Source organism: Scatophagus argus, chromosome 16 (assembly GCF_020382885.2).
Source record: "Scatophagus argus isolate fScaArg1 chromosome 16, fScaArg1.pri, whole genome shotgun sequence".
Lineage (NCBI taxonomy): Eukaryota > Metazoa > Chordata > Actinopteri > Scatophagidae > Scatophagus > Scatophagus argus.
The window spans coordinates 2,337,329-2,481,507 of NC_058508.1; the positions used below are offsets into that span (position 1 = coordinate 2,337,329).

A 144,179-nucleotide genomic window follows, 5' to 3' on the forward strand; every position below is an offset into this window, starting at 1 on the left:
TCTGTAATATCTGTTCTCGATAACCAGGCACAGAACAGGCTTTTCCTCCCTGTGTATTTCCTAGTAGCAATGCCTATGAGACCTTTTATGAAACGCTGGGAAAGGAAGAGAAGCAAAGGGTCAATTACGGAGCCTTTATTTAATTCTTTCACCAGTAATTGGGGCTGAAGTGGATCCTTCATAGCAGGGAATGAACAACCCCCAGCCAGATACCCTGATGGAGACCAGAAAAGAGATGATCCATAAATACAGAGTCTGGATGAACTGACTGTTCTGTGGCCAGAGCTGGGATATTTTTAGGAGTGGAAAGATGAACTCTCTAGGTGTTTTTGAACTGCACCAATAACAAAATGCTGCGAAAGTGGAGAAAAGTGCAGCCTGGATAAGTACAGACGCTTTTGTTAAAATTGCTGCACATGGGCATGTTGTTGAACAACTTAACCTGTTGGCTGTGGCTGGCCATAGGGGATGTGAGGAGCAGGAATGTTTTGCAAAGGTGATGGCTTCCTTAGCTGAGGTGCTGGGTAGAAAAGGCAACAGAGGGAGTCAGTGTGATGTAAATGTAGAGAGCTGCCTTGCTGGCCTTGTCATACTGATATAGCACATTTCTGGCGTAACTGAGATTGAGGTCACCAAGATGAGCATCTTCTACTTGTCTGTCAGGATGGACTGAACAGATTTCATCTCTGTAAATACCAAAAGCTACCAGAAATTCTGCTACCCTTACTAAGCCAGAGAAACTGGAATTGCAGGTGCAGCTAGGGTGGAAGAGGTCGAAGGTCTGGATGAAGAAGGCATTGTTTTTGGTTGAGATCCAGTGGATTTCTTGTTTCATGTTTATCTCTGCACTGAGGCTCTACTGACACTGATGTCTCTTCTGCAGGGGGTGGCAAAGGAAAAGGTGACTGCTATAAGGCTTGCCAGTTCATGAAGATGGGACAGCTGGAGCCCAGGGCCTGCAGAAATGTCTTGGGCTCTTGACTGGGAAATGAATGACTCTTGTTTTTTTTGAACAAGTGATTTTTGGTTGATCTGGCTGGATTATTATTTTATGAAGTTTATGGCAGGGAGGGTGAGAGATCGACTGCTGGACGAGCTAGGTTGACTTTAAACAAGAAAGACAGCGGCACACTGCGCTGTCAGTTCAGAAGCTTGTCACAGCAGAGACAGTCTACAAGGCAAAGTGGAAACAATAAAATCAGGCAGGGATTTTCAACTATACCCCCCATCTTGCCTTCATTGTTTTCAAGGTTCTTCTAGTGTCAATAGGAAATGAATTTGCAGCTTTGAAATCAGACAGTGACTACAGCTGGATTCTACACAGCTGGAAACTGATGGGATTCTGGCAGCTTCTCTTTTAAGACAGGCTGTTTATACAGTTTGTCCTTAGCTGTGCCATAACAATGAAATCTTTTTTTTTCTGCCAGTCTGGGGGGAATTAAACCAGCAACTCTCCAGTCACAAGTCACTTCTCCAACCCCCAGGCCGTGGCTGATGGGCCAGTAGACTTTTATATACCTCATTAGAAAACACATCAAAAAGTAATGAAAAGAAATACTAAACATATTGTCATGTTTTTACACTGACAAAATGACTAAATGAAAAATAAAAACAATAGTTGAATGAAGAACCAATGACATATTTACTATTTTTTCTATAATAAATGAATGCATTGTTATATTAAGTGTATTGCATTTCAGTCTTGACCCATCTTGCTTGTGAAAATGGGCTATGCAAATAAAGTTGACTTGACCTGACTTGACTTGACCAGCAGAGGGCAGCGTAGACCTGCTATGCAAAGCACTGTCATCGTGTTAAGACTGTGTAACAAGGAAAACTGTTACAGGCTCCCTCGTATGTGTAGTTGCAGTGGTTTCTTAGACTTAGAGTATTTCAGTGCTAAGGTTTGCACTCTGGAGTAATGTTAAATGTTGCAATATTAGTGCAAAATGATCTTAATACAATTAAATGTAGCACCCGACTCATGCAGCTATGTGGCTGTTAACACTAAACGTGGTGTAGTAGTACTGTTGGCGGGGCCCTGGGTATTTTATTTATAATTGATTTGACGGTGTCTCCAATTTATATTTCACTATTAACATCCCTTTGTATCCTCGAATTAACCTTGATATAATTTAAGTACGACACCCACACACAATACTTTAGATGCAAATCAGAATTTATTTAAATAAATTGGGTCAAGGCAAAAATAATAATAAATAAAAAATAAACAATGTATCAAATGTTTCCAATTAGTATTCTTACACCTTTCTGGAATTTTGTTTTGATACTCTCTTCAGTTACGTTCACACCCACTCACCCTGCTGCAAAGACAATAAATGTCCATTAAATTAAATAAGCCTGTTGTAGGCCTGAAATGATGCTTGGGAGCACTGAGGTCAAAACCTGCTGAACTTTCACTTGCAATGCACTTGTAAAATTAGGTCGAACTCACGACCTTCAATGAGCAGTCAGATGGTCTGAGACTGTGTCTGTTCCTCGTTTATTTAGACCTAAAACTAATGTAGGCAGTAGAGGAGCTGTTGAAGATAATCGTATTAAAATTAGCCGCTCTGCTATTATTGTATGGGATAGGAGAATTAAATGTGGATTGTTGAATATCCAGTCCCTGTCCTCAAAAGCTGTACTTATTCATGAGCTCATATCAGATAAAAATATTAATTTGTTTTGTCTAACTGAAACCTGGCTGTCTGAGGATGATTACGTCTCCTTGAATGAGGCTACTCCACCGAGCCATTTTAACGCTAATGCCCCTCGATGCTCTGGTCAAGGAGGTGGGGTTGCAGTGATCTTTGACTCTTACTTATCCGTCTTTACTAGACCAAACACAGGCTATAACTCATTTGAAAGCCTTGTTCTTAGTCCGTATCATCCCACCTGTAGGACAGGTCAGCCAGTCTTATTTGCTGTACTCTACCATCCCCCAGGCCCATACTCTGAATTCTTATCTGAATTTCCAGAGTTCCTGTCAAACCGGGTCCTTAAATCAGATAAAGTTATAATTATTGGTGACTTTAACATCCACGTAGATGTGGTTAATGATAGCTTGGCTTCTGTATTCAATTCCATACTAGAAACAATTGGCTTCTGTCAATATGTGCATGAACCCACTCACTGCTTCAACCACACCCTAGATGTCTTCATCTAACCTTGATCTCCCTGCTTAAGGTTGTTGAAGGTTTCTTTTTGACTTTTAGTGTCTCTTGGGAAGTGTAGAATTTTTGGTTATATCTTTGTCTAGGGAACTAAGGTTCAACTGATTGACCATTCCATGATGTAGGATAGTCACAGGCTCCTCAGTAGAATGTCCAGGCTGGTCATAGGTCAATGCGAATGACTGGTTTAGTCTCTCGCTGTGACTTTGTGGTCATTGTCCTTTCTTTCACAGTAGTTTTGTGATGGTTGGGAGCTTCATGTTCTACACCAGTTTCCTCATTGGTGTCAACAGTTTCCAACTCATCCTCTGACTGATGAGAGGTAGCTTCATTTACTGATTCCTCACTTTGAAATGTCAACTAGGGTTCTCTGTCTTTAAAGTCAGAAGATTGCTCTGCAGGATGTCCATGTCTTACAGAGTGTGGGTATGGATGTGAAACATATCTGCTGAGTTCATTTAAGTCAAAGGAACAACATGGCTGTACTTCCTCATACTCTGAGTCAGATCAGTAAGAAGCATAATCAGGGACAGGTGGTAAGTAACATTTCTGAGGCTCACAGACATATTTCACCCTTGTGCCTGGTTGTCTCTTGACTGTTTCAGCATTTTCTGAGGTCATTGGCATCCGGCCCAGATATCCAATTGGCAAGACATGGTCTCTATATAGAGTGTTAACAGGTCCCATACCATATTCTGGTTTGACTCTTTAAGCAGGGACGTTAGGCAACTTTTTGATTATGACATAAGGTGTAGAGTTCCAATGATCTTGCAGTTTGTTTTTCCCCTTAAGGCCAACATTTCACACCAAGACCCTGTCACCTTCAGTCAATGGCGGATCTCTCACAGTGATAATAGTGTGATTTATTTCTTAGATGATTTTTGGTTGCGGATTCAGTTGCTAACTGATATATTTGCTGCAACTCTTTTCACATCCGGATGACATACTGAAGGTGGAATAACTCACTGTGTCCTTCAAGAGTGGCACCAAAACAGATCAGTCAATGGGTGGTCTTGCTGCTCTCCCAAATATTAATTATTAATATAGGGAGTATCCTGTAACATCATTTTTTGTGCAATTGTATGCATGTACTAACTTACTGATATGTTGGCTCCAGTTTAGTTTCTTTACAGTTTCTAGGGTTCTAAGCACTGCTAGAAGGGCTTGGTTGAAACGTACCAGTGGAGCATCACCCTGAGGATGATAAGGGGAAGTATGTGACATCTGGATTCCAAGCGTGGGTAGAAGTTCTTTGATTAGGCAAGGCTCAGCGTCTCTACCTTGGTCTGAATGTATCCTTGATGGTAAACCATAATGAACAAAGTATTTGTCTCACAAGACTTTGGCAACAGTGATTGCTCTTTGATCTTTAGTGGGAAACTCTTGTGCATATCTTGTGAAATGGTCTGTTACTACTTGTACATTGCTAATCCCTTTCCTGTCAGGCTCTATCTGCAGAAAATCAATGCAAACAAGATCTAAAGGACCGTTACTAGTAATTTTTCACACATTTTGATATACTGCTCTACCTCAGTCATCGTCATATGTGGCCAATAGAATCTACCTTTGAGTGTTTCAGAAGTTCTGTCCAAGTGTCCACATTCATCATGTAGGGACCTTAGTAAAATGAACTTTTTTGGAAAGGTAAAAAAAACAAAATGTTAAACAAAAGTGTATTTTTTTTTAATAATGGGCTTTTAAGTCAGGTCGTCAATTATTTTTAGTAAAAGGTAAACTGATCAGTCTCTTTCATGTAAAGACTACTTAAACTATACCCACACAAAAGAAATTAATAACATCCAAGAGTAAATTATTCATTTCGCTTTTGCTGCCCACATGTCTAGTATCTGGCAGCCTCTTCACCTTGCCTGGTTAAAGAAAACATGGCAAGAATTTCAAAATTTCTGGATCTGTTTTCCCTTTGTAATTACAATGTATTTAATGTAGACTGATGAGATAAAAAAAAAGTAACAAAATGAGAAAGAAAGAAGGAAAGAGAGGGCAACAACAGAGCAGGTGTTGTAGGCTGACCATTTTTTATTATTAGTGAGTTACAGCCTTTTATAGAATATTATATGGTGTATTTCATACAGAAACTGGTGTTCTGTTTTGAGTCTTTCGAGCCATGTTTTTGGTCTGTTTAGTCACATTTTGGAAAATTGGCATCAGTAAGTTAGATAATGTTCACGAAAGTGTCACCAGGATGTCACACTGAATGATATCAATGATCTCACGTCAATGTGTGTTTCGTGTCCACGTAGACAAACTGAGATAAGATAAGATAGGCCTTTATTACTCCCACACTTGGGAAATTCAGAATGTGAATTTGATGATGACTTAAACTGAAAGCGGGTTACACCTTCTAAAGCTTATTCATGAAGAAATAGCATTTATTATGGCTACTGATACTGTGGGGTCCTTGAAAGCAGTCCCCAAAGTAGTGCTTCTGTGTCAGTGTTGTCACTGTGAGCTTCTGGGTCAGTTACAGGTATGCTGGAAGCTATTTATGATTGGATTATTCATGTCTTTATTGTTAAAATTGAAGTATTCATTTTAGCTAACTAACCTCATAGCATTTGCCTGTTGGCTTTCTCAGTTGAGGTTGTCTATATGCTTATTTGCTGTCTTACTATCCTTGCCAGAATCAGGAACGTGCACACATGCTACAAGTGCAACAAGTCTTTGCATACCTACTATGTAAAGTACAGGTGTGTGCGTGTGTGTGTGTGTGTGTGTGTGTGTGTGTGTGTGTGGGTGAGTCTAATTCCTTTTTTATTTATGAGGACAAAATGCAATGTAAATCATTAAATATTAGGATGTGGACTTGCTTTAAGGTTAGGTGGAGGTCAGGGTTAGGTTAAGGTAAGGGTTAGGATTAAGCAAGTAATGTTTATTGTTATGGTTAAGTGGTGGCTAAGCCTCCAGAAAATGAATGGAAGTCTATGTAATGTCCCCATAAGTGATGGAAATACAACTGTGTACGTGTGTGTGTGTGTGTGTATGTGTGTGTGTACGTGTATGGAGAGACAGAGGGTTCCTGGCAGGGATCTAAACTGTAATACACCCCCCCTCCCCCATTGCCACACACTTAAGCAAGCTTCCATTGGACTGTAAACAAGATATATTAGGGAAAGGTCATTGTTTGTCTGTTGTAGAGGTTGTCTATAACAACAACAAAATGTAACATAGGGTTTAGATGGTGAAAGGTTTTTGAAAACCATATGACCAATGAGTTTGACTTGACCTGGCTCTGGGAGAGTGAAGATTTTTTTCACATTTTTTTTCATATTTAATAAATTTAGCAATTATTTTATTGACTGTGAGAAACAATAATGAAAATAATTAATGTCTTCATCCTTATACAGAATAGAACACAACATTATTGTCTCACCACAGCAGGTAATTTGCTTTGTTTTACCGGTGATAATAACAAAAATACAGTAAACTTATTTTAGAAAGAAAGCGGGTATTACAAAATTATTTATGCATTGAGGATGTTATTTATTTACACAGAGAGCTTCAAACAGAATGACCCAGTGAGTAAATGTAGGGAATCAACAGGCTGTCACTCAGGTTACACACTCAGAGTGTTTCCAGACACACTGAACGTTAGCAGCTGACAGAGAATGTTCCTCTCTAGAAAAACACATGCCGGGAACGTACACAACAGACGGCTGCTACTGTCCGTCACAGGCTGGCATGGAGACAAACAGCGTGAAGAGCTGGTGCTGTTAATAGTTAGTTATTTGGTTTTATATTTACACTATTTTCTGCACTCACTATGTTGGAAAAAAAGCCAAGAATAAACATGTGTGAATATACAACATGCAGGTTGTGTGCAGGTGTACAGCATATTCTTACCTATTTTTCAGGCAGTATTGTGATTATTTTTCAGTCCGCTCTGATGTGGGTCATTCAGTAGTGTGCCAAAATTTCTTTGTTAGGATGCCTCTGTGATACTGGGAAAAAAAAATATAACCTGGGAAAAATATTTAGATATTTTCCACAGAGGTGGTGTCTTTTCATGGTTATCATATGGGTTGGTTGTCACATTCGTTAGATCCCGCTGCCTAAAAATGTTGGCCACAAGGGTCATTTCGGAAGTAAGACACTTGGCACTGAGGTCAGAGGACGTCCGTGTTTTTCAAGTCAAAATGTAAGGATCCGTCTCTTCTGTGTTTGCTCTTTTTACACAGTGAGTTTATAATAAAACAAGTGTTACCCTCAAATTGTATGAAAGCTATAGTTTAGATAGGCTACATGCCTCTATTTATTATTTCCTCCCATACAAATAACCTGGGGACAGCCAATCCCATCATGTGTGACTAGCAACCATCAAGTAAGCATCGTCCTGTTCTTCCTATTGTGATAAGAACTATCTGAAATAACGGAGATAATTTATTTTAAGGGTATGAGTTTTTAGTTTTGCCATCCAGATATTTTGGCTTCATTTTTGGGGAACTCTCACATCACTTCTTATATAGAGTCAATGTTAAAAACACCTTGAGTTAATAACAACCCTCCTTAACATCTTCCACTTCACCCAACCACTTTGGGCATAGTGCACCCAGATGCATTTTATTAATAAATTAACCAAAAGCAAGGTGTGTTTGGACATGCACATACAGTCCATGTGCCGAGAACTTGTTGTCGCACTTGTGTGATAAAAATAGGCCCCCATGTCTTTTCTTTTTATTAAAAAAATATTTCCACTGTAAGAGGCAGTCACTTGTACCTGAAGATAAGTTCATATGCCACATCCACAGGAGCTAATATGAAGATTCAGCCACTTGAGTTAGACAAATCAATTGGAAGTTATGGCCGTTTGAATACAAACTTCCCTCTTTTTGTTGATCCCTCCTCTGCAGACCAGTGGAGAAACACTGCTGGAGGGATGGAGACACTACAGTACAGTGTGCTGAGGAATGTGGTGACATAGTCGCTGCGACAGTGCTGTATCTCTATCCTGTACTTGACCTTGTTATTGGTTAAATAGTGTGTTCTCTCTTTCCCTTCTGTAACACTGGAACTATAAATATGTTTGTGCAGAGTGTGACATAACTCTTGCTGTGTGCTGGTACACTTGGACACGTAATGAAACAAACATAACAACACTGTTGAACCTCAAAAGTCCCACAATTCCTGATTAAAGAGACAATGAAGGACATTATCCCAATTAAACCAAAACTAAAAAATTCACTATCAGTTACATTTGTATGTACATATTGATGTTGCTCTCCAATATTAAATATATTTTCATAAAAAGGTGTGTAAATATTACACATCTTTGTACAAAACAAGCAAGTACGTATGCTATTTCTGTCTACTTGAATTAACTAATACAGAAACAGGTTAAAGGTCTTCTTTCATTTTGTGACATATGGATTATTTACTTTATTTACATCCAGGTGATTAGAAGAGTCTGAAAATTTCTTCTAAAAAATAGTGTTGTGCATCTACTAACTCAGAAACCAGTCAGAAAATCAAATACTTAGCTGTGTGAGTGCAAAGAAAAGATTACTTTGAAATGTAGTCAGTAACTATGTACAGATTACGTAGCATTTTTGGAATTAAGGGGCATGTAATCCATCTGAAAAGGAATCTAATCTGATTATTCTAAAATACAACACTGAAAATATTGTACCTTGTGCTAAAAAACAAAAGGATGCAAACACAAAAATTTGAGTTTCACAACAACACCTCACAGCATTTTCAGTGTAAATACACACATTTGCATATTCAGCATTTACAGTCGGTCAGCTCGACCGGCGCACATAGATGTGTTGTGTGTGTGTACTACAAAAAGTGAGAGAGAGTCACATTCCCATGTCCCTACCTGTCAGCTTTGGACTGGGACTCTTTCTTGCTTGCTCAACCTTTAAACTGGATCTTTACCAACAGCACAAGCAACAGTGTCTGCGTACCTTTAAGTCTCGATTAGCAAAACTGAGAAGAGTAACTTGCTTTGATATGCAGTATAACAAAACTGGCATATTCATACTCACGAGAAAAGGTTTGAAATTTTAAAATGGCCATATTTTAAAGAGATTATCAAAAATATCTATAGTATAATAACAATGTTTTTCCCCCCAAATGAAATGCACTGACTATGGTCACATGCTTTTGTAATGTGATTATATTATCTCACTTACATGTAATCTGTTACTACCCAACCGTGAATGTAGAGGCACAGACTGACACTATGGGTCCTACAAACCACTACACTGTAACAGCCACATGAAGCAATCGTTAAGAGAGGATATTTACATCCATTTTATTCTTTGAGAGCATTCTGTAGCAGTAATTTAATAACTTTGATGTAAAAAAAAAGAAAAGATTTCAGTTAGTTTTCACGCACGCTGTGTTTTTTTCAGACGTTATGTAACTCAAGATGTGACACGCGCCTCCTTGTTTACTATCTTCCTACAGTACAAGTAGGAGGGATTCCTGGAATCTGATTCGATGGCTGCCGCCCACCGCGCTCTCTCATTGGCTGAGCTTAGTTCTTAAGCGAGAGTGTCCTGTGCGGCGTTTCAGACTGCAAACGGCAGCGTTTTCTAGACTACTTTACCTTACTATCATTAGGGCTACATTTCATCTCCATGTCTTGTTTTTAATTTGATGAATTCAGCTTTTTTTGAGGATGACCAGTAAAATGAAATTTGTTCGGTCGCTGATGAAGGCTGCAGCGCTGGCCAACGTGCCCAAACACATCGAGCATTTCTCCAAGTTCTCTCCTTCTCCCCTGTCAATGAAGCAGTTCTTGGATTTCGGTGAGTGTATCGTATCCATTATTACTATTATTACTATTATTACTATTATTACTGTTATTACAGGGTGCCTGCAGCAGATCCATGACATGTTTTCAGCTGATCTCGTAATAGATAAAGTTGCACTTCTTGTCCGTGCGAAACTATTATTGTTAGTATTTTATAGTTTGGTTTAATGTGTTTATTTATACTGTAGGCTATATATGATGGATTTTCTTCTGTTATTGGATTGGTTAGCTGGTATATTTGGATCGTAGTTTACATGGATTGTGTGTTATACGCAGACTCCACATAAATAAGATTGAAAGAGCTAAAGGATGCTGCATCCATCAAATGGTTGGAGTTCAGTTACTCCGTTATACTACAGTCAGTGTGTACTCTGTGTATGCATTGTGCAAATAAACCTACAGTGGGTCAGTGTACAGTGAAGCCTTGTGTGTTAGTGATGGTAACATTGCACACTGTACATAACATTGTAGAAAAATGATTATGGGTGAGGGCACTGACTTGTTTCAGTCTGATGTTTTTGGAAGAGCAGGGAATATTGTATATTCATATTTTATTTCAGCCTTTTTTAAAAAAAAATACAATGCAGTTAATACTTTGTTCTATCAAAAAAAAGTTAGTTGGTGATTATCTGTTTATCTCTGCTACCGCTTTAATAATTTTTGCATAGTCCCTTAGTTTTGTTGTAATTATCCACGTTTATTCAAGATCTGATTGTTCCCTTTTCCAGGTTCGATCAATGCCTGCGAGCGCACTTCGTTTGTCTTCCTTCGTCAGGAGCTTCCTGTCCGTTTGTCCAACATCATGAAGGAGATCAACTTGCTTCCAGATCGACTGCTGGCCACGCCGTCTGTCCAAATGGTCCAGAGCTGGTGAGACACAGAGATGGACTACTTAACACTCACTGAGTGACTGACTTGATGATGCAATACCTTACAGACTGGTGACTCAAGCGACTTGTTTACTGCCTGACCTTATCTGTTACTGCTTTTCTGCAAAGAAAATCCATCTCAAGTAAAAAACAAAAGCTGTTAACTTTTGTTATTGCAAAAGGAACTGTGTGCAACGTGTGTTCGAAAAACCTTCTAAGTGATCTGAAATTACTCATTTTAAAAAGTATGAGTGACAAGAATACATGTGACTTTCCACTCTTGGAGAGTCTCGTGTTTTCCATTAGGACACAGTCTTATACTCGCCGGTCTGAGGTTAACAATAACCTTCAGACTTGTGAAACAGTTTCAACTCTTTGTTCATAGAGTAGTTCATTTTTAAGAGTTGCAGTGTTAATCCAGTTGCTATGAATAGCTTGTCAACACTGCACTACAGACCCAGATATAATCAGAGATTACATTACAGAGCAGGGAGCTGGGAAGGGGCAGGAGGAGGAGGAGGAGGAGGAGGCAGTGTGGCCGAACTTTGCCCCAGTTCCTTCTCTAACGTCATAACTGCCTTCTTCTTTTTCCTTATCCTGCCTGCATGTTGTTGCAGCTGAAGGGGACAGCATGTTCAGAGCAGCAGCCTCGCTGCAAAAGTGATAAACAAAGTCCCGCTTCCACTTTCATTTAAGAATACATAAAGAACATACTGAATGACTGTACTCAGTTAATACAGAGTGGACACATGAGATTAAAAAAAGGTCGAGACTTTTTGAATTGATGCTTTAAAATTGATTAAAGGTTTGCTCAATCTTTTGTCATGGACATGTGACCTTTGGCCTTTGATTTCATTCTTGGTGATTGCCGATGTTGAAGTTGATGTTGTTTAAAACCAGTAAAATATATATATGATGTGGTTTGATGTTCTCCCTCTTAAAAATCCTGACGGCATGCTGTGGTGTCTTTCTTTGAATTGCTTACAGAAGATGGCTTCTCACTACACTCATAGATTGCCTGGCTGAATTTCCATTTTTCATACTAAACAGCAAATTCAATACTCTCTCAACCTAATTTTTCAAAAGAGTGCACAAAAATCTGAAGTATTTATGGTGTAATATCTCATTCTTAATAAACAAAAACTACCTGTTACACTACCCGCATGAAGGCAAGTTAGGTTATTAAAGACATGATAATGCACAGAGACTGACAGAGCAGATCTGTCTAGTTAGAAACAGCAGACTGAGGTAACTGATGAGCATGCTGCTGCTCGTGATCTGCTGGGTGGTGGATTTTCAGGGGAAAGAGTCACATTGTCAGGAGTGGTGATGGATAGTTGTGTTTACGTTCTCCTCTCTGTTTTCCCCTCCCTCTCGCTCTGTTTTTCTGCTTTGCTCGCCTGCCCTGCAGAGTGTACTGGTAATACTATGAGGCTGAAGTCGGGTTAATGTGTGTGTTTCTATATACCCAGCTCTAGCTTTGGCCTGTCATGACAACTCCACACTCACTCATCTGTCATGAATTTTGGATGCGGGAATAGTGGCTGATGACGCATATCTTGTCCACATATCTTTGCTAAAATCTTGTTGACATTCTTATGTAAATGAATATGAATGTAATCACAGCAGGTAATATCAAGGTCAGCGAAAAATGATGATGGTTGTGTAAGATAAGTTGATAATGTAATTTTCATTATGGGAATACTCTGGCTACTACTATCTCCTGAGACAGCAGGTATGCTGGAGTGACTCTGACAGTGTTTGTGTTTGGGATCTCTCAGGTACATCCAGAGCTTAATGGAGATCCTCGAGTTTCTGGACAGGAGTCCTGATGACCAGAGAGTACTCGAGACGTGAGTATAACATACACATCCAAAAAACAGAAGCGGACAAGATAACATTGCTTCTACTTTTTCTCTTTTTTTCTCTAACCTAACATGCTTCCCCTGTTCTTAATATCCTCCACTCTTCTTTCTGTTGCCCTCCTCCACCCACCAATCCCAGGTTTGTGGAGGTCCTAGAAGCCATTAGGAACCGTCACAATGAAGTGGTCCCCACCATGGCTCAGGGAGTGATTGAGTACAAAGATGCCTTTGGCCAGCAGGATGCCGTTACTGACCACAACATCCAGTACTTTCTAGACCGCTTCTACACCAGCCGCATCTCTATCCGCATGCTCATCAACCAGCACAGTGAGCAATCACACACCCTTGCAGCCGGACTGGCTTCAGTTTAGACCGCACCAGCTAAGGTTGGATACAAAACTTGGTTCCTTGAAGGGTACTGACCAAATTGTACTACCAAGTACTGATTCACATTAAATCAATCAATCAAATTTTTGTACACTTTATAGAGAAAGACTGACTACTTTACTCCTGAAAGTGTGACTACACTTCAGCTGTAATGTGACTTGATATAATGTGAAATGCAAACCTGGTCAAAGAGGCACATCTAACCCGAGGAACCTGGTCAAATACAAAAGAAATATCTAAATATGTGTTCTTCTGAAGCAATGCTAATGTTACTTACGTGACTTTTTTTAACAACTGAAATGATATTTTTCTCATTAAGAGAGAGTAAAGTACAGGAAAAAAGGTACCCAACTATAGCATTAACCTGACACACGATCAGAAATCAATTATCACACAGTCAGATAATGTAATATGGTTCATGAACTGCTAGTTATCCGCTAAACCTCACAAACTGCTACTCCTTGTGATGGTTGTAGTAGCAGGAATAATCACTAATTTCCTCTTTCTATTTATTTCTGCAGCTCTTGTTTTCAGCGGCAACATAAACCCTGCCCACCCCAACACCATTGGCTGTATCGACTCCATGTGTGATGTGACAGAGGTTGCACGAGGTACGAAGAAAGAGGAGAGGCTGTAGAGGTAGATTTGACTAGCGGGTGATTAGGTCAGCGGACGCTTAACCTTTATTCCATTATGTTCTTATTCTAGTCATTTTCCATACATGAAGACATTTACATAAAATGCATATACATATAAAAACAATCTAAAAAGTTACAAAATAGAAAAGAATTTTTTAATGTATTTTATTTGGTGATTCTGGAGTTGCAGCTTGATACAGCCTGGACCACAAAGTAGGCAAGGTGTCCAAATCCTTAGAGTCTTCAAATTCTCCATGCATGTTAATTGGTTGGTAATTTAACTTTTTGCAAAACTATTTGCAAATTTTAAGAACCAATTTTTAGCAGCCATAGCCTTGGCCCTCCAGGGCAACATTTTTTGGTTCTATCCCAGAACAGATCACCCACCCACCATAACCTTTGCATCGTGTACTGTATGTACACTATACTCAGTGTACTCATTATACTCAATGAAGAATACAAATAACTGGTCCCAGGTTTTCAGATTATGCACAATATGAGTACACTATGAAGTCAAATAATAAATGTCTTGAGGGGTGGGGGGTGACAGAAGGAACCAACAGCAATAATACCAGAAGTATCGGAACTATAGATAATGATAATGACGAAGTATAAAGAAAGTACTATGGTGATTATGATAACAACAGTAGTAACAATAATAATGGTAGTAGCTGTACACAGTAGTAATAGAATTAAAATAAATTATGACCAAACGGTAGTAAATTCGCCTTCTGCCAATTAAAAATGTATTTTCACAACCAGTTATTTCAACTGAACTAGTTCAGTGATCATCGCACTTGTCTGACACAGGAACAAAACCCCTCAGTAGTTTGATAACTGGGACAGAGCTAAGAGGCTGCCCATCCAGTTTGGCCCAGTTTCAGTGTTTGAACAGAAAGAGTCAGAGCAACCAGTTGTGATTCAACACACTTATCAGCCATTGTGAATATACTGATGACGACCTTGCGTTTATCATATCTGTTTATCTTTATGTCAGTTTTATCATGTCCATATAGGGCAAAGAATACAGTTGTTGTTTTTTCTCCCTGTCTCTCTCTAGATGCCTATGAGAGTGCAAAGTTGCTGTGTGAGCAGTATTACCTGGGAGCACCAGAGCTGGAGCTTAGGGAAATAAATGGTGAGACACACACAAAACACTGTGACAACACACACGCTCAGAGTTTCTAACTCCGCTTAATGTGTGTGTGCATAGAGTACTGACTGTTATTTGTTTCTCCTCTCCCAGCTAACAACATCAGAGAGCCCATCCAGATCTCATACATCCCTTCTCACCTGTATCACATGCTTTTTGAACTCTTCAAGGTAATAAAAAATACTGCATCAGTAAACAACAAAAAATACAAACACTCTGTGATACTGTATACAGTAGTATAGGAGCCTACTTGATACTTTAAGGGCCACTGCAGTGAATTACTATTGCAAATCCATAAAGTTTGGGTACATAAAGGAGATTTGTTTAATGGTTGAAACTGAAGCAGGAAAGGCAGAGATATCCAGACCTGTACTCCCTAGCATGGGCCAAAATCCAAAACCACTGCATGCTGCATTTACCATAATGCAACTCCATAACAGCTCTTTATTAGACCCTGTCAGGATGGGAAATACCACCAACTTTCTAACATTGTAACACAGGCTTTCAGTTAAAAGGTTGTAGTCTCTTAGCTTAAGATAACTCTGATGTGGCATCATGATGACAGGCTCAGAGGTTACTTGCTCAGAACGGTCTTATTTTGCACCTATCTTCATGTGCTGAATGGTGCTAAACATATAAACGAGTGTAATGATTTTCATATGTAAAAATGTTCCCCTAACAATACATGAGTACTCACCACCCCAAACACTGTCCATGAGCCTCAACAGCAACAGCAAAGCAACCAACTAAAAAAATTAGAGAAATGAACACAGTGTGTTAGAAACTACATAAAATGACACAAACCAACCAAAAAAACGTTTATTGTGTACTTTTAGTTCTTTGTCCTATGTCCTCTCTGCTAACACGAAGGGGAGGGTCTTAAAAACCTATACTGCAGCCAACTTCCATCTTCACATATGGTCAGTGATCCTACCTTCTAGTTGCCAACAGCTGATAACCCCCCTTGTTTCCTCCCTGTAGAATGCCATGAGAGCAACCATTGAGACTCACGAGGCCAGTAGGACCCTCCCACCCATCAAAGTCATGATTGCCCTCGGTGGGGAGGACCTGTCAATCAAGGTGAGTGACTCTTCTGAAAATACAGAAATAACAATTCTTAAATCATCATATGTCTTTGTCACAAGTTAGCAGCTTGGTCATAGCGTGCACATAAACTAAAACTACGACTGAGAGTTTTACTAACTGCCATTTGGTGCATTGTAAGAACTTCACCCTGGAAACCAGAAACCACTTTAACAAACCAAAACGCAAGGACAAAGGAAAGGGCGGTATTTTGAGGAATAGAGGTGGAAAGAAATTCTGACTCTTCTGATAATGTTGCAGTGAAGTGCAAGGCAGGCAAATACCATTCATTCATGGCTATAAAATCCCAGAATGCATTAGTGAATATTCAGACAAAATTATCTAAGCTTTCTAGTACAACGAAAGCTTAAAGAACAAGAAAGCTGCTATCTGAACAGCCCTGAATTATCAAACCAAGAATAGAAACAGAATTCTCTAGTATGTTACACACACATTATGTGTGAACTAAGGTGATTATGTGATGATTATCTTAAAAATAAAGCTACAAGAAGAAAGAGTGAATAAAGTTTTCTTTTTTATCCCTTTTCTGAATTGATGTGTTTCCATCCATTGCTCAGTTGTTCCTGTCACCCCGACTCACCTCCGTTCAGCTGCTTAATTAGGTTACATAAACCCATAATCCCTCATTATCACCAAAGAAAGATCATTCACCCATATTTAGAGCCCATTCATTGACATTATTGGCTGCTGGCACTCCCTGTCTCCATAGTCAGAAAGGATTAACTCTCGTTAACCATTGTTTGAAACCTTTGCTGTAATTGCCTGCTATGGCAAAACTGAATGTTTATTATGGGCGGAGATACATTAACACAGAAACACACATAAAACACAGGTCAACGCCAAAATGAAATTAAAAGGTGTTTTCTTCAAACTGAGATCTCACCCTATTGTAATGATTCAGCCCTTTATTGTTCAGAGATTGTTTGGGGCTTTCCGCAAAGATATGGAGTAGCCATTTAGTGGGAAAGTATAGCCAGTCAGGGGGTATAACCTCCTGGAAAATTGCATGTTTTTAATAAAGATAAATCATATCAAGCTGAGGAATGTCTGAACTTAATGTCTGAACTTAAAATCTCCACATTCTCTGTCTCTCTCTCTCTCTCTAGATGAGTGACAGAGGAGGTGGAGTTCCCTTCAGGAAGACAGAGCGCCTGTTCAGCTACATGTACTCCACAGCTCCCAGACCCTCCATAGGCGACAAACACAGAGCCCCACTGGTGAGCAGATTACACACAAACACGCACATTCGAACACAATATTAATGCACGAGAAGAGATAACATGTGTGTGGGTGTATGTGTGGATGTGCAGGCGGGGTTTGGCTATGGTCTGCCCATTTCGCGACTCTACGCTCGCTATTTCCAGGGAGACTTACAGCTCTACTCTATGGAGGGTAGTGGGACTGATGCTGTCATACACCTGAAGGTAATATAAACACATATACATATACAGTATACAGTACATACACCATCATATATTGCTTGATAAAAGAAGGATGGTCTGATAGTTAGGTAAGATTAAGATTCTCTAAACATGGCTTAACTAATTCAAAATGATGTCAGCCAAATAAAAGGATCCAATGAATTTTTCCAACTAACTTAAATCTTCAGATGTAGCAGGAGGACTAATTTGTTTGCTTGGGTAAAGTAACCTTGAGTAAGAGTGCCCTCTCATTTTGAAATAAAGAGGAGAATCAAACTCATGATTAGCTTTTTGGCGAAAACAAAAGTGTAGTGTTTCAGTTTGGTTGGATAAAAGCTGTACCTGTGATGCAAGTACATTTGTGTTTAAATTCTAAAAATAATTAAATGGACAATTTTATTGTGATTTTATTTTATCATATCATGCATTGTGCAGGTATTGAACAAGACTGCACCTTTGCTGGTTTGACCTTAAAGACTTTGTTAACAGTTCTCACTTAAAATCAAAAATCCAAGTCTGTTAATCTGTCAACAATGAGATGACTATAACTATGTAATAATTAGTTCAGGGGCTGAGTAAAATCAAGATCAGAACATGCAGAAAATGATCCCTGCATTGACGTTCCCTGTCTGTCTCTGTAGGCATTGTCGACAGACTCGGTGGAGAGGCTGCCAGTTTTTAACAAGACCGCCCTGCGTCACTACAAGTTGAGTTTGGAAGCTGACGATTGGTGTCTTCCCTCCAAGGAGCCACTGGACTTGGCCATCTACCGTGTGGCCAAGTGATTCAATCTTTAACTGACTTGATTTCTGACACAAACACTTATAAGTTGACCGTAAAATGTCCTTCAAAGTTAGGGCATTGTGGGACCAGATCTCTTCCAGTGGTGGATAGGAGCTCAAGTGGTCAAAGAGCTTCCACATTGTCTGGGAACTTCCTTGATCGGTGCAAGTGGCTTTTTTTCCTGTATTTCCTCCTGCTTTCTTGTGTGCCATAGGTAAAGGAAGTAAAGAGCAAAGTTGAGTCAAAATGGTGGACTGTCTACGATACGCAGTGCTAGAAATTCAGAAAGATGGAGAGTGAGATGGATAAGTGAATTGAAGTGATGGTAGGGCTGAACGATTTGAAGATAATATCTTACATCTGCTCACAGATATTAGGATTAGGACTTAAACCAGCAATTAAAAAGCGGGTTAATAACAGCTGAAGAGTTGTTCAATTGTATGGGAACTTGCTGGTCAATGACAGCTGACTGAGTTTGATATTTGATAAGCTAATAATGATAAGATAATAATGCTGCTTGAGCTAATGTTAGCTTCAGAGATGATGCTTCATCCAGATACAGAATCTTCACAGTGACAAGATCAAAACAAAGTTATGTTGTAGGCCTACTTAATAGTTCAACTGGGAGATTTCAACAACTGTTACACTCTCTGCCTTAGTATGACCCACCAGCCAGCTAATAGATATATGTCTGGTACTCGAAATAATCAGACCAGTTGTTTAAGTGCATAAAGACTTGTCACTCTGCTGATGTTTCCGAACAATGAAAAGATGCAGTACAGACGCTGGCATGCAGATTAACCAGATAGTTGGGCAGCTCACAAATAAACATAAATTGTCTCTAGCTAGCAAAATCTCCTAGTGACAGTTGTCTTTATTGCACTTTTTCAAATCGTGATTTGACTTTAAAGTGGTTCATATTACCTAAACACTGAGAAGAGTTTCATTTTCTAATTATTTGACAGACAAAAAATGTTGAGGTACTTTGTCTTTTTATGGCATCGTTTTGCTTTGAGCCTACATGTTTGCTACCTGTAATAACAGCTGACTGAATGTGTCGATAGGTGTCAGCTCTCCAAGCACCAGTAAGATGGCAGAAAGAAGTCGCGGAAGGTTTTGAAGGGTTTTGCTAGAACAAAAAGCAACGTCTTCCAGCTTGATAATATTCCATTACTGACCTCACACAGAATCTGCAATTGTTTTTTTTTTTTTAATTGAATGAGGTGTGTGTTATTTTTGCTGCAAGAAACACAACACTCTTTCTTTTCTGTGCCTTTTGCATAGAAATTGACCACAAACAAATCCTTTCCAATGTTTGTTTTTAGCCTTGTACTAACCTAATATCCAGAACTCAGCTGCTCAGTTACTGAACAAGGATCAAGGATTATTTGGTTTGAATTCAGCAGGAACTGTAACACTGCCAGAGAGTTATGTAAACATGTCTTCTGTTGACAGTAATGGTTATACATTAATTAGCTTTACATAATAGTGTGGAAGCTTATTGCTGAAGGCATGTAGCATATGTGTGTGACTGTGGAAATTGCTTGTTAAACTGTATATTAAGATTCACTTAGTGTATTCACAATGCGTGACCCAGACACTGTGTTATTGTGTGTTATCTGAAGTGCCTGTATTTTACTGTATTTTAGAGTGAACTGTTCATTTTGGAAGATTTATATTTTTTATAAAGAAATATTTGGAAAATAAATCACAGTGAAATGAATTTAACTTATGTCTTCATTGTTATTATTCAAGGTGTATTTCTCTTTGATGTTTCTGCTGATTCAGGTTTTGTGGCAGCAGGTACATGGTATTCTTACTGACAGGCCATGAACTGTGCAGGGGGGGAAGTAAGAGACCTGAACGCCTCCCAGTCATTGACTGAGTTGTATAACACATTCATGGACAGATGTTCAATAACGTGTGTGTGGTTGTGTGCATGTCTGTGTTTCTTTGTGTAGATGACCTGGAATAGCTCACAACAGTACTCGGGTCATTGCAGGGACTTTGGCCACCATGTAGGGTGTGTTTGGTGGGACTTTCAGTTATCACGCAGGTTGCGTGTGTGTGTGTGTCTGAACAAGAGATCAACCTGCTGTTGCTAAAACAGAATGAAAGTGTCAGGTCATAAATGGTTGAGTTCTAGTTAATCGCCAGAAATTCATTAAAGTTGCAGGTTGGGGTGACCAAAAGTAGGTCATTGAATATCTATTATAATAACCTCAGATCAACACTCTGGCAGTGTTAATGTGAGGATAAGTCTGATCTTTCTCTGCAGTTTTTATTGTCAGCAAATCTCATGAAAAGACTAGGAACACTTAATCACTGCACTGCAAAGTTGGTCCTACTGTGAAGAAGGCTGCTTTTGCTTTAACCAGTTCATGCTGCACAACACAAACAAATTTTACTACCTCTGCACATAGTCTACCTAAATTACACCTATGGTATAGGACACATATTTCAATTCAGTTCAGTTCAATTCATATACAGTGGCTTGCAAAAGTATTCATACAACTGGAACTTTTCTACATTTTGTCACATCACGACAACAAACATAAATAAATTTTATGGGCATTTTATGTGAAAGACCAACACCAAGTGGCACACAATTGTGAAGTACAAGGAAAATTATACATGATTTACAAATTTTTTACAAATAAAAAACCTGACAAGTGCGGCGTGCAAAAGTATTCAGCCCCCTTTTCCCTGAGTGTAGCCAGTTGCCGTCAGAAGTGACCTGATGATTGCTGATTGCTGATGATTAAATGGAGTCCATCTGTGTGTAATCTAATCTCAGTAAAAGCTAAATACAGCTATTCTGTGAGGGCCACAGAAGTGTGTTAAGAGAATGTTGGGGGAGCAAACAGCATCATGAAGTCCAAGGAACACACCAGACAGGTCAGGGATTAAGCTGTGGAGAAGTTTAAAGCAGGGTTAGGTTACAAAAAGATTTCCCAAGCTTTGAACATCTCATGGAGCACTGTTCAATCCATCATCTGGAAATGGAACGAGTATGGCACAACTACACACCTACCAAGACATGGCCGTCCGCCTAAACTTACAGGCTGAACAAGGAGAGCACTGATCAGAGATGCAGCCAAGAGGCCCATGGTAACTCTGGAGGAGCTGCAGAGATCCACGGCTCAGGTGGGGGGAATCTGTCCACAGGACAACCATTAGCAATGCACTACACAAATCTGTGAAAGAAAGCCGTTATTGAAAAAAAAGCCATAAGAAGTCTCGTTTGCAGTTTGCCAGAAGCCATGTGGGGGACACAGCAAACATGTGGAAGAAGGTGCTCTGGTCTGATGAGACCTACATTGAACATTTTGGCCTCGAAGCAAAACGGTACGTGTGGCAGAAAACTAACACTGCACATCACTCTGAACACACCATCGCCACTGTCATACATGGTGGTGGCAGCAGCATCATGCTGAGGAGGTGCTGTTCTTCAACAGGGACAGGGATGCTAGTCAGGGTTGATGGGAAGATGGATGGAGCCAAATACAGGGCAATCTTGAAAGAAAACCTGTTGGCGTCTGCAAAAGGCTTGAGACTGTGGCGAAGGTTCATCTTCCTGCAGGACAACGACCCTAAACATAAAGCCAGAGCTACAATGGAATGGTTTAAAACAAAACATATCCATGTGTTAGAATGAACCAGTCAAAGTCCAGACCTAAATGAGCTGTTTAGTAAAGAAGAATGGGCAAAAATTTCAGTCTGTAGATGTGCAAAGCTGGTAGAGACATACCCCAAAAGACTTGGTTTCACAACGCACTAACTCAGGGGGGCTGAATACTTTTGCATGCTCAATTTTCAGTTTTGTATTTGGAAAAAATATTTGGAAATCGTATAATCTTCCTTCTACTTCACAATTGTGTGCTGCTTTGTGTTGGCCTTTCACATACAATTCTAATAAAATTTATTTATGTTTGTGGTTGCACATTAACCAGATAATTAGGCAGCTCAACAAATAAACATAAATTATCTCTAGCTAGCAAAATTTCCTAGTGACAGTAGTCTTTATTGCACTTTTTCAAATTGTGATTTGACTTTAAAGTGATTCACATTACCTAAACACTGAGAAGAGTTTCATTTTCATTATTTGACAGACAAAAAATGTTGAGGTACTGTATATAGCGCCTAATCACAACAAAAACTGTCTCATGATACTCTCCAATTAAAACAGGTCGAAACCAAGCTCTTCAATTTAATTTTTGGAGCAGAAAGACCCAATAAAACCCCCATGAGCAGGCACTTGGCAACAGTGGCAAGAAAAAACCTTTACAAGGCAGAAACCTCAGAGCAGACCCCAGCTCTTGTTGGACAGCCATCTGCCTTGACCAGCAGGACCACAGCAGGAGGTCTAAACACAATCCATGCTAATAATTGTGCATAGGTTGTTAATACATAAATGTTCTCTGGATACTGTGCATTTTTCTACACCTACACAATTTACTGACCATTCATTTAATCACTTCTTTCCAACTTATATGTTTATAAAGTATGCCTTATGAGGAGGTAGTACAGAGACATTTGACAAATTACCAATCCCGACCTTTGATGATTTAAAAATTTTCTCCTTGTGATGTTCCAAAAACAAACATCATTAAGCTAAAACGAATAATGAAGTTTAGATGAAAAATCCTGTTTAATACATTGAAAATTTAAGGTACTATTGGTCCATCAGACTCAAAACTGGGCATGAAAGACAGGCATCTATCTACCTACAGTCACTGAGATCATAAAAGTTCATCATCCCTTTCCATTGACAGACTTCTTACATCTGTTATTTTTTATGTCTCTTTTTGTAAATGTCGGTCAACATGTCCTGTGAGACAAAGCTTGATAATATCCAAACCCCCAAAGTGCACAACCAAAGTGCATCAAGTACAAAATGCATGAGTAAGCAGAAGTGCCATTGACCTCAGTCTGATATAACTGATTGTACACACACACGCACACATACACACGTACCCATTCAGACTAGCTTGAACCAGCTGTGTGATGACATCTTGTTAGAGCAGAATGTGGTCCACAGTGAGCATGCTCTGAATCCATCTGTACATGATTTCTGATTTTAAACAAACGTATAAAAACTCAAGAGGACTCATGGCTGTTTCACTAGTCTGTCCTCAAGATGTAATGCTGGACATAAAGTGACAGTGTCATAACATGTACATTTACCTCGGTTGTGTCTAGAGACAAACACTAATATTTCTCATATGTATCAGGTTGCAAGTATTTCATAGTTTGGTGTAATAACAATGCTTTATAGATGTTGTTGTTTTTTTTTTGTGTGTGTGTTTTTTTTGTTGTGATTTTTCAGTTAATTTATTATGATTTACAGCAGTGGGTTCTGCGGGAACCTAAACTATGAGGAAGTAAAACTATTAGACGACAAGAGCTCACCCACTGATTCTGCTCTGTCAGCAAAAAGTTAGCTAGCTGAAAGTCAGAGCTGTGAGATGAATCGGTTGCTCACCTTATGAGCAAATGCAAACAAAATTACTCAGACGCTAGTTCTGTGGCACGGTTTATAAAATTTGAACTGTCTTTTGGATTTCCAGAGCAGATGTCCACATGTTTTTATGATCTAAAAAGCAGAAGAAAAACCCAAAACCCAACAGTGAGTTGTGGTGGTGGTGGTGTGGGGGTGATGGGGTAGCAGCAGGGGCTACAGAGGACCTCCAGAGTTCAACAGTCTCACAGCTTCTGGGAAGAAGCTGTTCCTCAGTCTGGTGGTCCTGCTCTTGATGCTCCGCAGCCTCCTGCCTGAGGGGAGAGGGGCAAACAGTTTGTGTGAGGGGTGGGTGGGGTCCTTCATGATGCAGGAGGCCCTTTTCCTGCACCTGGAGGTGTAAATGTCTGTGGTGGTGGATAGGCTGTGTCCCACAGTCTTTTGTGCAGCTTTCACCACCCTCTGCAGAGCTTTTTTCTCTGCTGCAGAGCAGCTGTCGTGCCACACAGTGATGCAGGAGCACAGGACGCTCTCCACCACACATCTGTAGAAGGATGTGAGGACCGAACTCCCCAGTCCGGCACGCCTCAGCCTCCTGAGGAAGTACAGGCGCTGGTGTGCCTTCCTGATGAGGCAGGAAGTGTTGTTGCTCCAGGTGAGGTCGTCCAGGTACCTGAAGTTGGAGACCACTTCCACCACTGTCCCTCAGATGTACAGGGGAGGAAGGGGGAGTCTTCCTCTTCTGAAGTCCACGATCATCTCCTTGGTTTTCTTCACGTTGATGCAGAGGTTGTTCTCTCTGCACCAACCCTCCAGGCGTTCCACCTCCTGCCTGTAGTTGGACTCGTCGCTGTTGGCGATGCGTCCAACTACAGCTGTATCATCCGCAAACTTCACGATCAGGCAGCTCGGATGTTGCGCTGAGCAGTCATGTGTGAGCAGAGTGAACAGGAGGGGGCTCATCTCTTGATTCTTGATCCATAGTTCATGTGAGTATGTTAAATTAGTGCATATTAATGTCATCCTTCTTAAATGTGATGGAGAGCCGGCACTAAAGCAGTCTCACCATGCTTATCAAACCATCAGCTGGAGAACTGAAGTGACTTTTCTTATCTGTTAACATACACATTATGCATACTTGGTTACCCATAAAGACATGAAAGCTTGAAAAAACAGGCAATTTTTGAAGGTCTGTTTTAATTTATATGATTATTGGCTGGCCAGTGACCCCATGTGGTTAGACATCTTTATTACAGGTCTCCTTTTAAAAACGTATTTTGTACCTTTTATAGCAAACAATTTTATTTTTTTTTACCCTGCAGACCTTCATGGTCTAAAGTGGAAGGAGTCAGTTGCAGAAAACCTAGCATATTTAATTTTCAACATTGTCCCCTCCACCAGCAGTTGTGGAGCATATAAATGCATTTTTGTTTTTTTCTTTTTTTTTTTTTTGTAAAATCCAGCATCTTGGACCTCCAGAAAGTGGTCCACAGCGGTCCATCTTGGGGAAGGGGTAATATATTGTGAATTGTTTTGATCTTGATTCAACAGTCCTGCAGGGTTTCTGGGTTTGCTTCCATAACATCCCCACTTAAATATGCCCACAAACTAAGTTAAATGTCAGGATCCTCAGTGCTCTATCCAGTGAGGTACATCAGGCCACCTTCTCTTGCTCCACCAGGAGTGACATAGTTCTGCCTATCCTAACAAACATCAGATAGATGTGTCCACAGAGCCTCCTTTTTACCCTAATCAAGGTCTTGATCACCTTCTCAGTGGTCGCTCCTGTGAACCTCCATCTATTCAGGTTCAGGTTCAGGTTCAGCTACTGTTGTAGCTGAGAAAATACAGTCATATTATAACCTGCATAAAATATATCATAGTTGTAGAGTTTGTTTTTGTTTTTTTTTTTACAATTACTAGTTCACATATCTATATGCTTAAAGAAATACCCTCTAATTCACTTGCCAAAACACTACAAGACTAAACTGTGGCTCACATTTCATTGCTTTCACATAAATTGTATCATAAATAGTCTGAGCAAAAATGTAACTTAGTATGGAGAAATGTGAGCTAGCAGTTGCTGCAAATGATGTGCTTGTTTGTGTCCACTAGAGGGTGCTGTAGGAAGGGAATGGTGATTTGTGCTAATAAATGCAACAGCGTGTCAGAAATTGCGCCTCACCAGCAGGTAGCTACAAAAAGACAGGACACAGAGGCGAAATTTTGACATGAGCTTTTATTTTTTTTGTTAAGTTTTTGAGCTTTTCACTTTAAACTTAATTTGTTCGCTTTTTCCCAGTAGTTTGGTGTTTTTTTTTTTTTGTTTTTTTTTTAATTATTATTCGTCTGTTTTTATTTATCCTATCAGTAGGCCTAAAGGAGAAGAGTTGCTCAGGTAATTCAGCATTCACAGTCAAACTTTCATAAGTTTTAACAACAGAACTTTTTTTTTTATAAGTCTCTTTTTCACAAATGCTTTTGAATTATTCCAGTTTTTTGTTCTTTACATGTTTCAAAAATAGAAAAGGTAAATAATAAACATTCCATTGAAATATATTTTATACAGTTCTTGATTCATTTTGTTTTATTATTCTCTCTCCAGTGACAATAAAATTATATCCAGCATCAGTCTATAGAATAAACCCCGTTCATGGAGGGAAGCCTTTCATCGCTCTTTCTCTGCCATCTTTCTTTTTTTCTCTGCCTCCTTCCAGTGGGCACAAACCAACTATTTATCCTTGTTGTGGGACCATCAACCAACTGACTAACCAGTCGGTCAGTAGACAGTGACATCCGATTGTGTCTATTAAAATCCAGAGTGAATAACTGCATCTTGACTTGCATGATGCCATGATTTATACTTCTGTTTATGGAGAATCTGCAGCATAATAAAAATTAATAAGAGAAGGAGCAGCAACTATGTGTTCAAAAGTATGAAAATGTCAGGACAGACAGTTTTCCAATGCCTCAGCTCTGATGATTCAGTGAAAATTTGCAAAAGCAGCAGCCTCTTACATTTTTATCATATGCTCTGACATGGTGACAAATGCGACTTAAAGATCACACTGCTTGATTTTCCAAACAAACACCAATCCTCAACTGGTCCTGAGAAGCTCGGGAAAATTCTGAATGGAAACTGAAACAAATTAAAAAAAAAAGAATGATTTTATCAAACACTACATCTTTCAACCTGACAGAGAAAGGAAGAAGGGAAGACGAGAACCTTTGCTTTTCTTCGACAGAGGAGAGGCTTCCCTCCACATGGCCATTCACAAATAAATTAGAGTCATCATTTTTAAAGTTTCCCACGCATGCATTTAGAATTCATCTCCAAAAAAAAAATAAGACAGAAAAACACAAGAACAAGGGATGCAAAAAGGAGCTTCTTCCTCAATATAACTATAGCAGGAGGAGGAGAAGAAGGAAGAAGAGGAGGAAAGGACAGAGAGAGAGAGAGAGAGACAGAGAGAGAGAGAGAGAGAGAGAGGTGAAGAGCATGGGCTGGAGAAAATGAGGGGTTGCTGCAAGAAAAACAAACTTGAGTTTTAGAGCCCAACTTGCCTGCCATGAACTACAACCAAACATTCATCTCGAAACAGACTTACAATTTTTGATCTTACAAAAGAATAACTGCCAACCCGCTTACTAGCTTGACTAGAGATGAGATTTTATTTATGATTTTAAGCTGGCTAGACAATGCAGGCTAGTAGAGCTTGGTAAAAACTAGCTAGCTTTGGTAAATTTAATCAAAGGTGCTAAAACTTTGAATAATACATTTTAATAAGATTTTAGGGTACAGTTAAGTATCTGGTTTATCCAGACAATGTAGTAGAGCTAAGCCAAACCACTGAGCCAATATTAACTAAAGGTCCACTTCTTAGAAGACCAGAAGACTCAGCTGAAGGTCACATCTTGTGTGAAGAGGTTCTTGCCAAAGGTCTAGGTTAGCTAGTTTTGGCCTGGCACCACTATGTTATACTGTATAGCTAAACTACTCAGCTTGCTTAAAATTGTAAAATACAATTCAATCAATTACTTAAAAAAATACAAGTTATATTTCAGTTCAATTTCATCTATTTATATAGGGCCAAATCACGACAAAAGTTATCTCATGACACTTTCCAAGCAGAGAAGGTCTAGACCTCTAGATACTCTTTAAATTAGTCTTTAATAAAGAGCGACTCAACAATTCCCCAAGAGCAAACACTTGGTGACTGTGGGTCAATTTGAGTCTAGCTGTGTCTATCAATGTGTAAATGGATAATCCATAGTCCAGCAAACTGCTGTATGAATCACAAGTTGCATGTTTCACCTCTGACTGCATTAAATGCCATGATGTCACAACATGTGTTTTCCTCTACTGTTATGGCCCTGACTCACCAGGCTGAAGGCAGGTTGTTCGTCAATGTTGGGCCGTCAGTAAACGACTATGGCCTATAGTTTATGCAGTGTGTCAGCGTTTCAGCCAAATGAGTATATTAAAATGGTGGCAGAGCCTGTCAGCGAGAGAAATCGCTCTGATTGGCTGTTCGGCTAAGTGAATCAGTTGTACGAGAACAGACAAGGAAGTGAGGAAGACAAGCAAGTGGCTAAAGTCAAAGAGGGCACACAGAAGATGCTTCACACTTTTCATTGTCATATTTTGAGTCATGGCCAACTGAACTGAAACAGAAACCAAAAGTGGTATGACAATCGTAGGTACTACTACTACTACTACTACTACTACTTTATCATAACTATGGTTCATATAAGAAGTCTTGTGGTTTCCCCTTTTCAGTGATGAATACAGACTACTGCCACCTGCTGTTATGGAGTGTTACTTCCTCTCATGCAGGTGCACTACATGCTACTTGCTGTAGTCCTTATGATGTGTCCATGTACAACTTTTTTGGCGCAGACAAAGGCAGCGAAAGGTGACGCAATCAGCCTTTGTGCTTTGATTTCGGTTTGGTGTGTCTGGAGCTTTAAACGATAAAACAGTGACATAACTGACCAGAGGTGTGGCTAGACATATAACATTCATAGAGGCTTTAACTCACGTGGTCTGATATGTTTAATTGTTGGTTTTCAAGTAAAGTTGCACTATCGGTTAGCTCAGCTGTCAGTTATCTCACAGGGGTGTGGCTTAGCTCAGTCTGCACAGCACAATTCATCTCTTACATTTATACAGACAAACACAGGCATTCTTACACACATTCGTACACACACACACACACACACACACACACACACAACCAAAATCACAGTCCCTAAAAAAGAGCCTCTACCATTATTGCTCTGTCCCCACTTCACTGCAGTGGAATAATCAAGGTTTGTAGTTGTCTTTCAAGAACTGTGCAGCCATCAATACTTCTTCTTGTCCTGCTGTTCCATAAGTCTCTATTATATTCAAAATGACACCACAGGGTTGAAAATGGAACCATTTCTGATTTTTGTACTTGTGTGCTTCTTGTTGTAGCACAATGAGCATTTGCAGCTTCTAGACACAATGATATGATCTCCACTCATGTCAAACCTATGTAATTGTAGGGACTACACAACACAAAAGCTGCCAGACCCAGGACAGTTTCAGGCTGAAAATGTATGACAATGGCTGCTGTCAGTCACTATCAAGTTGCATCAAGGCAATTCAAGGATGTAGCCTATTTGTAGCTTGACCCATGCTTGGGACTATGCTTTGTCCTTTGTTTGTTTGTTTGTTTGTTTATCTGTCTTTCAGAAGATTCCCAACTTTATGCATGATCAGTGTATTAGAGGAGTACCCCATGCTACATAACATCTGAGATGCATCATTTGCAATTGTTTCTTTAAAACTCCTCATTTGCACAGCCTTTAGGTAGTTATACATAGGACAACTTAATGGGCAGTTCTTATCTTTACTATTGTCTATCAACATTGCTGGCTCAATCACACAGCATATTATTGCCATACATTTGCATTTTGCATCCACAGTGAGGGGTTAGGGCCATACAAGTTACACACTTTAATTCTGCAGGGACTGATGTATGACCAGGTTAAAAGTCTAAACCTTCCTCAAACCCCATCAGAGACACATGACCAATTGTTCTCCAAGAGCACAATGACATGAAGCCTGTAGCCCAACTGGTGCGTGCATAGGCTCTCTTTATGTACACTGCATGCTTGAAAACAAAAGCGTTATCGATGCACTGTTATAATCTTCATGGTCATAATTCAAGAATTATAATTGCATATGTTAAAATATACAAAACTTACGACTTGCAAACCAAAAACTACAGTTTTAGGACAATAAAGAGAAGAAAAAAAAAGAAATATAAATCAACAAAATGAATGACACTGACTGAAGTTGTGTAAGTTGTGTTCACTGTGGTATAGCTACAGTACAGTACATGGTAGGCTATTGTTATATTTGACATTTCTGAAGCTGTACTTTATACCATTAGGAAGACAAGTAATATGAAATATCAGAACTGATTCCCAGTATTATGACGTACAGTACCACATGAAAAAAGAAAACCCTGGAAGCAGTGAGATCTAGCGTAGTGTGGGAGGACAATGGAACATCATTTAAACCAAAATGGCAAAGGACTCTACTTCCAGGTTTCAAGTAGCATTACAGGGATCCAGATTCACTCACTGGTCTTTATGTTCATTTGAAACATTTCTGAAAACACATACTGCAGCATCATTACATCTCAGCATTCTCAGATTTTTGATACAGTGTATTCCTGAGATAGGCCCTGTATTCTAATTGAGTTTTGCAATCCTGGTATTTGTTAAGAATCCCCTCGAATGATATGATACAGAGAAGAGTGAAAAAAGAAACACACTGTGAAATTTCTGCTGTGGAGTGTGATGACATACTGTAATTATGAACAGGGTATGGATATTGAATAGTAATCTTTTTGGTCCCCACATCGTATTGCAGATCTAACTTCATATGTAAGCAGCTGGGGCATTTATTCTGTTTCAGACATGCTCTTGAAGTCATCAGATTTGGCTAGCACGGTTGCACACTGCTGCAAATGCAATACAATATGTTAATTAAGCTAAAAAAATATATGATCAAAAAATTAAAAAAAAAATGTTAAAAAAATATGATTATGTCTGCTTTTCATACCCTGACCTGCAAGACCTCAGACACAAAAATAAATACGGAGCAGACTGTAGCTTGACTTCAAAATGACAAGAAAAAAGGTGCGCTGACACCATTTTCTTCTTCTTTTGTTCTTCCAGACCATGGCTGGGCTTCCTCACACTTACAAACACACACCTAGCGCATTGTCAATTTGGTGCCTGTCCAAATTCACAATTCATTAAGAGCCAACTTGCCGAGTGTGTACAATAACGTAAAATAATCACAGTTAATGGAATGTTTTAGTGTGCCTTTCTGTCTTAGTTAAACTACGTAAAGTCGGCACATCTTAAATAAGTTATCAGTGCCAATATAAAAATAACTTGGGAAGAGTTACAGGGTCAAGAATTCCTTCAGATACAAAGAATGTTGGTTTTCATTTCTGTCTTAAATAACGTTTTGTGCCCATGCAGCCCAGCGATTTGTTGATGACTGAAATGTCACAGTACATATGAAAAATAAATTGAGGGGTGCAGTCCACAAATGGATTGAAACCCCCTGAGCAAGCATGCCTGTCTGTCTATCACCCAGGGAGCGCCTCTGTGAGATAGCAATAAACTCTCTTAGCCTTTACTGAAAAGCATGAAATATTTGGAGATTTGTCTGCAACTAGGCTGGACAGTTTTTGTAAATGTTTTAGATTTTCTATCACCTGTTAGCATTTCATAAGATATCTTTCTATCTTTAGGAATATTTTGGTTTGATATTTGTCATATCCCTACTGCATGCCAGCCACAAAAAGAATAACCTACACATATAGACATATAGACAATTTTCTCTCCTTGAAGCAGTTTGTGTCTCTATGTCATTAGAACAGAAGTCCCCTAATGTATTTTCCAGTAGGCCCAGTTCAGTAATCCCCCCTTTGTTTACACAGGATACATGGTCTCACAGAACAAATACCAATTAATACAGAGAAATTAAAAACAATAAAACAAAACCAAAAACTCATCAGATGCATAACAGAGACATGAGAAGACAAATAAGTAAGTACCAGCACAATCCAAAACCAGATAATCCAGACAATTTCTGTATTTCTTTTTTTGTAATAACACATCTGTTCAGCACTTTCCAGCTTTCAGTCCCACTCAAAGTGCTTTTGTCACCTTTAGAGGTATTTCCATTTGTCTGCATATCCCCTCTGTTTATCCTGTTTGTCTAAATCTGTCCACAGATTGTGAGAAAAATACTCCTGCTAAACCAACCCTGTTCGAACACATAGAGCCAAGATGGCTGCCTCTCACCAGCAGCTCACAGGAAATGCTGCCAATCCGTCAGCACTGTAGAGTGTGCAGAACCAACCTATGTCACTTTTGAAGCATCTCTTTTATGGGAAACAGCTTTTAAGTCTTTTAAATCAAGTCTCTTTGAAGGCTAATAAATTGCAGAGCCTCCACAACACATGTTGAACCTTTGTCTGTCTTTGTTCAGTTTTCACTCCCTTTATTTACAGGCTTCTAGTATATTTGCTGTTTTAGCTAGACATGCCATATATTGTTTTCAGAACAAGTTAGGCTACTAAAATTATTTGGCATGTCAGCAGGGCTACTCATGTTCAGACACAGTTTGTTACATATATAAAAAAGTTTGAAATATTATTACTTGGCCAAACCTTAAGTCAAAATAACAAAAAAAGCCCTTCTATGGACATTTCTTCCACAAAGGACATCATGGATCACACTGTGAGGACTAAGGGTGTGTGGTGTAGAAGAGCTATGATAAGGGTTCCATTTGCTTTAGAACTGATTCTGGTGCCTGGAAGTGGATGAAAATGTAAAACGAATCATCAGTTTAAACATCAGCACAATACTGGAATAAATAAGAAATACAAACTGTCATTAAGAATCATGGTTACAAATATTGCAGCCAGCATTGTCTGTGCTGAATTTTGAAAAGTGTAACTATTATCTATTCTTGAGGAGTAACAGTTTTTCCTCTGTTTTTCCTATCTATCATTTATCGTTTCACCCAGAGGTGCTTCCACATACCCAAATGTGGCACCAATTGAATTGGTACCCACATAGTCGATACCCTTAAATAACCCTTTGAAAGTTGTATGTGTTTGACATGAATTGAGGAGCGTACACTGTATGGTTACAGATTGCTGTGTTTAAGGCTGATTCTCATCATTTTCAAAGAAATTTGATTTCAGTTTAATTTCAGTTTCCTGCACATCGTTAAGTCTTAGTAACAGACGCGTCAAGAATCCTGTACACCTTAAAGTGAGTTCAAGAGTGTGCTATATTCTTTGTTTTATTTTTAGGACTAAATGTATTAATTTAACAAAAAAGAGATGGGGTGAAAGCAGATAAGTATGACATTCCTGATAACAGACCAAAGTAAATAAAAATGTGGGACTTCTCTCTCTCTTTCTTTCTTTCTTCATACTTCAGGTGTATTTATGTAGATGTACATTTAATAATTATGACCCTAATTAACCCCATCCTTATATGATAACACTGAATTGATTCTAAAAAGAAATGACAAAAATGAAGGAAAATAAACATTATATTTTCATCAGAAATAAAGTTAGTGAAAGGACAGCCCTGGATGATGAGGCAGCCATCTTTTTTTTTTTTCTCCTGAGGAAGTGCACATATCTTCCCGGATTATCATTGGGGTAAATAACTTTACCTATATTCGAGGTCAAGAAAAAGTGCAGAGGAAAGGGACATTATCATCTCAAATACACAGAATTGTTGACATCTCAGAGTGGACAGCACAGTTCAGTTTAACACCAGTTTGATAGTCCTGGGTCCAGATTGTGACACATACAGCTGCCATTGAAAGAGTTACGGTTCTGGTAAAAGGCTACAAGAGGAAGAAGGAAGAGAAGGAGGAGAGGAAGAAGAAGAAGAAGAAGCAGAGTAGCAGCCAGGTGAGAAGTGCAAGTAGTAGTAGTAGACGAACTTGTAGTAGCAGAATAAATACTTGCAGAAGTTGGGAAGAGTCTTCTTGGATTTTACATTGGCGTGGGGACTCTTTAATATTTATAAAAGAAAATAAAAGCACGGTTGATGAAGCAACCCCTTTCTCTTATTTGTATTTTGTCATTAAAAAATGGATAAAATCATTCTTTAACATAATTGTATATTTAAATTTGATGCATATGACATATTTTTTTTATTTATTAATTTTCATGTTTAATTTCTCAAATTTCTAGCCCTGTTATTCATGGGGGGGTGGGGATCAGAATGGCTTGCAGAAGTCATGCAGAATATTCATGCTGGTAAACAGTGTCATAAAAATGCATTTCTAATTTGCAGTCATTTCTAATTTGTCCTAGAATAGTTTATCAAAGATGTTGTCCCATTCCTGCTGATTACCTGCTTTCCTTAAAAAGCTTCTTTCTTCTTGCCCCAGAGGTATAGAGTGTATGGTCTGCAGAACCCCCCCCCAACCTTCCCCTCCCCCTTCCCTCAGAGGGGGAAGCAGCTCCTCATCCATCATGTCTTCTGAGAGAGCAGTTTGCTGCAGAAGATGCTGTTTTGCACATAATAGCGGCCATTTAAGGGGGGTTAAAAAGTAGCTTGAATGATGATGATAATGACGTTGCATTGACCTTGTTAGGTGGGAAAAAGAACACTACAGTCTATGGTCTTTCCCATAGACTTCGTCCCTTCTCTCTCCCCACATTAATCCATCCATTCTGTCTTTGACTGTCTTTCTCCAGATTTTAATTGGTTTCGTTCATGCCATGCAGTTTTGCCAAAGAGGAGGAGCAGCAGTGATGCTCAGGTGCAGGGAAGGGGGCGGTCAGCATACTGTAAAGACTCAAGATGAAAAGAGAGAGTGAGAAGAAAGAAAGAGTAAGATCTACCCTTTCAGGGACACCTTTTGTTTTCAGCAGATAATAGGGCCAGTTTCTTCCATCCATTTGTGTGTCTTTGGGTTAATTCCATCACAAGGTGGATTAACCTGGCTCTTTGATCAGTTGAACTTGAAGTCCCAAGATGTTAACTGTCTCCCAGAAGATTCAGATGATATCAAAAGGACAGGATCATGTCAAATATACACGTGATATGGCTGATGTTTTCTGATATGTATGAGAAGATTTCAGCCAGAGGTCCTGCAGCTCAGCAGAGATTAGCATGGCAGGCCAGCAGCAACACTGAATCAGACTGCCAGAGCCGTTAAGATGCCACGATGGACCACCCCTCACCTTGCATAGTGCTTCGAATGCTGAAACGACGCAACAAACCACCGGAAATCAACAGCTGTGCATGCAGCTTTATGAAACAAAAAGAGTGAGAGTAAAGAGAGTAAAGCAATAAGATTACAAACAGTTGTGGACATCCTTCCAAAATCCAAGTCTGTCATAGACCCTCTGGCTGCTACACTGAGAATCACAACGGAATCCATGCTGTGTTTTGCTCTGAGAATCAGTTCTGTTTTCCATCCATCTAAAATGTGATCAGAAATATTTTCTTCAGTGGTTCTTCAACGGGATCATCAGCGAGGATGCATATGAGTGCGTCACACGGATGATGAAAACGGTCAGGCCTGTGAGTGGGATGGGACTGGGAACTTCTTTTTTCTCTTTCTCTCTATCTCCCTCTCGTTTTCTATGCTCAATCACTTTGGGAGAGAAGGAGGAGCAGCGGTGTAAAGTTTATTGTTTTCCTCTTCTTGTAGGGAAAGAGGGGTTTAGAAACTCAGCACTGAAAGGGAAAAAGAAAAGAGAATTTAGTGAGGATTTGAAATGAATAGTTCTCTTGACCCTGACACACCAGACCATGGCATAGGGTTTGATCATGCCCTGACGAAAGGCTTGTCAAAAAGATAAATCATGAAAGAATTTGTCATGTGAGCACACAACCCACAAAATATCATCCAAACATGTTTTGACATGACGGACTGAAACACCACACAGTCAGGGATGAAAGGTTTACACATTTCAGATAAAGCACTTGGTACATTTGATTTAGTTAAATACCAATCAGTTATTTTGTTCCAAATTTGAAGTAGATTTAGAAACATCCAAGTCTGGTGCAGATCAAGGTCAAAGCCCAGTTTGCACATACTGTAAGTCAGTGCAATGATGCTGGTAGGCAAATTAATGTTGTTGTTTATTTATTTATTTAGTTTTTGTTATTTTTTTATTTCCTAAGAAGGCATCTGCTCAGACAAATGGTCATTTGCAGCATCTTGGCTAAGTTCTAAGGCAAGTTTTCAGTGAGAGGAGATTTACATATCACTGAATTAAAACAGGTTGCTCCTCATTAACTTTTAACAGAAAGATTATTTGTCAAGAAAAAATTACTCCCACTAACTGCCTGGTGGGGTTGTTGTGTTGCCAACTAAACTAGCTGGCAAAGCTAACATCGCCTGATATACGAATACTAGGTTAAAAATGTTAAAATAAATTGCAGTTGACCTATCTGACCAAAAACTTGATAAATTCTCTTTGATAATAGGATAAAGATTTAAATATTTAAATAATGTTTTACAAAAATAACACAACATAGCTAATATTACCAAATGTTGTGCTAATGACATTTTACTAAAGTAAATAACTTCAGGTGAGCATATCTGATGCATAAATTCTACTAACTGTGAAACACATTTTGTCTATGTATGCAGACGTATATAAGAAATGTTTAAATTTACAAAGAAAAAAAGCAAAAAACTTGTTCACCACCAAAGCTGACAGTCATGCTAATTACTGATGCTACAGTGACTTCCTTTTTAGTTTCATGCTCTCAATTGGACAGTGCTACAGATGTTTTTACTCACACTTAGAACCTTATTAGCTTAGCTTTTTTTTTTCACAATTTATAGGGAAATCTGATTTAGCTAAGTCACTAGTTTAAAATCTTCATGTTACTAAGAACTCACTGATACATCATTCTACAGCTGATCCTGATCTGATCAATTGACCAAAAATGCTTCTATTAAAGATTTTACAACTGATGGGAGACCAATCCAATTTTACCTGTAGAACTATATATATATATATATATATATATATATATATATATATATATATATAATATATAAATAAAACACCCATTAGGAGATTTCAGGAGGCAAAATGAGTAATCTGACAATTATTTTACCCACCATCACAAAAAAAAAAGGAAAAAAAAAATAATTCAACCAATTGTTTTCATTTCCATTTTACATTAGATATGGGCCTGTTTCCCAAAAGCATCAAGGCTGGGTACTGGCTACTTGTTGGTGTACCTTCCATGCAATAGACAGTAATATCTTTCTGTAAAGTTTGACAAAATAAACAGAACACAGACTCCTTCTTCTAGAGCTCTCTACCACACGAGTCACATGTACCATTTATGTGGTACATTATCCTTCCCTTGAGTGTTTTCATTTATTAACATTTGTGACCCTTGACATAAAAAGCAGTGTCTCGTTGACATATTTCAGGTGTCTATAAGCTGTTATTGATCTACTGTGTCTACAGTACAACACTACGAAATGTTGTACTGGCAACACCATATTCACAATTCTGTTTAAATTTAGTATAATAGTTGAATCGTTGTCTTTTATTTACCCTGGAAAGAGCTTTTTATATCTACACAGCTAACTCCCTCTAATATTTTGTATGACAAAACAGGAAAACAGAGCAAATGAAACAAATGGGCCAATGGAAAAAAAGGTCAATATTAATACACAGAATGTTGACACCTGGTTTGTCTATTGCTATGATATTAACAGATTTAATCCCAAAGATGCTATTGGAAAAGAGGCCGTTCTAGATGAGAATGATAGTGTTAGCCATTGTAGAAACCCTCCTTGCTTTAACACCGCTGGGCAACTTTGTAGACAAAATCCTTGCAGGTTGTTGCAGGAATATAGAAACACAAACACTTCTACAATGGCAGACCGAGTGTTCCTAACCTAATCTGTAGTTTCCAGTGGTGCTCTGTATGAAAGACTTGTTGGTTACTAATGGAAACTGCAGCAACTTAATACTGGACACTAAGGCAAGGAAATGACAGGCCAAACACACCACTGAAGCAAACAAAAGACACATCACTATAAAGCTCGCCCAGCCCAGCTGACATGCAAGTACACCAAGAACACAGAAGTTGAATGTGACACACACTAACATTTCTCTGTCTCTGTAACTCACACACACAGATCCACGTCACAATCTGGATCAGTCCTCGAGGGGCTGCTCAGTCCTCTGATATAACAAATCTCTGGCCCTGATTAACTGATGAGACCAGAAGACATCAAGGTCATGTACTAAGTGAAATCAAAAGATGTCAGGGGGTCAAAGTTCAAACCAGAGGACTGCAGCCAGCCAGGACTGGGTCTAAATCCAGACCAAAATCTGAGAGCGGAACATCTCAGTTGGTTTGTCCTGCACACGTACAGACCAGACCTTGGCCAAATAATGATTTTTATCTTTTTGTTTGATCCCACTTCCATCAGACAAGCATTTTGTTACATCAGGTTAGTTCATTTATAATAAAGTCCACTTTGGTGCAGTTTCTGTTTGCCCAAATGACAAACTACTTGCACCTGTGTGGGATAAAACAAGCCTTCAGTAATGTTTGCAAAAGCTTTTGACCCAGGTGTGGTGCACACAAAGGCTAAACAAAAGAAAAAGAAAACATGGAGTGTGGCAAACAGCACAAAACCACAAGTAACATAAAACAACATGTCACACCAACACAGAACCACACACGGGTGAAGAGACACAACACGAAGAGCAAAATGGTGCACAGGAACAACAGTGAGGTACACATTCTTACATGGAGAAGTGATTTTGCTTCTTTCTTTTCTCCTCCTCCTCCTCCTCCTCATCACCACACTTTTCTGTCTTCCCCAAACTTTTCCTCCTCCATCTCCTCCCTCAGATGCTGCTCGGTTGACAATCCACTCAGAACACGTCATTTCATAGCACAACTCTCCCCTCCTCCCCAGCTATATCACTGCAGTCTTTTTTCATTAATTTAAAAGTCCATTCCTGTCTTCCTCCTCGGTGAAATCCAGTGTTTGGCCAATCTTTTTTTTTTTGTTCAGGTGTAAAGGTGCTCCAATTTCACTCAATTCCTTTTTGGTTTTTGCTGTGAGAAACCTCCGTACTGAGGGATGGATGGCGTGTTGGGGGTAAAACGTCTCACTTACGGGGATAGGGATACAGGTATTGAGGTGGAAAGACGAGGGACGACACAAGGAGAAAACAGGAAAAGCAGTTGTACAAGAAAAGCAAAATGGCATTTCTGAAGTAGGGAAGGCAAGAGAGCCACAAAACAGAGCACAAAAAAGAGAGGAAAAGCTTGACTCTTTCTCTTCTCTCTCTCTCTCTCTCTCGCACACAGAATACATCTTTGAGCAAACATAGGTGAACAGGAACACATGGGGAGCCAAAGGAGAGATTGAGAAAGAGATACCTGAGTTGTGAACAGATGAAAAGAAGAGAAACATTAGGACCAAGGGGCAGAAGCTAAATAACCAGCAGTAATTTGACTTTTAAAGGGTGCCTCTGCAGTGTGGTACCTCACTGGATAGTCAATGCAACCTCTTTTGAGGCAAAACATCTTTTAACAGATAACAGATTAAACAGTGTTGGAATAATTTTGTGAGCATTTTATTAATTGCAAATTTGCTTGGTAACATACTGCACCTAAATCAACCCGATGATCAGACCAGAATGTTGATGTTGAAGGATTCTGCAAAACTTTGGACTACACTCTGTACACATGACATCTATCGCATGCCTGTCTGTCCTGGGAGAGAGATCCTTCTTCTGTTACTCTTGCTGAGCCTTCTTCCATTTTCTCCCTGTTAAAAGTTTTTTCGGGGAACATGGCACATATGGTTAAGGTTAGGGAAGGTTAAGGAAAGCTCATGGGGGCAGCCGCGGTCTAGAGGTTGGAGAATTGGCTTGTGATTCGATTCCCCCACCGGACGGGCAGGAAGAAATTTGAGTGTGGTGGAGTGATAATGTTTTATTAGCTGGCTGATGTGCCCTTGAGCAAGGCACTTAAGCCCCAATTTGCTCCCTGGGTGCTTGATGCAGCCCACTGCTCCTGTGTGTGTTTCACTGCATGTTGCACGTGTGTGTGTTTCAGCTTGGGATTAATAAACGTAAATTAAATTAAATTGAAATGCAAACTGAAATGATTTGTGCATGAAACTCTCCATATTGTCCCTGCAGAAAACCCATATGCCATCGCTTCTGCAGATGTATGCACTGTCCCCAACAATAAAATCATTTTATATTTGATGACTCAACATTTATGTTTTCACCACATCAGATTTTTGCTGATGGAAGAGAATACCGGTTTACAGAGCGTGTCATATTATGCATTTCTTTGTGGCTTTCATACTACTAGGCTAGCAAGGTTCTTCAAGTCCATTTGGAGTGTGTCTTAAAGAGTTAGCACCTAAAATGCTTAGGAAGCCAGGGTTAAACTTTATGGGGACTTAAACCTAAATTTGGACCTATACTGCGTTACTCTTTCATGGTGAGTATTCCTAAAATTTACATTCCAACAAGGTTTGACCAAACTAACATGAAGAACCACAATAGAGTGGGTTCGCTCAGAAGAGATCTGCAGCTCAGTTTTGTCAAAGGCCACCTGGCAGATATATCAAGCCCTGATCAAAACTCCTAGGTGGGAGGTTGCATTGAATCATTCCATTCTCACATTGCTGAGGTATCCTTCTTCTGAACACACTGCAGTTAGGTGCAAGAGTAAAGCATAGGACAGGACAGAAGGAAAATGGAATATGACATGGACAGAGTGAAGTAAGAAAGATAACAAAAAAGAAGACAAACAATAACAATGGACAGGGGAATGTTGGTAAAGACATATCTTGGGAGGAGAAGGGTCTCGCCTCTCTCTTGCAGAAGAAGAGTTGAGACAATGATGGAAGAAGCTGGATTTTTTTTTTTCATGTCTTAGCATTAGTTCACAGTTACTGCTTCTTTTTGCATATATCTGATAAGCGCAGGGCTTTCAGAACAGTTCTCTGTGAAAAGAGAAGCAAAAAAAGAAGAAAAAATCATAAGCTACGATTGTTTATATGTTTCTCTTATTGTAAGTCTCTCAAGATCAATAAGAAAGCAGCTATACAAGACCTACTAGAAACAAAACCCCTCCCCATCCTGCAAAAATAAACTTTCCCACCCCCACCCAGCCCCATTACAGTACCTAACGTGGTCTCTTTCGACCAACAGCATCATAGCATTTTGCATGCATAATGTCAGCCCATCCGCCCCCTTGCATTCAAAGAGGTGAAGATTTTTTTGTCCTGCATGCTTTGTTAGTGCATATGTATGCGTATAAACACACATCCATACACACTCTTAGTAGTCTAAACATTATATGTACACATTCATGAAGCTAAAATCTTATCAGACCTCCTCGCATTATTACTCATATCATTATCCTTATTGCTTGTGATGAAAACCCATGCAGATTACAACATAAACTTTACATATGTACATCATCATGAAAAAAGCAGTGGCCTGAGGGAAAGTGACAGACACACTAAAAAACAAGTGGATGTTGGGAAAGAAGAGGAGGATATGAAGACAACGAAATGGTGAGAAATGACAGAAATGTTCAGTGGATAGTGGAGTGTGTCTTCACATCTATGTATGTATGTGTGTGTGTGTCTGTGTGGGTATGACTAAGGCTACTTTTGGGGATGAGTTTCAGATTCAAGATAAGTTAATTGGGGACTGCCATGTTAAGAGTTATAGTTAAGATATGTCTCCAGAAAAACTAAGTCCATGTAATTCTCCCAAGAGTAGCCTAAGTTGGTATGTGTGTGTGTGCCTGCTGTGCATTTAGGATAAAAATATTTTTTCTGACAATTTAATCCTGAATTCCCAGTGGCCTAAAACTAAATCATTCAGTCATACATGAATCAGGAATCAGTTGAACGTCTGTGGCTAAACAGGAACCAGAAAACCCTGCATGACCCAAAATCTCGGTCACATAAGGTTAAGAGAATAGCTTGATATTTTGAGAAAAATCCTTATTTGCTTTCTTGCCAGGTGAGATAAGAAATTAATTTAATCTCATGCGTGTGCCGTAGAAAGAGATTCTAGTCATATTTACTTTAGCTTAGCATAAAGACTGGATGCAGGAGGAAACAACTAGCCTACAAAGTCCAACACCCTTTTTTTTCTGTGGGTTTAGGGGGTTTTGCCATCACTGTGTGATTGCTCTTTTATACATTTTTGTTCTACATGTTAAACAAATGAGATAAAACTTGCTAATTAGAAAGCCTTAGAAGTGTGGTGTGGTATTTTTGCATTTGAAAAGAGCTAGGCTAGCTATTACCCAATGCCTCCATCTCAAATTTAAGCCGGGTAATTATTTTCTGGTTATAAACATAGCGTACTGACATTAAACTGACTGAATTTTCTCATCTAACACTTGGCAAGAATGTGAATTATTGTTTTTCTCCCAAAATGTTGAACTAATTCTTAAAACACACAATCATCTGCTCCTCGCACAAAAAGACATTTGGTACTTTCACCTCCCAACACTCCCAGCTGGAATGTTAAAACGTAACAGGAAGGAGATGCTTCAGAGCACAAAATCAACATTTTCCTCTGAAAACAAATCTGTGGGTCACTTCTTTTTTAGAGAAAGAGACAGTGCTTGTTAAACTTCCTCTGCACAATTAAGTCACTATTGTCCTATTCACTAAACAGAGTCTGTGTTCACTGAGTGATTAGTGATAGTTTTTCTCTTTTTTGGAATTTAATGCAAATCAAAAGGAATGCAAGCTGAAAGCTCTGTGTTACTTTGGGAGAAAAGGAAGGTGAGAGCGAGAGTGAGGACAGGATTTCAACGGATATGACACCTAACCAACAGACACATAATGACTGCCTGCAAAGATGACTAAGTGCAACACTGTTCTTCTGAAATCAAATACATTTCTGCAACATCAGAAACAAACAAAAACATTTAAAAGAAAAAGAGATTATTAAAAACCAAAGTACACTTGCTGACAGAAAGATGGCATCATCATGTGATCATACTGATTGGTAATAATAAACATCAAAACTAAAATGAATATTTCCTTTCTTTCTTGTGGAAGCAAAAAGAAAGGATAAGTTTTCCAACTTGACATTTTGTGCATCTTAGTACAGAGGTAGATGCAGGTCTGGGCACACACACACATGCACACACAAACAACCTGCACACTCGTCATGTGTGACTCAGATACAACATATCCGAACAGAAACACACAGATACAACCGAAGCTGTTTCATTTATCTATATTGCATATTTCTATGTTTGTATGCTGTATCTTTTGTCATGTTCCCCCTCGTCTTTCCACACGGTGTTTGTCGTCCGCTCTTCTTCTACCATGGGCTGTCGCTCCAGTAGCCGTTGACCGTGCCTCCTACTGAGCAGCCGAAGCCGAAACAAAGAAGAGATGGACAGACAGAAGAGGAGGGTGGGGGGTAAGGAGGATTGGGCAAAAACAGGGAAAGAAAGAGAAGCCAAAAAAGGGAGAAAACTAAAAATATTGCCACTGGCTGCTAAGTCACACTGGAGTCAGCGCAAGTAGTAACGCTGCCGGTGGTGGTGGTGGTGATGGTGGCGGGGTGAATATTTCTCATGCTCAGGCTGAGCTGCTATGTCCAAAACATTTTTTTTCCCAAATGAAGAGATAGCCAATTATCCCGCCACCTTAAAGGATTAGTTTAACATTTTTGGAAATGCTAATTTGATTTCTTTCAGAGAATGATGTGACAAGAGGAATATCAGTCTCACTGCGTTAAGTACAAAGCTGGAGTCAGGACATGGTTAACCTAGCCAGCACAAAGACTGGAAGCAGGGGGAAACAATTCACCTGATTCTGTTAAAAAAACAACAACTTAGTAACTCTAGTCAAATAGAAATGTAAAAATACACTTTATAAAGTGAGTTATGTGTTGGGATATCTCAGCGACAATTGCTCAGTGCAATGTCTTTGGGAATTGAGGGAGTTGCCAGATAATATGGTTAATGAGCATGTTTGCTCTGTAAAGGTATGATGGTACAAACCTGGCAACTTCAGTGTGACAACACGACTCCAAAAAGTGTGGAAAGTCACTGCACCCGGCTATTGTCCCTCTAGAGACAGCATTCAGTGCTATAACACTGTCATAACTGTTTCTTCCTTCTACCACTCTTTACACTAAGCTAGGCTAACCACATCCTGAGCAGATATGTACTCAACATGAGAATATAGATCTCAATCTCAAAAAGAAAGCAGAAAAACATTCTTTGTTCTGTTCATTTAAACCATAGTGACTAAATGAAAACAGCACAAAGAAATGAGAAGTGATCTCCGCCTTCCTCTTGCAGCTCAGCCTTTAGCTGAGGGTGTATGGAGAGCAGGTGAGGAGTGATGGTGTGGTAACAACCAGACCCTCTGCTTTCAGTGTCTAAAGATCAGTTGTGTGGCTAAAGATCAATTCACGATGAATGCTGAGCTAACGTTTATTTGTTTCATTTTGCTTTGGCTGGTTTTTGCTCTGCTGTGTTAGTCGAGTGATAGCTCAACCAATACTAACTCTGCTTTCTATCCCATTCCTTCTTTGACATCAAACAGTCCCCTTAGACAGTGATTCCCAACTTTTTCAGTCTGTGACCCCTAAAAACCAACACACCAGAGCTTCTCAAATCAGGACAGCTCCGCAAACTTTTTATCTCGATGAACGAATAGCAAATATTCACATAACTGTAGAGGAGGAGGAACTTTAATTGAGTGTGGTTAGAATTACCTGTATATCAGTGGACCACAGGGTTAATTCAGCTTAATTTATCCTGAAATTTACATTGCACTCTGTAACTATAAATATAGACTAAGTTTGCAACTGCTGATTAACTAATTACATCATAATGAAATACAATTAATAAAACAGAACTGGTTCTGTCTGCAGCTGATGTTCATAAAGGCCAAGTATGTTTGTGTAGGTATACATATGATGACTTTTTTGAATACACTTTAGGGGCTTACAAAGGTAAGATTTTCCAGAAAATTACAAACAAAACTAATTTTGTGTTTTATAAATTTATTTTACCCAATTCCGTATAATTTGGCACATCTTCCACTGCTTCGGGCTTATTCCTCTGGGGCTTCAGGTTAGGAACCACTGTCTTGCGACCCACATCCCACCCTGACAGAGACGTCCTTTTGCTTTTTCACACCTGTTCTTTGCTGTTCGCAGTATAAAAATACAGTAAATCCTGTGAATGTTGTAACAGAGCATGTTGGATCTGAAGTCTGAAGAGGAAGCAGGAGAAAGAGGAGGAGGCTTTTATAAGCTGCTTATGGAGGTGATGAGTTCCCGCTCTCCTGACACCTTGCACTGAAGGGACACGTTGAGAACAAACTATGTGTCTGTTGCAAGTTTGCACATGTGTGTGAGAGAACTGTTTCATCTCAGTGTAACAAGTAACTGAGCATCTACAGCCTACATGACGTTTTGCAAAGGTGCAGAGGTGCTACAGTTTTCCTTTTCAGAAATATGCTTTTGACTTGAAGTGTACAAAATTGCCTTTATTTTTTCGGTCTACTTGTAGGTATAACATACTATTTGTTCATATGCTGGAGGTTCTCAAGTGAAAATATGCATGCTGCAGTATTATGTTTGTGTGTGTGTGTGTGTGTGTGTGTGTGTGAATGTGTGCATTCTGAGGCTTAATATTAGAAAAGTCTCTTATTCATAGCTACTCTTAAGTATCACTTAAAGCATTGAAGTGCAAGTGCAGTCGAGATACAGGCAAGAAGTAGCACAGGGAAAGCTAGAGGTAAGCTAACTCAGCTATCATGTCAGTCTAAACTAACCTAGACTCTATCCCTGTTAGTAAGGCAGGTTTGTTAGTGTGTGTTTGGATACTTTAAAATACATTTGCTTAAGCATCTATCTCGGCTTAATCAGTAAGGTTTAGCTATTCTGTCATTTTAAAACTGAAGCCTAGAAGAATTCTAATTCATTGTTGTCTCTGTCAAGAAGAAAACATGAGTAATGGAAATGAAAGAGCAGTCAGGATGAATCATGAGACACTTTCATGTTGATGCTTTTGCTTGTTCCCCAGAAAAAAAAAACAATGTTATTGTTGCTGTTGTTGTTGGCATTTTGTTGTTTGTGTTTCCCTGCTGCCTATGCTACAAGATGGAGGGAATGGGGGAGTGGCATCGCCTCAGGCCAGGCGGCTCAAAGGGCTCAAAGGTGGAGTTGGTGATGGGGGTGAGGCGCAGTGGGGCACCCGTCATCCCGGAGATATTATTGAGGCTGCGCGACTTCTCATAACCCGTGGCTACATGAAGATGACAAGCACAGGTAAAAGGGCAGAGGTTAGCGCGGGGTAATGAAGGGTCATTATTAGCAAATGACACAGTCAGCATTAATGTTTTCATGATATGTCAAGAAGTTGAAATGTCAGGAATATGTGTTATTGGATATTGGAACATATATTCATTTATGTTATGTTGTGACAGCATTGCACATTAGAAATAGCAAATATAAACCATTTGTTACAGTTACAAGCATTTGAAAATGAAACAAAGTTGAGAAAAATAAAGATAATGACTCAAAATTAACAGCCCAAACCAAGTAAAATATTTTAGATCAAAGGAGGTAGTTAGAAAAAGACAGACAGATGGACGAAGGGACAAACAGATGGACAGACAGACAGAGACAGGACAAAACAGGAATATTGGTTACGAAAATCAGCTATCACAATATCCCTTAGACACCTAGGGGTGGCGCTCTGCAGCGCCAGCATGAACTATGTAAGGGAGGGAGGATGTACTAGTCCAGTGGACACACAGAAACCTCTTTCATCTAAACTCATCCCACAAGACTTTTGCACTTGTACATCCACTGGACTATCTGCTCTGAGATTCCCAAAAGCACATAAGTGATGGTACACTTTGTTCAGGAACGGCAAACACAACCAGTCTTGGTGGTTTAATGACTTTTGGGAAAGCCGGAGCAGCTGAGGTGGGCAAATCATCTGGAGCTGAGCACCGCTAGAAATACACACAATCCTACGTCTACATGTTAACACTCCGATCTTCAAAAAGAAACTTCACTTCATTGAGGACAATATAATCTCAGAGTCCAGGTTGTTTATCCGGTCTGCCAGTAAGAACTACAGGCTCCTGTTAACAAGGAACAGTCAGTTAGACAGAGAGACAGAGAGACAGACTTAAGACAAAACGTTTTAAAGTTTGATTTTCAATTTGAAAGTTTAAAAAAAGTTTAAAACATGCCCATGCTAACGCTAACACCAGCATGCTAACAGTGCCAACAGGCTGATGTTTAGCAGGTATAATATTTCCTAGCATATAAACTCAACATCTTAGCTTCGCGTGTTAGCATATTTGCATGTTATATCTGCATTTTAGCGCTAAACACACACACAGCTGAGGCTTTTTTTCTGTGGCCTTTTGATAGGCAAGTTGAAGCATAAGAATCAGGTTACCTTTCAACGTGATTAAACCTTAAATATGTTTTAACACCTGTCTGACATTTGATCACAACATTTGTTTCCCAGAATTATCTATATTTTTGTATTAAGACACAAATCCTTAAACAACCAAGGAAATAAAATCTCAATCTGAATGCTGTGCGTAAGGGCTCCCACAGAGTGCTGTGCTGTGATGGACTCAGAGAGTGAAGAACCAAATCAGTTTAGTTGGATTTTCTTTTTAATTATTATTTTTTTTTAATTATCATAAATCTAATTATGAGAGAATGAATGTTGAATGAATGTTGTCACTTCATCATTTTATCCTATTAGACATTCATGTGAAATTTTGCCATAAATAGTGCATGAATTCTTGAGTTATACTTAAAAATGTGTTTTATCAGATCAAAGTGACCCTTGACCGCCAAAATCTAATCAGATCATCCTTGAGTCCAAGTGGACATTTGTGCCAAATCTGAATAAATTACCTTGACGCGTTTCTGAGATATTGTGTACACGAGAATGGAACAAATGGATATACATACCTTAAATTAAAATGGGAAATTACTAAAAGGTATATTTGGTGAAGGGTTTCTCAAAGTCACAGTTTATTTATTTATTTATTTGCACTCAGCTTGATTAACCTACTTTAGCGTTCTCTTCAGAGAGTCATTCCACAGAACTGATGCAAAATCAGAGTTGGAAACATCTTGAAATAAATGTGTTTTTCGATACAAAGCAGAATGAAGGTTAATTGTATCCAATAACATCCAAGGTACACATTTCTAGCAATTGTACAGTTCATGCTCCCATTGCATTTTCAGAAAGTTCTGGAAGATGTTGCTCTCCCAAACTGTGCCACTTTGGAACAACAATACATCATCTAATAAGAAGGGTTATATTGACTCATTAAGATTATGACATTAAGACATATTTTGCAAACCACACCCACTTCCATATATCTAAAGACTCAAAGCTGGGGCACTGAATTTCATGAACTGACTGTTTGTCAGACCACCAAATCAAATTAGAAATAGGCCAGTCAGCCAGCACAGGTCTCTGGAGCAAATATCGTTAGGCACCACACAGTACTGAAGCTATGAAGAAGATCTGGGTAATTTTATCAGTGGTTGACAAGCTTTCATTAGAATCAACAGAGCCCCGCTTCCAATGCTGTATTCAAATTTCATTGTTCATGGTGTCTGTACTAGATGCACCAATGTAACGTGCTGACTGGAAGACGCTGTCTGCAATTGCAATCCAATAGCTAGCTCAGTGAGATCCGTGATGGGATTAATATATCTCAACATTTAACACAATATGGTTAACTCCTTGAAGTCCTCAGGGAAATAGAAATTTGCGCAACAATTCCACGACTACTGGACAGACTCCATCTGCTGAGGAAGACCATCTGATATGATCAAAAGAATGGTGTACTGTTGGTACATTAGTGATTGTTTTGCCAGTTACCAAAAAAGTAGCCTATGGGTGCCTTTGGCTCTGCTGGCACATGATCCTTGCCTTGCATGTTATAGCAATCCCTCTCCTATCCTTCATTACTATCCTGCATCAGCCTCCTTGACTTGGGGCAGATAGTGTTTGTCAGCATTGGTCAGCCTTTCTAATGTGCATAAAGAGATCTGATCGCATGAGGGCAATAATCAAGAATGTTTATTACATTTAAGAACTAAAATAATTGTGGTGGCCAGACATCACTAGCTAGGTGGAGATGTGTGGGGATGTGTGAGATGTGCAGATCTGAATCACATGAATTATTTTTTTTGTTTTGACAGATCAAGTAGGATTGGGCTAACACTTCAAGCCTAGCTAGTAGTGCTTGTGTCAAATCAGACGAAGAGCACGTCAAACAAACACATAGAGCTGTTACGGAGACCAAGAAAGGGATTTAACGGTAGCATGTGATGTAGTGTCTACAAGTCCAGTAAGGCCAACAGCCAATGCCCTCATACACAGCAAAAAATTAATACACATGCAGAATCATAAGAAATGACTGAGGGGTGATCCTGACACTTCAGGTACGCACACCCATATTTTGACATCTGACATATAAAAATATAAGTAGAATTTAGTGGTTGTGTTTGCAAATTTATATCTCACAGAAGAGTAGCCTGTTGGCCTTGGTGGAGGTATGTGGTATCTAAGTTATTATCGATGTTAGTTATTGTCAAGGTGAAAACAATAAAACATATTTTTTATAGTGAATTTAAAACTCTCCAATCCACCTTAAACTATAAAAATTACACTTACTAAATATATACACACCACCATCACATTTCATTTTGGGTTGCAGCCATCCTCCTGATGGCCATTTCCTGTTGTCTTTTAGACAGTAAGCACTAGCGAATTAGTGGCACAGTATCCAACCATGGTCTCAGTATATAGTGCTATAGTAGGATGATACAGTACACACAATCTTAAGTATGAAGTCTGTGGTGTTAGCTTTTGCTAAACTGGTTGAGGAGGAGCTCTCTGTGACATTCCCATTAAACCTCAGCAGGCAGTCATGGTGCTGGCTACCACAGTGACAGATCTGGGTCATCATGTTCTAAACACTAATGCACTGTGTATATAGTGTGTGCTTATGTGTATGCATGTGGGTTAAAATGTAGAAATACCTAAGTCTTGGACATTAGGCCTCATATTGAAAAATACTGAAAAAGTCTCATTGTGTGTTCACTGTGTGTAAGTAGTCAACATTCTGAAATGAATGGCCAATGTCATATCAGCTTCAGATATGCTTTGTGCATGTGTGTGTGTGTGTGTGCGTGTGTGTGGACCCGTATTCCTGTAGTTGAGGGGACAGAATCTGTTTACACAGTCATGTTGTGAGGACCTGCCTTACTTATGGGGACAAAATACAAGTGACCACAACATAAATCATTAAATATTAGGGTAAAGGCTTGCTTTAAGGTTAGGTGGAGGTTGCGGTTAGGTTAAGGTAAGGGTTAGGATTAGGTAAATAATGTTTATTGTTATGGTTAAGTGGTGGTTAAGCCTCCAGAAAATGAATGTAAGTCTATGTAAGGTCCCCAAAAGTGATGGAAATACAACTGTGTATGTGTGTGTAAAAGCACATGTTATGTTCTGTTTGGCTGTGTTGGCAATGTCAAGTCCTATAACCACAGGAATAAATCAGTAGCACTGCAGCTCTTAGCTGATTGGGACACACACGCACACACACACACACACACACACACACACTCTCACACAGAAGAAGGGCAGATTGATTGGGATCAATAAGCTACAGTTTCTTACATACAGCAGCTGTAATCCCTGATCAGGGCTACTATCACTGGAGATCTTGTGAATATGATTCTGATTGAGCACAGATCTGCCTGACTGGCATTTACTACTAACAAATAAAGACAAAATACATTATTGATCAGCACTTACATGTCAGTGATAAAGAGTCAAATCCAGCGGCTGCGCGTGTGGCTCTGTGCACAAAGTCAAGCTAAAAGGTGCATCTACAATAAGCTCCTGTTTGCAATTTGCTCTGCAGCAGCAGCAGCAGTATTAGGCAGCTTCAGCTATGATATGCCACTTCAATGTCATGTCATGCTTATGGCTTTTGAAGTTGCTTCATGTTGTATTAACCTGCTGCTTCAACCGATGAAATGTCTTCTATAAACTTCAGTGACTTCAGTGGCTTTAATCATTTACTGCACAAGGCGGTAAACGGAGAACTCTTACAGTATTGTAATTGCTTTTTCAGTATTGTGTGGGATCTCTTTAGATCTGGGCTTGTTGTGTGTTTCGTTAGTGGTACAATCAGTATCCGCTAGATACTGTTTTTTAATAATAACCTGACCTAATGAGAGCCTCAGCTCAATCCAAAACATGCTTTAATACATTGGCTTTAACCCAGGCTCATCTCCAACTTTACGCATTATATTTATGCAATAGTCTTTACTGAGCGTTACTAAACAGTGCGCTCTAAGGTTCTGATCTTGCTGTTGGGAGCAGCTAAAGATCTGCCTTGTTCCTCATTCTTTCGTGGGAAGGTCTAAGCTAAATAAACACATTCTTCCAAACAGTTCTTCAGTTTTGAATAGGTTGTCATGTATTAGCCTGCCAGCTTGAACTTGTGATCTTTCCAAGTAATCGAAACCCGCCTGACCTGTGGGTTGTGAGTCTACCGGTGCTTCTTTAATTGACGTGTTTCTGAAGTGTGTTTTAATGAAGAGCACAAAGGTTTGTTAGACTCTGTGATCAGTACTTTGGCGATCAGTCTGACATGTTTAGAGCTTCAGTGTCTTACTCATAACAGCTAATAGAGGTGCAGACTGGTGGCTTTGGATGGAAAAAACAAAATGCTTCTAATTTGGTTATATTTTATTAACTTATTTATTTATGATCCTGTGTGATCAATAAGCAACATGATAAATCCTGCACTGACAGGGTTCTTTTGAGAGAAGCTTTGGACACTACAGTCATCTCTGATATGAAAACATCAGTGTCTGGAAAACTTTCAGAATTTTAATGTTTTGATGTTTAAAAGCAGAATGAATTTGTCGCTGCTTTTAACATGTAGGAATTTCATGCCTGGTGGCACGGTGGTGCAGTGGTTAACACTGTTGCCTCACAGCAAGAAGGTTCCAGGTTCAAATCCTGGACTGGGCCCTTCTGTGTGGAGTTTACATGCATATTCTGGCTTTCTCCCACAATCCCAAAAACATATTAATTCACTGCTCTACATTTGCTCTTATGTGTGGTTGTCTGTCTTTGGGTGTCAGCCCTGTGACTGACTGGCAACTGTACCCCGCCTCTCGCCCGTAGTCAGCTGGGATAGGCTCCAGCCCCCTGTGACCATGAGGGATAAGCGTTGGATGAAATATCATGCTAATGTTAAACGGTAACATTTTAATGGTAATGTTACTTGCATGACAAGGGCTTCCATGCTTTTAACCAGTGCTGTCCACTAATGTTTTAAAACACAGTTCATTTCCCATAGTGGTGTACATTCAAGGGTGCAAATTCATATTCAGCATGACTCAAAAATTAAAAATTCTTCTTAGAAGGATTTAAAGAATGTCTGTCTTCCTCCTGTTGTGCAGTCAAGCTTTATGTCTGTCCTTGACTCTGGATATATTCTGTATTAACCCTGTGTATCACAGTGCATTACATTTCACAAATCACATGTTTTGTACGATTCACTGCTCTCTGTATCACTCGGTTAGATGGACATCTTTAGGTTGAAGAAGAAAAAGTGATATAGCCCTCAATGAGACTACATGATTAAATAAAAAATGATAAATATATATATAAAAACATTTTGCTAACTTAGCTAGTCTCATTCATATTACACATACACAAATCTATGAATACACATCTTTAACATATCTAAAGTGTATAACTTTAGTCTTTCACATCACAAACTGCTTATATAAAGAAACAGGTCAGTAAATGAATGCCAAAAGAACTCTTTCTGGACTTTGTTTCAGTGTTGTTGGTCATTGAAGGTTACATTTCCATAATGTTGCTTTCTGTACTTTCCAAACTTGCAACAACTAAACATTTTCAAAGTCAGAATAAGAGCAGAAGAAGTGGATGTAAAGAGAAGTCTGATATACCTGTGACACACACTGATGAAATTCTTGTCCAAATTCAGTTGGGATATGAAGTCAGAGTCATTTTTGCCCCACTGGACCGATTTTTAAACCCCAGATTCTCAGCTATTAAATTACAGTGATTACCACTGAGCATTTGAGCAAGTGTCACCATGCAGCTGGAAAACCATCATTGTCTTTGTTAAATGAAACTTTGTAGTATGTTTCACATGCCTGAGGTCAGTGCTGCAGGTATTTTGCCCCTGATGGCTGATGGGAATCACCTTTTGTGACAATGCTGATTGGGTGTGACCAGATGTGTAATGCTTGATCCACTAAAAGCAGTAATATGCCGATTTGCTCTTTGTAAAATAGGTGTGTCCACTTCAGTGCATATTTTATCTAATTTGGGCTACCAGTTATAGCAGCGGTGAATGCTCTGTTATTTCTCATTACGAAAATAACTGCAGTGCTAAATATGCATGTACATATGTGTACTTGTATTCAAATCTGCCTGTCAGAAGAGTAGACACAGGTTAATCGCATGTAGACTTGGGCATCATTTTCCAATGAAACAAGATGTTTTTTCCATACTGTACAGTATATTTTCTCCTATACTGGTTTCTGTTAGTGACAACACATATGCCCACTCCTGTGTAAGTTATACACCAAGGGGTATATTATGCTTAATGCCACAGTTAGATTCCGTCTTAATAAATAAAATGTAGCAGACTATACCCTTTATATAATGTGCGTACAATGTGCATTGGAGTGGACCAATGAAGAAGAAAGATAAATGAGGAAAAATATGAAAATATGAAATAAAAATATGCTTATCTGGTTTTCTAAGACTAACACTTTCCTGAGCTTTAACACAAATTACATGACTCAAAAATACAAAAATAACCTATTAAAAAAGGTTATTGACATGATTTTACAGTTGTTTGAAATTTAAAACTCACATTAAAAATTGTACTTTGTGAGTTAATAATTCATGCATGAATAAACTAAAAGAGCTTAGTCAACCAGTGAGATTATTTCTGGCTCCAGAACACTTCCGTGTTTTCGAAAATCAAACTCATTTCTGATTGAGTCACTTCATAGCCAAAGCGAGAAGCTAAGCAAGCGCTCATGGCGTGCTGGGTGAACGTTAGCTGTGCTGTGACGGTGACTTGTCGTACATACCTCCACTCAGTCAGACTTTAGTAACACAACGCAGGGGGAGAGATTGAGGAGGATAGCCTGAGGATGGGATGGACACACCACTGTTAGAATGGGATGGGGAAATATGAAGGAAGGGGAAAGGGAAAGAAGGGAGGGAGGGAGAATGGATGATGGGAAAAGGTAGAGGAGGAAGTAAAAGGAAGGAGGAAGTAGAAGCACAGGTGATAGTGAATTGGATGGAGTGTAATGGTTTGTTCACACCAGAAGTGACTTGGCAAGGAGATTGTTTTTTGACTCTGCACAGGAGGTAAGTAAATTACTGTACAACACTCGAAAATTACTAAAGCAAATTTGTGAATGGACATTTTAGGTAAAAAGACTGAAATGATTCAGTTGTTTGTTATGTTGTGTCAATACTGCGTCATAAATACCACAGAGTGTGGTCTTGTGTTAGACTTACAAATCTCATGAAAATGATATGTCGATACTTTCTTGCTGAATTGTGATAACTTTGGTGGACTTTTTATCTAATACCATCATCAGGTCAAAAAAAAACGTCATCAGTCCGAACTACCTGCCAAATACCCTCCCATCAACCTCCACTGTACTACTGCGTTCAGTGCTAATAAGCAAATTGAAGTATGTCAAAATGTTAGAAAAATTGAAACCACTGTAAAAAAAAAAAAAAAAGAAAAAAGAAAAAAAAATGTCCTAAACTTTAATGTTTTCATTGTGAGAATGTTAGCATGCATGATAGCATTTCCCTCTAAGCCTGAGAAGGGTCCAGCTGTGGCCTTGCAGAACCTACAAACCACGCCCCCTACAGACCATACCCATTATAATAAAACATTAGTGTGGAAGGACATAACACAGCTGCAGGATCCAAACCATGTCCACTAAATGAAAAATGTTTTTAAAGCTAGTAATTTTTGCAAGTATAAGACAAAGAAATCACAATTCTATGACTTCAGAGAACACAATGTGGTCTAATAATTAATTACAACAATATAATATAGAGCAATGCAGCTTTTTAACTTCTAACATCCTATATAATAAATTAATGCATTTTGCACACCTTAAAGCAGTTTGCACCGTATGCATGTTCAGAAGAGCAACATTTTTCTTCTTTTAACGGCGAAAAGTATAGAATATCAACAGACTTATTCTTTAAATTTGATACTTTTAGACAATATCTGATAGAATTTATAGTATAAACCATATCCGGTCTGGGTTTTATCAGTTATCTGTGGTCATAGGATTTCGGGAGGGAAAGGAAGAATATTGAGAAACATCAAGTGTGAGGACAGGATGGTGGAACGAGCAGTGCAAGGAATGACTTAACAATGGGGAGGGTGGGTTAAGAAAGGGGGAGGGGAAAGCTTGGGGTGAGGAAATGTACACAGAAATGATCAACCAGGGCAAATACTATTTCAACAACAATCTTCATGCAAAAAACATATCAACATGTGTTTCTGTGTACAGCAAAATAAGCAATACTTTTGGTATTTGGAAATAATTGCAAAAGCTTTTTTACTTATTGAACCAAAAATGGTCACATGTACATATAACTTATTTATCTGAAAGCACATGTGGATTTGAGATTGTCAAGAAATAATATTTGCATCAAATACAGACATGAAAATGCAATATGACATTACCAACACTGAACCACAGGTTAAAAAGTACATACATACATACATACTGTACATATGACATGTATATATGTGATATGTGACATAGCTCATTCACAACTCAGATAAGAAAAAGAAGAAAGAGACAAAGAGGAAAGACACACACATTGGAGCAGAACAGAGGAAAGAATATACTGTATATATAACCATGACAAACACTATAGATATGCACATGCAGAACATTTAGAAGATGAAGCATGCTGTAGAACCTGAACAAATAATACTGTATATACTTATATACATGATCTAGTGATGAAGATAATGTTTATCCACACAAACAAAAGAGTAAATCGATCTTTCAGTCAGTATTTCACAGATAATAAAGATAAGATAAAGATTATCAAAGATAATAGTCAGATGTGAACTTTAACTTCTACTTTAGCTTCAGTCTTTTATGTAAATGCCCAAATAGTGCATAATGATAATAGAAAGTTAGAGAGTTAAAGTTAGAGAGTTATTATCTGTGGCAATGAACATTAAAAATATTGTTACTGCTACTACACAACATTCCCATCCACAAAAAAACGAATATGCAGAATTCTAAATGTTGAGCAGTTATATCTCAATTAACTACACATCAACGAAGTGGTCACTTTTGGCTGCCAGATCATGTTTATCAATTTCATGTGTTTACTGGAAACCTCTGCTGTGTTTGGTAAGACTTGCAATTGTTTCAATATTTGCTTGCTTTCTTATTTGTTTTCTGTTTGCAGTGACTGTGCTGTCAAAGTGATGAATGTGTGTGTGTGTGTGTGTGTTTTTCTCTCAAGTTTTACGTGTTTACTGATTTACTGCTGCATTTATGGGTCCAATGCTCAACTTGTTTGGAACAACCTACATTATATATTATATTACCTTATAAAATAAGATCAGAGTAAGCCAAGAATACAATAATAATGCAGACTGATTTTAGGTGATCATTACATAGTTTTTGAGTAACAGTAACTGTGTAGCCACAGTAAATTACAGGTAAAATAATTCTAGGGTTACCTCTTTTATATTCACAGTTTCTGCTCTATAGACATAATCCACAATTTCCTTGGTCAACATGATTTCCCTGCTGACACCATTGTGGCTCAACTGTTGTTGTAACACTGAGGAAATAAAATAATGCGAGTGCAATCCAATAGGCCTCAGGGAATTCTGACCACCCATAACGATATAATGATTACGTACTAGCTTAAAGGCTATTGATCATTTGTTGGACAAGGGGAAAATGAAAGAAGAACAGACTGTGTGAGAATCAGAAATAAATGAAATGAAATCAGATGAAAAGAGAGTATATATTAGTGGTTTTAAATTGCATTTGAGTGATAAAACTCAAGGGGGAAGGGAGTGAAATAGGCCCCTCCGCTACTATGACGTAACATATCATCTTACATCAATGAGCCTCTAAGTAAGACTCTGTAACTCTCAGTAAGAGTCAGCTGAGGCCTATGGTGTCTGTCAATGAAGAGAATCAATACTATTTCTACTGAGAACAAGGAGGAGAAGAAAAAGACAAAGAGAAAGAGAATTATGGGAAGAAGAATGAAGGGGAGACATGACAGCAGTCAGAGAGAGCATGAAATACAAACTGAGGGAGTGATTAAAGCAAAATTTCATTCCTTTATTCGACCTCCACCCACTCCTTGATTAAGTCTCCCAACAAAAGGGGAGACAGACATTTGCAGTATCATTATGCAGAGTGTGTCTGCTGCCTTTGAAACTCATGCAGTCAAGAGGAGGCCGTAATTTGCAGTCTTGGCCTTGGGAGGCACTAGAGGCACTGCACCAACATTCACTCTAAAACTACCTCTCTGCAGGTTTTTTTTTTCTTTCTGAAGGAGAGCAGGAAGTGTTCTTCTCTTTGCATTCTTGCAGGAAGGGCATTCTCCCTCCTCACTACAAGCTGCAGAGTCACAAAAAGACAGTTGTGTGTGTCTGCAGACAGGTTTGTAGATATAATTTACAGCCAGACAAATGTTTGATTGACAACCTTCAGATTCATTTTTTGGCACCCAATAGCCATACTTTTAAAATTCACTCTTTCTAAAGTAAGGGGAAATCAGTTCACGTGTATGGTTAGGCAACTAAAGGCGATGGTTCTGCTCAAGGTTTCTACCTGTTAAAAGGAAGTTTTTCCTCGCCACTGTCGCTATACGCTTACTCAGTGTGGGGTTTTGCCCTGGGACCTGTTTTTCTCTGATTCTCTTCTTTTTAGTTGCTTTTTTGTTGTTGTTGTTGTTGTTTACACACCTGTAAAGTGTCATGAGATAACTGTGTTATGAACTGGCCCTTTAAATAAAATTGAATTGAATTGAATTAAAGGCCTTGGCTAAAGTTTGAAAATTGTGATTATGGTTAACAAAAAGCCCATGTTTATAAGCCTATGAGGGAATTCAAACTCCTAGCTTCCGATGATAGTCAGAGGAGACTACTGAACATCATCAATCCAAAACATCCATTTTAACCTTCACTGAAATTGCATTTCTGTATCACTGTCCCACGTTAAGTGACCAGGTTACACCCTGACCCTGCCTCGCAGTTATCCATGTTGCATGTTAATTTTTTTTTCCCTGGGATTGTTCGTCTTAGTTGCCCTACTGTGGCGCCATTGGTTAGAACTACTGTTTTGTTATTTGCTAGCACTTGTTGCCTTGACTCGATGCTAGCTCTGACTGCCTTACTGTGAGCAGGTAGTCACGAATGTATAGCAGTTGAGGGTCCCACCAAAAGCTGGTGATTATTTATAATTATTTGTGTGAGTTGACTTACTATTTCATGGTTTCAGGCAGTTTGGTTGGGTTTAGGCAACAAAAGTCTTAGATTATACTTATGGCAAATAGTTTGTGAATGGCAGAATTTGTGTTCCTGTAGGGAAAACTGTAATAAGTTGATAAGTGATTTTGTGTTTTGCGCATTTCCATAATTATTCACCATGATTTAACCATCAAGACAAAAATGAAAAGAAGTCAGATGTTTTTGTGTGTAGGGATCGACTGTAACAGATCTTGACGCGCATCTCAAGAAATCTGTGCAGGGGAAACTGGCCCCATGAGGAACATGATTGCATTGATATATTTGTTCAAACACTTTAATTGACATATGTCTGTGCTTTCTTGAGAAACAATCTTTTGCAGTGATGTGAATAATGATGTTGTAATGATGTGGTGTTGGATATTTGGACATACATTGTCTGCCTTTGATAGTAGAGCCAGGTGTTTAAATGGTGAAATGGTGTCACACAGCAACAGTTTTTTTTTTTTTTTTTGATTTGATGAAGCTTTATAAAGTAAATGTTGATTATGCAGTGCAATAGCTAGAGAATAATGACACACTGTCTGACACTCACCATGAAATCTTCTGGGAAAATGAAAGCTGCTTGGTGGAAGCTGGCAGCATGGCACGATTTCTATCTGCTTTTATGTCTCCATTATAGAATAAAAGAATGAATAAACTCATGTTTTTGGTAGTTGGCACTTCTTACTCTGAGGAAAACATGAAGTGATTCAGTAATCTTTGTGTGCCACCACTTTGATCAAGTAGTTTTAATTGCTTAAACCTGACCAAACCATTATGGGCACTGGACGAGAAAATGTTGCAATACAATGTTTTGTGAAGACAACAATAATCCTCCTTACTTATTACACATATAATGTGTAATAAATAATGTGTAAATATGGTTTGCGGGCAATTTTTCTCACTCAAACTTATGCTAAAGTTTATATTCTTCATTTAAATTCAATCTAGACAATTACAAGATTACCGGTTTATTGTTTGTGTAACTAATTTACTAAAGAAGTTCTTCTTTATCACCTACAGTTCATATCCATGAGCTTGGTTTTCAAATTATGAATAATCATATCTGACTCCTTAGACCCATAAAAGTGTTGTTTGGCACTTTCCTTTCCTTTTTTTTTTTTTTAAACTGGCATCAAGTCTCACCATTTGTTTCCTTTGGCTTTACTGGCTGGTTAGTCAGTTGCAGCCTACTGTATCAATATGAATCAATAATGCACCTAGTCTTGACCCAAAATGCTTTGCTGCACCAAGTCCCAGAATTCCCCTGTCCACTGTTTCTGAAGCAACAGCAGGGAGATAATGAGAAAGGGAAAAAGGTAAAAGAAGGAAAGAGAGAGACAGAGAGAGGAGGGATGGTGGGGTAATGATGAAACAATGAGAAAGTAGAGAGAGAATGATTAGGACTGATAAAATAAATATGACAGAATATAATAGAAACATAATAGATCGAAATATAATGATTTCACTGAGGTGAAAAAAAAACTTGAAATATGTCAGCATACTTCTGATGGATAGATAGATAGATAGATAGATAGATAGATAGATAGATAGATAGATAGATAGATAGATAGATAGATAGATAGATAGATCCTCCCAGTTGTTTGACCTCCTGTGACTTGTGGACCATCGAAAGGTGAGAGCAGCACATTAACGTAAAACCATGTCCAAGCTCGAAACCACAGGAGTCCCTCTGGCAGGGGCGAAGCTTTAGTTTTTGTTGAAGAATTTTGCACGAATAGAGACTTTTCTTACAGTCACATTTTTATTGCCTTATCTCAGTCTTTCCAGAAGTAGTTGCTTACGCCCCTGCCCTATTTCTTGTACAGACAAAGGAACGAGAGCCAGGAAGAAAAAGCAGCAGAAGAAGAAGAGGAGCGAAAATGTTGCACTACAGGAAAAGGAGCACAACAGTGCTATGCTGCCCTTTTCAGAATGACTCCGAAATGCTTGAGTCTTTCGTTCTTTCCACCCATCGCGAACACAGCTCTGATCACATCGGATTACAGTGACAGCAGTGACATAAAGATCTGTCATTAATCCCATCCACGTACAGGACAATGTGTGATAACGCCAGCGAGAGGGAGGAAGGAAGGAAAGAGGAGTGTTGCAGAGGGATTGGAAGAGAGCCCTGGTGGCACTTTTAAAGCAAAAGCCTGGCGACCATTTTGAAATGTGTGTAACTGCGGACACACAGGTGTGTGAGGTGTGCTTGATTTATCTTTGTAAATGCGAGAATACTTATTGAGAAAAAGATAAATAAAGCAAACGTTTTGAATAGTTTTTTCCAGTGGTTTTAGCTTTTCAAGTGCAGAGAGAGGAAAGCTAAGAGGCCATCACAGCACAGCAGGTAGTGCCACCATTGCGCTAGTCACCACAGCCCTTCGAAGTTATTCTAATACTTACCTGAAAACGTGTGTGTCTTTTTGGGATTAAAATTTTGTCTGTCTTTCTTTCCCCCTGCCTGCACATATCTGCCAGTCTGTTGAAGAACCTTCTATATTGTGTGTTTTTGTATTTGTTAAATTGTATAAAAAAAAAAAAACGTAGCTAACGCAGACCTTCGAAGCACTACGGCGGTCAGTGTTCCAGTCCAGCCTGACAGAGAGTCAGACACCGCTTGGCTGCAAAACACATCGTTTTCTACTGAAAGGGCAATAAAACCATTTTGTAAATCAGATACACAAAATTGTTTCACGAAAGATCCAATCAGTCTGATTCCATAGTGCAATGACTGGAGCCAAGTCTGCTACTGTGCTCTCTGTGGGCTGTGCTGTAAGAACTGACCTGAGCTCAGTTCCAGAGGAGAGGACAGAGGAATCCAACCAACCAACAAATCAGCAACCAGCTCTCACTGGCCTGGCGGGACATCAAGCCAACCAGTGTACAGCAGCCCCTTTCACTCTGGCACCAGACCCAAAGCAAACATATTTTATCGAATCCCCATTTTTTTTTTTTTTTATAATTTTGTTATATTTTTGTGAAAAAGCTCTGGTGCAAAACACTTTCTATTTTGCTTTTGATTTCCAATAATACAATACTTAACTGATCTCAACAGGGTAATAACTACACTGTAGAATCTGCAAACCAAAGCTCTTGTATCTTTAACTTTTGTCCACATGTAAAGCAAAGTATAGAAAGACTAGGCACCATCTCCCCAACAGCAGTCTGGTAATAAGACCTCCCATTTGGAACCAGTTTGACTTTGGAGGTGAAGTGCTTTTGGGGAGAAATGTGAGGGTTTGTGGTGCCCCCCTATCTGTAAGTACCAGAGTGAGAAGAGACCGGGTGAGAGGAGGAGAAGGAGGAGGAAGAGGAGGAGCAGGAGGAGGGGAAGACAGCTACATAAAATATAAACACAAACAGAAAAGGACAGACATACAGACAGACACAAACAAAGGACAAAAAATAGAGAAACAGACAGACAGACAGATGGATAGTGTAACACAGACCAACAAGAGCCAACATACAAACGCATGACCTGACACAACCTGGGGAAGGAGACAGTAACACAACGAAATAACAACAACAACAGCAACAGCACGCATCAGACATGTACCCGCACTGTGAACTTTGACCTTTCAACCCACGCTGAGACCCTTGACCTGTTAACACACTGCAGGCGGAGAGGTGAAAGGCAGATCCCTCACACACAGACAAACAGGCTAATAAACAGTACACAGAGTCATGCATTTAGTCACACAGTCACACTTTGTGTCTATTTGTGTGTGTGTGTGTGTGTGTGTGTGCGTGTGTATTACACACTGTGAGGACATAAAACTGTTTACACAGTGACAATGCAGGGGCCCGTTCCTCATGAAGACAAAGGCAAGTCCCCCAAACATAAATGATTAATTTTTCAGAATTAAGGTTAATCTTTATCATACTTGGATTTGATTGTTTCATTTGCATTATGCCAACTAAACAAATAGAATTACACTCACATAAAACACAAAAATCTACTAAATAAAATCTCAAAATATTCTTTAGTAATCACATTATGTTGAGAGTTCTGAATGCTAACGTGACCAGGCTTCTTGACAGACATTTGGTGCGTGGAGTAGTTTATACATTTTTGGTTAGAGACATGGATTTGTGAACCTTTGTAAAATATAATAATTATTAAAATCATATGACAGTAATGGTAAAAAGTGGTACTAATTTCTCTACCAAAAATAGTTCGCGTGCTGGAGAAAAATCATTTTCTGACATTCTCAAGGTGTCCCCAATGTATGCACAAAAGTGAGGCACCAATACAACTCCATAGATATCTCTATTATAGAGCTGTATGTAATTTGTATTTGTGTCAAAGGATGTTTTGTACAATATACTAGAGTAAAAGATGCCTGTAATCAATGTTATGCATTCACAGGTAAAACTGCTTTTCAACTTTGTCACTTCATGGTATTCTAAGTATCTAAGTTAATCCATTTAACTATAAAGTCGTATTGAACGTGCTGTGTGCTTTACTCCCTCCTGTCAGTTCAACTTTTCTTGCCTTCTGTTTCTTACTTAGTAGCACGCAGCAGTGCACACATTCACACACTGAGTTGTACATAGTGTGTATATTCATATGTATGTATATAAGATCTAATCCCATTTCTTCAAATGAAATTTGGTCCTGTCTGTTCTAAATGAATTGTATCTAACAATAATCCAGTCTAGTCTAGTCTAATGTAATCTAACATATTTTTTTTTTCCCATTTTAGTTCCATGCAGTCCAGGAAAATATTCCAGTGTTATCCATTCCAATAATCACATGTAATCTAATCCAGTTTAATAGGGTTCAATCCAGTATTATTTGTCAAAAAATGTAATTTTGATTAATCTAATCTAATCTGGTTTAGTCTGGAATAATTTGTTTTAGTCTTGTCTGATGTAGTCTAGTCCAGTTTACTTTAACCAATTTATTATTATAATTAAACTCAATTGAATCTAATACGATCTAATCAGATATATTACTGACTGTTTTTCGTTGCTTTGTTCACTGTGTGTAATTTTACCTCAGTGTTTCTACGGTTTGATCCAGGAGGAGGTGGAGTTAACACCGAGCTCCTGCTGTAGCAGAGGCCCCTCCGGCTTGAACCACTCCTCTCCCAGGAAGGATGTCACACTGCTGGACTCTGAACCTTCTGGACGCGGGTGTGTATTTTGGAGTGTTTTTTTGTGTGTGAGAATCAGGGGAAATAGCACATGGAGAGTGTATAGAGGAGTGTATCGGGTGTTAAAGGTAAAAGGACAGGGGTTGTATTTGAAAACAAAATTAATTATTTTAGTTTTAGAAGGTCAGTGCGGCGGTAGGCAAGGTGATAGGAGAAAAATATAGAGGAGCAAACAGAAGATGAGGAAGAACGTTAGAAAGGACAGAGTGAGCACGGAAATGAAATGGAGAATAGGGTGAAGGAAAAAGTCAATGAAGGAGGTGGGTGAGAAGCAAACGCGAGAGGAGAAACGAGGAGGAATTGAGTGTCGGGAGGAGAGAGAAAGGAAGATGAAGAGTTAATGAGGAGAATGAGAAAAATAATCTATACAGTGACACAGAGCAGAATGATGAATAAGCTTAAAATGAATGAGAACAGGATGACATTCATCTGATCTGCCTGTTCTGCCAGATCAGATTCAAAATACTACACATTTACACATGAAGAGTTTCATTTCAAAACAAAATACCCAAAGACAGACTTCAATATTCCTAACATTTAAATGTTGCAAGGAAGTGCGATAAGCCTGGAGGTACTCTGTATTTTTATTATTTTCGACAAATCCCATGATTTGATCCCATTCTCTAACAGGTGGATGGTGAAATACAGTTTACGGTACATGTAGCAGTAAAATCAAAGGACCCGTTCAGACCTGGTATTAACATGCCTCCTCATTGGACAGCGTTGAGTGTAGATTTGAATGCACCCAAGACACTGAGGACGCCAATGAGATCCTATCACTGAGATCCCATTCAGATGGGTTCTGAGCCACACGTGACAACATTTATTTTAGAAGTGTGTACACAAGTGTGTCCTGCGCCACACTGAAGCACTTCCTGCCCAACTGATGTCCTCTGTGAAACAACATTAAGCCACCATAACAGGCATAATGAATTACAGGCTGTCTGATTTCTGTTTGCTTTACTGTAATGTATACTGTGCGTTTGCATTTGGATTTCCACCACTGAACACATAACCACCTCCTTGTAAAAAAAAATGTCAGTTTGTCACGACATCACTGTACCTGCCTGTCAGGTCCGTGTCTTGGGTGTGTCTTACCTGCAAACATTTAGCAGCTGTTTGAACACATTGTTTCAACTGATTTAACTACTACTGTAAGAGTTCATTTGAATTTCCTGTTAATACCAGCTCTACAAAGCCTCAAATAGTATGAAGTGTGACTGAATTCACCTCCCTATGAAGTCTTGCAGTGGTAATAACTATGGTTGACTTCTTCTGGTCAGTTGGTCGGTTGCTTTGCTGTTATGCTTTTTTCCAGATCAAATTCTCATTGAACAGTTGGACTGTGTAAATCCAGACAACCATGTTGGGACGATGTCTAGAATTGCCTTTACACACACGTATGGAGGAGGGCCATTTAATGTTTTTGTCAGGCAAGCATGTGTAACTTAAGCAATTCAAACAAACAACTGGTGCTAGTTGTCTTCGGTCTTTTTGCGGGATTTGTTGATAATAAAAAAATAGAACAACACCAGTTTTATCTGTATCCAAAAAAAAAAAAAAACACAGTTGACATGAAAATCTCAATAAAGGACTGTTTTGAAATGAAACTGTATGTACACAGGTGAACACAGAGAACTGTATCAGCTATGATGAACGCAGCGCACACAGAAGACCGTTGTTATCCTGCAAGTGACTGGTCACCCACTTCAGTAAATAAGGAATTTACACAATGTCAATACTGCCTTATTTGACTGCAAAAAAGTGTCTGCTAACACCTTTGTGATACAGTAAATCAAGTCACTTCAATATTAGCACAGATGGCACTGCTGCAGCAGCCTCTGCAGTACCTCTGCAGTACACATGCAGGATAAAAGGGGAGTTCTAGTACAGCTGTGGTTTGAAGGAGTGAACGAGAAGAATCACTGGACAATAAAATATCAGTATCATGGACTGGATGTTGATATGGTATTTGTTGAGGAAAAGCTAATTATGTTGAGTAGTATGAGGGGAGTGAGCTTCATGGTGATGCTGAGCTGTCACTCAAAGGGTTGAAAGGGTCATATATGTGTTTGTGAGTATGCTGAGCCTTAGTTTTAACTTAGCATAAAGGCCTCCTGAGCACTTTTATTCTGAAATACAATTATACACTACATGTTATTTATGTTGTCTGTGTGATGTATTGGCTTTTGCATCTACTTTGTTCTTTATGTGTGTCTGGTGTGTAACACATTGAATAGGGAGAGGAAGGTGGATCAAAACCTTGAACACCTGTAAAATACATTTTATATTGTTAGGTGTTCTATTATTTTGTCCACTCCCTGTATGTATGTGTGTAATTGGACATGTGTGTGCTTGGAACATGTGTTTCTGACTGTTGTTGCACACTACACACACTGACAGCACATATCAATCAGGATGATCTACCGACAGCCCAATGCTGTCAATCCAGTACCCCCCCTCCATCCTTTGCCTCCTCCCCTCTGCCCTCCTACCTTTCCGAACGTTCCCGTCCGTTGTGCGCTGGAACTCCCCGGCACTGAGCAGGAAGCAGGCCCGGTCATGTGGGTAGCGCTCACGGCTGGTGGTGGAGCCAAGGCCCCCAGTGGCTGGGCTACGTTCATCCCCGAGGACCTGATCGATGGTGGGGCAGTCCTCATTGGCTAGGGCCGCTGCATTGGCTGCTGCATCGCCATTCTGTTTGGAGTCTGCGGGAGGGGGAACAAAGAGATGAAGGGGGCAGAGATGTGGGGTAGCAGTGGAGGTACAGAAAAAAACAGTGGTAGTAATGAAAAGAAAAAATATCAAAATTGAGAATAGTGTGGGGGAAAGGAGAACAAGGAAAATTGGGAAATCGTACAAGGAGAGAGGAAGGAAAATTTGCATTGAAGAGAGTAAAGGTAACGAGGATAGGAGAGGAGATAGGAGGGCAGGATGAGAGAAAGAAGAGGAGCAAACAGGAGAGGAGAGAGTAGGAGAAAAGAGGAGAGGAAAGGAGACACGAAAGAGAAAAGTGATGGGAGGAAGCGATGATGAGAGAGAAGAGGAGAGTAGTGAAAAGGAGAAGAGGAGGGGAAAAGTTGAGGGAGAGAGAGTGAGGAAGAAGAAAAGATTAATGGTTGTGAGCAAGGAGGAGCAGCATAGGGAGGAAACCCATTGAGAGAAAAAGGGATGGTAAGAGCATGAAAGTAATAAAAATGGAAAAGGGAGATAAGACCAGAGGTGGTGAGGAGCGATTCAGAGACAGACAACGAGAAGAGATTTGGAGATGAGAAACAGAAGCCGAAAAATGGAAATGAAAAAGAAGGGGAGAATGTGAAAAAAAAAGAAAAAGGGCAAAGAGAAGATGGAAAAATGGTAGAGGAGAGAGGGAAAGAGGAGCAAGGGAGGTGTGAAGGAATGTTAGTGCCTTGTGATAGGTATCCTGATCACATGACCAACGCACTGCAGCAGAGCACACTGTAGACGCGCGCACACACACACACACACAAAGAGGAGATGGCTACAGGAGAAGCAGTGTTTGTAGCTCTCAGTGCAGCTGTCAAATCTAATCTGATATGATTTACAGCTCAACAGTTGCATACAGGCTAGAGGGGGCAGACACACACACACACACAGAAAAAGAGATGACACAAATGACTACTCGCAATAAACCAGTAAGAAGACTTGCGGCTTGTAGCCACAGTTTTGTGTCCATAATTATGGATGTGTGCCCCTAGTGTTCAATGCAGGGAAGTGCATTACTTTACAGATGGATAGAAACACCACTGTATCGCCACAGAGTAGTCTCTTTATAGATGGGAATGGAGCATTACCAAGACAACAACAGAATAAATAAGAGAGGAGGTCTTGAAGAAGCCATTGATGCTGGAGTTTATTCCATCTGTTACTTACTTTACATTATTTTCATACAAGTGCACTTTAGTGTATTTTATACCCAGTATTTTGTGTCATTGTGTGTTTTACTGTATTGAAGTATACTGGACTGCTATGACAACCTAACTTCCCCTCGGGGATGAATAAAGTCATCTATCTATCTATCTATCTATCTATCTATCTATCTATCTATCTATCTATCTATCTATCTATCTATCTATCTATCTATCTATCTATCTATCTATCTATCTATCTATCTATCTATCTATCTATCTATCTATCTATCTATCTATCTATCTATCTATTATATCCTCATATACTGCCTTGACACATAAGGAGTGTCTGTTTTGAAAGACACTCAGAACCAGAAAGAAAGAACCTATGATTTGCAACAATGTGCATGTGGATGCTTAGTTAAATTAAAGTTTTTAAGTGCATTAAACATAATTTGTTTGCTGCCATACACTGTGGTGGCAAGCCAGTCTCAAGTCTACTCAACTTTAAATCCTGTGAAGGCACACACTGTCACGCCACCACCAGCAGCAAGAAGCTACACAAACGTTACACAACAAGAAGCTGCACACACACACACACACACACACTCACACTCAAGCATCAGTGCAGATGATGGACATGTCCATTAAAACAGCACAGCAGAAATGAGATGGCCTGGATCAGTGTTATGACAGGCAGAAAATAATGAATTTCTATATAGACCCAATCCAGGATTATCTGAACATGTCAGCACTAGTGGCACAGCATCTGGCTGTGAGACCAAAGGAATGGGTTTGACAAGAGAAAGCAATGCACTTTTTTTCAGCTTTCTCATCTCATCATAAATTAAAATCTATTTTAGTGTACTCCACTAAATGAGGACATCAGCAAGTTATTTACAGCTTCAAAACCTGTTAGATACACACTTCTCACATCGATTCAGTGCTTGAAATGACTTCTGGTCATCAATTTGATGAGCAACGTGAAAAACTTGGACAGTTTCATATAATCATTTTTTGTTAGGGTCACTCCAGTGATTAGCTGTAGAATGTGGAATTCCATAAGAACTTAAGAAGAGATGACACATCTTTGAGTCAAAAGGCCCCCAAAAACATTCAGCTACAGTATGTCAAACTATATCCAAAACAACCACCAGGCAGAAACCACGTCCAATGACCTCTCGTGCATGTTTTAACACTAATGAAAATCAAGCCTTTTTTAGTGACTGACAACGAAATTCAAACACGCTTAATTTAGGTGACTTGGGGTAAGACATGATAGTGGTTAAGGGTTATTTGTTTAAATCAGTTATCAAGCAAAAATATCAAACCTTCTCTGTTTCCAGACTCTCAAATTTGCTCTTTTTTTCTCTCTTTCATGTCAGTGTTCAGTTAGTATTATTGGGCTTTAAGATGTAGGCAAAGCAACAAAAGTTAACTGAAGATGTCACATTGGGCATTTTCAGGTATTTTTTGGGGTTATTTCACTATTTTATCATCACTCACCTGCCCTGTTGATCTCAATGATCTCCTCCTGTGCCAGTGGGCAGTCTCCAGTACCCATCATACTGCCAGATCCCACCATACCCGGCCCGAGTACATTGCCCATCAGCCTGTGTGGCGAAGCAGTTGCCATAGCTAGAGCATCTGGCTTGCAGTAGTTGGGGCTGCCTGGCTGTGGTGCTCGGGGGATGTGCTTGTTCCTCTTCTTAGGGAGCTTCTGCTTGGCCATGGCTAGGGAGTAGTACATTCCGAAGTTGTTGACAATGACGGGCACGGGCATGGCAATGGTCAGCACACCAGCCAAGGCGCAGAGGGCACCCACCAGCATTCCGGACCATGTTTCAGGGTACATGTCCCCGTATCCTAACGTTGTCATGGTCACCACGGCCCACCAGAAGCCAATGGGGATGTTCTTGAAATTGGTATGGGCCGCAGCTGTCGGATCATCTGGGTCGGCGCCTATGCGTTCGGCGTAGTAGATCATGGTAGCAAAGATGAGGACGCCCAGCGCCAGGAAGATGATAAGCAGCAGAAACTCATTGGTGCTTGCTCGCAGAGTGTGGCCCAGGACCCGTAAACCAACAAAGTGGCGGGTCAGCTTGAATATACGCAGGATACGGACAAAGCGCACCACACGCAGGAAGCTTAGCACATCTTTGGCTGTTTTGGAGGAGAGGCCACTCAGTGCCACCTCCAGGTAAAAGGGCACAATGGCCACAAAGTCTATGATGTTAAGGGCGCTGCGGAAGAATTCTGCCTTGTCAGGGCAGAAGATGACGCGCAGCATCACCTCAATGGTGAACCAAATGACGCAGACACCCTCCACATATGTCAGCCAGTCATCTGTGACTACCTCATACACTATCTGCAGGGTAAGAGGAAAAAATAAAGGATTAGTTGGCTTCTGTTAAATAATAATAAAAAAGCATAACTCATATGGGGATGATCTTAAATAACTCCTGTCACCAATAACCTTCAGCACTACCTTTGACTCAAGCTAAATAGCACTAACAGTTCAGCAAACAGTTCAGTTCTTGCCCTTCCCAACACTGAGTCCAGCCCCAAAATTCTGAGGAAATAATGTCAACCCATGAAAAAGACCTCTTAAAGTCAGTGCATTAAGCCTTTAATACAGAAAAAAGAGAAAAAAGGTTCATCTAATGGAAGTTTTTATTGAACTTTATTAGTTGTAACCCAAGGAAGACAATCCACAAATATGTACTATGTTTGCAAATTGCTGCATTTTTGTATGACTTTACAAGGCACAAAAATTTTTGTGGATTGTTTTGCTAATGCTATCATCATATAATAGATCATCTATACTACAAAAAAAAGTCAATAAAACTTCACAGTACCTCCTCATGCGTTTTGTTGCCAACGGTGACATTTTCCGTTTTGTTGTAGATGGTGTTAAAGGCTTCGTGGGTCTCCAGGCAGAAGGTGGAGATGGAGAGGAGGATGAAGAAGAGTGAGCCAAATGCCACATACTGCAGAGGAAACAGAGACAGGGGAGACAAGCATTACAGTTTGCATCAGTAGTACATCATTATCTCTTTTCAGTCAAGCAGCACTCCAGGAAACTGTCACGTCTGCGTTTTTCTTACCAGCTTAAGTTTCTGTCATTAGTATTTTGTTGTTCATCTGACTGCTGATGGAGGGCAAGTTTGGGACATTGCAGTATGTGGAAAGCAGTTGTCATGCCTAGACTTTTCAGGTAGGGGGCACCAATAACACATTAAGGAGAGTGGAGAAATAGTGGTAATTCAGTGCAAATGTCCCAGCTGCAGCAATCCCATTGATAACAGCACAGTCAGAGAGATAGAGGGAGGGAAAGAGGACCAAGGGTGGGAGGGATGATGGATGGAGAGTGTAAAAGTAATGAGGTACACAGGATATCTGTGTGTGTGTGAGTGTGTGTATGTGTGTGTGTGCATGTGTGTGTGCATGTGTTGGAATGAGAAACAGAAAAAATAGACAGTGCATGTGAAGAGAAAATAAGTGGGTACATGAACAACCTATTTATGAAAGCAAACATTTCAACTATCACTGAACCTAAACAAATGGCTATTGATGCGTATGTACATCTGCCACACGCGGGTTGAGTGGTCTTTTTTCTGTCAGCATATGATCACTATCTCTCATCCAATTCAGGGGTGGCTGTGGTGGCTGAGGAGGTAGAGCGGTTGTTCACCAATTGGAAAGTCAGTGGTTCAGTCCCTGGGTCTAGATGTCGAAGTGTCCTTTGGCAAGACACAAAACCCCAAATGGCCATTGAGCCATCTGCTCCACGAGGGGCAACAGCCATTGGTGTGTGAATACCCTGTGTGAGTCTTCATTTGAATGGTTAGCATCATTAACCTGATGAGCAGGTGGCGCCTTGCATGGTATCCTCTGCCACCATTGTAACAGTGTGTGTGAATGGGTGAAGAGCACTATATACATACATTCATTTATTCAGACCTCCACCCCTCAGATGACCATTCATGGATTCACACATGCACTTTTCAACTGGTAAATGATGTATTATAATGTATTCATAATGTATTATCAGTTGTTTTCTGTACAGTGCTCACATTTCCATTTCTCAGCAGCACCACCCTGTTCCCAACTACTCCAAAGTCAAAGCAATGAGTATTCATGTGACTTGAAAATATTCAACTTCAGTGAGAAAGTTGTGTTTGTTGCAGGGCTTTGCAGAGTGTCATGTGTTGAAGTAAGTGGAGTGGAAGGGAGAGGCAGAGCTCAGATGCTGAGGGCCAGGGAGATCTGGAAGAAAGAGCTTGGGACTTCTGCAGGATTAAACAACCAGGTTCTGCTCCTGGGCAGCACAGTGGTGCAGTGGTTAGCACCATCACCTCGCAGCAACAGGGTTCCAGGTTTGTATCCCGGTCTGGGCCCTTCTGTGCAGAGTTTGCATTTTCTCACTGTGCCTACACAGGTTTTCTCGGGGTACTCCGGCTTCCTCCCACAGTCCCAAAAAACATTAGGTTAATTGGCTACTCTACATCGCCCCTACACTCTACATTGTGAGTGTGTGTGTGTGTGTGTGTGTGTGGTTGTCTGTCTTTGTTTGTCAGCCTTGTGATTGACTGGCAACCAATCCTCTCGCCTGCGACCCTGACAGACAAGCGGTATAGAAAATGGATGGATGGATCCTACTCTTGTCCAGAGCCATTTACCAGCAAGAGGAGAGAGTTACTTCTGGGATTAAAAAGCAGATTTATCCTCACTCATCGTCACATTCTCAACCTGTCTGCAGCATTGAGCTGCAGTGTGGTGTCCTGTAATTAGACTCTCTTCGCCCTTGTTGATTGCTCACTGGAGGGGAAGTGTACTTAACTTTGTGAATGTAGAGAGAACAGGGAAAAAATAAAAGTGAGTAATGAATTCATCAGAAGGGACACATATACATACACATACACCGTTGCTCGCTAGCTTATGGTTAAAGCAAGCTATGTTTGTGGTGAAAGACACACATGATCAATTTTTTTTTATCTCTGTCTGTTCTGCTTTAGGGAAGCCATTACCGGTGTATATATATATGTGTGTGTGTGTGTGTGTGTGTGTGTGTGTCTGTGTGTCAATCTAAATGTTATTGTATATGTAACCGGTCAAAACTATTCTCTATAGTTAAATAACTGACATCCCTAACCCACTTAATTACATTTAAAATTACTCAAACTATGTTTAAAACGACTTCCTGTGTGTATGTATACATGTGTGCATGTTCACATCTCACATAGCAACTGTCTATTAGGTCAGTGATAAAGGTCGACTTTCCACTGTGTGTGTGTGTGTGTGTGTGTGTGTGTGTGTGTGTGTGTGTGCATGTCTGCTATCATGCAAAGTACACATAGAGTGCATTTGTACTTGTGTGTTCAAGTCCATGCATGTATATGCTATGTCTGTAATGAATGTGTGTGTGTGTGTGTGTGTGCGTGTGTGTCAGGTCAGTGATGAAGACAGACAGTTGAAGTCTTCCTCTAATCCTCTGGGAGCACATCAAGTCCCACAGCTTATTATCATGGTCTAATTTAACACTGCTATCTAGAGCTGCCCTGGATACACACATGCGTGCATGCGCGCACACACACACACACACACACACAATTATTGTGCATTTTCAGAGTGTTGGAGAGTTATTAAAAGCAGATACAGATGGATACACAGGATAAGTGTCCCATCATTTAATTTCACAACTTCAATGGCAATCTTCCATCCCTCCTTCTTTAAATGAACGCTGAACCATTTTTAAAAAAACATTTTTGGTCATTATCAAAATAAGCATATGCTGACCTTACTTAATAAACACTCGGTTCAGAAACCAATGTGGCAATGCTTTAAAACAAGGACTCATGATTGGAAACAGGAAATGAAGCGTGGTCTCTTGTGTTAACTCACATGGTTTTCTGATCAATCTGTCATCCCAATCACCTTAGTTTGTTTTTGTTTTTTGTGGAGGACTGCTAAGTGAACATGGGTGTAACCAGGTTTGGGTTAGATTACTTTTACCTCTTATCCAAAAAAATGGGCAAAAAAAAATTCAGTTAAAAAGAACATTTTCTCTTTAAATTCTTTAAACATCTCAAACCTCCTACATAATCAGCATTTACAGCTAACCCCAACATAAACAGTTCTTGTACATGCTACAGGTGTACTTTGTGTATCCTACAACATGTTGGATGATATTTCCTTTGCAAGGCTTTGCAAGCATTTTATTTGGATGGAAACACGTTCAGTAAATTTAGATCTGGCATATGAGATCCTTTATTGGGAAACACCTTCTACAAGCCAAATGCTTGCCAAACGTATCTGGCTGGTGAGTCTGTCTGCTTTGCCAGACACTTTGGCAGGTAACCAGCCATTATTTGGCATAATAGTTGGCTGGTAAAATAATGTGATTGTCTGACTGGTTGAAAAGAGGGCTTGAGCTACCACTGCTGAGGGATAAAAGAAAATTGATTTAAATTTTAGGTTTTGCTTGCTGGTCTGGTCAGCTATCTTTTACATTTGCTCAGGTTTTCCAGCATCATGAAACTGATTCATTTTTGAATGGGGTAAATCAACATGCTAACCTGTGCCACATGTGTATCCATGTCAGAGAGCAGCAACTTCAGATGATGAGATAAAAACCTGCCAACAGCCAGACAACTGACCGGTCAGCTGACTGGAAAAATGGAATCATTTGTCATTTCTGTTTTTGATGAAACCACACTCCATTTTTGAAACTATATATGCTTAGAATTTTGTCAGCAATAGCCATTCATTGTATTTACATTCAGTGTAGTTTATCTCTCTATATAATTGTTTTCATTAGTGGTGGATTGAAATCATCTTCAGAACTGAGGAACTGATGGGATAAGATAATCCCATGTTACTGTATGTAATATGATCTTATTGATCAGCTACCATTATTGTTTCCTCTTCACTCTTCTGCAGTTCCATCACAGCTGGATTAAGTTAACTACTTAATTTATCTAATGCTAAGCCAACATTTCCATCTGCGACCCGCGTTGGCTTTTATCGTGAACCAGTCACAGGACATGCATTATATTTGTTGCTGAGGTTTGTGCCAAAAGCAATTGTTATCATTGTCAGTAACTTAGCAATACATTATTAATAAAACACTGTGAGTTTGTTTGGCTGCACAGATAACTCTGTACCTGTACCTCTTCTTCTGCAATATTTCTGACAAATAGCTGCTCACATAGGATTTGCTGTAATAAGAAATCAGATGTGTTGCCAAGTCAACCAGAACTGAAATCTTGTGTTTTACAATTTTACATTATCACTGCAACTTTAACTTCTTGGATTTTATAATGAGTAAGGGTTTGCCAACTTTAGATTACATATTAATGTAATACATTTATAGATTTCCTTGTGTTTTATTTTTTAAATTGCACTCTAGAATTGACCCTCATACATCCCTGCTCCATCTCCTCCATTACACTCCTTTACTCTTGCGAGTCTTAAAGAATGACCTAAATTTCTCTCCTTACCTCCTCCCCTGGACAATCTCCTCTCTTTCTTTAGATTTCTCTCTTTATCTTCTTCATCACTGACTACCTTTTCTCCCGACTGTCTCTGCAATTTTCTCTTCTATTTCTGTCCCTCTCCTACCTTTCTCCTTCATTTGTGTTCAGCCTTTTCTGTCGGTCTCTTGGTATTGTTTGTCCTTTTTCAAACCTCTTTTTTGTTCGCTTCTCAGGTCTTTCTTTCGTTCTTTTCTTTATATATGCAATTAAAATGGACCATTACACTGACAAACCCAGCAAAATATTACCCAACTCTACAGTGTATGTTTCTTTTTAGTTTTTTGGGGGTTATTTGTCACCTTTACCTCTTGTTTGCTGGTGCATTTCACAGCCATTTATAGCTTCACAAGACAGTTATTTAGCATATATTAATGTTTGGTAAGATACCTGCCCAAGCAAAAAATAAAAATAAAAAATAAAAAAAGGTAGACAGACAACATTAGACTAACTGGTGAGTAAGGCTGAACAGCTTTCAGTTTTGTTTTGTTTTGTTTTTCAGCAGTTGGCAGAGAAGCTAAAGTGTGAATATTGGACTTATAAGCATCAAGAGAACGGAATCGTCACTTAGAATAACTGCAAATATTTCTCAGTATCTCTCAGCTGGATACGTAAATACACAATTACTTGTTAGCATATTCATCAAAACCAAGCTAGTAGCCAGATGGTGAAGAAACTAGCACAGTTAGCAGCTAAAAAGCCAAATCTGTTTTTTCAGGGGTTGGTGGAGACAAAACAAAAGTTTAATAAAAATGTGACTATTGGACTTGTTATCAGTAGAACAGTATGATTCAAAATTATTGATAATATTTATTCATATAAGATCCCAGACTGCTTGCATATTTGTCAAAACCAACCAGCATGAACTTAACGGTTAGCTGGTGAAGAAACTTGTGAATATTGGACTTACATTCAACAGATGGTCAGAAACTAATGAAGAAGAAAATAATGTTTCTTTGTGTCTGCTAACTGTAGACAATTGCTGACATGCAAGCTACAACTGTGGTCATAAATAATAAATGTAAGGGCTGTTTGTCTCTGAACTTGTATGCCCCCTGGTGGACAAAAGCCAAATAATACAGCTCTAATAGCAAAACATATTGCTGACATGTGAATACACAGCTATTAGCTAAAGTCGACAAATAAGAGCAAACATTGACCAAAAACATACAAGCTTGTTAAAAGCACTTAAGTGGTCTAACACAGGTTTGCTTGTGTTAGCATATTGGAAAGATAAACATTAAAACATTAAAACATCTTCCGGTGACTCAGAAAATACTCATTACCTAAGTACTTGGCTAATGATGTCAATACTGAGAGAGAGCAGGGGAGGGATGGACGCGGGAAGGGATGAAGACAAACAGCAAAAAGCAAGTGTGCAAGTCAGCAAGGGAGCGAGATGTAAAGAAAGGGAGGTATGATAGAGGAAATGAGAGAAGAAAGGGACTGCAAGAAGGGGATGAAGCAAGAAAGAAACTGATCCAAGCTTGGACCAGGGGATAACAAGCTTCTAATTAGAGTCATTTAGCCTGACCAGGATTGAGATCTCTGCCCAAACTCATCACACTGATCCCACACTGACCTATATGTCAGTACAGAGAGAGAGAGAGAGAGAATAGGAGGAAAGGCTACTGTGCTATGGATAATATATTGCATGTGAGTATAAGCAAGATTAAAGGATTGTTCACATAAAACACAGAAGGTCATGTACTCTGTCTCCTACAAATTAGGTTTATATACTACCAATTTGTATTGCCAAATATATTTTGTTAGATAACGGAACTGCCCAATTTATCAATTTAAATTATTGGAAAGAGGGTGTACAAAGCGCAGGACACTAGAGAAGGAGGTTCACATCCTGAGCAAACTTTTCACGCTTCACATCTGTGGGCATGCTTTGAGAGGAATAGTTCAATGTTTTGGGAAATTTGCTTGCTTCCATTCTCCTATCTCTATAATAAATATGGTTACAGCCAGACAGATTTGTTTAATCAGCTCAAAAACTGAAGTGTGAAAGACTTGTCATCACCGTGAGGTTGCCAGGCAACAAGTGAAGATTCCAGGAAGTGGCTACATAAGGCCAGTGACTTTGAGCAAAAGGCAGGAAATGTTGACTTAAAGCAAAACCACCATTTTTCCCTATCATCAACCAGAGAGTTTTCTTGTCCTATCTCCAGCGTCAAATGTCAAAGTGATTTTTCCTACAAATTTAACTCAAATTCAAATCAAATTTGTTGGCTAGATATTTTTTCATACACATGATGCAAGAGGTATAGGAAATCAAGAAACAAAATGCAATAAATACACTGCTTTACACAAAGATCATTAAAATAAGGACTGTCTCCAAAAAGTGACAGAATCAGCTGATTTCAGCAAATACTACATTCAAGTCACAATTCCCTCCAGCGACTGTGCAACTTTGGCTCGAGACCACAAGGAACAAAAAAGGACGTAATGGGATTTTCTTGTAGCATGACGATGTCTCCTTAGGAAAGAAGTCGGAGTGGAAGGATGTCAAACAAAACATCGGACTTTAACACAAAAGACCTGTTTTCTGTTTCCTTCTGAAATTCAAAATTGGTTTCTTATCATTACGGTTAAACTTTGTGGGTTTGCTTTGATAGCTGGGATGAAGAAGGTCCCCTAAACATAAGAAAGTAATAATTTAAATCAAGATTTTTGTGCATAAATAAAACCAAACTTAATTGTTTCTATTACACCATAGATCTATGCTTGTTTTTGAAGGTACAAGCAAATGATGTTGTGTTGTGCTATACGGAAATTACAAACAATGCAACCTGTTGATAAAATGTCAAAATATTAGTGCAGAGTATGTTATGGAAACATTTGGCAGTGTTTTGGTTGACGCAGATATTCGGTCTTATTTTTGTTGAGCCGGAGTATGCTGAATGAACGCAGCAGAGGGAGGCACAGGCTGTAGCTACATCTGTTGTCGGCTTTTTTGTTTCCCGGTACTCCCAACAATCCCAAAAACATGCACGTTTTTTTTAAGGTTAATTAGTATGTAGGTTAACTCTACATTTGCCCCTAGGTGTGAGTGTGTGCATGTGTGGTTGTCTGTCTTTGTGTGTCAGCCCTGCAATTGTGTAGTGACCAGTTCAGGGTGAACCCCGCCTCTCGCCCGTAGTCAGACCCAGATGGATAAGCGGTATAGAAAATGGATGGATGGATGAAAGTTTTATCATATTTTAAGTTGTTTCACTGTTCACTTTGCAGGTTAGTGTTGTTCTTAAACAAAAGGTCTTTTTTGTGCCTGGATTCCAGCTATGTTTGTGTATATTGCTGCTGTGTGTAAATTCACTTGATACCCATACCCTAAAGATAATGATAAAAATAAAAATGGTCCGTCAGAATCAGAAATACTTTACTGATCCCTGGGAGAAATTGGGTTGATGCATTTGCTCCAATGTCGCTTCCAAAATATAAAAATAAATATAATATATTTGTATGCATGTATAAACAAGTATTGTACAAGTATGTATATGGTGAATTTACATTAAATGTGCAAAAAAAAAAAAAAGTGCAGCAATACAGTGAAAACTGCAGGACTTAAAGCAATGCTATGTAGCTTTGATTAGCACAAAGCAGTTATTGCTCAGTGAGCTTGGGCATCAGAAGCTCACATGAAGTGCATTCTGGTACATGCAGGGACTTCCAGCATGGCTTCACAGCAGGAGAACTTAGCTTTTTCAGTCAATATGGTGCATACAGTGTTCTTACTTCAATTGCCTTCATTTAACATCAACACTTTGGACATCTACACAAAGCCACTTAATCACAATGCACTGTTTCTCCTGTAGCAGTGACGCAGCATTCGGGGTGTCCTCTCTTAGTCTGCAGAAAAGACTGAAAGACACACACACACACGTGCACACACATGCATACACACACACACACAGTGTCCCCTGCAAAGGTGACTTCACAACAGATATCCCAACTGAAGATTTGCATGCTGTTGCACTATACTGGCTGGGATCCCTCTGCACACATGCACACACACACACACACATTCTGAGGTGTGATTTCTACCAAGTCAGCGAGAATCTTACTGGACAGGCTGTGTGTATATGCGAGGGAGTGAGGTTCAGGTGAGAGACAACCTGTATGTGGTCTTGTAGCTGTGTGTTGTTTCAGACAGCCGGAAGTGGTGCAGTGCATTGGCTGTCAGTGTGCTACAGTAGCTGGGATGTCTCAACATACCTCCCTTTGAGTATTCCCTCTTCTCTTGCCCTCTTGTTCCACTTTATTTTCCCTGTTTACACTCATTTATCTCTTGCTCTTTATCTAGTCGCCTGTCTGGCTGCCTTCATCCTCACTGCAGTTCATGATTTTCATCATCCCTCAACACGTTAGTGGTCTCATTTCTCGAACTCAACCTCTCTCTGTTGCTGACAGATGGCGACATGCTGTCAGCAACATCAACTTCAACAACAAGAAGCAACAAACAAGCGCAGAGGTGTGACAAAGAACTTTTGAAACCAGCAGTAGTGGACGTTTTAGGTCTTACATCCATTCCACAGTTCAGGGTATAAACCTCTCTCTCTCTCTCTTGCCATCTCTTGTGTACAACTGAGAGAAACACCATGAAAGCTTTCGAGAAGAGACTGTCTCCAAGTGTCAAGATCACAAGGACACACAAATGACACCAAGTTCTTGGAGAGAGATCAGGGAGGCAGGCGGCTACAGCCAGGAGGAGGCTATGACTGCAGCCTTTTCACCGTGCTCTCACCAACTGAATATTGAAAAGCTTGAGATGTAGTTTTGCATTTTTGCAAATGTCTTATACAATTCATCAATCATCTGAGTTCTTCCCATTTTGTTTGTTTGTTTTGTCAACTCAATATGTTGACTCATCATTTCATTATTTTACCAAAAGAAGTTTTTCCCAACAGAGAAAAGTGGATGACTTTCCCAGGGTCCTCAACCCTCAGGGGTCCAGAGGGCTCCATGTTTATTGTGTGTCTATTATTTTGTCATAATTTCATTTTTTTTGCTAATTTGTTTGGGGATATACACAAATAAATTCAAAAGGTGCTAGTTGTAAGAGTAGCGTTTAATCGCATTTTTTCTTACTCACCTATTCCATAGTTTAAGTGCATTGAGTCACTTTTGTACTTTGTGGGCTTTAAATGAACTAAAATAACTTCTCAATATACATACGTATGTGTTTAGAAAGTTGTGAAAGTAAAGCAAGCAGACAAATGCCTGAAAAGATTAATGATGAAAACCGCAAAACTACAACGCTTAGCTCTGGGAAAAGTCATTTATTTAGTTGATTTGATTTTACATTAATTAGGCTTGGTGCCCAAAACAGTGCTGTGGGTGTTTCATTTAAGTGCTGTGCCTAAGCCTTGTAATTGTGGTGAAAACCCTAATATATATTAAATACTGAACATCAAACAAATGACCGTACTTCTTCCTGCACTTTCTTCAATGCCCCACCAACCAACCTCCCCCAAAGGAGGTGGACATACTATAGCCAGCCGGCCTCAGTCTTGCATAAACCTCCCAAAGCACTCTGATAGTAATTGCCGTCTGGCCTTCACCAGACGAATGCGTAAGCAAAGCTGGGCTGCACTGAATCAGCAAGGGATGGGGGTGGTGGAGGAAAGAGGATCGATGGGACCCTTTTGGATGAAAAACAAAAGAGCCTTGATGTCTTTTCATTATAAATCAATAGATTAAATCCCATCGATGGATTAAATCCCATCAATCACAATGCATCTCCATAAGTCATAAATACAGCCAGTCAGGCAGAGTTTGGATCCCACTGCAGTATGAGAGAAGAATAACATCAGTCTGAGCTAGGGGAGAAAAAAGACATTTTGTGTTTGAAAAGATTGGGAAGGGAGAGGTTGCAGGACTGGTGGAGGAAGAGAAGACAAGTTACAGGCTAATGTAATGCTTGGAGTTCCCTTCTGTGCTGTAATGACACAGACCAACGGGTGTCCAAGGTAGAACACTGAGACAGGAAGGCAGGAGGAGGAGGGGAGGCGCTGTCACAAAGCCACGAAGCATCCATCCGTGCACTGACTGCAGTACTAAAACAGCCCCAAGCCACACTGCAAAACCTGCTGCAGAGTCAAAGTGTGTGTGGATCAAGATTGAGTCGGAAAAGGCCGAAAAAGGGTTTCAAGTGTGTGTATTGTGTGACAGAGGAAAAAAGGACATTCTGAGAACATTCACTTTAATTTATTTATATAGCGCCAGGCCACAACAACAGTTGTCTCATGACACTTTCCAGTTAGAGCAGGTCTTGACCAAAACGTTTAATCTGAATTTTAGAGAGAGCTAGCAAAACCCAACAACGGCAACAATGGAGAGGAAAAACTTCCTTTTTGAAGGCAGAAACCTCAGAGCAGACCCCGGCTCAGTGTGGGCGGCCATCTGCCTTGACCGGTTGGGTTTTGAGAGAGAGAGAGAGAGAGAGAGGGAGGGCAAGAGTGTTTGTGTGTGTGTGTGTGTGTATTGGAGGTGGGTGTTACATAGATAGAGATGCATAACAACATAGTATTGGAATGACATGAATCAAAAGAAGACTAAGTCAAAGTAAAATGACAACAAAAGTACGACTCTCCAGAGAGAGACAGCAGAATGTGAGTGGCTTTCTCCCTCCTTCCCCTCCTGTTCTGCTGTAGCGCTGCTGCAGGCCACAGATTGCTGCAGTGCTTTGCTCAGTGCAGAGCTACCGTGGCTCCCATACACTGACTAGGAGGGACGGAGCTCTGCCAAATAGTGCCCCAGGCTGCCAAGGCTCAGAGCGAGGGCCAAAAGTAGCCGCTAGTAGAATGTGAATTAATGGAGAAAGAGCAGGTCTGTAGGGGCGCTGTCTGACACTTCCTGCTACTGTAGTGACCATATAGATCCCCACCCCAACACCACCCCCACCATAGTTCTTTTGATAGTCGGTTGGCACATCTTTTTTTTTTTTTTTTAATCTTTTGCAACATCACTTAGATAGAAAAGAAAAGCCAATGTCCATTTGATGGGACAGAGCCTGAATCTCATCAACAGTTACTGAAACATCCCTAAGTAGGACGATGAACAACTTCCTGCTCTATCACAACAAGCTGAAGTGCACTGGAACTTTACCTAAAGGCAAAAAGTAACTGAGTGTTAAAAATTAAATCAACACAGTTGACTTTACTCCTGTGCTACATCATCCTGAATTTAAACCAGCATGGGGTAATACAATGGAATCATTTGTAATTTGGGCATAAGTTCAAAAGATTTTCTCTCATGATATCAAAACCTGATGTTTTTGGTTTTTGGTTTCATTCTCCTGACAAATGCCAGTTTTAATCAGTTCTCACACAACCAGCTCACTATGACTGCTATGACTTTTCATTGAAAAGTTGCTGCTGCTGGAGAACGAGGCTGGTGAGAGTAGTAAGCCTGAACAAAACAGTGTCAAACATTGAACTGAATGATGCTGAAGCACTCCGTATAGCTAAGAGGGAGAGTGACACTCTTCAGATTAAAGAAAAAGGCTGTCATTAATCCATACTCATGTTCTCATTAAGAAAAGTGACTCCGTCTCTCAATACTTCTCTGATCTTTCTGTGACTTTCACCTTCAGATCAACTGTTTTCTACTGAAGACAGAAATCTTTAAAGCCAAGATTATGTCCCTACAGCCATGCTAAAGACTCTGCCGGGCCTTATATTGAGTTAAATGTTGCTGCAGCAGAAAATAAAGCTTGCCTGCCCTTTTCAGTTGTTATTTAATTATTTTGAATTGTTGAATTGCTGCAGTTTTCTTATGTAGTTGTATTAGCTTTTAAGAGGGAATTGTCCATAATAATGCAGCACAGATTGAGGACGGCTACATGAAAGGGGACTGGATGACTGGAAAATGCCTCCCACTATAATGATTGACAGCTTGGCCCCGCCTGCCTGCCCTGTATTGATGTTTTCACTGGCCGGTTAGATGAGGTCATCAACTGAGGAGACCACTCTGCTAAGGTCATGTATTGATCTCCTTTCTGTCCATGTGTGTTTGTATGTTGTTTTATCTGTGTGGCCGTTCTTAGCTTGTAAAAAAACAGAAGCAGTAGAATTATCAACAGGGCAGTAAAATAACTGAGATCCCTGCAGATTTCAGCACAAATACTCACTAACTGTGTATATGTATATATATGTGTGTGTGTGTGTGTGTGTGTGTGTGTGTGTAAGGCGACATAATATCAAGACTGAGAGTGAAAAAGCTTGAACATGTTCCTTTTGTCTTGAGACTTCGCAACAACAAAAAGAGAACTGGTGCAGGTGCAAGACTGGGGATGTAGCTCAGCCATCAACCCACTGACCCACACACACACACACACACACACACACACATCTCCAGTGAGTACTGTGGAGCCCCAGAGACCGAGCAGCTGGTTGTGTTTTTAGGCTGAATGGACAAGCAATGGTATGTAGATGAATCTTGTTCACATCGTTTTCCCTGTCCCTTATCAGTAGATTCTTTTAACCATTAGCAACATATTTACCTTTTTAAATTAATTTTACCTGGACAGCGTACCTTGAGCTACAACCTCAGGCTGTACAGATTGCTTTTTGAATAAAAAACTTACCAAATATGGTTGTAGTGTTTTTTTTTTTATCTTTTCTTTCTGGTGGCAGATCCACTGGGAAATCAGGAAATCAAGATAGCCATTCAAACACCAATGGAGGAGCCAATATGAGCAAGTTTGGGGTTGAGTATCTTGCCTTAAGACACTTTGACATGTGGACTGCAGGGGCCAAGGATCAAACCACCAACTTTCTGTTTAATGGTTCACTGCTCTACCTCTTAACCCAGGGCCACCCCATATAACAGGAAAAGAATACAGCTGTTTTTACCATTGATACTGCACTGTGGTGTAGGTAATTAATGACGTAGTGTACTGAGTTCTTCCGCCACATTATAATGAACCAAAAATATTGGAATATTATTGGGCTGTTAGGTACAACTGAAGTAAAGGCCCAACATCTTGATCTCCTCCAGGTGGCATGTTCCAGTAAAGGTCATAACTTCCTCCCCCCTCCATGTTAGCAGATAGGACATGGGCCAAATTAAAAACAAAAACTACATGTCAAATCCATTTTTTGTAAAATGGTTTCTGTCATTTTAGATAGTTGTTATCACATCATTCATCATTCATATTGAGGATATTTTGGCTTCACTTTTGTACAGTGGCAGGAAGTGGAGACCGTCTGTTTTTATACACGTCAGCCAACAGAGGTAGCCAACAAAATTCCTCTTGAACCATTTTTGTTTTTTTTTTTTGTCATCAACTCATTGTAATACAAACTCACTCACCCTTTCATTGTCATTTGGTGCATCTTCCACTTAAACAGGACAGTTTAACAAGGTGACTTTTTCAAAGTTAAAAGGGGTTCTTCCGCACAGCACCTGCAATATGGCGATTACTTCTGTATTTCATCAGCTACACCAAGACACATGAGAGAATATGCTTGGGTATTTGTGTGTGTGTGTGTGTGTGTGTGGGTGTTTTCACATCTTTCATTTCCTTCTATCAACCCATTTCAAAAATCTCCCCACGTTTCACCTCTGTCTGTACTTCTTTTTCTCCTATGCTTGTTAGTGTGAACTGTCCTTTGTCCTTCATGTTGTCTCACAGTGTGTCTGACTCTCTTTGTACAGTTTGCCACATGTGGAAAACCTTAAACTGATGAGCCTAAAGGCTTTCCAAATTCCAAGGCAGCCCTCATCCACTTGGCTCATTTGGGCAGCTGTTTCAAAACCAGGGGTACAAGTAGCTAAACTTGCCTACATAACCATGTGTTTGCCTCTATCACAGTACTGAGATAAGAGTTTTTTGTTCCATTTGGCATTGTATAGTTGTTTCTTGCTGCTAGCTGTAACCATGTTGCTATCGCTACTGCTAACTGATGGAATCCTGAATCATTAAAGACTTTTCTTTCTGACTCTACCTGTCATTTCCTTAACATGTGGTCAATTTGCACTCTAATAATACTAATAATGCTTATAATGATTTATTTCTCCATGAGCTCTGGAACATAAATAAACACATCGGAAGCAGTAAGCAGTGCCGTCAGGAAGAGACTAAGAATGCAGGTTGCACGGTTACCTGTCCACTCAATGGGTGGAACTGTCAGTCTGTACTGGACCAGAACTAAAATGCAACAACACAGAATTTTTCTCCCTTGTTCCAGACCAAATGCACAGAACTACAAGTGTGAAAACACCTTAAGGCTAAGGAGCTAAAACCCTGGTTCCTACAACTGAGGGTACAGTTCAAAGGTTCCTGTTTTCCAAAAACAGCCTATGCAGTAAAAACATGTTATGCATTTACTTAAAACTGCATTTGTGATGTCTGACATATGTCCATATGAACAAACAAATGGAGACCTGCAAAAAAAAAAATTTCCCACAGATATCTGAAAGATGTTCAGAAACATCATTAAAAGATCTCCTTCCCCTTTCTGACAGACAAAAACAAACTCACATGAGACAGAAATACATACATAAAGTAAATAATGGAAGGAAGGCTAGTGCTTGAGTTTAGCCCTGAGGTCAGGATGGAGTCTCCACAAAGGGAAGAAGATGTCAGCTATCTGCCACAGCATCAAAAAGCAAACTGCTCTGAGGCTTCTGTTGATTTGCATTAGTGAGAGAAGAGGAAATGAATTGCACAGCTCTTTTGTTCACAATTTTTCTGGTGCACTTTCCAACGCAGTACATTACAACTGCATCGTACACTGATGTAAAAAAATGCCTAGAGGTACATTAACTAGCTGGCTTCCTGTCTTTGACTGGTCTGACTGTTCACTTCCTTCTTCCTTCCTTTCTTTCTTTTTCTGTCTTCACTGCTTTTCTTTCTTTTTAAATTTCCTTCCTTCCTTCCTTCTTTCCTTCCTTCATTCTGTCAAACACATAGGCTAAAGAACATTGTAGAATCAAAAATAGGGTATAGTGTTAGAAGGAGATGTGTACGCTCGTGTGTGTGTCTCTTTGCGAGCTATGAGTCCCATGAGTGATTTAAGAACAGCACAAGACCTCAGGGACAACAAGAATGAGAACAGGATAATGGAATATGATATCATGCAGGGGGACAAGGTAAAGAAAGAAAGTAAGAAAGAAAGAAAGAAAGAATACACACCTCCACCCACACATCTCTCTGAGATGAGGTAGGCAAACAGAAGGTAGTGCACTTTTTCTGCTTAGTTCTCCTGTTCTCCCTGATGGCTGCAGTACTCTACAGTGCCATTCACATTTGTCCTTGCTAAAACGTTCCTCTCTTTTGCTGAGTCCTCTCCTCTCCTCTGCTATCCTCTCCCCCTAAATAGGAGGAGTTCTGGCAAATTCATCAGATATCAGCCAATTTCAGCCCCCACAGGACACAGTTTCCAGCAGACAAAGACTCTTGATCAAAGGGCAGGCAAAGAGTTCATGGTTTGTGAACATATTTGAACATCTAGCAAGCTAAAGAACATTTACAAAACCAGAGCTCATAGGACAATCACTATGGGGTTTATCAGTGTTGTCTTCTGTAGTGAAAGAGATACTTTCCTCGACTGAGGTAAGGTGACTTAATCATTCCGCTGTTCGGTAATAAAAATATATCCTTGGCAGTACATTTATCGTGACTGTCGTGCTGCATTGTCCCAAAAAGAAGGCCAACAAATCCCACACTGTTCACACAATATGTATCTGAACACCGTGTAACTCTAAAGGTAACTTTAAAGCTGAAAGTTAGCATTTTAACCTCAAATTTAGTGTTTTATTTTGAGACTGTCCTTAAAAGTCTACAGTGATGTTGTACATAGGCGCACCATTGCTTTTGATGATCTTTAGAAAATAATGTTTACCATGCGTCTCATCACATTTATTATGTACGTACTGTTAGCAATTCCATTAAAGAGACAAATTCCCTCTGAACCTCTTATATGTTTTGTTTAAAGAGACAACCACCCCAGAATCATAAGACTTGCAGTGCTGTTAATCCATCTAGACTGTTTTGGTGCAAGCAACAGAGTTGTGCACATTTCAGCTATAGAGATGTCTGACTTCTCTCCAATACAACAGAATATTATGGCACTTTGCTTGTATAATTCTTTTTGTATAACTACAAAGAAGGAAGGTCTCCAGAATTGGAGGACAATTTAGACATCAATACTTTAAAAAAAAGGCGTTATGTTATCATTTTCTGTCATGTATTTACGAAAAACAGGTAATGAACAGTTAAAAAAAAGATATTCATCCAGCTTGCATGTTGTGGGACCCAACTTCAGTGCATAATTGTGATTATTTTAAATATGTTGATACTAAAAAAACTTTTAAATGATTAAAAGAGACATAACATTAACACAATCATACAAAAAAAACCCCCAAAAAACAGATTTAATGACATGTAAGTTGGCTATCAGGAAGGTGGGACAAGGGAAGATTGCCCCTTTAAAGGTTGCTCAAGAGTTCCATCCATCCATCCATTTTCAAATGTATATTTTTTTCTTCATATGTATACATATGGGGACATTTTTTACAAAATGAGTACTTTTACTTTTGATGCGTTTTTTTGATAATACGTGCATTTACTTAAATTAAAATTTGATAGAGTTTTGAAGGTATATTTAAATTGCTGTTTTGGTACTTTTAATTAGAACTGCTATTCGCAAGCTTGGGTATGAAATGGCATAGAAGGTACGTGAAAAAAAAGCATGTTTACACTCATTAACATTTTCAAACTGACCTCTTTATAGGCAATCTAAAATCATCTGAAAAGCCCATGTACTGCCAAAATGACACTCTTTTGTGTTCAGAAAAATAATTACGCTGCCAAAAATAGCTACAGGAAGTCAAAACATAACAGCTAGCTCCCTCACATTGCAGAGTAGTAGCACTCATTCTGGTTGCTGTGTGAAAATGGATAAAGGGTTAAAAACAGTTAATCTGCCGTCCACAGAGACATGAACTGCTACCACGAGCAGAGGAACTATGGAGGATACATCTCCCAGTGACAGTGACCCAGTTTGCTCTTCCTCTGTCTACCACAGATCAGGATGCTAGCAGCAAAACAGGTGCTGCTAGCCTAGCTACTACCAGTCTGATGAAGAGCTTCGGCCCACTGATACGTACAAGCGCACTGCAACAGACTTATGTGAGAGTGGATTCTCGGGCTTTACAAGTCCAAAAACAAAACACAGGCACAAGGCAGCGGGTAGAAAGCAATTTAAGATTCAGACTTTCTCAAAATCAGCCAAAATTGCTCAGTTATGTGCATCCTCTTGAACACACCTATTAGAAGCATCCATATACTTTCCATTACTAACATTTACAGACTGCTCCTTGCTATGCAAAATTAATCAGCCTCAGCTGTACTTTGTGTTTATGCTAACTGACACATCTAATTAGCATATTAAAATGCTAAACTTGGACTGCAAACATGTTGAGCATTACCTGCTAAACATCAGAAACATTATCAGTGCATTATCAAAAATGTTAGCAAAATGAAACCATGCTCAAACCACCGCTGTGTCAAAGTAAGCTGCAGTCTCCAACAGCTGCTAACATGGCTGCACTCTGGTTTTAATTCATTTAACTTCAACTCTTTCAAACTTGGACCTGCTCCTGTCGGGACTGAAATGTAATGGGTATTCGGCACATTCACAGGGAAGCTGAGCGCAATCTGATTATGCGTATGTTTGCAAAGTAGAAGTCAGCAACCTATTTCATCTTCAACATCAAATAACACACACACACACACACACACACATACTGCCGCACAGAGCTCAGCATAACACTGAAATGGAAACAAAAGTCAAAATGGTACATCAGAGGATTTCAGGACATAAAGTAAAAGGGAAGAGAGGAATAAATCAGGGGAATGTAAATTGTCAAGATTTAAGTGGAGATTTAAAGAGGAGCGATTCCTTCATCCTCTTTTCCCTCACAGAATTCCCAGCAGGTTCTTCTCCCTTCTTCGTTTCACACGATATAATCCCTCCTTTACCTCCCTCTCTCATTGCCTCTGCATATGCATCTGCTTGTCCCCCAGTTTCCTCTCCTCTGTATTTTTGTCACTTTCTCAACCATGTGCTGCAGCATTACACTTTTGTCATCTCCTTATCTTCAATCACATTTTGTCTGTATGTAGTATGTAGATACTGTATGCACACACACACACACACACACACAAACAAAAAAAAACAATCAATCAAGAGTATGCGTGAAAGACTTGAACATTAGGAAAGCTCGATAGAAATCATCATATTATCGATGCAGAGCATAAAGATTGAAGCCGTGTGTGTGTATGTGTGTGTGTGTGAGAGAGAGAGAGAGAGAGAAACAGCCGACTTTGCAGTAATGTTAAAAGACAGGAGGTAAAATGGACCTTCTTTTCTCACTTCCCCCATTGTTTATGTCCTACTCTTTTTCTTGGAGGAAGAAAGCCACCCACTTACACCTAGGTCGCAATGTAGAATAGCCAGTTAACTTAACGTACATGTTTTTGGGACTGTGGGAGGAAGTCTGAGTACCTGAAGAAAAACCCTGCAAACACAGGGAGAACATGCAAACTCCACATAGAAGGGCCCAGAGCTGAACTTGAGCCTGGAAGCATCTTGCTGTGAGGCGACAGCGCTAAACACTGTGCTACCACAACTCTAGCCATAAAGAAGACTACTTTTCTCAGCAGCAGAGTCTTTACCCATCCTTCTTATCTTCCTCTGGATTTCTGGATTTTTCTTTCTGTTTTTGTTCCACTGAGTATGTAAACTAGTTTTAAAACAAAAGTGAGATGAGAAGATCAATGCCACTCTCATATCTGTCTGTTCAGTATGAGGCTACAGTCATTCAGTTAGCTTAGCTTAGCACAAAGACTGGAAATAGGGTGGAAACAGCAAGCCTCGTGCTGTCCAAAGGCAACAACATCCACCTATTAACAATCAACAGTCAGTATGTTTCTGGGACAACTTGGAGTGGATTCCCCTCCAGGTTGCATTCAATAGACCTCACTATAGAACAAGGGAGGACAGAAGAAGAAGTTTGTGCTTTATAGAACAGCTAATTTGACTGGCATATGTTTTGATACATAGCCATGCTTGCAGCTCTGTGAGGCAGCGTTCAGACACAGAGATAAGTTGAGTTACATATGAACATCATGCTAACACGTGGGAAACTGTTTTAAGTAGTTTAAAGCTGCATTGGGTGGGTGGGTTAGCGGGGCTTGTTTGTTTGTTTTTTGCCATTGGGAACAAAACTTAAAAATTATACATGCACATCCAGGAGGCAAAGAGCAACATTACCATTCATATGGAGTAATGTTTCTGTACACCAGATGTGATGTAAGCCTCCTTTTACCTCCAGAAATACAGTACATCTGACTTTATAGCTGCTAAATGCTCCATTATGTTCACCAGTTAGTGTCTAATTGTGTCTGTCTGCTGTTTGGTGGAAAGTGGCAAGTGTACAATAGATTTATTGAAACTAGGTTGATGAGAGCCATAAGACTGAACAAAAACAATGCAACTGCAGCCTGAAGAACCAAAACATTGAACATATATACATATGTACATACACATATATAGTTTAGGATTGTTCATAATTCTCTGTAGATTTGTTACAAAAAACAACCCTATTCACATTATGCATACACGTCATTTAAGCCATTGTTAATATAGTATATATAATATAGAATAATATTTTGATCACTGCAGCTTAAAGTTTAATAGGGTTTTAGACTGCACTTTGGTTTAATTTTGTTCTTAAATTTTGTCTTAATATGATTATGAAGTGTTGAAGTGTTGATATTTAATCATTTAATTCCTGCTGTTTGCTACAGCACCCCCTACAGAGCTCCACCAATGAACACTGCTGCAGGGTGTTCCTCTCCACAGCAAGGAGTCGAGCTGTGTGTGTGTTTGTGTGTGTGTGACACTGCACCAGGGGCTTGTCTCCATGAGCGTGCATCAGAGGCGCTGTAACACCTCCTTCCCATGTGGGGAAGGAGGTGTGTGTGTGGTGAAATGACAGTCAAACAAGTCTATATTTAGATGGGAAGAAAGTAGTAGAGGTGGAGGGGTGGCAGGGATCCTTGAATGGGTTTTTGGCTACTTGAGGAGGAAGATTTTTATTTTCATGTCCATTCTCATGCTGCGGCACTACTTCTTCCTCCAATCCCCCTAAGGAGGAATTCTTTGTAAAATCCTGAGATTACTCCAATTAAATTCAGCTTACACAGCTTCTCATGGCACACAATAAGAACAATATAACAACATAAGAACATCTAACCTTCTAATACAATCTGAATATTAAAAACATATACGACAGGAATGAATTTCCAAGTGGTTCTCTCTCACTATGTCCTTTATCATTACCAATGAAGATGTCTACAGTATATCATGCTTTTAATGTCACCCACAGAATGAGTGTGGGAACCGTATTCTGTAATTCAGTGATGTGGTGTGTGGGGCCAGAGGCTTGTAGTGAGTGTTAAAGCGTGTTGGTTTGGTCAAATGACTATGAAAGGCTTCCTCGGGTCAATACCTCCCTTGAGAAAGCTCTTCAAATGTCATGTTTGTCATGAATAAATAAAGTGTGTGTGTGTGTGTGAGAGAGAGAGAGAGTGAGTGAGAATTGATACATACGCAGAGCTTTCCCTGTGATGTGCTAGTGTGTGTACGTGAAATTTAGCATTACACGTTTCTAGCTGCTACAGGACACAGCTGTGGTTCCAGCCCGGCTGTAAAGCAGAGGTTTACCGCACTGCTTTCTTACTGCTCGCTCACACATCATCTCAAGTTGCAGAATGCAGAATACATCTGTTTGGTTTAAGGAGACAGTTTTCTTGAGTGATGCCACTACACATGTCTGCAAGAGACAAAAGGTGTGTAACTTTGATAGTCAAGATTTCAACTCATTCTAGATTTGAAATCAGCCCAATTAATCATGTAGACAGTGTGCGCTGAGTGATTCTGGTGTAATCTCTTTGCAATTACCTAATTGGGTTTTTCCATTTTCTGTTGCTTAACACTTCTTCTCCACTGCAATTCAGAGGCAAATATTGTACTTTTTACTCCTTTACATTTATTTGACAACTTAAGTGACTTTGCAGATTTAGTTAAATAAAACAAAATATAATCAATAAAGGAATTATGATGTAATATTATAGATCAAGAGCGCGAAATAAACTAGAAAAAATAATTAAACCAGCTTTACCAGCTTCAGCTTTTAAGTGATGAACACATGAATGCATCAATAATTATAATATCCATTATTCTGAAATATGCCATCTCCATGAAGAGAACTTTTACTTTTGATATTTGAAGTGTATTGTGCTGTACTGTATATGTATGTAGTTTTGTACTTACTTCAGCAAAATTTGAAATGCATGACTTTTACTTGTAAAAAAGTGTTTCTATACTGTGATTTTGCTACTTTTACTTAAGTAGAAGATCTAAGTACTTTTTCCACCAGTGTACACATTTCAGAAAACTAAACTGCCAAATGGAAGAATAAAAGGTCCAAAGATCAGAAGTTGAGAAAGGCCCACTTTACAAGACAGGGTCACCAGATTCACACAGAGTCACCATAAGGCCTGAATCATTTCAGATAACACTGTACTTTTCTCATGAATAGTATTGAACAAAACTCCGGCTTCCTCCCACAATACCAAAAACATGCACATTAGATTAATTGGCTACTCTACATTGCCCCTAGGTGTGAGTGTGAGAGTGTGTGGTTGTCTGTCTTTGTGTGTTGGCCCTGCGATTGACTGGCGACCAGTCCAGGGTGAACCCCGCCTCTCGCCCGTAGTCAGCTGGGATAGGCTCCAGCTCCCCCGCGACCCTGATGGATAAGCGGTATAGAAAATGGATGGATGGAGTATTGAACAAACTTAAAAATCATATTGATCAATCACGTTATTGCAAAAAACTGGTAAAACTGGGAACCCTGGAGGTCTGACATGATCCAGCCCGGCCTCAGGCAAAGCGAACTGCACCTCATCCCAGTGATGTGACATGAGTCAGTTGGGTAGGATGTTGACAGTGCTGAAACATGTCATCCTTCCACTTAGAAGTGGCTGAATTTAATTTCCAAAAGGATCTCAAACCCAACGTGAAATTGCTGCCTGTACACTATTTCAGCACTTCAGCACTGGACAACCTCTACTTCAGCAGCTGCTTCACCATCTGAAAGCGCCAACAAAACAATTGCCAGAAAAAGAAGCACTCCTAAATTAAAACTGCATTCTTAAGTTGATTCAGCACTTCTTCACCTCCAACAATGCTTCTATTTTCATATCACTGCTTGGTGCCAGCGACCCACATTAGCCACTTCAGCTGAATGGCACCACAGGGGAACAAACAGCACATGTAAAGCTTTTCATTTTTCATAGGGCAGCTCATTTACCTGAAACCTACACCCTCTCTATCAGCTCTCTCAGCAGTGGCTCAGCACACTGACAGGATTCATGCACTGTGAGCACTCCATTCAGGATCCTCTGACGCCCGCCAAACACCACTGCACACAGAATGAACCACACACAGTGGGTATTTTAAAGAATTTGACATGTATGAACATTATCACGGTTCTCAACTGAGTTTATTACATGAACACTAAAATATTCGCGCCTCTTCAAAGAGACTCACTGGGATGGTTTCAAATAGTGTATGCTGTGATTGTGTTGCGTTTTGGGGAATTGTTTTGAGCGTACTTGTGCTGTTTGTACAATCACAATGATGACGCCAGTGTATAATGTTTCACATGGTAGTATCTTGGTTTTCATGTTAGAATGCCAATTAGCAGCAAAACAAAGTACAGCTGAGGCTGCCGGGAACATCATTAGTCATGTAGGTACTTGTCCATAAACCTAAGTTTTGGACAAATAAAATTCTGGCCTGATGATGGCACTATAGAAGCTGTCATGGCCACTTTATGCAGTGACTGGACAGGTGCAAATGTCTGTCCAGCTCTGTGTTTTTATTCTTCGCACAACTACCGTTTTTTTATGTGTCAGTGAATGCTTTCTTAATGAAGAGGGTTGACAATAGATGAGTGCGACTTTGTCACACAACATATCTACACAGTACTTTGCTAAACTATACTAAGGCCGTATGCCATCATTTTGACTCGCTAATGTAAGTATTCTTCCATTCTTTATGTTCTACTTATTCTGCCGGAGTGTAACAGGGGTGGCCTGGATCAGCTGATTGATTCAGTGATTGCTAATTAAGAATCATTAATGCAATGTGAAAATGACATTCATCATCATCTTTAAGACACACCTTTATTTTAAAATTCCCATGGCGTGTCTTGCTAGGGCCCGGAAGGTAATGGCAGCCAGATAAAAAACAGACTGAACATTCTGTCCTTGACGTTCATGTTTTGGAAACAGAAAAAAAGGGCAAGCATAAAATTTGAGCGACTTTGACAAGGGACAACTTATGATGGCTAAATGATTGGGTCAGAGCATTTCCAGAGCTGCAGCTCTTTTGTTCCTGGTCTGCAGTAGTCAGGACCTGCCAAAACATGGCCAAGGAAAGAAAACCAGCAACAGGGTAATGGGCAGCCAAGGTTTACTGATGTACGTGGTGAGCAAAGGCTGGCCTGTGTTGTCCAATCCAATAGAAGAGCTACTGTGGGTCAAATTCCTAAAAAAGTTAATGCTGGTTCTGACAGAAAGGTGTCATAACACACATAGTGCATCGGTACGTGCTTTTTGCATTGGGTACGTAAGCATCAGAACTGGACCATGAAGCAATGGAAGAAGGTCTGGTCCGATGCATCACATTTTCTTTTCCATCATGCGGATAACTGGGTGCTTACCTGGGGAAGACATGGCACCAGGATGCACTATGGGAAGAAGGCAAGCCAACAAAGGCAGAGTGATGCTTTGGGCAATGTTCTGCTGGAAAACCTTGAGTACTGCCATTCATGTGGATGTTACTTTGACGTGTATTACCTCCCTAAACATTGTTGCTGACCAAGTGCATCCCTTCATGGAAATGGTATTCTCTGATGGCAGTGGCCTCTTTCAGCAGGGTAATGCACCCTGCCACAATGCAAAAATGGTTCAAGAATGGATTGAGGAACACCACAATGAGTCTGATGTGTTGACTTAGCCTCCAGATTCTCCAGATCTCAATCCAATCAAGCAGTTGTGGGACAAGCTTGAAAAAGTCCGATCCATGGGGGCTCAACCTCACAATTTACAGGACTTCATGGATCAACTACTGACAGCTTGGTGCCAGATACCACAGCATATATCAGGGTTGTTTTGGCAGCAAAAAGGTGGACCTACTCAATATTAGGTGGGTGCTTATATGGTTATGGCTGATCGGCGTAATATTGTCTCATGATGAAACTTGTTTTTGTACTATGCCAGCCCTTAACCCATCACTAACTTTTTCCTAACTCTTTGGAACTGTGATATTCCCCACTTTTTAATTTAAGATACCAGTTGTTCATAGTTCATAGCTGTCTGAGTCAATAACTGTCCTGTGTTTCATCTTGCAAGTTAACAATAAGTGAGTGTGAATAAGAGGTTTATTTTTGGCTCCTTCAGGCTGGATGTAACAGAGCTAATGTCTGAGGCTGCTGTTGTTGTTGGTGGCAGGTCCATTCTGCTGGAGAGCATTAAGCACCTGCTCAGCCATAACAAATGAAAGTGTGTATGAGTGCATGGGCCTATACATGTGTATGTGACTGATGTGTTGCTCACAGTTGTTGTTATTTGCTAACAGCAGCCTGAAGCAGAGCATATGGTGTTATTAGCTGTTAGGACTATGAGGAGACAGCTTAGCACACATAACAGCTGCAGAGCTGAAAGAAACTTTCCGATTTCCTTCCATAGAAACCCTTGAAGATAAAGTGATGAGAGAGAGTGAGTGAGAGAGAGAGAGAGAGAGAGAGAGAGAAAGTGAGATTCCTACTTGGTATCATTTCAGGCTACTTTAGTCCAAAACTGAAAAATTAAAACATCAGTAGCTTGTTCAAATGCTTGAAACAACATCTGCTTACCTTTACCTGATGGCCATACGAAGAATGCCTGTGGCTAACTCACTCTATGAGTTTTTCATAAATAGGAGGTTGTGTTGCATGGTTGGTAGTAGAACACATCTGTCTTTTAGCCATGTCTTATAGGTCTTCAGTTGGAATAAATTGGCTTGGGGCTGAATGTAACAGAGTACAGAGGTATTGCACTGCTGCATACATTGTTGGTTCAGGCCTTTTAACAGGTTTATTAACAACATAAAAAAAATAAAGAACAACAAGAGATGTGTTATATGTTGGAACTATGTAGATACTGTGAACACTTCTGGAATCTGTTTCAAGAAGCTTTGTTGTTGCAATCTGCACTGCACCTTTTGTTTTCTTAAATCCCTGCTATTTAGGGTGTAAACATGGCCACTAAACCAGTGAGGAGGTAATATTGTTCAAATCCAGCCAGTACGGTAGAGGGAGATCAGCTGCATTTCTCACAACGCTCGCTCACTCACACACACACACACACACACACGTCACAGCAGATCATTCTGCAGTAATCTGCTGCGTGTGTGAGTGTATTAGGCTGTGTGAAGCTCGAGGCTTACTGCACATGCCGTTTTCTATGCTCAATTAGCTCTTTTGCACAAGTGTGCGAGTCTCTGCATTTAGCCAGCATGTGTGTATGCGTGTGTATGTTCGCTGACTGTATTATTGACCCCTGCAAAGACGAGAGGACAGTGGAGATCACTCAGAGGTTAAATGTTTTATTTCTTGACATGTCATCAAATATAGTGTTGTGTCCCTCTTTCCTCCTCTGCAGCTTCTCCTATTACATTCACACCTCTCTCTTTCTAAGCCTCTCTCTCTCTCTCTCTCTCTCTCTCTCGCGCTCCCTCTCCTGCGATGGGCGACACATAAAGAAAGCTCTGTCGCAGCATTATCCTGAAAAGCACAGAGGGGGAAGGGGGACCCTGGTGGATATACAGCCTATAGCGCAATGAAACCACTAGAGAGGGAGGGGGGAGAGGGCTGTGCTAAAACTCTTAAACTCAGGAGGAAAGATACCAAAAAATTCAAGAGAGAAAATCGCCATTGTTCCATACTGAAGGTCAGAACCAATGTTCCTGCTCCATAAATAACACTGGCCAAGTCTTTGTTTTTGGGTGAATCGGTTAATAAATTGGGCCAGTTTCCACCTACTGACCATCTGTCTCACCTTAGCTCTTAAAGGAATAGTTCAGCAGTTTATGTAATAGACCTTGCTTTGCTTATCTTAAAGATTTGAAGCAGAAATACGCTGCAGATTTTTCCAACCCGTTTTAGCTGATGTACCCCACAATCCTGTAGAGTGAAATAAGTATTCATTATCTTCCAAATGAGTTCATTTCAAAAAAGAATGTTTTTTAAAACTATTATCCACATAGGTCGATATCTACTACTACAAATTAGTGTCAATTGCTAGACAATAGTAGACTACTATCTTATGCACTATTTTAAACAAGCTGTTTCTGCTGTGTATTCTTCAGTTTTAGCTCTTAGAACTATTTATAAATTACACTGAGCTAATATTATCTGTCTGAATAGCTCTGTTTACTTGGTGACACTCTTAATGGTAACATGTGGTATCAAGGTGTACAATAGTCTGGATGGGAAGAGTGTTTAATGCTCCTCTGTGTCCACCAGCTAGTCACTAAATTGGTCTGTCTGCTGTTTGGTGTTGGCAGGTATAGAAAACAGCTGCCAAAAGAGGCTAAAATGCTCTGTGATGCTGAGGGGGACTGTAGTGTGGATGAGAATTATCAGTGAATTTGTCACTATGTACGACACCTTCAGAATTACACATATCCGTTGTTAACATACAAATATTCCTGCATCTTAAAATGACCGCAACAATTGTCCCATCCTGCATGTAAGAAGGGACAACAATGTCTAGTTAGTTAGAATCACATCATGTGAAACTAGCCACATCCGCTGTCAGTACAGATGTAGATTTATGCTAGCAGGACCCAGCTTAGCTTATTGACTCACATATGTAATCATGCCTGTGAAAAGGAGGTCAAAATGACATTAGCAAGGCCACAATTGCTGCGTTTGGTGGTCCACTAAATGTGCGCAAGTGTAGCGTAGATGTGTGTTCCCACTGTGTTGGTGTTTGTTTCTCTCCTTGGGGGAATGGGAATTGCCATCACATCCCGCTGAGCAAAAGGATGGAGTGAGACAGAGAGAGAGAGCGAGAGAGGGGAGAAAGAGAGGGAGAGAGGAGGAATGTGTGTGTGGGAAGGTTTTGCTTACAAAGGAGCACCATTGAGCTGAGACGTCCACCTGAAAGAGGCGAGCTGAGACGTACTGCCTGATCGATAAACGGATACGAGGATCCCAGCCTGCCGAGCTCAGCAGAAATGAAAAAAACAGAAGGGCAGCAGGAACAAAAATGAGGGGATGCAGAAAGTGACCCCCATCTTGTTCATCTTCTTCTTCCTCTACTGCTTCTTACCCTGAATTCATTTCACTATCACTATCACCCTCACCAAAACCACCTCCCATCCTGTCACCCCCTACCCTCTCTCTGTGTCTCCCTCCCTCCATCTCTGCAGCAGACTAGAGCGCAGTCAGCTACTACAGGGACTGCAGTATTACGCTATAGCACAAGCAGAGAACTAAAGAGAAGGGGGGGTGGAGGGAGAGGACATGTAGGAGAGTTGTGGGGGGGGCGGGGGGCTGAATAGCGATAATAAGCAATCCGGCACTCAGCTCTGAAATCGTGGTAATAAAGCAACACGAGCTGTCAGTGGTGATGATGGGGAGAGAAAGAAAGGGGGAGGACTGTGCAGACTGAAGAGCAGAAGACAAGAGACAAGAAACCTGGTGGACAAGGAAAGAAATTGAAAATCCTGTTATTTTAAGGATGTTACTTAATGGCTGGTGCATGAACTGAACCAATAATCATTCTTTTTTTTCTTCTAATTTTTATTTAATTGTTTTTTTCAGCCAAGATGTTGGCAGGCAGCTTCGCCCCTGGTGTTCTCCACTGAGCTAATCAGCTAAAACCGAGCAGGTCATATGACCTCAGCCCACCTGAGCACCGTTGCTGGTACTGCTACTGCTGCTGTGGGCCCCCACCCCTTCCAACCTATCTTTATGTCACCAGGCTGGCACCGAAACTATTGACTACAACACTTTCAAAGTGACCTCAGATGTCACACTGATGCTTCACAAACCCCTACACCGTGACAACACCCTAGTGGCATGTTTGTCTTTTTTGACCTGTCTTTGTATCCCTTGTTTGGCCGTTTAATTTTTTCATGCTTTCTCTTAAACGAGTGGTTCTCAGCATTCTTTCAGAACTGCATCCCTTTTGATGAGCTGGCATGCCTCATGGGCAACAGCAATTTGGAAACTTTTTATGAAAACCACACATGACACACGGTGTAATTTAGCTTGCTGCGTGAAAACATGACCTAAGTAAGCAGTCCGTTGCCGTTCTTCATTTCTGCTAAACAAGAAATGACGTACTCAAAGGTCAGGACACGTTAGTGCATCAGTGCTTCCTTTCAGTCCCAGTTTTGGAAAAATTCCAATTTTAGACAGATGATGAAATTTACTATTATATTCTCGTTGCCGTGCAGAAAGGAAAAAATAAAATTACAGACACATGCATTCAGTGTCTTTTGCAGTACAATAATGATTGTTGATAATAAATCATTTTAACAAGCAAATCAAGCAAACAGCAAATCAAGATATACAAATATTCATTTTAAAAATTTTCCAGACTCAGTGCATAGGTTGAAAAGGTTCTATGGATCCTTGGTGGGCGAACAGTGTTTTAAGCTTTATTTGCATGTGTGTGTGTGTATGTGCGTGTGGTATATGTCTCTGTGATTGTATTGCTCCATCTTAAGTCACAGAGAGTGACTAAATCAATATGCTGTCTCTGTGCATGTGGCAGTGTCCACAGAAAATACACCTCAGCTTCTAGTGATCCACATCAGCACTAAAGCCTCTGGCTCTGCAAATCGCCATAGATTTTTGGAGACAATTAAGCAGAGGGAGGCACTGTTGAGAGGACCGACCACACAAGGACAGGAAAGGGATAAAGCTAGGAGAGGAAAAGTGAAAAGAGAGAAAAATTGAGTTTATAGGTAGAAATCAGAGAAATGATGCAAGACAGTAAATGCAGAAAAAAAGGTCATGAGAAAAAAATAGAACAGCAGGAGAAAGGTGGACAAGCATAGGAAGAATGAACCACTAACTTATTGGAAATACTCATATATACTAATTATTCCCAGTGTGGGTGACTTTTCTGATGATACACAATTTACTTGTTATGCTACTCAAAACTAACTTGTGCGCATTTCCGTGAAGTTGAAAGGGGAAATGAACCCGAATTCTGGTAAGTCAAAAGTATAGCACTGGCTCTCTTTGTCTTCCACCGTGATCATAATGAAAGTCGACGCGGTTCCTAAAAACTTTCGGAACTGAAACTTCAAAACAGTGTTCAGTGACTTAGGACTGCATCAACGGCTAAGTTAAGGAGAACCAACACTAGCTAACATTACTTTCCTTAACACTCTCTGTCCTCGCTTGGACCTCCATATCCATACAAGGAAAGCCGCAGCCTTGGAGGCATGGATTTAGCCAAAGCTTCCACTGACACATGTAAAGATGCGTGATGCGTCTCCGCTTCGTCCCACTGTCCAAAACCGAAGCCAAAATATCCCAGATACAAGCGCTACCATCATTGTGCTGATGATGTAATATGGAACCAAAGTCTGTGCGGTATTGGTCAGATTACAACACTGCTATTTAGCAACACAACACAAAATTTATCTTTGCATGTAAACAAAAGATTAAAAGTTGACACAGTGTTTTTGAGAACTGATAAAGTATCATAAAACACAATATTTTTTGTGTGTGTGTGTGTGTCAGTCTCCCTTGTCTCCCATACCACCCCTGACACCCTGTTGTCAGATACTGTACTACACTGTCAAGTCTCCACATGCTGCTGCCACCCACCACTTTGTATGTTTTAAATATTCTGGGAGAAGCCAGGTAGAAATCAGGGGTACATAGGGGACACAAACTGAGACCATCAGGATACTGAGACATGCTCTTTGTGCTTTTCTGAACCATACAGAATTCACCTCTGTGCTGTAAAGCAGCACAGAACTTGACAGGACGACATCAGTAGGAGAGATTAGAAGGACAGAAGAGCAGCACCAGTGAAGCAGAAGAGAGGAGCCAGCTGATGAGCAGAGCGTAGTGCACAGGAATAAGAAGAGAAAGACAGACGCATTTAGAAGAAAGAAGCCAGGGGAACGCACAGACGCAGATCTATCTATCCCTGTCTTGTATTGTTGGTCTGCTTGGGGAAAAAACACTCCAGTGAGTTTAACATCATCACCCACCTCCAAAACACTTTAGCGCTAACTTTACGCGCAACAATGCGCAGTGGCCAGAGCAGTGCCAAACAAGGGTATGTGAGCGCGCGCCAGAAGGAACGAATAGACACTTGTCCGGCCACTCACCCGTGCGTACTTGGAGGAGTAGGGGTCCTCGAAGAGCGCCCATATAGTGGGCTGCCACACCTCCCACCACGTGGCCCTGCGGCCGTCCTCCTGCATGCACAGCCGCTTCAGGTCGCCGTCTGCGCCGCCCGTGAGCGCCGGGTCATCCTCTGGTGCGTCCGGCTCAGGGGTCTCGAAGCTGTCTAGGGCTTCCTCGGCGTCGCGGTGCTGCCGGTAGTTCATCCAGCAGCACGCCTCCACGTCCGTCTCATCGATGCCCCAGAAGGCGAGCTCCTCCTCAAAGAGCGGCCCGCATACATCGTTGGGGCAGTGGAGCTTGCCGGTGCGGTAGTAATTGAGGATGAAGGCGAAGGTGGCCGGGTGGCGGTCGAAGAAGAACTCGTCGGACTTGGGGTCGTAGTCGAAGTTACTGTAGGCATCGGGCTCGGTCAGCCAAGACAAACGTGTGCCTGGCAGCGTCTTGAGGGTGCTCCGGTAGGTCTCGTGTCGGATCCCGCCGCAGTTGATCACGATCTTCTCGCTATCTGACGCCGAGCAAGTCATGACTGCGCTGGAGCATGCTTCGGTCGATGCGCCCGACTGCTGCTGCTGCGGCTACTGCCCCTCTCCATCCACCGCCTGCCCCTGCTCTGTAGGCTACTGTTATACCGTCCCGGCAAGGAGTCACAGGGGCAACTGAGAGGAGGAGAGAGTAGAGGGGGGGAAGGAGGAGTCTCTCTCTTTCTCTCTCTCTTGCAGTGTGTGTGTTTGTGTGTCAGATGGAAAGGGAGAGAGAGAGAAAGAGAGAGAGCGGGTCTGCAAGTGCGCAAGCATGTGTATAGGGAATGTGGGTTGCGGATTTTATGAATCAGTACATTTACCGCTGAATGGCTGACTGCCCGATTGACTGACTGAATTCATGTAACTGGATCATTAGATGTAATTAAAGTTAAAACTGTCGTTGTTGCTGAACAGATTCCGTTTTACTCAGCGCATTTGGCTCTCTGGTACTGTCAAACGGCTGAATCCTTAGACGAAACTGCATAGAAATAACACACACTTGAACTGAAAAGCGGCGGAAACGATTTTCAGTTGCAGCGATAACGGCAAACCACAGGGCCTAATATATGGACACGTGAACATCACACCCATTGTTGAACAGTAACTGTGACAGCCTCCGTTCTTCAGACTTTTCACCATTGGAACTGCTGCAGGGGTCGCTCCCATTCAGGAGCAGCGTCACAAGTTCTGACTGTATGTATTAAGTAAAGTGAAGTACATAATCGATGTATCTGTAATGCAGACGTCACCATAACAATTCATTGTTGGTGCCAAGTCAAGTGTAATGCAATTCCATGCATTTAAATGTTACTATGCCGCATTATATGGCATGGACTTTTATAACATACTGTGAGTCCTTAATACTGTTGATTGATGAGGTGTGTAGTGAGGATAATTAGTCTTAATGCATTATAAGCCCCATCAGTCAAACTGGTCAAGAGCATCCATAAGACTCTTATAATTCATTATAAGTCATATATATACTGTTTTATGACTACTGATATAGTGCACCATAAAGTATTACTGTATGTGTTTATGAGTAAAGCATTATGGATGCTTGTACTTCACTAAGAATGCCCCCATAATGCACTATAGATGTGCTCTCCATTGAAAGTGTTATGTCTACCATCATTTATTTTAAATAACAAGTGTTTTGAAAAATGTCTCTTAAGCTTAAGAGGGTTTGTAAGATGGATTTGATCATCTTAGCCTCAACATTGCTTCTGGGCTAACGGAGCACAGTACTGTTTGTGGGAGATTGACATGACCTACAGGAAGCAGTTGCAGCAGCTGTTCTTAAGTACAAACTTAGCTTAGTTCTGTCAAAAGTGTTGAGCTAGTGTTGCATAGCTAGCCCTGTCTCCACATCACAGTGTCAGCATTGGAGAAAGCTGCACACATTATTGTATTTGTATAAAGCAGTCACAACTGTCGCGGGTGGCACTGAACCCTCAATGCAGTTATTGAGTTTGAATGGCGTCAGTGGTGCAAGCAGATACAACAGCTGGTAGCTCCTTCAGACTTCATCTCCTTTTTAATGTGTTGCTTTTTATCTTTGTCGCTGAAAAACCAATTACATATGAGAGAAATACACTCACTGGCACTGGAGAAGGATTTGGATCAAGAGCAGTGGATGTTTTAGGATGATCACTGCCCACAAGACCTTTAGACCCATTCAACTGCCCTGGGTTTGAGAGAAAAGAGATCCAGGATGGGAACAATGCTAGTCCAGCTTGGATTCAATGCTGCTCCTGGCTAATGTCCAGCCGCTGGAAAATGGAATGGACGAAATGGAACTCAGACGGGCCGAGCAATGGAAAATCAAAGACTGTTGTGCTCCCATGTTAACAGAAACCCGTCTCAAGCAGAACATCTCGAAACAAGCTGTTCTGAGCTGTGCAGGACTCATGCAGGGCGAGTGGAGGCAGTCTTTGTGTCTTGAGCAATAATGCTTGTTCAAACACAAAGTTATTGACAATGTTAATCAGATGTAGATGTCAACCATAATATTGAATTTTAAAAAATGCACTACAGAGTTAATTCCTATGTGTGTATGTATTTTTATGCATGAGTAACTGTATATATTGTCACGTTTTATTTTTTCTACTATTCTACTCTAAATGGAATTACCCGTTTATATGTGTGTGGCATGACAGAGACTACACACTTTCAGTTTGTTGTGTAACCCAGTGCTGTAAAACACAAACAATTTATATCGATCCTTGAAATTCATATAAGTTATTAAGACAAGCCAGAACCGAGTCCAGATACATACATAACATTGAACTGTACTTAATGCTGCTCATTCTGTGAAACAGTTCCTTTCAGAGGGTTAAATTATTGATTTGTTTACATGTCAGCAGTTTTTTTTAATGTTGTGGGTGATAAAACATCCCTGATATGTACTCTGTGTAGTCAAGTAAATATACATGTAAAAGTAACGTTTCTCAAATGAACTGAAATACTCAGAGTGCCAGTGCCTCAGCACTGTAAGATTTGGTCTAGTGTCCTGCATGAAAATGAGTCTCCTTTACCAAAGCTCTCATCTGTCCCCTCTCTCTCTCTCTCTGCTGCATCACTCCCTTCCTCCACACTGTCTTTCAATCTACTAAAACACTTGGCTCAATTAGAAGGGAGCAGGAGGGATATGATAGAGTGTTTCACGCCCACCGCCCAGTCCCTCTCTCTCTCTCTTTCTCTCTCTCTCTGTGCCTCTCCAAGACAGTCCCTCCACCACCAGCAAGAAAGGGAGAGAGAGAGAGAGAGAGAGAGAGAGAGAGAGAGAGAGAGAGAGACCAGAAGCAGAACAAGTATTTGCTGAGCTCCACAAAATGGGGAGAAAAGACTGCAGACCATCAGATCATTAGCGCTCTCCTATTTTCTCTCTCTTTTTCTCTCACAGTGTATTCTCTCCATTTCTCCCTCCACCTCTCTATATCATTCCTGCTGCTTGTCCCCCTGCCTCTCTCTCTCTTTCTCTCTTGCTCTCTGTCTTTAATGCAGAGCTAATATGCTGTGTTGGTATGTAGCAGCCTGCAGCACCGTGCTAGGTTCCACTACAAATCCACATACACACACACACACACATTACTATGGCTTCAGTCAGTAGAATACCCTAAACCACTCACATGTATGTCACAACGTATATATATATAAAACTATATATGACAAAATATAATCAGTAGCATTTGTGTACACAGGCATGAATTTTCCAATTATTTTGTGATTGTCAGCACCAGTAAAAATAGAAAATTCATGCCTTTGTACATAAATCCAAACAATTAAATGTTGTTACTACTTCACAAAATATCTTTTCCCAGCCTAAAGTGCTTTTGTTGCCCAAGCCTAACCACAGATTGGATTTTGAACCCTGGATTCTGGACTTTTGTATGGCCGTTGACCAGCTACATCAGTCAATGCGTCAATGACGTGACTTTCTCCAAGATCGTCACCACACGCCCCAACCAGAAGCCATGGATGGCCGTAGAGGTATGTGTGATTGATACTTAAGTCCAGAGACTCAGCCTTCAAAGATGGTGACAGGGCAGCCCTAAGAACAGCAAGGGCCAAACTGTTCTGGGCCATCAGAGAAGCAAGGTGGGCCCAGGGCATCCACTGCCATTTAGAGGACAGCAGTGATACTTGGTGCAGGTGGCAGGGCATCCAGGTCATCATCAAGTCAACCCCTACTCCCACTGACCAGGTGCTCGGTCTGACCATGGCTGATGTGGGGAAACCTCCATGTAGAGTTAACTCACGGAAAGCCGACTGATCAGACAACATTCCTGGCAGAGTCCTCATGTGCAGAACAGCTAGCAGATGTCTTCACTGACATCTTCAACATTTCCCTGAGCAGTGCTGTCATTCCTACATGCCTCAAGTCAACTACAATTGTCCCTGTGCCAAAGAAGTCCCCCGTGTCCTGCCTCCATGACTACCATCCCGTCACACTCACATCCATCATAATGAAGTGCTTTGAGAGGCTGGTCGTGAGGCATATCAAACCCTGCTGCCTCCCTCTTTGGATGCCCTGAAGTTCATGTATCATGCTAACTGCTCAACAGATGATGCCATTGCCACCTCCCTGCACCTGGCCCTTACCCACCTGGATAATAAGGACACATGCGTGCATATACTGTTCTTGGACTACAGCTCAGCCTTTAGTGCAATCATTCCACAACATCTGATTGGCAAGGTGAGCCTGCTGGGCCTTAACAACTTCATCTGTAATTGGATCCTGGACTTCCTGACAGGGAGACCTCAGACACGCCATACTGGGCACTGGGGCCCCACAGGTCTGTGTGCTCAGTCCACTGATGTTCACTCTGCTGACGCATGACTGTGCAGCAATGCACAGCTTGAACCACATTAAATCATCAAGTTTGCTGATGACACAACTGTGGTGGGTCTCATCAGCAATAACGACAAGTCAGCATACAGAAAGGAGGTGAAACAGCTAACAGCCTGGTGCAGAGCCAATAACCTGTCTCTGAATGTGGAAAAGACAAAAGAGATGGTTGTTGACTTTAGGAGAGGCCAGGGTGACCACTCTCCACTGAACACTGACGACTCCACTACGGAGATCGTGACCTGGTCCCTCAATAACAGCTCCATCGCCAGGAAAGTCCAGCAGCATCTCAACTTTCTGAGATACATTTAGGAAAACATGATGGTTTGGGTTAAAAATACACATTTTCACAATGTTAAACAGAAGAAAGCTCTTTTTGGTGATGTGGGTGACTTACCACATGTGCGCTGATTAGCTGGCAACCTCACACTGATGACGGGACCCCATTGCATTACAGCATGTTGCAATATCTTGAACAAGTGAGCTTTAGAGGCACTGGTAGATGGATTTTGTTACCTGTGAATAGCGCCAGGTCAACTCTTTCCAGTCCCTTTATGCTAGATAAGATAAGCTAACCAGTTGCTGGTGGTAGCAGTGGTGTTTCAGCACATTTCATCCCCTCCCAGCCCAGCAGCCTTACATACCTGATGAGCTGATGGTGAACACATCACAGTACATGTATGTATGGATGAGGGTTGTGAGGATCAAGTCTAATGGAGACAGTATTTTACTAAACAACAGAAGGGGCATAAAGAAACACATTGACACTGCTGCTGTGTAGTTCGGGCTTTTGTCATGTATTGAATTTTGAAGGAGCACACGTTCAGTTCAGTGACCTTCACGCTCCTAAAAACCCCTCTGATTAACTGAAAATGCACCGTCAGGTTTGTTTAATCGCTTAAAACACATGAGAATATATATTCTATCTATATATTCATTTATTGACATATACTGACATTGCACCGTATGGTGAATGGTTTTATTTTCACTGCAGTGGAAGCAGTCAGCCTATTTATCTCTCACTCTCTTTATCTCCCATTCGCCCCTTTGTCCACTCTCACCCTCCTCCCCTTACTCGCACTCTCTCACCCCTCATCCCCTCTGCATTGGAAGACTCCCCATAAGAACATGTGATCGAATCTGAAAATTGGCTGAACTCTCTGGCCCTCTTTCTCTCTCCTTCTCAGTCTCTCAATCTCCTCATCTCTGCTCACCTTAGTATTCAGCAGCTTTTCTCCCCATCCGAGCTCCCTCTCCTCTGCTTCTTTTCCCACCCCTCTGCCCTCAAGATGTGTATAGCTGTGTGTATGTATGTATGTGTGTGCGTGTTATAATCATAATCAAACAAAAACTAATAACACTAACTAGCACAATGCAGTCTCCAAAATGATGAACATGAATGAACATCAGGACTATTGCAGATCACAGCTCAACATAGCGCTGTGAGCAGCAGACGTGCTGTGTTGGTGCTGTCCATGGTGCTGAGAGCACACAGGACAAACATGCTCAGCAGAGTTTTCCTCATCACTCCTGTTCCAAGGAAAGGAACCATGGACAGCACCAACACCAACACAGCTAATCTTCTCTGGATATACACTATCTGGACAAAAGTATTAGGAGACACCTCTTTATTACTGAATTCAGCTGTAGTATGGGAATGGTTTTCAGGGGTTGGGCTTGGCCTCTTACTTCCAGTGAAGGGAAATCTTAATGCTTCAGCACACCAAGACATTTTGGACAATGCTATGCTTCCAACTTTGTGGCAACAGTTTGTTGAAGGCCCTTTTCTATTCCAGCATGACTGTGCCCCAGTGCACAAAGCAAAGCTCCATAAAGACATGGTTGGATGAGTCTAGTGTGAAAGAACTTTTCATGATGACTTTTCATGATTTCAATGATTCCTGACCTCAACTCCATCAAATGCCACAACTGGGATGGCTCCTGGCTCTTCAGGGCTTTATACGACTTCAGTTTTTAGAAGCAGAAAATTGAAAGTTATCCAGGTTTTTATGTCTTTAAGACATTCCTGAAGTTTGGCTAGCTGTTTTGTTTCATCTGGTTTCATTGACAAGTATATATGTGTGTCATTTGCATAACAGTGAAAATGTGTTTCCTAATAATATAAGTGATGGAGAGCATATAAAGGATGAATAGTATTGGCCCGAGTGCAGAACCTTGGGGAACTCTGTGACTAACTTTTGTGAGTGTGGACGATGCATAATTAACATGAACAAATTGAGATCGATCTGATAAATAGGACTGAAACCAGCTTAAGGCAGTTCCCAATTAGGTGTTCCAATCTGTGTAAAAAGATAGAATGGTCAATGGTGTCAAATGCAGCACTAAGGTCTAACAGTACAAGGACAGAGATAAATCCCTTGTCTGATGCCAATAGAAGGTCATTTGTGACTTTGACCAATGCCGTCTCTGTGCTATGATGAGCTCTAAAGCCAGATTGAAAATTCTCAAACAAACTATTGCTATGAAGAAAGCCAAGTAGCTGATTGCGACTGTTCTTAAATATTGGTCTATAAAACATCTGATGAACAATCTGTTATTAGGGACAGATTGATCATGTCTAAGTAAGGGTAAAACTTCTTTGAGCAGCTTAGTTGGGATGGGGTCTAAGACACTGGTGAAGGTCAATGGGAGAAAAGCAGGCAAAATAATTATCTGGTTCCACTGCTGTTGCTAAGGTTCCAGTGTTTGATGGTAGATCAGTACCTGCTGAGGTCAGTAGGTGTTGAATTTTGTCTGTAATGTTTAAGATCTTGTCATTAAAAAAGGTCATAAAGTCATTGCTGCTGAGGGTCACAGGGATACAAGGCTTGATGGCACTATGGCTCTCTGTCAGCCTGGCTACAGTGCTGAACAGAAACCTGGGGTTATTCTTGTTATCCTCGGTTAATTTTGAGTAATAGGCTGCTCTGGCAGTCCGTAGAGCCTGCCTGTACCATCTAAGGCTGTCTTGCTAGATTGAGTGAGATTCTGTGAGTTTGGAGGAACGTCATTTTCTTTCAAATTTTTGCACATTTCACTTTAATATGTGAACCTCAGTATTATACCACGGCGCAAGTCTCTTTTGCTTTTTGAGCTTCTTTTTTAGTTCAGCAACAGTCAAGTCCAGGGCAGGCTGAGCAGGAGAGGCAGTGTCTGGGCAGCAAACCTGAACAAGAATTAGTCCATAACCACATACACATGGACATAATGTCTCTTTCCCTCAGCAGGAACAACTGATCAGTAATATGAATGAAAAGTTCACTGCATCGGAAATTATTCTGAAAGTTTCCATCTCCCTTCAAGTACATTAACTCTCTCTCTCTCTGAAAACGGCATAAAAATGTTGGCAAAATTAAGTAAGGGTTTTGTGTGTGTGTGTGTGTGAGAGAGAGAGAGAGAGAGAGAGAGAGAGAGTTATGCCATTTCCATCAACTTTGTCTAATGCAGTGCTTCAAATTGCATACATTGTGTTAATGGAAAACAAAGGGACAAGTCTTCCAAGTGCTCTTCAATATGAATCATTCCTATGGTGGAGTTAGCCTCTCTAGGCTGTCATTGCACTTTGCATCTAGTTTTCAAACTGGATAAAACATGAAAAGCTGCAGTCATCAAAATATTTTGTCAAGAGACCCACAAGAATAACGCTGAGGTGATGGTATAATTGGGCAAAGACTGGATGAGAATATTGGTCCTTAAATACGTAGCAGCAGGAGTGAGTTGATTGGCAGGATGAGACACAGGTGTGCAGGGGAGAATGTGACTGGAGGACCATAGGACTGCCCAGCTCTGCTCTGGATTGGCCTTGAGAGGCACACAACACACCCACACACACACACACATTCACAAACAGGATATAGGAAATAGGAGGAGGAGAACAAATGGGAAAAAAAACACAGAAAAAAAAACCCTTGACATCCTAACATGCATAGATTTTTGCAACAATATATTTTTGAGTTAATGCAAAAGATTTTATGATAAGTCAATGAAAATCCTACATTTATGTCAAATGTATACTCATTTTTTTAAGTAACTAAAACTCTACAAAACAGATAGTTTAACTACAGTATTCACTGTTTATAAATACAATCCAGTATCATAAGCATGTATTGTGCAGTCAGTCTTCTCTAACCCCACTTGTCACACACACCCCCTCCTCCTTTCTCCTCTTTCACCTCTTTTTGTAACTAGAAATGACTGAAGGGCTGGTCATGACTGTTTGTTCTTGTCACACACTCACGTACATGAACACGTGTACTCTCCTTCATACACGCCTCTTACAAGCACACACATCCACTTTCACAAACACAGAGCTGTGCACAAACCTTCAAAGAGATGGACAACGCATTAGCACATGCACACACGCTCACACACACACTCAGCTAATTAAGTTAACATGCTGACGAAGGAACTACGAAGCTCTTTGCAGTATGGAAGTGATAGAGGAGGGGACACATGCATACAAAGTACACAAATATAAAGTACACACATGGACAGGATGAGACAAAGTCAACCTGGAGAGACCTGTGTTTGTTCTGACATTGCACCAGTACACTGGGACTGTGTGTGTGTGTGTGTGTGTGTGCGTGTGTGTGTATTTATCATCTGCCTGTCTGTAGTTAAGGTTTGGTTAGGCTGAGACATAAAACGCACACAAACACACTTGATTAGATCATATGGTAATATTGTTGTAATACTATTTTGTTAAAAAAGTAATCCACTTCTTTAGCATTGAACTTCCCCGACACTGACAGATTTACAAGGGAATATATCAACAGGATCAAAATCAATGCAGCTGACCCAGAGATATTGTCTTTTCTATTCCTTCTCAAAACAGGTGCCTGTGTTACCCACAATGCAACAAATAATGCAACAACACTAGAACTTCCTGGTTCCCGCTCTGCCCATTGACTTTACGTTGTGGTAGAGTCATTTATAGGAAAAGCTGTCTCTGTCTGTGTGGCACACGTGTAGGAAGAGGATGCCTTCATGTGCCCCTCATGAACTCAGAAATATCTGAATGGCAGAAAACCAGAGGAAATGCTAAACATACTTAGAACTTACCGTTCTTAGCATTCTGGGTCAGCTATTATACATGTATTTTTGTTGACTTGCGGTGAGATCTGAACACATAGGCTAAGGAGCCAAAAGTCTGCAGTGGCAGCATTAACATAATAACATACATTACTGACTCTCTGATGAAAAATACAAAAAAACAAAACAAACAAAACATCTTTTACATCCTGACAGCAATGAATAAATCAAGTGCTCTGACAAAAAAATGAAACAAACAAAAGAAAAATGTGCTTTCTGAGGCTGTCGCTGGCCCCAGTCATTTCACCCAGCCCATATAAAACGATTAGACAGCATACCTGCCTGTCAGCTTGTGTACCTGCCGGTACATCTGGCGTGTGCATTGTTAAAGCTGTTTCCAAGGTGGCTTCACAAGAATGGTAAAAACAGTTATGTTCATTAAGACTTGCCACTCAGGGATGCAACCATATGGCAGCCATCTTACCTTGGTCAAGGTTTAAACTTGCTGTAATTGGAACCTCAGGGGAAAGAGGATTATGTAGTCTTTATAATCCTATCTACCAATACACCAAAGCTGGTTTTATTCAAAGCAATAAGTCTAAGACAGCTGTGCCAGTCGAGAAAGAATCAAACAAAAGATTCTAGTATAATTTTAAATGTTATAGCAAATCATCATCATCTTCATCATCATCATCAAGAAAAAATAATAATCAAAAATCTAAATCAATCAATAAAGATTGTATGTCTTCAGTTTTGCAACATGTAAGAATGTTACTAAGAATTCTGAGTGGTTAATACTACAAGTTATGTAGAATATTGAATGTTATGGCCCATGTTGGCAGGCAGCAACATTCAAAAAGACGCGAGAAAAACACACTGACTGTTATATAACAAAGTAGTAATTATATTTTGTAAATTGTACATAACGCAAGATATTTCCCTTTCTCTCTCTTTGGTCTGTTGTTTGATTTGATGGAAGAGGAGAGGTCAAAGAGCCTTGCTTACTGTAAATGAGTACTTTTGTTAATTCATAAAGCAAGTTTTTGCCTTCAGCAGACCTCCTGCTGATTGCGGTTGGCTTTTATTCTCATTGCCATGTAACATTATGGACATTAAATTTGCAACAGTAAGGCAGAGAAATGTCAGCAATTTTGGAAAATTATAACCTTGACCTGAACTGTCTGGAAAGGAACTGGAAAAGAGGATCATAAACACTATCAGTTCCACATGTTTGTATGATTCATCTGGATACAACAAGAGAGCTCTGATGTTTTTGGTTTCCAAAGGGGGACATGACCCCAAAAATTTGAGAAAATATGACATTGAACTGACCTTAATCTCATGTCTGAAGCATTGTAATGAACCAACCACTTTATTATTATTATTATTTACATTCTAAATATGTATAATAATAATGTAATTCTTGTTAACCCTGCTCTGACAATACTGTGCTTAATAATGGCCCTGCAAATAAAGTAAATTTGAATACGCTGGTTGGAGGGGGGGTTGAAAGAAGAGAGACAGGGGAGTAGGAGACAGTGATAAATAGGTTGGTGAGCTGACTTAGCAAAATAAATAAACAGGAAAATTGTGTGTGTGTGTGTGTGTGTGGAGGGGTGGGGGGAAGAAAATAGGTAGAGTGCAGCAAGCAAAAAAGCACAAGAACACTGTTGGTACAGCATTCACAGCTTAGGAAAAAGGGGGGGGGGGGGCAGCTGAGAATGACATGTTTTAACACAGATTATTTTATAAATCAAAAGAATGATTGAACATTTTGACAAATATTCATTTGGTTTCTTTTCAGGAGGGAGATCAGAGCATCAGAATCAGCCTTATGTCTGTATGTTAAGTACAGAGCTGGAAGCAGGATGCGATTAACCTTAGCAGAAGACTGGAAGCAGTGTCTCTGGTGATAGCATGTTTTGCTTGACGGGGATAGTGAATTCAGGTTTCCGTTTTAGTCTCAGCACTGAGGTAAAAATGTCACTGTGCCTGGTCCTGGCCAAACGCGCCAGCCACAAGCAAACAAATTACATACACAAGATACGATTTGTTAATTAGTGAGCTGTGACATTTTTGGTAAGTGTAATCTATTCCCCTTGAGCTTCCAGTCTTTCTGCTGCTCTAGGTTGGCAATGTATTGACTCCGGCTCTGTGCGACCATCTTCTCATCTCACCCCTGGAAATAAAGCAAGTATGTATATTTCCCAGAACCATTCCCACAACAACACCAGAGAAAGAAAGGAACCTATTGCATCAGTGACTGAGGGAAGTTCAAGGGCATAAAACTGCATTGTTGCTACGGAAAGATAGTCTGCACCTGAATGTCTCTTGGCATCTCTTGTACACACACACACACACACACACACACGCACACACACACTTTGTGCAGTGCAGTGCAGTTTCTGCATCTGTTCCTGGATTTGTTATACTGCAGTGTGGTACATGGGGACATCTAAGGGCCAAATGAGAGAACTACAAGAAACCAAAACACTGCAGTCTCCCCTCCCTCCTCCTCTCCCTCCTTCTTGCTGTTCGTATGCCCCCTCCGAAACAATAAAAGGTCACTGTCAGTTCTTCAAACGGATGTAGGCTAAAATGTCTCCTGTTTAGGTATGGAACTGAGTGTTTTTTTTTGTTGTTGTTGTTGTTTTAGTGGTTATAACATTTCTTGTAAAATAAAGTGATGCTGTACATTGGAATAACAAGGGTTTCCTCTGAACACTGAATAATTTTGTATGGATTAATAACAAGAAAAACAAGAAAAAAAAAGACAAAGGAAAATGTTCTCAGCCGCACCACTAAAATGTAACTGAAATCAACTTGAAAAGCTGAGTGAAAAGTTAAGTTCACTAAACAAATAATAATAAAAAAGTCTGATAACTTTAAGTTCACTTACACTGGTAGTGAAATTCAGTAATGCACACAGTAATGCTTTGACACTTTGACTTTGATGCATTGACATTTTGTGGGCTGGTTTGTTCACTGCGTTATTGGTAGTTTGTTGAATGCTGAAGTTGTTTGGACTAATTTATGTTTAAGTAATATGTAATGAGTTAATGTTCCTTTAAAGGCACACAGCAGGTTTACATCATGTCTGTTTTCATTAAGCTACAAAAGAGTCTCTGGACAGTTTGCCAAACAGTAACTGTTGGGAGGTACATCAGCTAATGCCAGTGTTCCCTCCAGAGACTTAATTTAATGAGTTAAATGAACACAAATCTATAAATTCATTCATACTTCTTATTTCATGGCAAATGACTAAAAGTCAATTCATTATTCATTAGTTCTGAAATTTTCTGAAGGTTAAAACCTTTCAGTTGGATGAACTTGCTTTACAGAGTGTATCACGGTCATGGTGGTCATGGTGGCAGCCACATGCTGCTATGTCCGGTCCACAAGTGTGTGGTGCAGAGGAGCTCCCTCTTGTGTTCATTGTCAGATACTGTGATAATTACCGCAATTAAAACTACACAATAGCAGTTACTTCCTACCACAATGCCCTATTTTTTATTTAACTTTCAGTCATGAAATACATGATTTCTTGCTGAGACAGTCAATTAAAAGAAATGCCATTAGCTCTTTACAGATTATGTTTTCAAGAGCTGTGGATTTTCAAGATGGCTGCCAGAGGGCATGTTACATCACCTGAGACTTACTTGACTTGAACATAGCACAGGATGCCCCTACCAGTGTTTTACCACTGCACAGCCATAATAAATGAGCATGGAGACAGGCAGGACTGCTGAGGAATTCATAATGAATGAGCACAGACAGACAGGCGGACAACCTCACCCATACACAAACTCAGTTTCCATGACTGAAAATGCAATTAAAACCTGCTTCAGACTGCTGCCTGAAACAAGGTACATAAATGGATGTGAACTCATACAAGCCTAATTTAAAAAAAGCTGGGATACTGCATCAAAATTAATAAAAAACAATCCATTTAGTTGCAAATCAACATGTCTGTAAATTCTCCAGTTATCCAGTTAATCTTGCATAGAAGAGCTTAAACTGGGGCAACTGGACATCATATATGCGATGCAGTGTAGTGAAAACCTCAATGAGCTGTACTCAACTGCTCCACAAGCACATGGCCCAACACAGGCCAACCCCACTGCTCGGGATTCTGCAGTCCATCTGCATCTAAATGAGAAGGGACATTCATTTGAGGACGATAATGTTCACATGGACAGGGAAGACAGATGGTTTGACAGAGGGGTGCATGTCCACTTGGGACAACCTTCCCTCAACAGAAGTGGTGGTCTCTGCCACAAACCAGGGGTTTTAATACCTGGGAACTGAAGAACCCTGACACGTCGTCGCTTCAAACTGAAGTGCAGTTCCCCAAACTTAAGTTATTCTATATATTTGCAAATGAATCATGCTCACAGATGTCATTTTCGTAAAGCATTCCTGAGCTTGTGTAGAAATATCTTTTACACAATCACGTGTTTGACAAAGTTGTAAACCTTTCTTGTGGATTACTGAGCTTTAATATCCAATCACTAATACTATCACTTGTCATCAATAAACCTGCTTACCTGTGGAAAGTTCTAAACTGGTGTTTTTTGACCAGTCTTTTGTTGCCCCTGTTCCTACTTGTTTGAAATGTGTTGTTGGCACCAAGTGAAATCATTTAAATGATTTGCCCTTAAGCAGTCCCCTTACAACAGGTTATAAATGATGCATGTGTGTCAGGGCTTTATCATATGCAAAAGACAGTACAACAGTTTATAATATTCTGAGAAAGGATTTTACATTTTAGGAGTGTTATCATCACAGTGATAATAATCCCTGGATGTTCACCACAGTACACACTAGAACTGGGCCATTCGTATCACAGAGGAATTGATAATTTACCAGGATGACATCACATTGTACTGACAAAAGCTGAAGCAGGTTTAAGTTCATTGGTGGAGTCCTTCGTCTCATCTCCTCCAATGTGAGGTGCAGAGCCTCTCGTTCAAATGAATGACAGGAGTGTGATTCCTGGGTGGAAATGTATAAAAGATTCGTCCCGCTAGTGTTTTTATAATGTAGAAATGAAAAGATTTTGTAATGCATTCTCACCCTGCATATCTCTTTTAAGAAAAAGTGATGTGAAGATGTCGGGAGGCTTAACTGAACGTTGCCTGCAGTACATCTGACCACAGACCCCCTTAACAGCAGTGAACATTTTTACATTCTACCTCCATCACCCTTCCATCCATCAATCAATCCTTCTTTTGCTCATCCCTTGTTACTGGCTAATTAATAAAACTACCCTTCCCTGCTAATTGTCTCCCGTTTATAGGACCACAGGAGACACCAGGGAGCGAAGGAGTGCGGGAGAGAGAGATAAAGAGAGAATGCGGTGTACGGGTATAATTATGTTAAGCCAAATCACACATGAGCTTGATAGAGCTTATTCTTAGCACAGGGAATGTAGGAAAATGACAGGAAGGAGGAGGACTCGAGTTTATTTCAGTTCAAAGACCATTTAACTAGGCTGATCTAATGCACTCGTGAAGGAAGAGGGTTGTTTTTAAAAGGAAAACACAGACAGAAGAAACAGAGGAGTAAGAGAATGACAGAAAGACTGTAAATGGCATTCTTTTCTGGGCTCTCATCCAAAGCCCTCCACACACTGTATATTTAGAGTGATCTTACAGGTTCATTACATGTCACACTGTGACAGTGTGTTTTCCAGACGTAGATAGTTGGTTTTTATTTGTCAGACATTCTTGGTCTGTCCATGCACCACTTTGATTTAGACAACTCATCAAGTATTTGATGATTTGATTATCATGAACTTTGCTACACACTGTCGCCTCATAGCAAGAGGGTTCCAGATAGGATAAGATAATCCTTTATTAGTCCCATAACTGAGAAATTACAGTGTTACAGCAGCAAACAGGATATAGAGGGTGCAAAGTACCTGCAGCTGTACACAGTACAGAAAAGAAAAAGACTATTTACACTAGAGTCCCTCAAGTTATGATTAGTATGACCATGTGCTGTTGATTTTTACACCAGCTCCAGAACAGACAGAACCAGAGGCTATGTGGCTGTTACCTTCTTCCATAAGGAGACATATCCACCAACTGCACACACAGAAACTGACTCTTACAAAAGCATATAGACTTATTTGGATTTTTTTTATTTTTTTACTTAACACTGTAAATACTGGTAGGTTGTGTTTTACTGTTTGTATATGCCTCTTACAGTTATCTTCTATCAGTGTAAGACAGCACAGCTGAGAAAGGTTGACACATTCAGTCCTCTCTCTGTTTTTAATTACTGTCTGTCTGTCAATGTCATTGTTAAACCAACATGAATCAGTGTCTCAAACTATGCCATGTTGAGCCCTTGGTTTATTTGATGTTTGCAAAAGCATGAGAACCTTAAGCTCCAAAAACATGTCACGTACAGTAAACAGGCAGAGCAGAATCTCAAAATTCAGGGTTCCCCACATATTGCCAATTTTCTGTCTAAGAGGATAACGCCATTCACAATTAAGGATCTTTTCTCCTGTCCACTGTCAATCACACAAACTGTGCAGAGAAACAGAAATGTTCTCAGGTATACAGGACTGTGCAAAAGTTTTAGGCAGGTGTGAAAAAATTCTGATGAGAATGCTATGAAAAATATAAATAATAATAAAGTCCTCCTTCAATTAAATCAAAGCAGATCGGGAAACTGAAACTGGACATGTCAGATGAAACCTGGGATGCCATTTTGAAAAGATATGATGGATGTTCCTACCTTAATGTACAGGAGGTGTGATGGGTGTCATCCAGCTGACTACCCTCACATATAGGCTGACTAGGCAAGCATCTTCCAATGTCTATCCAAAGCTAAAAATCACTTAATTATAAGTTACAAGACAACAACCCTTTTGATGTATATGAAGATGGAGTGCCAGCAGGTCTGATTCTGGTATCTTATGATCCAGCATCTCTTTGTGTTATGTGAAGCATTTTGAATTACATTATTCATGAAATTACCTACGTTTCTATTATTACTTATCCAATTTATCTTTAATTTCAGTTTTCCTCATCTTGTTTTCGCCAGTTGCACCAAAAAGTCTTGGTGATCATTTTTGCACCTTGCCAATGGTAACCGATGACTATGAGCATGAGAGGAATGGTTTGAGCTAAAGAAAAAAAAACAAAAAAACTTAAAAGACATGATGGGTGAGTGATATTTGTTCTGTGTAACTCTGAGTTAACACAATGAAAAGGAAAAAAAAAAAGAGGGAAAAACTCAAGGAAACATTTGTGATGGAAGAATCCCTTTAATTGAATAGTGAACAGTGAGTGGGACATTTTATAGTATAAAAGTCAACTCTTTGGTGGACAAACTCAGTAATGAGACACTGTTTCTTAATGATCTCCACATTTGTATTGTATTTCAATTTTCCTCCATCTTTGGTGAAAAGTATTCATTCAACCAAAGGTAAAGGCAACAACTGGAGAAAACACGGATTTAACATTCCATTACTTGATCTACAATACACATCATATATTGCAAAGTTACACTGACAGGGCAGAGATTCTCCTGTCAAGACAAGGAAATCCTCAACATCACTTTTTGTGCAAATAAACTGTAAACCTCTCTAAGTGTAAACAGAGGAATGCAGAGGTTGTAGGTAGAAATTCATTCACTTCCTGTTCATAAGACACCTTTCAAAGACTAGAAGTAATGCAGGTTTAAAATAAAATCGAAGATAAATATGAAACTGTTCAGACACTCAGCGCACATGAGACATTTTACTGGGAGGAAAATTCATCAATAGGCTGCTGGTGGGGATATTCAACATCAGCAGAACACAAAAATATATATATATATAATTTTTTTTCCCCTGGAGGGCCACTGGCCAAATTCAAGCAACTTTTGCACAGTATCGTTTAAATACAAAATAACACTCTGATCCCAAGTCTTCCCGTACAAAATACAAAAGGGTCCCACTGCCCACTGTGTTCAGATTATTTAAAAAAATCATTAATCAATACGGATTCTATATATTGCATTTAGACATGACAAAAAATATATACAATTTATATTAAAATTTTTAAAAATGAATTTTAGAAACATCAGTGGGGGGAAAACGTTGACACACAGGCTCCACTTAGGGCAGCCCTGATCAAATGCTTCATCTGCCATTCTGTCCATGAACACATGAAATCACATTTGGCACTATCCTTTCATTTTACACTAAAACTCTTCAGTACACCGGCAACTAAAACAGAAGTCACTGTGTGTTTATGTGCATGATTTGTTGATATTCAATCTGCGAGTTCAGTATTTAAAAATCCAGGTTAGGATGAGAATGTCTGATCAGCTGACATCAAAACTATGTAAATATATCTGACATCAGTTTCTACCTGCTGTGCTGTGTTCAGTACCATATGTGACTGGAAATGACACCTATAGACAATAGTGAACATGTTTATTGATGACTACCGTCTCTGACCATAATATTATCCATGATACAGGATTAGATAAGACATTTAATGACTGTCTTTTGTTAATCAGGCTTACAGTTAACACAGATTTACTGTTTGTCAACTAAATGGAAGCCCACATTGGAAAGGAATGAAATGTAACCATGTGATATGATACCTGAGTTTCTGTTATTTGTACCAGTATGTATGTGGTTAAGTGTTGCATTATAGTGTGGTAGCATTTAGATCCAAACTCAAAAATGCTCATCTTTTCATCTTCACTTACACGCTTATTATTTGATTACTTCAGGCCTTGCATGTGCATGATTGTTCATGCTGTAATTTTGCTGGTCTGCTCTGTACACATGGCATCCTTTGTCTGTCTTTCTTTAAGATGGATTGCTCCCTATTTCTATTCCTGAGGTCATTTACCCCCCCCCCCCCCCCCATTTTCCTTATCTAAATGGAGGACTTATGATATTTTAATGTCCAGTTTATAACAGATTTCCAATAAAGGGGTGTCTTTATTTGACATAAGACTTTTGAGAGATGGAGATTTTCAGTGCACCACTATGATCTGCAAGGCTTTAGCAGGCTCTATGGCTACTGAGCTAATCTGGCAGCATGCATGTTATTATTGATAACTTGGGAGTCAGACACACAAGAATGAGGGAGAAAACTGTTAAATGCTGATCCTTAATGCAGAAATGATAAACGGTTTTGTATTTACTCGTGATAAAATAATGTTGAACTTAAGTATACATGTGTAAGAATATTTCTGAAAGTGTGTGGTTTCAGGCAGTCATGAGAGCCGCGGCCTTGCAGGTGTCAGTAGTCCACATCCCCTGCGAGAAGGTTTCCCTAATTTCTCCTCAGAGCAAAAAATTTAAATGTTCTTCTTGACAACCGACCAGACAAGAATCAGCTGGCTCATGCAAGAATCAGGAAGTGATCAAATAAGGGAAATGGGATGAGAACCCAACCAATACATGGCTCAGCCCATTTTATTGGGCAATAGTGGCTTTTATATAGATATTCTGTATATATTCAGGTTGCGGTTAAAGTACATTGGCCGATATATTGATATTTATATTTTTTTTTTACTCCCTAACAAAAATACATTATCAGTCCTTCTCAGTGGCAGCTGTTGGTGGAATATTTATGACACACGTATATGAGGATGGTCACACAAATATGGACGAGTAAGTTACTGCCACCAAACAAGAAGCCTTAATGAAGCTAAAATTGGCACTTTGGGTTTCTGTTTCATAATGACTCCTGGGTCAACCTATATTACATAATGTGTTTTGCATGGTACAGTGCGCTGTGCTTACGTTTGCATACATAAGAGAGAATAAAAATGTAGAGTGCGTGAGAGGGTTTGGGAAATTACATGACAACCCTGAATAATAAACCCTCTGGTAAACATAATATGGTTAAGACAAACACCACCTATTTGGTAAATGCCCAGAAATTTGCTGGTCTGGAGTATATGTGTGCCTCTGTGTGTGTGTGTGTGTGTGTGTGTGTGTGTGTGTGTGTGTATGTACGCCTCAGAGCTGCCTGGTCATTCTCCAGGTGATGAGGCTTCCTATAGCCAGGCCAGCAATGAAGATAAGGACGAGGCCGTAGCTGTGGGAGCTGATTGATGACACGCCGTGCATGGGCACCACCGCCAGCTCAGAGAAACTGTTGATCTGTGGAGAGACAGCTCTGATCATGTGGCATGTCACAATGTGAAACACAATGTGTATGCTTTAAATGCAAATGACTTTGTTTTTTTTTTAAACTGATTCACAGACTTGTACATTTGTTTTTAGTACATTGTTGTAATTGTATTGCTACTCTGTTGTACTGCAGCTGATTCTGAACTGACTGTGCCGTTGCTGGTGCTAGCATTCTCTTCTTTAGAGCATTAACTACCATGAAACTATAAGCCAATAAAGTTTTATTTCTCATATTGACTTGCTAGCTCTCTCGACCACAATTTCCTGCTTGCGTTCCTTCCTTCCTCCCTCGTTTGCTCATGAATCTGTGTCACACTGTGCATTTAGAAATGTTTCTGGTGGACATCAAGCCTTTCCAGCCTGCAGCATTCAGCCTGCAATCTCGTGTGGAAACTCTCAGACCTTTTCCTTCACAGGAACTTAACAACCTGAAACTATTCATGTCAGGCAGGGATACCATGTTCCAGGTAGCCACAGGAAGGTCACAAATCTTGTCTTAAAAAGCAATAAAAAAAAAAACTTAAAGAAAGCTAGACTTAGTGTATTTATATTGAACTAGGTAGCTAACTCGGTAGCTAAACATCTTCCTTGTCATTACCCACTCACATATAAAATATCAATCACTGAGCAACGCCATCCATTTCCCTGGAAATAAATAATAAACATGGCTTCATCTACACAGCTGTATAATGCCATACAACGTGCTGCATGAACAAAGGTCACCGTGAAAACAGGAGTAACATACCCATCCTCCATGTTCGCGAATCCATCCCAGTAGATTGTTTCGGAAAAAATCCACAGTCCAAACCAGGATTTCCCTCACTGACTGAGGAAGGTGAGCCTCCACCATCTGATGGACAAACACACACACAGCCAAAGCACAAGTTTTATAAACAAGGTGATGCTGCTGAACTCCGGACATCACTTACAATCACTGGAAAAAATGTCACAAACTGTAACAGACAGAGATAACTGCCATTATAAAGCTGGTGAGCAGCACTCAAGACAGGTCACCTTTACCAGGTTACCTTTAATCAGCCTTCAGCTCCTCCATATTGTCTATACTATCCGCTAAAGCTAAACTATAGCGGCCGGTCCCACAGCCTTGACAGACAGTCTCATCTCATTAACACGGCCCACTCAACAGTCCAACCATCATCTCTGCATATCAGCTTCTGCTACGCTCACCAACAGCCTGTGCTATAAGAGCCCATCCATAACTTATCTCCCTTGTCCTGTCTTACCAAAAACAAGAACGTGGTTTCAATATGAAGTGTGTGAGCCAGTGCAGCCATGTGACTGGTTTTTATATTGGACTGGTATACAGTTTTACCACTAGGTGTTGCACTTGACCCAGCAGCTGCTCCCATTCAGCCCATTATTGAGAATGTAGAATAACCACAATTAGACCCACATCAAGACAACTGTGACACATCATGTTTTCATTTTTTTAAGAACAATCAGTCAAATCTAATGTTTAACATCAAAATAACAAATAAAATAAGACATCAGTCTAGTGCGACTTAAGCAAAGATGTCAGTGCCTGCATTTCAAGTATACATAGTAGTGCAAAATAAAGTAGAGGTAGAGTGTAAAGTGCCAGTAGAGTGTAAGGTGTAGTGAACTGAGTGAGTAAAACATATAAAGTGTGTAGTGACTGTATGTTATGACCAGAGTTTAGCTGTTATTATACAGTGTGATGGCATGTAGCAGGAAAGATTTCCTGTATCTGTCCCTGTAGCAGCCTGTGGGAGAAGGTGCTCCGCTGTCTGTCTACTGTGTGGTGGAGAGGGTGCTGTTCATTGTCCATGATGGATAACAGTTTGTTCAGCATCCTCCTCTCCACCACGGTCTCAAAAGGCTCCAGCCTGAGACTGAGTACAGAGTCAGCCTTCTTGATGATCTTATCAAGTCTTTTAGTGTCACTGGCTCTGATGCTGCTGCCCCAACACACCACAGCAAAGAAAATGGCGCTGGCAACAACAGACTGGTAGAAGATCTCCAACATCTTGCTGCACACGTTGAAGGATCTCAGCTTCCTCAGGAAATAGAGTCTGCTCATCCCCTTCTTGTTTAGTCCAGTCTATTACCGATCACCACTCCCAGGTATCTGAAGTCCTCCACCACCTCCCCCCTGATCCATAGCGGCTGTGAAGGCGTCCTCTTCCTCCTGAAATCGATCACCATCTCTTTGGTCTTGCTGACATTCAGTCCCAGGTGATTCTGCTCAGACCACTCCACAAAGTTGTCCACCAGTGTCCTGTACTCGCCCTCCTCTCCCTCTCTAATACACCCGACAACAGCTGTGTCATCAGAAAACTTTTGCAGGTGACATGACTCAGAGTTGTACTGACAGTCAGTGGTGTATAAGGTGAAGATAAAGGGAGAAAGCACAGCTCCCTGTGGAGCTCCTACATCACTGACCACCACATCAGACAGGACGTGTCCCAGCCGGACAAACTGTGGCCTGCCTGTCAAGTAGTCAGTTCAGATTCTCACCCAGTAGCAGAGGCTGAATGGTGTTGAAAGCACTGGAGAAATCAAAGAATGTGATCCTCACAGTGTCCATGCTGCACCCTCCTCTGCTCCTGTCTGTCTCCAGACCTGAAAGTCTTCTTCTTCTTCTTGTTCAGAAGCACCTTCAGGTCACTGGTGATCCAGGGCTTGTTATTGGAGTAGCAGTGCACGGTCCGGACTGGCATGATGGTGTCCTCACAGAATCTGATGTACTGGGTGATGCAGTCAGTCATCATATCAATGTCCTCCCCATGAGGCTCACAGAGTAGATCCCAGTCTGTTGACTCGAAGCAGTCCTGCAGTGCCTCCTCACCACCTCCTCACTGTCCTGGTGTACACAGGCTGCCTCTTCACAAGAGGGACATACTTGGGAGTCATCATGACCAAGTTGTGGTCTGACCTGCCGAGGAAGGGGGGGCTGTGGCGTCATATGCATCCATGGCATTAGCGGGAACCTGTATGTATGTGATGTGTGAGTTTTCCTCAACACATTTATGCAAATGTTCCACATTAAATGTTCTTTTAAGAAATGAAGCATGAAGAGTGCTTTTGCTTTGAAAGAGATACAATAAGCAACGGGGATCAAAACAAGGCTTTGTACTGAAGAGCTGTAGTTTGTAACGTAACATTAGCAACCATCTCATTACTGAAAGTTCTCTCTTGTGGAATTCGGCTGCAGTCATATAGCAACACCATGTGCACAATTCTCTACTCTAGTATATCTCAACAAAACACAGGGAGGCAGCATCCTGTGGTGCAGAGCCAATACCTGAGAATATCTGAGACTGCACTCTAATAACCATTCAACAACAAAGATGTCATCAAAGATCTGGAAACCGATTGGTACATCCACAGTCCATTCTGATCTGCAGCAAACAGACGTTAACCCACCTTGACAGCCAGCTTGCCGGCGACATAGAAGAGCACAGCAATCCTCTCCCAGGTGATCCCGTGTTCGAACACTTTGTCTGCCACCTCCTTAAATCTGTCCCACCTAGAGCCAGGACAACAAGCCACCCCATCTATTGCACTAGAAAAGAGAGATAGAGGACAGAGACACCTAAAAAAAAAAGTTTTGTTGAGAAAACAATCTGAGGAGCACTTATGCCACACAAAAGCCAGCAAGACTTCAGTACTATTACATGAGCTCTGAGGCTCTGAAGCGACTGGGGGACTCACTCTTGGAACTCCTGGTCATCTTTAACTCTGTCGCCAATGATGCGGATCATTTTGCCCAACTGGGTCACCATCTTCTGCTCCTGCTCACTCTTTATTTGCTGTCTAACAGTTGGGGTGAGAGGTGGGATATCCTCTGGGGGCACGTCCTTCAGCTCCTCCTCTATGACCCTGCAAGGGACCAGGATGTTAAACAGGGTTCCCACACCTTTAAACAAGAAATTTAAGGACTTTCCAAGTCCAATTCAATAAAATTCCGGAGCGATTCAGAAGGGACCAAGAAGCAGCTGGACTATTATTAATGTAAGGTGTGTCCAGCACAGAGACTGAGGCAGTCAAGAAGTGAAACAGAGCGAGAGAATCTGGTCTATTTTCAAAGCAAGATGAAACCACATCGCAGCCGGAATGCAATGCAGGCATGCTCGAAATGTCTATTGTTTGCAAATGAACTATTTATTCACAACAGCTGTACAGTGTGTTCCTGAGCACACACAGTAATATTCTTTACACAATCATGTGCTTCACAAGGTGGTAAACCATGCGCCTGTATACAAAATCAAGTTGATTTAAATATCAAATTGATAAGGAAACCACAACCCCGCATACCACCCTTTACCAGAATGAAGGACCTGACTTCCTATCTGACTACACGCTGTGCCTCTCTAAGGCTACGGGTTATGCAGGCCTAAACATGTGTAACAAACTTAACTTTAAAAATATGGCCAGAAATCGCAGCTAGATCCAAAAATATACTGACCAGTGTAATCTTGAGCTACTGCTTACTATTGCTAAGATAAGTAGGTGTACAGGTAGCTCATGGAAAGATGGATGGATGATACCTGCACCATGTCTCATCCCAAACATGAAGAAACATTCCAGAGGCTATCACAGCCATGAAAACATCATACACACACACACTCCAGCAGCCTTTATTGTCTTCCTTGGTGTACATGAGTCACTGCACAACACAGGTACAACAGGTAGATCACGAGTGGTGGGATTTATCCTAAAAGCATAACTGTGATTACCGTGAAATGAAAGTGAAACTGGCTTTACATAACGCATTTAACAACGCAGAGTTTGAAAATGTTGTTTAATTGTTTAACTAACCTGCAACACCAACCAAGTGACGTGCTTAGAAAGCGGAAGTGAAACTAACAACAGCTTACTGATGAAGGAAAGAGCTTGTCCTCAGGCTTTGATGTTTGTTTCCAAAAATAAAACAAAACATCTATTCACGCTTTTAAATTTCGTTTCAGGGTTCGTTTCGGCTTCCTTTTCTCTTTCTGTCGTCATTAGTGATGTTGATACAAAGTAGCAAAAGGCAGCAAAATAACTTGATTCTCTTTCTGTATTTCATGATGTTGCAGTTTTTTTTAAATCAATTTTGTCAAAACTATCAATTATCTCCTCGTTTATTTTGGAATGTTTGCCTTTTTTTCATCAGTTTCGACCACTGCGGTGCCTTCAATGTAAAAAGAAAAAGAAAAAAAAGAATAAAATGATATAAGAGAAAAAGGAAACTTACTCTTTGATGAGGGCTTCTCCTATCCTCTGGTCTGTGGAGAAATAAAGCCAACATGAATACACGGTTGTATGGTTGTAATAACCTCTGGTTTCATCACTGCTGCGTTACCCAGTTAGTACAGCAGCCGGCCATTAAAAAAAACAAACAGCAGTGAAAATGATAAATGTTAACTTACGCTTCGACAATTTAACTTATCAAGCTTACCTGACATGCCGTTTCCTTCACACGCCATGGTTTACAAAAACACTTAGAAAAACAAAACACTCAGAGAGAAACTTTCCTCGATAAGTCTGCTCGTTCACTTTCAGATAAAAACCTTAAGGCGACGATGACAGATAAACAATAAGAATGCTACCGGCTCACTAACTAACTAAGTCAGTCTCAGTGTTTCTTCAAAACGAACACTCTTGAACAGACGATTCGAGAGACACAGAAAGTTGACTTATGTGGAGTCCCGCTCGAAGTAAATTGTTCTGATCTACTATGGGCGGCGACCGACGACTGTCCTTGACTTAAATGCATCCGTGTAGAAACATGACTACAGTTCCTTCAAGCTCATTGGCTGTTACTACTGTGCATGTACCTCCAATGTGCGCTCTACTTTGCTTTTGATCGAACTTTTTGTGTCCTCCTGTCTTTACTGATTCGTGGATTATCTGAATATTGATGGAATGTAGCAGTGATAAAAACAGATGAATTAATAATTAATGTAGTACCCTGAGCTACAGTAAGAGGTGTGCTGGATTTTATTGATTGTTTCGCCAGGGAAATATTTCTATATTATTAGTAGTATTATTCCAAATATAGCAATTGTTCCATTTATATTTTTCGGATTTCGTTCTGCTTCTGTAGGCCGGAATTTAAGATTTACGAAACGGACCGGAGCCTGCAGCTGTGTGCGCGGACAAGTTTCTACAATTCTGTACAGGAAGTCACAGAAACACTCACATCCTATTGATCATTAAAATGTTTAAATAGACCTACATCACTTTGTACATTGTTTCAATTGGGACAGTGTGGCCTATTAAAACAATTAAATTAATTTGTGATTTCTAATCATGATTTAAGTTCTTGATGCTTCTCTCTCAGGATCTTGGCATAGTCTTGAGCCATACCGACAACTTCAGGATGTCTGTAGGTTAAAGTCATTAAAATTAATTTTCACAACCCTTCATAGTGGCGCAGACATATCAAAACTACTGCAATGTAACTGTTATAAAAACATAAACAAATAAATATCCCTTTTATTTCTGACATTCGGCGGCACGGTGGTGCAATGGTTAGCACTGTCGCCTCATAGCAACCCTGTGGGAAAAATTCTCAACACAAGGTTTGCCTTCATGGGACAATAACCAAATGACTAAAACTGAAACTGACTGGCTCTTCCTCTAAAGACTAAAACTAAATTATAACCAGGTGACAACATAACACTTAACTGCAATAATTGCTGGAAGGAAACCATTTCAGTGTTATGAGTTCCACAAGTGATTAATATGTTGAGACAAGTGTTGTCAGAAAGGTCTGTGAATCAGATTCATTTGACAACAAAAAAGGAAATAAGAGTGCTCTGATGCTTCAGGGATGTCAGGATTCAGGAGGGAGTACTTGCAGTGTCTAAAGGAGACATGAAAGGCAAGGTTTGGGATTCACTGTGTGAAATAGGTTTGGTGGAGGTAGCTGGCTAGGGAGGCATAACAAGTATCACTTTCAATAAGCAATATTTAGTCACAGGACTGTATGATCCAGGTTTCTTGTTGAGCCAGTAATCTTGTCCTTCTCTGAAGAACAACATGCCATCTTGTGGTGAAAATTTGGCAGATCACCTTCAGAGAATATCACTGGACACATCTGCTCCAAAGCAAATACTACAGAAAACACAACAGATGATGCAATGATGGCACAGTTAGAGGCTGTAATTATTAACATCTCTATTGCCATAACGGTGCAGTGATATTTAACGTGACACACTTTATCACAAAGTCCACAGAAAACATAATAATAAATAATTTACTTAGACATCAAAGATTCCCAGCAGGTACACCTTCACACCGGAACTGGACTATTAATCTATAGTTTAATCTCATGTAAGAGTAGAAATAGAAATTGAGAAAGAAGTGTCACTAATTGGTCGTATTTTCTGATTTCTGTTTTATACACATTGTATCATGGGACATGCAGGATTTTGACTTATACTTGGGACTAAAGACCCAGAACATTTCTAGAGTGCCTCTTTAACAGTGGATATACATGGCAAAGGGTACATTTTAGTACATGTTTGAATGTAGGAGGAGTGGATGTGTGGAGCTGTTGAGCTCATTAGTTGCATTACAGGCAGGCAGTTAATAGTTCCTGTGGACCTGAGCACAACCTGACTCCATTGCTGACAAGTATGTGAACACATGATGTGACAGAGGTATGCAACCTTGTTGCTCAGAAGTTCGCACAGTAATGAGTTCTAAGTAGAAGGCCTCATTGGCTCATCAGAAAAAGGGCATTTTCCGTCATTTAAAACAACTGGATTAAAGTTGCAGAACTGACCCATTGTTAACACATTATTTCAGAGCAGTTCAAGTGAGCACATCACAAGACTCTCTGGCTCCTCTCACCAGTGTTTTACCCTGTTCTATATGGAAATGTGGTGAATGGAAGTAGTTAGTGTAGTCACTGTGTTTGACTCTTGGGGGCAGCACTAACATGCTCCACAGCTATTGGCTCTGATAACAAGGGAGCGAGTGGTCTGCAGTCAGTTAACAATATCCCAGAATGTTTGAAAGCTTACACTGCTGGCAGTGATCTAATCACGCAAACAGACTTCATGAGGCTGGAACTGGGTGACTGGTTTGGCAACAAAGTGCAATTGCTACACATTATGGGAAAAACAAAAAGAGAAAAGAAATGAAAAACAAAACTCTTATTAACTCTTTTTCCAATTAGGCACTCTTGACTGGCCAACATTTGATACTTTTTTCACTTGTGGAAGAAATGTGAAGCACTTGTAAAGGAGCATTAACTAATAGGAATTAACACAGAAGAGCAAACTATCAATTTTTCAATTAGATTTTGTGAAGACACCAACCTTTTGCCATTTCACTTAAGGGATTACACATGCCATTTCTATTGCTTGACATTGAGCAGCTGTCAGGCGGTGAAGTTAGAGGTGGTGAAAAAATGAAAAAACTTCTTTTTGTTTCCTTTGCACAGCGCTAGGGTAGCAGTTTCCCCCTGCTTCCACCCTTTGTACCATGCAAACCAGGTGCTGGCTATAGTCTTATATTTAATTGACAGTTGCCTCATAGCAAGAAGGTTACAGGTTTGAATCCCGGTCTGGGCTCTTCTATGTGGAGTTTGCATGTTCTTCCTGTGCCTGCGTGGGTTTTCTCCTGGTACTCCGGCTTCCTCCCACAATACCAAAAACATGCACATTAGGTTAATTGGCTTCTCTACATTGCCCCTAGGTGAGAGTGTGAGAGTGTGTGGTTGTCTCTCTTTGTGTGTGATGCGATTGACTGGCGACCAGTCCAGGGTGAACCCCGCCTCTTGCCCATAGTCAGCTGGGATAGGCTCCAGCTCCCCCGCAACCGTGATGGATAAGCGATATAGAAAATGGATGGATGGATGTGTGAAACAAACTTCTCATCTGTCCCTCAGGCAAAGTGAGAGAATTACGTGGTGCCACCAGCTTACATAGCAGCTCTAGATAGGCTGGGGTCATAAGTCAGAGAAAAAACCCTCTGAGATCACATAAAGTGCATGTCTCCATTAATTAAACTAAATCACTTACAAGAAATACTGTGGCTCCTGTCTATTAACATCAAATCCGTCACGTTTTTCAGCCTCCTTCACAAAAGGTGACTACACAGCAGTTTGTAAGTGGAGATGAAGTTGCATGTACAGTTGGCCTGTCATAATGATTACATTATCAACTTACTGATGTGTGGACAAGGCTCAACAACTGTGGAAACTGGACTGGTAGTATATAGCCTGTTAAGGAATGCACGATTCCATTACTGTGCCAAATGTTTGTATTTATTTACATGCAATTTCTTTTAATAGGGCACAAGAGTTCATTTTATTTATAGTTTGATTATATTTATTTGTGATATTTTATTGTTCAGCATCTTGAGGTTTGTGGGAAGAAGCTGGAGTACTCGGAGAAAACCCACGCAGGCACAGGGAGAACATGCAAACTCTGAACCAAAGAGCCCGGACTGGGCTTCGAACCTGGAACCCTCTTGTTATGAGGCAATCGTGCCACCCGTCTGCATGTAAAATATATGAGATAATGAAAATCAGGTACAGTGCATACAGTACACAACCATGTATCATTCATATAACATGATGGTTAAACCAAAGTCAGAGAAACCTTCTTTTAGTTTGTCAAACTGTTGAAGAAATGTTATCCATGTGTGACAGTAAATCTATCTGTAAGAAGAGAAAATGTCAAAGCACTGGCGACGGTGGAGTCAGATGTAGCATCAGATCTCCAAATATTACATCACCAGAGCCAAGCTAGTCTCCAACATTGCCAAGTTGTTCTCTACAGCTGTAGCTGTTCTCCACACAAAGGCAACAAAGGCGTAAACAAACTTTAGAAAGAGGAAATGAGTATTAATTATATTAATGTGTGCCCTCCAGCCTGTTGGTCAGCTATACCATCATGGCTAATCTCTGAACCTGAAGTTGATCCATGTCAACTGAATAAAAACAAAAGAAATAAATCAGGAGATACTGCCAAGGAATTTGAGCCTCATCTGCAAACAAGAATGCATTTCATATTTCCAGACACATTGAGAAAGTGGCATTTGGATGTACCACTCCTGAATTAAAAATTAAAAACAGACAAAACAGTTTTTCATGTAAAACAGCTGGCGAGTTCTGTAGTAAGAAAGAAGAAAGTAGAAATGTATTTAAAAAACACCCCATCTGACTCTGTCTGTCTTACATACAGACATTTCAGCTGCTCCCCGCTCAGCTGTGAAGAGCTGTTGTGGGATCCTGCTTTCTGACATGTAACCTTGAGTTTTGGCTCTTCAGCATGCTGGGACCTGACCTCGGTCCATTTTCCCATGAGTATCCCAACCGCTGTGACAAAGAACACGTCCGTTGCCTTTTCTTACATCTGCTGCTTCACCAGAACTGAAGTAGTTCAGAGGTTCCCACTGGCTTCTCTTCCTGCCTGGGTGATCTGGAGTTTTGGTCTTGTGGATGCTCTTCCAGTATTTATCCTGTTTTGGAATGATTTCTTTTTCTATTTTGCCTGACGCACGCAGGAAAGGTTCCCTGTATTCAGCTCTTGCTTCTGGGTGCTTTCTGGGAACACCATTGTCCTGGGAAAAATATGGAATGTTAAACTTATCTCCACTCAGTCCTCCCCTGGTCGGCATAAAATTGTCAAGGGGCCTACTTCTCATCTATGATACAGAGAGCTTTAGTAAGGGCTTTAGAAAACAGCTGTAGTTATTTAACTGTGTTGCAACCAAATGCTATCAGGGTGTAACACAGGGAGTGTTCATGCCCTTGACATGAAGATTGTTTTCTACCCCATCCTTTTATTTCTTGTTGTTTAGTTATACTTAGAGATGATACTGCATCCTAGAGAAAAAGACCTTTGGTGTGCAAAATAGGTGGCAGTGTGGAGCTTAAGGAGGTGACACTTCAGGTACAGACACGCTAATACTGGGACGCTTCTATTCCAGGCTGGCCTCTCTGAATACTCCACTGCTGTCTCCCATAATGCATCTGTCAGACAGGGTTGCTCAAATGATCAAGCAAACTGATGGATTTCAAAACAAAATGGTTCCTACACAGCAGTGAGACTGGGATCATGTGTTGATTCATAATCAGATGTGTAATAGAGTAATGGGCTTTTGACTCTGCATGTTCTTAGCCCAAGGCTGAGGATAGCCCTGGGCTGACAGTCGACCCTGGCATAACTTATCCCCTTTTCACAATGCACTTTGGTGAAATGTCCCTTGGAAAATATGATGTAGGACAACTCTTTTTACTTTAAAGACACTTTAAAGCCCTGTGGGATAACCCTTCTCCACAGCAGTGTGTGTGTGTGTGTGTGTGTGTGTGTGTGTGGCTACATACAGCTGTTTTATTGTTGCTTGCAAAGGCCATACTGCACCCACACAGATGTTTGCACTTTTTAAACATGATTAGGCTTTCTCTGAGGCCTGTGTGGATGTGCACAGGCTGTGCATGATGGGCATCCATCTAAACCTCCTATTAGTTTTGAGTTACAGCTTACAGCATGGTCACACATATGAAAAATGACCATTGTCAAATATTCACCTCCTGTTTACTTCCTTTCTGTCTAACTAAAGGGACAAGTAAATCATTCACTTTTGACAGCAAAACAAATTTGCATCTTGGTCCCATGTGGAGTGCAACTTTGTTCGGGTGACAGATGAGCTAATTTCCATCTTGCACATTTTGCACTTTTCCCACATTCAGCATCAACAGGCAATGGCCATTCACCTGGAATAATCATTCTTATTGGTTCATCAAATCCCATCTTAACCTAACTTCAGGGTGGGAAGAGGTTTGATTGGGTAGAATAAGTGAAAACACCTGTGTGGGGTTTGTAAGTCCTTATAAGTATATGAAGGAACAGATCATTATTCCTTGAAAGAACAGGGCAAGAGGGATTTACTGCTGGTCGTGAAGTGGCCCCATCTGGTTTGCTTCATGCAGTGAGACTAAACTCCCACATGCAAGCTCTGGAGTCTTTGAACAAGAGCTTTTTACTAGTTTTATTGTGCTGTGCAGAATAACTGACCTCCTCATAATGTAATATTGAATCCTGGTGCTTTTGCACCTTACAGTACTGTTGAACAAGGAAATTGAAGTTAGGGGCTGACTTTAAAGTGTATATAAAATGTGGATTTATATTTTTATTTTTAGCAAAGTGATAAAGGAACAGTGCAAGCATGCTGGCAGAGGCTATCACGTACACTGTACAAAAATGCAGTTTAATCAATTCAAGCAAAAAAAAAAAAAAAAAAGTTTTTTGTTTGTTCCTAAATGTAGCCTTTCCTAAAATACACTGCTGCAACAGTCTCTACAGTTTCCAGGGAGGGAGTGAGATTGAGCTTCCTGTCCAGCTATGATTATTTTTTAGTCCGTTTCCTTGTATATGGAACTGCATCCAGGAGAGAGTCGGAGAGCGAGGAAGGAACATTACAAATGTGACTAAATGTAATTGCTACATTGCTGTTGAGAAGTCTACAAAATGCGTACACGTGATGAATAGTCTGATGCAGTGGACTAATGACTTCCTACTGGCTGCCACACATGGATCTCTCTTCAAGAACTTAAAAAAAAAACTTTACTAAAAAGTGGATAATACAGAGTCATTTCACAGTGTTTGTGACAGTCAGAAAAAAAATTGAAGGTTTTACAGCAGTTTCTTTGTGGTGCTTGTGTATGCGAGAACAATTTTTTAGGTCAGTGTGTGTCATGAGATCTGCAACTACTCTGAAGCCACATCATGGGCCAGTGTTTTTCCTGTGGTCTTAGCTGGCAGTTGCTAGAAGCAGTTAGCTCCATGGTTGATGAAATATGACATTCAATGAAATATGCCAATAGTTGTTTTTTCTGTAAGTCTTCTTACAGGCTGTACAGCTTCCATGCTCATTTTTGTGGGTTTTCACTCACCATTTCATGCATATATTAGCTCATCTAGCCACTAGAAGATGATAACCAGTTTTTTAATACTGCTTACAAAACTCTGATTGGTCAACTGACTGAACAAAAACATGAGATGTGAGCAGTGATTCAGAGGTTGAGAAGCGTGCTGCATGCACAGACTCAATAGGTCTATATGGTCCAACGCCAAAGGACCAAAGTGCATCACTTTCTAAACCTTTCTAAACCTTTTTGAGATTTAAATAAACCTCCTAACATATCAACAGTATTGGGCAGGATGTAATGTTAACTCAAGTGTTCTTCTACACATCTGAAAGCTCACACACAGATTCATACAGTGAGTGTTTGGAGTAAAGCAGCCATCCTGGTAGCACTGGTAAAGGTTTAATGAAATGTCCATGCAGGTGTGAATCAACAAGTATGTTGTGTGTGTATTTTCTAAACCTGCTGATAAAGGTATATCATCACAATACTGCGAACTTTAAACAGCAGGAAAATCCCTCCCTCACTGACTCCGGACCAGGTTTTTGTTGGTCAATGGTGCAATCGCTTTGTGCTGCCTCAAGACAGCAATGTGCTCAACTTAAGTGCTCACAATGTGAATCACTGATGAGGTATGAATATGTCAAATGTTTTGGTCAGAAACATGAATTCAGCAAAACAGCTTTTAAACATCCTTTTTGCATGGAAACAAAATTTTCATCAAAGAGCTGAGAAGAATGCAACCATCTTTTGCTTAGAGACCTTGTTTCTGAGGCTGACCAATACACATTTGGAAAAACTAAATATATGTGTTGTTAGATTTGCTGTTGTTAAATATGCTAAAACAAACAAGCAAAAAAAAAAAACAAAACATATTTTAATTTAGGAGAGTAACAACAAGCTAATGGCACCCATTTGTTGGCCCATAAACCTACAGTTCTGCGACCCTTCATTAACCCGCTGATACCTTTATGCCAACAAGGCTTGCTTCCACAGCTCCAGCGTTTTGGTAATATTGATTTAATTATGAAGATTTGTGCTCATGTCTGTATTTGTTACAGCTTGGCCAGCAGAAACATCATTGTCGCGTCTTTGAGAACTTCCTCGAAGAGCAGAGCCTTTTCCACTGAATCCTACAGTATAGCTGTTCATAACTGTACTGTGTAAACAAGTACTGGTAGTCAATTTCTTCATGTATGTGGTTGAACTAGCTGATAAATCTGGTAAACAGACAGTTCATATTGGGAACGTTACACTAAATAAAACACAATGTAGCAAGTAGCGAGGACTACATTTCCTGCAGCAGTTGAATGCGGACACTGATAAGCCTCCTGCTGGCCAGCCATTGTGCTGGGTTTCCTTCCTCTGCGATACTGTTTTCAGGAAGGGAAAAATGACAAGTGGTCAAGCTACACCATAAATGGCAAATCAACAAAAACTTGTGTTATCACTTGTCACTTGTACATAAGACAACTGAGACATTTTCATTTTTCCTTAAAGTAGCAACTACCAACAACACAGGACAAAAGTGTGAGTTTATTCATGCATTGAGTTTAAAATAAAGACATGAAAATAGCTGGGCTGCTGGGTGCTGAGTGCTGGCTGCGTGAATTTTTTCCTTGGAGACAAAATGCATAGTAATTCTTTTATAGTCATTCGTCAGCGTCAGCGTGCTGTGCGCTCCGCTGAGAAGGTGATCGGCTGCAGCCTTCCATCTCTCCAAGACCTGTACACCTCCAGGACTCTGAGGCGTGCAGGTCGGATCACAGCTGACCCTTCTCACCCTGGACATGGACTCTTTGTAAAACTCCCTTCAGGCAGGAGGTTACGGTCCATTCGGACCAAAACCTCACGCCACAAGAACAGTTTCTTCCCCTGCGCTGTTAGACTGTTGAACGCCAACTGACTAACATGCTGCCCTGCACCTTAGCAATTGATTTTGCTCATTCACTGTCCACCTGCTGTTCATTTGCACTGTCTACCTCACCCACTTGCACTATACTCCACCCTGCACTACCTTACTTTGAACTACCTCCAGAAAAATATTTATTTCACTTATTTTATTTTGTGTTACCTTACTCTATTTTATTTTTATTTTTTATTTTATTTTATTCTTCAATCATATGTTACTGTTATGTTCTATGTATGCACCAATCACCAAGACAAATTCCTAGTAATGTGAAACCTCTTCACTTACATGGCAATAAAGTCTTTTCTGATTCTGATTCTGATTCCATTGTGCATTTACTTTGTGATGACATGTTTATGAAAAGAAAAACTTGTATATTGGCAGCTTAATAATTACTACTGTTTTCTGTCTAGATACACACATGATAATATTCTGTAAATAATCCAACACATATGTTAGGTCTCTTGGATCTTTTGTTTATCAGTTCATCTAGTTGTCTTTCACTATTAACTATGATTGTTCTTTTTCTGCACTTATGGTCACATACATGTCCACCGGCCTGCATGACAAAAAGGTGACACCATAAACGAAGCTAAAGATGAATTTGACCGAGAGCGTTATTTTAAAATGTATTTCAATTTCTGGAATTTCTGTGACAATATTATGATTGTTCCCCATGTTTTCCTGTGTTGTCCTGTATTTTCTCTTTCCCTGTGTGTTTGTTTTGTCCCTGTTTGTAACAATTTTTGACAGCCCTAGTTTTATCAATGCAAATACACTTTGCGTTGTATCTTGCTATTGACTGCTCCTTTTTGTCACATTTATCGCCACCTGTCAGACGGGATGGTGGAGCTGGCAATGGCTGATATTGTGTTTAAGAGAGAGGACTGTCCTAGGAGTGTACTATCGCTAGTTGCAAACAAAAAGAAGCGTTTCCCCTGCATATTGATAACATAAACCTAATTTAATACTTTATTTCCTGAAAGATTGAATAGATTGGTAAAGTTACAGTTATTTATAGTATGAGATATACAAACAGGCAGCATTTGCAATATGATCATATCATGTTTTCTCTGTAGTTTCCTCTGATAGGCAGTGGGAGTATATTTGCAAGACATGAGATTGTGCAGCAGCTTCACACAGAGTTGCATGTTACAAGCAAAAGCAAGGGGCTTTCTGTTTGTTGCTGTTGCCTTTGTTTTACTCTCTTTGTGATTACCCCTCCGTCTCAAAGTCACTGTTGTATCTGATAGGAAACTGTCCAGGAAAAGAAGTGTTAACACTGTGTGCTGTTTGTTATCATGCTCAATGCTACTCGCAGTTTGGAAAGTCTTCGTACCCATGCACGTACACAGGCAAGCAGAGACGTGCATCAAAACGATGCTAGTCACACACACACACACACACACACACACATCCATCCAGGGTTATGGGTTGTACAAAGAAAGCAAACAGCTTCCAGGAATTCCAGCACTAGTCCAAGGCAATTCTCAAATGAACTTTTGGCTTATGTGTTTAAGTCTCATGAGCAGAGGCTGGAGCATTATTGGACCTTATTGGAATGAAAACAGCTGTGATTTATGATTTGTAACATGATTCTCATGCTAGATTCTTCTTTTCAGAGACTAAATACTGCTCTCACTCTCCTTCTGTATGTTTTCTTTGTTTTGGCCTGTTCCCCCCATTTAATATGATCTGACAGAAATAAGTGTTTGGGGCGAGGCATTAACCATGGAGATGCTGGGTCAGTTGCTGTGACATTTGTGACTCGAGTTACTTTAGATTTCCCCCATCAGTAGAATTTGCTAATTCTACTGACTTTGGTATTCCTCTGCTTTTCCATCTAGTGACACCAGCAGATCAAAAATTTTCACTTGCAGTAATTCAGACAAATAGCTTCACATCAACTTTATGGAGCGGTGCAAAAAAATAAAAAATTCCAAAAACTACTGAAATGGGCAACAACTTTACAAACACAGCCAAAACATCAAGCATGTACAGCAACACAAAACGTAACTTAGCAAGTCAGCTAATACCACTGGCTAGTCCAGCAGCAAGAAGGCCAGCTCCACGTCTATCTTAGAATTGCCCGCATCAGCAACTAAAAGCCAGTCTGAGATTTAGTCCTGTCTGGACTCTTGCTCAGTCCTTCTCTCATTTTCTCTTCTCAGCTTCCTACATCACTGTGGTCTTTTCTCTTCGCCTCTGTCACGATGTCCATAAAGGCTGCTAAGTGCGGTTCCGCTCACCTGGCTCCGATTCCGATGGCCATCCTGACCTAATAATTTCCTTTTCCTCCTCGTGGTCCAAAGCTCCTGTGATATTGTTGCAGATGCCCTCACTTGACCTCTGACAAAGGTCACTCAGTTCTCTTATCTTTCCACCAGCCTGTTGTGTGCCAGAGAAGTGAATTAAAAAAAATTATGTTGGTTTTTTAAAGCACTAAAAAATATACATGTCTGATTTGCTGTTTTATTACACTACATTTTATTAAGTACCGGACCTGGGGAGACGGAGGTTTTCCACCGTTGCCCCCCTCCCGCTGGAACTGTGAACCTCCCCAGATTCAAATCTCTTGTCAAAACCCACCTGTTCAGAATTGCTTTTAACGTGTGATTAATTCTTACTTTTCACTGTGTTTTGCTTTTCGGTTTGTTGTTTGTCTGTTTGTTTTATCCTCTGTATATAGTTTTAACCTAGTTATGTAAGTGTTTTTTTTAAACCACTGTAAAGTGTCTTTGAAATGAAATATGAGCTTATTGTTGTCTTATCTGGTTTTACTCTCAAGTCTACATTCCATTTTCCCTCCTTTATACTTTGTCTTAGTGTCTTAGACTTTGGTCTTATGCAAAGCATTTTAAATTGCTGCATTAAAAAGTATACAGACACGTTGCCTTGTCTTGATCTCAGTAAGATTTTCTGATTCTGAAGACTGAAGACTATTAACTAACATTTTCCATTAATCATCTCTTGACATCTCATGCAGCAGTAAAATGCTGCCTATACACTGATGCAACAGTATTAAATATGCACTAATGACATACAATAATAATCAGATGAACATGGGAAGCTACTTTTATTAAGCTTAGGAACAATGACAAGATGGTTAGGTTTAAGGAAAGATTGGTACCATGTTTCCCCTCACACAGGACGCGGAGTCCAAGTTCCAGTCTCCTGGCTGAAAGTCACGTGTGCCACCCGCAACCCTGACCTCCAAACAAGGGTCTACAGCTGGGTAAAATACAGATGGACTTACCAAAAAAGGCTGTATTTTGTCTCGTGGGAGCCCTGCTCTACTTTGTTTTTCACATCCTGCCGCTGTCGTTCTCTAACAAGTTCAAGACAGAGCAAAAGCTTTAACAGAAACATTTCACTCGACTCTCCTGCCGTGTTTCACGCGTCAAAGACATATAAACTCAAACGATCACTGAAACGATCACTGAACTTAACTTGCACTTATTCTCTGAATCTGTTCCCATTATGCATATGGTGTGTGTGTGTGCGTGTGTGTGCGTGTGTGTGCGTGTGTAGACCAAAGACCAAATGCAGACCTCTAGACCCTTTTTTCAACAAATAATCTCTTTTATTTTGAGAGGAAACAACAAGACCAACAACATTCCTCAGGATATATTGTAAAAACAAGACTAGACAGAACCCTAGTACACGGGAGCTGCGTGTGGTCAATGTGCTTCTGAAAACCCAAGTGAGGACTGTAAAACTTTGTTTATGCTCACCACAGCGTCCTGAGGGGGGGGGGGCGTTTATGTCACGAGGGACATCACTGCGCGTCTTTTGTCAAACACAAAGGCTTCACAAGCAGTGCAGCATGTTGTCATGCACCTCCCAATTTGTTCCATACAAACCCACTAAGAACATGACTGCTAGAAGTAAAAGCAAATAGCTTAAGACGTAATGAATGAACTTTTAGTATAACTTTGTTTAAAGGATTTTAAAGAGCTGATCATTTTGTTTAAAAAAGCTGTTATGTTATGTTAAGTTATGTTAAAAATCTACATTAGACTCAATAATATTTAGTCAGCAGATTTAAATTGTTCATAAGATATTCAACCTTTGCTTCTTTAGAAGACATTTGTCATTTCAATTACTTGACTTCTATCTTTACAGTGATTCTCTAACAGCAATAATTATGTCCATAAATAGCACAATTTTTTCTCTGCACTGAGCAGCTGTATAGAGTGTGCAGCCATATTTGGTTTGAAGGATTGTTCTGGTAACAGTCGTAGACTTGTTAACACTGTGTGTCTCGCATGTTTTATTACGATGCAATATTATACTGATTCTTTGGACAATGACGCGATATTTGCTGATATGGCAGTCTGAACTGAAAACATATTCTGCGATATGGTATGATTCAGTATGAGATGATATCATATGGCCTTTTAACAGAATCAGGTGCAGAAGAAGCTGCCACAGCTTTCGTAAACAACAATAAACAATAAAGTACATAATTGTAAATGGTGTGGTAGAGTTTACTTTAAATGTATTCCACTAATACACAACGAAACATGGCTTAAAAACAGGAAACTTTTGTATAAGTATAGAATATGGCTCAATAGTAACTGTCAAGCTTTAGACAAAATGACAAATGTTTTCCGTCATCATTACAAGCTTAAGTCTATGGCATTTTACTTTGCATAAAGTAGCCTAGCAGCCAGTGGACTTTTTCTTATTCACTTCACAATAATTGACTAATCGTGACTCGCGCTTGCATTTCTGAAATACTGCAACCAGCCACTGTGCATGTGCATCACTCACACATCATCTGTGCAGACCTTTGTCATAGTGTCTCAAGTGAGCATAAATAAAGCTTAAAGCATCAGTCAGGGTTATTTGCTCCTATTCAAGCAAAGGCTGCTGGAGGAACTCCAACAATCAGACTGATTTTAACATTTAGAGGGCTGGCCTGCTTTATTGTGGCCCAGTCAAACATATATATATGAAATGGATCAGATACCATTCAAATGTACAGTAGCCCCAACCTTGAGCCGCATTAGCGAGTGATCCTACTTTGGACTGAAAGCCATATTTGTTAGTGCACACATTTACACATAGCTGACTGTACAATGTCAGCTCACAATGTTTACATTAGGCTGGTTCATCAGTAAGAAACACAGAGGGCGAAAACAAAGAGCTGTGACTTTCCCCAGCACCATTTGCACACATTTTAACTTCACATCAAAAAGACAATGTTGGCATAGAGGCAGAAATGATTTCAGAAATTACTGAAATGATGACAGTCAGCTTCTTCACTTGCAAAACCATAACTCAAAGCACATTTTTGAGAATTACATCATATGGTCTAGAAAAAAACACAGTAATACATCCAAGGCAGCAGTTATTACTGATAAAATATCAGCCTGTAGTGTATAGTCTTGTCAGTAAAAGTAAGTCAGGTAATAAAAGATTAATTGTGTTGGCTTGGGTTTTATTTATTTTATTTTATAACTTGCAATGTGAGCAGGTATTATATTTAAACTATTACTACTATTACAGTAAGCAGCTGTATCAGGAAATCACCATTTTTTTAAAAAACTAAACAATATAGACTTTTTTGTAGACTTTTTTTAGTTAACACTAAGAAAAATAAGTATAAGAGCGGCCTTTTTAATAATAACAATAATTTCCTCTGAGTTTAAAAGCGCTAGTGAGTAAATTGCAGGTAGCAACCATCATCTGTAAAGAAAATTAAATGTAATCAGGCAAGGTAGTGTTGTCCTTATTGTCACTTTAATCTCAGACCGCTTAAATGTAGCGATAGAACTAAACTATGTGGGGTAACCTAACTTTGACAGATGTTTTATCAGATATATTATCACTCAGATTTCCAGATTAGTATTGTAACATTGAAGTTACATATCATACTCTTTTCGACTGCTTCCCAACTTGCATGTTATGAAGCACTCTAATTGTCTAACTGTGAACTGTGCCAAGGCAGGATTAACAACTGGGTAGCTAACCCTGGAGCCCAGAATGATCCACTGTGTGGCAATTCATTTGGGATTAATTGGCCTGTAGCTTGTTTTTGATCAAGTCCCCTTAAATGTTCATCCAGACCTGGATTCAAATCACTTATACTACTACTGCATGTAAGTAGTCACTCATAGACTTAAAAATCAGCTGAGATAACTAATCCATCACAGGGACAAAATATAATGCAATGTAACATTCTTTGGCATGGATTCTTTGAGTTAATGAGGCAAAAGATGACAACAAACACAATGGAGCTTATAGCTGCACATGCAACCTGCCTCTGGGCACCCGTAACTGCTGCTATTTCAGAGTGAATTTCACTCCGAACTTTTGATTCATAATTTCCTTGTCACTATTTCATATCTGCATTCTTAGGGTAGTAGCGAACTGGAATCAGGACGTGGTTAGCCTAGCTAAGCATAAAGACTAGAAGCATGGGGAAACAGCATAGCCTGGTTCTGTCCAAAGAGACAATGTATTGCCTGGTGCAGCTTTAAAACACATGTAGCGCATTTCATATTCTGTCCCATACTGCCTCTACAACAATAACATTGACACAAGCCTCTTGATAACCCCATTCTGTATTCATTAGGGCTCTAAAACCATTATCCAGAGGTGCTCAGCAAATCAATCAGACCAATCCTCAAACTTCATCACCCCATTGAAGCCATGGTAGGTAAAGGGTTCCAGCACGGGGCTGCAGGTCTCTCGAGCAAAGCAGGCCATCCTGTTGTACTCGCAGCTCTCCTCAGAGCCTGGGCCGATGTACACCCCATCAGCAGAGTGGATAGATGGGTCCTCATTAAAGTAGTTGTGAGGTCGCAGCAGGACCCCACCCCCATTACCCACTGTTGCTGTGTTGGGAATGTCCTCGGAGTGGGGGATGTGAAGGAACCCAGTGGTCACCCAGGCAACCAGGTCCTGCAGGCATATTTTCATACACATCAAGCAAATTCCTTCAGCTAAGTTATCCAGTATCAAATTTACACTATATGTTTGTATTATATACATTTTTACATGCAGATTCTGTCTCAACACACCTCGTCTTCAATGCTTTCGTTATCTTCAATGTACTTGCTGAAGTCGACAGCTGGAGTCCAGATGTTGTTTTGACTGTATAGACTGCTACTGGTCCGCTCTAAGTCTTTATGTTTTGTGATGGCAACCTTATACCTGCAGACAGACACGAGAGGCAGAGAGAGATGTAGTTATGTAGCTATTGATACAAATCAAATTGTACACAAATATAATATATGCAGTTTACTGTATATACATACATTTCAATGCAAACTACAATAAAAAACTAATAACATTATTACTAATTATATTATTAACCACAGATTAAAGAGGATAATGAGAAGGAACACCAAAGATGAGCATTTATTTAGCTCCACTGATGCAGTCAAGACCTGGCCCACATTTAGTCCATTCGGTAGTTTTAAATTCACATCCACTGGCACATTGGTGCCTCGGTAACTGGCAGCTGATGGAGCAGGCCTATTGGTGGTGCTGTAACTAGTACCAAGAGCTTCCAAGTCATTCAGAATGGAACACTCGCCAGTTCATAAAGTTTCTTAATGAGCCTGTTTTATTCACCTTTTTCGGGACATTTTCAGTGCAACATGAAAGCTTCAGCTGAAAACAGAAAAAGTTTATCAATCAGACAGAAAAGCTGATCATTTTTGCTTTAAAAAAATGACTGAAACACTTCATTAGAGTTTAAAGATTTGAAGAAGAGATTGAGATAGTTGAAAATTAATTTATGTTTCACTAGCAACTGTTGCAGTTCTAGTCAGTAGCACATGAGAAAAAAGCGACAAAGCTAGCAAACTCGCTTAGTAATATCTGTTTAAACAGGAGTGTATCTACATTCCCAGAATCCTATGCTTTATCTTTGTATTTGGATTCTTGCAC

General features: G+C 40.1%; 4 protein-coding genes across 5 annotated transcripts in view; 1 reads left to right on the forward strand and 3 right to left on the reverse strand.

Moving 5' to 3' along the window:
* Positions 1-9,699: 9,699 nt before the first annotated feature.
* Positions 9,700-19,902, forward strand: LOC124073139 (pyruvate dehydrogenase (acetyl-transferring) kinase isozyme 2, mitochondrial-like). The gene is made up of 11 exons (XM_046415135.1): positions 9,700-9,949; positions 10,683-10,824; positions 12,605-12,676; positions 12,828-13,015; positions 13,597-13,686; positions 14,774-14,851; positions 14,960-15,036; positions 15,848-15,946; positions 17,077-17,187; positions 17,281-17,394; positions 18,033-19,902. Exons 1-11 carry the CDS (start codon positions 9,820-9,822, stop codon positions 18,174-18,176), a joined length of 1,245 nt encoding a protein of 414 aa, XP_046271091.1. The 5' UTR covers positions 9,700-9,819; the 3' UTR covers positions 18,177-19,902.
* A 21,030-nt stretch (positions 19,903-40,932) lies between these two features.
* LOC124073673 (potassium voltage-gated channel subfamily C member 1-like) lies at positions 40,933-102,237 on the reverse strand. The gene is made up of 5 exons (XM_046416075.1): positions 101,432-102,237; positions 70,257-70,388; positions 68,905-69,766; positions 66,025-66,237; positions 40,933-43,100 (listed from the first exon to the last, which is right to left on the reverse strand). Exons 1-5 carry the CDS (start codon positions 101,972-101,974, stop codon positions 43,057-43,059), a joined length of 1,794 nt encoding a protein of 597 aa, XP_046272031.1. The 5' UTR covers positions 101,975-102,237; the 3' UTR covers positions 40,933-43,056.
* A 16,379-nt stretch (positions 102,238-118,616) lies between these two features.
* On the reverse strand, positions 118,617-127,240 carry LOC124073663 (apoptosis regulator BAX-like). 2 transcript variants are annotated; one of them, XM_046416049.1, is made up of 6 exons: positions 126,935-127,240; positions 126,731-126,761; positions 125,206-125,373; positions 124,918-125,086; positions 122,255-122,359; positions 118,617-121,479 (listed from the first exon to the last, which is right to left on the reverse strand). In XM_046416049.1, the coding sequence occupies exons 1-6, from the start codon at positions 126,960-126,962 to the stop codon at positions 121,336-121,338; spliced, it is 645 nt and encodes a 214-aa protein (XP_046272005.1). In that variant the 5' UTR covers positions 126,963-127,240; the 3' UTR covers positions 118,617-121,335. The 2 variants fall into 2 exon arrangements, with proteins under 2 accessions (XP_046272005.1, XP_046272006.1); XM_046416050.1 differs by having other exon boundaries at positions 124,918-125,056; positions 126,935-127,238.
* A 12,592-nt stretch (positions 127,241-139,832) lies between these two features.
* The window catches only part of aoc2 (amine oxidase copper containing 2), a 10,994-nt gene continuing 6,647 nt past the window's right edge, over positions 139,833-144,179 (reverse strand). Inside the window, exons 4-5 of the mRNA XM_046415548.1 lie at positions 143,306-143,438; positions 139,833-143,186 (exon numbers count right to left, since the gene is read on the reverse strand). Coding sequence (XP_046271504.1) covers positions 142,893-143,186; positions 143,306-143,438 — 427 coding nt within the window. The 3' untranslated portion in view covers positions 139,833-142,892. The remainder of the gene's footprint in view (positions 143,187-143,305; positions 143,439-144,179) is intronic.

What these genes read in the sequence shown, in the direction of transcription:
- LOC124073673 (XM_046416075.1), bottom strand. Translation starts at nt 101,974, where the DNA reads ATGACTTGCTCGGCGTCAGATAGCGAGAAGATCGTGATCAACTGCGGC. An exon ending in GCAACAAAACGCATGAGGAG is followed by an intron (nt 69,767 to 70,256) that starts GTACTGTGAAGT and finishes CTTACCCTGCAG; the next exon opens with ATAGTGTATGAGGTAGTCAC. An exon ending in GGACGGGAACGTTCGGAAAG is followed by an intron (nt 43,101 to 66,024) that starts GTAGGAGGGCAG and finishes TCGGCTGCTCAG; the next exon opens with TAGGAGGCACGGTCAACGGC.
- LOC124073663 (XM_046416049.1), bottom strand. Translation starts at nt 126,962, where the DNA reads ATGGCGTGTGAAGGAAACGGCATGTCAG. An exon ending in CCGGCAAGCTGGCTGTCAAG is followed by an intron (nt 122,360 to 124,917) that starts GTGGGTTAACGT and finishes TTTGTCCATCAG; the next exon opens with ATGGTGGAGGCTCACCTTCC. An exon ending in TTCGCGAACATGGAGGATGG is followed by an intron (nt 121,480 to 122,254) that starts GTATGTTACTCC and finishes GTCTCTCCACAG; the next exon opens with ATCAACAGTTTCTCTGAGCT.
- LOC124073139 (XM_046415135.1), top strand. Translation starts at nt 9,820, where the DNA reads ATGACCAGTAAAATGAAATTTGTTCGGTCGCTGATGAAGGCTGCAGCG. An exon ending in GACCAGAGAGTACTCGAGAC is followed by an intron (nt 12,677 to 12,827) that starts GTGAGTATAACA and finishes CACCAATCCCAG; the next exon opens with GTTTGTGGAGGTCCTAGAAG. An exon ending in GGAGCTTAGGGAAATAAATG is followed by an intron (nt 14,852 to 14,959) that starts GTGAGACACACA and finishes CTCCTCTCCCAG; the next exon opens with CTAACAACATCAGAGAGCCC.